A 128,412-nucleotide genomic window follows, 5' to 3' on the forward strand; every position below is an offset into this window, starting at 1 on the left:
TATTAAGTACACAAACATTATTTTAATATACGTAGCGTTACTACAGCTATTATGCAGAATTTGTGCTTACGTTATATTTCTGTATACAGTAGAAAAATTCAACCATAATATCTGATAAGAGTATCAATAATGGTAAATTCTAGTAATCATCCACTTCTATAAGACTCGATACAAAGAGCACAACATTTTCCAAAAATAAATTAGACATTAAATGTTTGTATATTGTCTATTATGTAGTTTTTAAGTTTTGTTTTACCAATAATGCTTTGTTTACTCCAAGAAGTCACAATTTTATAACAGACTGCTGTACAGTAATTGCTTAAAGTTTTACTTTGCTTGCAAGTGTATCTCTTTAGACAGCTTTCCAGCTATTCACCTTCTACTGTATGTAGGCTGTGCAGTACATATTTTGTGTGGCTTTTAGGGGTTTACTTTGGATCCAATTCCAATGTGAAACAGTGCCACTTGTGCTCTTTAATGATCTCATTAAACGCATGTCTTAAAAACCTGAAACTTTTAAAAATGTAAGCATTTTTGCCTTTGTAAAAATTTGGTTGGAGAAGGGGATCTGATCAAGAAAATTGACGTTTGAATTTTTCAAACATAGTAGAAAAGAAATATTAATATTGGCAAATTGAATTTTAACTGTGATTCTGTTGAATGATACTCGCTTTTGAATGTGTTCTACTACTGCATTTGTAAAATATACCCAGTATATATTGTAACAATGGCAATGAAATAAATGACAATAAACTATGTGATATACTACATTTTGTGGAATTATTTTTGCGAAAAAATGTTCCTTTTGAAGAATAGACTAGTTTTTTACTGTTAGACCAGTGGTTCTTAACCTTGTTTGAGGTGCCGAACCCCACCAGTTTCATATGTGCATTCACCGAACGCTTCTTTAGTGAAAAATAAAATGTTTTGTTTTTTTTCAAATTCAAGACAAAGTTCTATGTTTTTTGGTAACACTTTAGTATGGGGAACATGTTCTAAGTAACAAAGACTTAATTTAGACTGTTTTGGACACTAGGGGAACAGTGTTGGGCTAGTTACTGAAAACCAGTAACTAGTTACAGTTACTTAGGCTGACCATATTCTGAAACCCCAAAAAGAGGACACATATATGCGTGCCAAGGCGGGCAGCACGCCAAGGCCGGGACTAGGTGAAAATTTGCCAATGATACTCGAACTTGCTTCATAAGTAATATATTCATTTAAATAAAACATTTTTTCTCCTATTTTGACAGTAGTATTGGCGCTAGGAATTTTCAAAATGGGGTCCCAGGGACCCCATCAAGTCATAAAAATGGGGTGCCACAGTAAATTTTTGGGGTACCACTTTTTTGTAAGCATTTTGAAAATAAATGACAAATTTATGCATTATCCGGTTATATCTCACATTCTATGTTGTGTTTTGGAAAAAGGTTGTCATAAACGTTACTTAATTCATTAAAAAAAATAATACAAAAGAAAACAAATGTGTATACATATGTAAATGTATTCAGTTATAAACATTCTTTCACTTTCTTCTTTCCTTCATGGATCTAAACTTTACCACTGCTGCTAGTTTTTTCTATGTTTTTATTGAATAAGTTGTAGGTGTATTTATTTCAGTATAAAAGTGTAAAAAGTGTTTTGCTTGGGTCATGAAATTATGATAATGGTGTGCCAGGGCATACATACATTTTATATATTTAACGCTTAAATCTCTGGAGTCTACATCAACTTCAGATCCATTCCTCATTTCAAAATGTTTTAGTTTTTTTATGTTGTGATTTTTGTTTGTTTGTTTTCCGCCCTTTTTTGTCAAACAAAACTATGTTTTTTATGGCAAACACACAAAATATGCAAAATCTTCCACCAAAAATATTTTTCTTAGTGGAATATTTGATGTGAAGTAATCGGAACCTTTGATAGGTCAATAATTCATAATAACATTGATTTTGGTTATTATTATTATGTTTTGAGCAATGACAATTTGAAAGAAAAAAAAACATTTTTGTTTTATTAATCAACATTGCAACTGTTTCTAAATTACAGTTCACCTGTAAGCTTTTTTATTTCACTTTTGTTATGTTTTTGTTTATTTTAATAGTATTTTTAGAATGTGCTGTGGGCCTTTAAAATCAATCAATCAATGTTTATTTATATAGCCCTAAATCACAAGTGTCTCAAAGGGCTGTACAAGCCACAACGACATCCTCGGTACAGAGCCCACATACGGGCAAGGAAAAACTCACCCCAGTGGGACGTCAATGTGAATGACTATGAGAAACCTTGGAGAGGACCGCATATGTGGGTAAACCCCCCCCCCCCCCCCCCCCCCCCCTCTAGGGGAGACCGAAAGCAATGGATGTCGAGTGGGTCTGACATAATATTGTGAAAGTCCAACACATCAGCGAGAGTCCAGTCCATAGTGGGGCCAGCAGGAACCATCCCGAGTGGAGACGGGTCAGCAGCGATGAGATGTCCCCATCTGATGGACAGGCTAGCGGCCCACCCCGGGTTTGGAGCAGAGTAGAAAAGAAAAGAAAAGAAACGGCATATCAACTGGTCTAAACAGGGAGTCTATTTAAAGGTTAGAGTATACAAATGAGATTTAAGATGAGACTTAAATGCTTCTACTGAGGTAGCATCTCTAACTTTTACCGGGAGGGCATTCCATAGTATTGGAGCCCGAATAGAAGACGCTCTATAGCCCGCAGACTTTTTTTGGGCTCTGGGAATCACTAATAAGTCGAAGTTCTTTGAACGCAGATTTCTTGCCGGGACATATGGTACAATACAATCGGCAAGATAGGCAGGAGATTGACCGTGTAGTATTTTATACGTAAGTAGTAAAACCTTAAAGTCGCATCTTAGGTGCACAGGAAGCCAGTGCAAGTGAGCCAGTATAGGCGTAATATGATCAAACTTTCTTGTTTTTGTCAAAAGTCTAGCAGCCGCATTTTGTACCATCTGTAATCTTTTAATGCTAGACATAGGGAGGCCCGAAAATAAAACGTTACAGTAATCGAGACGAGATGTAACGAACGCATGGATAATGATCTCAGCATCGCTTGTGGACAAAATGGGACGAATTTTAGCGATATTACGGAGATGAAAGAAGGCCGTTTTAGTAACACTCTTAATGTGCGACTCAAACGAGAGAGTTGGGTCGAAGATAATACCCAGATTCTTTACCGAGTCACCTTGTTTAATTGTTTGGTTGTCAAATGTTAAGGTGGTATTTTTAAATAGATGTCGGTGCTGAGCAGGACCGATAATCAGCATTTCCGTTTTCTTAGCGTTGAGTTGCAAAAAGTTAGCGGACATCCATTGTTCATTCATTAAGACACGCCTCCAGCTGACTACAATCCGGCGTGTTGGTCAGCTTTAGGGGCATGTAGAGTTGGGTGTCATCCGCATAACAGTGAAAGCTAACACCGTATTTGCGTATGATGTCACCTAGCGGCAGCATGTAAATACTAAAGAGTGCAGGGCCAAGAACCGAACCCTGGGGAACTCCGCACGTTACCTTAACATAGTCCGAGGTCACATTGTTATGGGAGACACACTGCATCCTGTCAGTAAGATAAGAGTTAAACCAAGACAAGGCTAAGTCTGTCATCCCAATACGCGTTTTGATACACTCTAATAAAATATTATGATCAACAGTATCGAAAGCGGCGCTAAGATCAAGAAGCAGCAACATAGATGAAGCATCAGAATCCATCGTTAGCAATAGATCATTAGTCATTTTTGCGAGGGCTGTCTCCGTAGAGTGATCTGCCCTGAAACCGGATTGAAAAGGTTCACAGAGATTGTTAGACGCTAAGTGTTCATTTAGCTGCTGTGCTACAATTTTTTCGAGGATTTTCGAGATAAACGGAAGGTGGGACACCGGCCGGTAGTCCACCAGGAGATCAGGATCGAGGTTAGGTCTTTTGAGTAGAGGATGAGCAACCGCTTTTTTGAATGCTAGGGGAACAGTGCCAGAGGAAAGTGATAAGTTTATAATATTTAATACTGATGGACCTAATAATACAAAAAGCTCCTTGATAAGTTTCCCAGGAATTGGGTCAAGTAAACATGTTGTTTGTTTTGTCCCATTTACACATTAAAAAAAATTAAAAACATTAGCTGTGGGCCGCAAATGGTAAAAAAATTAAATAAATTGCGTCCTTTCTGATTTCAATGCATTAAAAAGACACAAAAAGTGTGTTAACGCCAACACTGCTTGACAGTATAACAAAATAAGTCACACTTATATTCTGTAACATTCACAGTTTTGGAAAAAAAGTGCAGAGGTAGAAATATTCAAAATAACCTCTTGTATATAATCTAAACATAAATAATGCCTCAAAAGAAGTTAATTACATTTAAACAAAAAAACAGCAGACGAGCTCTCGCCCTGCACAGCTGTTTTGTGCTTTGCAGTGTCGATATGGGCTTGTAGATCTTTGGCCCCTTTATTTGCCACAGATATACACGTTCCTGCTTTGCACACAGTTCATTCTGCTTCCCATGTGTCACAGCCAGGACCAAAACACAAATACTTTTTCCGCAAATCATCCGTGAAGTTGCATTTACTTTTCGGCATTTCTTGTTTTCATGTCTGTCTCCCCTCACTAGCTCTCTCGCTCTGTGTCTCTGCCCCTCCCTCACGAATGTTTCTGCGTGCGCACCTTCACAGTTTGTTTTGTTTAACCCCTTCTTAACGTAACCCTGGACGTACATTGAAAATACACGCAACCCTAACTCAAAATGCCGGACATTTGAGGCATTTAAGAAACCCCGCCCGGACACCCCGGACACCCCCGCAAAAGAGGACATGTCCGGGGAAAAGAGGACGTATGGTCAGCCTACAGTTACTAGTTACTTTATTTCAAAAGTAACTTAGTTACTAACTCAGTTACTTAAACCAAAAAGTAATGCGTTACTGTGAAAAGTAACTATTTATTTACTTATATTTATTTTTTTATTTTTTTAAGCCCCCATTTAATGCCCTTTTAGCCTTCATTTCAGTACTGTTATTGCACTGGAGAATAATACAATGTGTTGATCAACTTGACATGCATTTGCGTGTTTGATTGATTGATTGATTGAGACTTTTATTAGTAGGTTGCACAGTGAAGTACATATTCCGTACAATTGACCACTAAATGGTAACACCCGAATAAGTTTTTCAACTTGATTAAGTCGGGGTCCACTTAAATTGATTCATGATACAGATATATACTATCATATATACTATCATCATAATACAGTCATCACACAAGATAATCACATTGAATTATTTACATTATTTACAATCAGGGGTGTGGAGGGAGGGGGGGGTATGGACATCAAGTAGTGGACATAGAGAGAGAGAGAGAGAGAGAGATCAGAAGGCATAAGAAAAAGAATCTGCATTTGATTGTTTACATTTGAATATTAGCAATCCGGGGAGGGTGTTAGTTTAGGGTTGTAGCTGCCTGGAGGTGAACTTTTATTGCGGTTTTGAAGGAGGATAGAGATGCCCTTTCTTTTATACCTGTTGGGAGCGCATTCCACATTGATGTGGCATAGAAAGAGAATGAGTTAAGACCTTTGTTAGTTCGGAATCTGGGTTTAACGTGGTTAGTGGAGCACCCCCTGGTGTTGTGGTTATGGCGGTCATTTACGTTAAGGAAGTAGTTTGACATGTACTTCGGTATCAGGGAGGTGTAGCGGATTTTATAGACTAGGCTCAGTGCAAGTTGTTTAACTCTGTCCTCCACCTTGAGCCAGCCCACTTTAGAGAAGTGGGTAGGAGTGAGGTGGGATCTCGGGTGGAGGTCTAGAAGTAACCTGACTAGCTTGTTCTGAGATGTTTGGAGTTTATATTTGAGGGTTTTGTAGGTGCTAGGGTACCAGGAGGTGCATGCATAATCGAAAAAGGGTTGAACGAGAGTTCCCGCCAGAAACCTCAAGGTGCTTTTGTTGACCAGAGAGGAAATTCTGTAGAGAAATCTCGTTCGTTGGTTAACCTTTTTGATTACCTTGGTTGCCATTTTATCACAGGAAAGGTTAGCCTCTAGAATGGAACCTAGGTAGGTGACCTCATCTTTCCTGGTGATGACACTGTCACCTACTTTTATGGTGAAGTGATTGACTCTCTTAAGTTTGATGTGGGACCCAAACAGGATGGATTCTGTTTTACCCAAGTGGATGGATAGCTTGTTGTCAGCGAGCCAGGTGCAAGTTCTACAGAGCTCAGCACTGAGGATTTTCTCCACCTGTGACTTGTCCTTGCCGGATACCAGCAGGGCAGAGTCATCCGCAAACAAAAACAATTCACAGTCGCATGCCGATGACATGTCGTTTATGTATATTAGGAACAGTAAAGGTCCCAATATACTGCCTTGGGGGACTCCACAGCTCACAGAGAGGGGGGGGGGACACTTACACTATACTTCCTTAACGTAAATGACCGCCATAACCACAACACCAGGGGGAGCTCCACTAACCACGTTAAACCCAGATTCCGAACTAACAAAGGTCTTAACTCATTCTCTTTCTATGCCACATCAATGTGGAATGCGCTCCCAACAGGTATAAAAGAAAGGGCATCTCTATCCTCCTTCAAAACCGCAATAAAAGTTCACCTCCAGGCAGCTACAACCCTTAACTAACACCCTCCCCGGATTGCTAATAACCGGATTGCTAATAATCAAATGCTAATAATCAAATTTAAACAATCAAATGCAGTTACTTTTTCCTATGCCTTCTGATCTCTCTCTCTCTCTCTCTCTCTCTCTCTCTCTCTCTCTCTCTCTCTCTCTCTCTCTATCTCTCTATGTCCACTACTTGCTGTCCATATCCTACCTCCCCGCCCCCTCCACACCCCTGATTGTAAATAATGTAAATAATTCAATGTGATTATCTTGTGTGATGACTGTATTATGATGATAGTATATATGATAGTATATATCTCTATCATGAATCAATTTAAGTGGACCCCGACTTAAACAAGTTGAAAAACTTATTCGGGTGTTACCATTTAGTGGTCAATTGTACAGAATATGTACTTCACTGTGCAACCTACTAATAAAAGTCTCAATCAATCAATCAATCAATCAATCAATCAATCAATCAATCAATCAATCAATCCTTTTGAATCGGGGGAAAAAAAATCGTTTTTGAATCAAGAATCGTGTTGAATTGAAAAAAAAAAAGATTTTGAATCGAATCGTGACCCCAAGAATCGATATTGAATCGAATCGTGGGACACCCAAAGATTCACAGCCCTAGTTCGCACTATGTTTGCTGCACAGTAGCTATATTGGTTTGCTGGCTCACCGCCGTTCAAAAGTCACGTGACTGATAACAACCTATTTCGAAAATTGCCTATTTTTTTCAAAACGTTATCTTAATAACAGTATCATACAGACATTTAACATCTAAAATAAACATAATCAGGTATTTCGTACAATAAAGGGAAGTTGTAACACACAAACGTCGATAGTTGTCCTATCGCGAGACTTTGTGAGGAAGCCTTCCTCTTCCAGATCTCGCGAGCGTTCCAGCGCGAAGGCCTCTCCAAGGAGGAGTTGTGCGTTATGGCGGTGACTGAGACTGCGGTAAATAAAATCGTCGAAAAATGAACATATTTGCACGATTTTGGGTGAAATAGGCATTGTATAACAGCTTTGTTTAGTATTTTTCTGTCGGATTAGCGTATTTGTACAACGAAGGGCAATGGCTAACGGTGGGGAAATACAATCTTCTTTACGCGCCTTTGTAATGAATGGCTAGTATTGCTAGCATGAAGGCGAACAAGCTAGCGTCTTTCAGAAAATGGGCCTAGCTAATCCCCTGATCTCGTGTTACTCCTACGACATTTATCCGTCTCGTGTGTATTGTTTAACATTCAAATATATCTTAGACTAACAATTGTTGGGCCCTAAATCTATTTATAGTTTGGTTTTAGACTTTTTCAACCAACGGCTGCACACTTCGAATGAAAAGCATCGTGTCCCCTGCGCTAAACTTTAACCAAAAATTCGACGTCTTGTGTTTTCTTTGTAACTCTACGAGGTGCCTGTTTTCAACAACACTGAGCTAAATACATTTTTCATCTTCCGTAGAATTAATTGAATTGTTAAAGCTTCCCCATCATCCTCCCCTTGGGGGCTTTCCTTCCTCAAGTGTGGTGGAGCCAACGATTAGAAGGTTTGGTAGGTAAGGATTACGACTCGTCCTACCTGGAAACACATCAAGATGTACGCCTTGTACATGGCTGTTTTTTTAATATCCCATGTTGTGTGGGGTGACATGAGGGTCCGCTGTAAATACATTTGCATGTAAAAGTATGTAAACCTTTTAGAATTTAATGTTAATCTTAATACATTTGTCTTAACGTTTGTTCCTGTTTCAGTTTATTTCGAATGGGTGAGGGCCGACATCCGGGCAACTGAGCTACATACGGGTTCTTCGAGCCATAGCAACCAGACTGGCGTTGAAAACAAACCAGTGCCATTACTCTTTAACCTGTCGACCTACGCTGGTTAAACCCGTCATTCTGCCTCCAAAATGCCGAAAAACTGTGTTGTTTTTGGTTGTGCTAACCACAACTGGAAACAGGGAAAACAAATGTTGTATTTTGTTCTGCCAAAGCGTGATAAAAGCCCACAGAGACGAGACAAATGGCTCGCAGCTTTACACTGGGAAAACGAGGACGGTTCTCACTGGAGTCCCCCAAAGTCCCGGGTCGTGTGTTCGGATCACTTCGTTTCTGGTAAATATAAGGAACAAAAATCCACCTTCTTAACCACAACTTGGCTATACGTCCGTGCTGATGTTGTACTTGTTGAATTTGTACCTTATAACGTTCGACAGCTGAAGTTGTTGTTGTACAAAAATACCATGTGGTATATACTATATAGTCTAAAGCCTAGCTAGCTATTTTCCAAAACCGGACAACGAGAGGATACCAAAGGCAGCGTTAAGATGGACACCACCGGGAAAACGTAAGCCAGGGCGGCCAAAGAACACCTGGCGAAGAACAGTTGAAGGGGAGCTGAAAGAGATGAAGCTTACATGGGGCGAGGCACAGAGACGAGCACAGCAGCGAGATGAATGGCGTCGAGTCGTCGAAGCCTTATTTCCCATCCGGAAAGAAGAGGATTAACTTAAGTAAGTAATATACTATATAGTCTATAGCCTAGCTAGCTATTTTCCAAAACCGGTTTAGTTTAAATTTGCACTTAACAGTTGGGTTTTTAAAAACCAATAAACCCTATAATTTTCATGTTGCCATTCAATACATGTAGCCCTCAAATCTCTCAATATTTTATACACTAACACTTGATCTTGTTGTTGATAACTTCCGCGTCTCTTTCTTAGTAGCGCGCAGGCTAAGCTAACTAGCAAGCTAAGCTAAGCCTGAGAAGCTTTAAAGTTCACTGAGACGAGTCTGACGCAAATAATACATTTTCGTTTTTTCACACGATATGCGGATAAGTAAAAATGCGTAAATGAAGGATTTAACGCAGACTTCCAAGCCACAACGCTCGTTAAATGCTTTTTCTGTCAATGCTGTGTTCGCTGTGAGCTGGTTTGTTTTCAACGAATTCCCGGTTGCTAGGGGATTGGTAGGCGGAAGTGACGTAGGTCCGCCCTCACCCATATAGGCGAGGGCGGACCTACGTCACTTCCGCCTACCAATCCCCTAGCAACCGGTCGCCATATTGAATTCGTTGAAAACAAACCAGCTCACAGCGAACACGGCATTGACAGAAAAAGCATTTAACGAGGTTTCACGGCATTTTAAACTGTTCTAAATGGCGTATGATTATGTAAATAGTCTTTCCAGTGAGGCTAGGTTAAGATACAAGTTAAAATGTTCTGTAGTTGATTAAATGGCAACATGAAAATTATAGGGTTTATCGGTTTTTAAAAACCCAACTGTTAAGTGCAAATTTAAACGAAACCGGTTTTCGAAAATAGCCTACATACAGGCTATAGACTATATAGTATATACCGCATGTTATTTTTGTACAACAACAACTTCAGCTGTCGAACGTTATAAGGTACAAATTCAACAAGTACAACATTAGCACGGACGGTATAGCCAAGTTGTGGTTAAGAAGGTGGATTTTTGTTCCTTATATTTACCAGAAACGAAGTGATCCGAACACACGACCCGAGACTTTGGGGGACTCCGGTGAGAACCGTCCTCGTTTTCCCAGTGTAAAGCTGCGAGCCATTTGTCTCGTCTCTGTGGGCTTTTATCACGCTTTGGCAGAACAAAATACAACCTTTGTTTTCCCTGTTTCCAGTTGTGGTTAGCACAACCAAAAACAACACAGTTTTTCGGCATTTTGGAGGCAGAATGACGGGTTTAACCAGCGTAGGTCGACAGGTTAAAGAGTAATGGCAACGGTTTGTTTTCAACGCCAGTCTGGTTGCTATGGCTCGAAGAACCCGTATGTAGCTCAGTTGCCCGGATGTCGGCCCTCACCTATACATACGATACAATGTAATGCATCACACAATTCCAGTTGTTTCATTACAGCACGTCCGAAAAGGAGTAGGAAGAAGCAGAGCTTATTTAATCCTACCCCTTTTCATACCATAGCAATTTTATCCTATTTCCTTGTTCTCTGTAACAGAACAGTGAACAAATAAATACTATACTATAGTTAGCATACAAATATTAAATGCATAAATAATCTCAATTAAAAAAAAGGGTTCAAGATGTTCATCATAATAATTGTTCTGTGTACTTTGTGTACACTTTGTCAATCCGTACTAGGGCTGCAACAACTAATCGATTATATAAATAGTTGGCGATTAATTTAGTCATCGATTCGTTGGATCTATGCGCATGCACAGAGGCATTTTTTTTAAATTGTTTTAAAAAAAATTTTTTTATAAACCTTTATTTATAAACTGCAACATGTACAAACAGCTGAGAAACAATAATCAAAATAAGTATGGTGCCATATGCTGTTTTTTTCCCAATAAAATACTGGAAAGGATAGAAATGTAGCTTCTCTTTTATCCGATTATTAATCGAAGTAATTATCAACAGATTAATCGATTATCAAATTAATCGTTAGTTGCAGCCCTAATCCGTACCATAATTTAATTCCACATACTGATATACTAAAGGTTTTAAATGTTGTACGAGCATACAAATGTTTTAAATTAGATTTTCGTCTAAGGTTATATTTCTCCTCTTTTGTTGAGAAGAATTGTTGTACATTCTTGGGTAGCCGGTTATAGTTTGCGTTGTACATCATTTTAGCTGTTTGCAAATGCACCAAATCGTTGAATTTCAATAATTGTGATTTAATAAATAAAGTGTTGGTATGTTCTCTATATCCAACATTATGTATTATTCTAATTGATCTTTTTTGTAACGCAGTTTGTGAATGAAGCGCACATTTGTAGTTGTTTCCCCATATTTCTACACAAAAACTCAGATATGGTAACACTAGTGAGCAGTAGAGAATATAAAGTGATTTTTGATCTAGAACATGTTTTGCTTTGACAAATATCGAGGTACGTGAATTTGAAATGCATGTATTTCAAAGCAATTGATAACATTTTAAAGACCTTAGAAAAAAACCTTCCAATGGTACTTGAACCATTGTGATAGGCCAACTAATACGGGTGCTACAAATTTCTGAAGGGAACGAATCAGCCACTTTTTTGTTTTAAATTTTCCATTAAGAGAATAGAGAAATGTGTGACCTATATTTTGGGAATTTACCCTCAAATCATCATAGCTCCCTTATTTTTCATAAAAGCATAAGAATTATGTAACCAAGGAACATCCCTTAATAAAGAAAAATATTATTATTATTTTATTTAATTAATGAGCGGCAAGAGCATACTTACGGTATAGACATACCGTTTTGAATACAAACTGAATGCTTTAAAAACTTAAAAAGCCATTCAGAGCGAATATTTGCATATCAGTATGATGCTATCTGGCTATAGTCGAGTTGTTATGGATGAAATGTTACGCAATTTTCTTGGATATTCATGACTGCTGCCCTGGATAGACATTTTTAGCTAGCACTAAATCCATGTTAAGCTACAAGTAAGGAGATGCAAACTTATTTGCAGGTATAGCTAGCTTTGTATGATCTTGACTTGCTTGATATTAACAATTGTGCTTGTTAATTTTTTGCACTTTGAGAAATCAGACCTGTGACTTTCGGAATTCGAGGTACTTCCGGGAAATGTGAACTATGTAATCAACCTCTATGCTCTTCAATTAGTCCAAAAGTACCCCCACCAAAAGAAGATTAATAGTGCTTGTGGGGGAAAAAACTTAAACCTTTTGAGTTTATGACCTCAAAAAAGCTAATTGGAGTAAGACTTTAGCTCATGCTAAGATTTTGAGTTTGAAGGTGTGATAGGGCTTGGCGATGGCTAAAAACGATCTGTTTTTTATCAGTCTTTATCAATAATTACTGTTATTTTCTGACCTATGACCAGGAGACAAATATATTAAATGTAAACATTTTTAACATGTAACCTTCCCCTGATTATAACCCCTTCGGCAATTAAGGCAAACAGGAAATGAAATGTCAACACAACCATGGAAAAAACTCAATGTAAAAAAATTCTAAAATAACATTGAACACTTAACAATAACCTCTTTAAAATTAAGGTTAAAAAATAAGGAACATATAAACGCTTAATAAAGTGTAACAAAATAGTGCAAGGTGTGAAAATGTAAATGTAGACAAACCTAAAAACTATATTCTGCAGGTTTAGTGCTGGCATGTGTGTGTGCTCATGGGTGAGTGCGGTTAAAGTGGTTTGGTATTATTGAATACAAGCGCTTTGGTCTGACCACAGTTAAGTTTTTGTTTTTTTAAATAAACTGTCATACGGTCGAGGTTACTTATCCTGTTTTATCAACATTTCTTTTCAGCATTAATTTTTAGTTTCTTCTCACTCCACTCAAAAAATCAACCGCAAGACATCAAAGTGGCGCAACCAAATTTGATCGTTGTTACTTTTACCTGTTTGGCTGTTAGCATGTCACTCCCAGTGATCACCTCTTGCGTTTTTTGGTTAGCAATTGCCTTTGTTTATGCAGCCAACATTCCTTTGCAATTTCCTGTTTCTTTCGACGAAGAAAACATATGTATTTATCGAACGTTTTATGGAACACGTTTTTAATTGATTGTGTCTATCGCTATATATATTGATATCGTTTTATTGCCCAGCCCAATGGTGTGAAAACGTAGACTGATTAAAACCCCCTCAAACTCTTGGAATTTGCTCTACACAAGAGCCAAGAGGCCTATGTGATAAGTATTAATAGTAAGGGATTACATACTTTTTCTTGCTACTGTATATGTTGTTGTGGGCCTCACCTTGAAATTGATATGTACACACAAGATTGTGCTTTACTGGTAAGGTCTTATTAATGCTGGTTTTGAATTACAGTGAGGTGAAGTTATGACGATGGAGAATGGACAGGGGGCAGGCACCAAGCTTGGCCTGCCGCCTCTCACCCCGGAACAGCAAGAGGCGCTGCAGAAGGTAAGAAAGAAACCCAACATACGCTGTGATATTTTTCACATATCCTCTTGTTCAGTTTAAATTAACATTATGCATTCAACCAACAAACAAAATACACGCCAAATTGGTCTTACAGCTGCGCTACAAGGCCAAACTTCCTCTTAATTTCAATTCACCTTGTGCTTCTAAACGTGCCTTAAACATATGCTGTCTCATTTTACTATCATAACTTTGGCAATATTTGCAGAAAAATCTGCATACACGGGAACTTATTGAGAGGAGTAAATCTCAATGAGACCACTGTGCCGCTTAGTTATCTCTATTTAATAGGAGCAGATTATTTGACATGGATGGATTGGACATTGATTAAATCAATCTTTATTCTCTGTGATGCCCGAGATGGTCTTAAATGGTTCAGACCAAGCATGTGTACATTGTAACTCAGCATTTCTCCTTTTTCTGAGCATTTTAGGATGTGTTATTTCTAGGGCTGTCAAAGTTAATGCGATAACATGTTGTCTATATAACTTCCTTTAACGGCAATAATTTATTAATGCGCATGCGCCCTGACTCCTTTTTGACTATCGGGCCATTCTGTAGCGTGGGGAAATGTAATAGGGTTAGTTGCTGTTGAGCTCAAGCTCGAAAATAGTGAGTAGAAATGCACAAAGTGAAGGGGGACATAATGGAAATTTCAGATCCAAGGCCATGGCGAGTCAGGAAAAGACAATTTTATCTTTGAACAAAATGAGACGACATAATTGGAGCGAACGCCTGCTGGCGCGCATTGCAGCTTCAGAGAGGAGGAGCTTTACTCCCGTGTTTGGATTACGGTTCAGGTGCATTGATAACATAAAATGTAGCTTGTTACTGTGACTGCTTTAGTAACATGGCATAACAGCTCAACATAAATTAAATACTTTAAGCAGGAAGTTGAAAGGGGTCTTTTTAATTTAAAAGTCAGGTCTGCAAAACATGTCAAAACACCTTCTCAAGCCAATCACAGTTTTGCGGCTTCAAAATAAAAGTGCTATGCTTTAGATCTAGTTTAACTACCTATCAAAATATTTATTTCATTACAATCATGCTTTGTCAAAAATGTTTTGTAAAGTAATCTGTGATATTTGAAACTAAATAAATGCACCAGTTGAGGATTGTAGTTAAGACACACTGGTTCAATTGATCAAATTATACACAATTAAGCGTATAAAGTCAACTTAATTTTTCATTCTACTGGTACTTTAATGTGCATTTTTTTCCGTTTGGAAAAACTAGGTCGGATGTTGCCTTTTTGTTTGTTGCATCACGTAATCACGGCATTCTCGCTCGTTCGTACAGGTTGATGGGCTCACATTTTGAAGCTGAAATATTCCCACGCCATGACAGTTAGCTTTTTAATCATATTTTTTCCATCCTAATTTTTGTTACTTTGCGGAACTTCTCGCTGGCGAGTCGCGAGGCTCTGTTTGTGCTCCCTGCTTGTGCGGTCTTGCTAAGTCGCTCCCCGCCCACCGAGGGAAAAAAAATTGTGAATGATTGTAAAGATGGCTCACTGCGTTCAGTTTATTCGACTGTTAAATAAACGAGCTCAGGTGCTAGGAGCGATGCACAGGGTGAGGCGTCTTTCTCCCTCTTTAAAGCGAGAGACGAATAAACGCGAGGCACAACAATTTTTATTGGCAAACATGTCTGTCACTCAAATGCAGGTGACGGCGGAGGGGGAAAAAACCCTCACTCTCTTGTGGTTACAAAATCGCACTAATTAAAACTTCGATGTCGATTCGATGGCGATTAATCTTAAAAAGTCCCTACCCGTGAATACGTATTTGTTCGCAGCATACATGCAATTAGTTATTTTTGTTTTTGTACCACATTAATTCATGAGACTATGTCATAAAGTGAGCACCACCTGTATTTATTGCAGAGCTGTGATAATATAATCCCCTTGTTTCTTTTCTCAGGCAAAGAAGTATGCCATGGAACAGAGCATTAAGAGTGTATTGGTGAAGCAGACCATTGCCCATCAACAACAGCAGCTCACCAATCTGCAGGTGAGATAGACTTTTAGTCTTGTGATGTTTTGCGATACCAAAGTTTGTATTGGCGGCGCAATTTGTGAACCTTAAGACATAATATTTCTTTATACCGCTATCTCTTGTTTCAGAGGTCGTGTTTCAATAGCTATTGGATACTTTTTTTCCTTCTTCTCCCCCATGCTGTGAGAAAAAAAGAGCATGTCTAGACCGTGTCCCTGCTTTTTGCCTATGCTCTTTTTCAGGTTGCCGAAGTCCTCATGAAGGAATTGGTTATAATGTTAAATCTGTTCTTCTTAAGGAAGCTTGTTTGTTAATTGTGGTAATTTGTCTTAAAATCAGAGGAGGCAACTCGCCAAACTGTGTTGTTTAGCGGAAGAGTCTGCTTATAGAATAGGCATAAGCACTTTTGTCTGTCTGAGTGTAAAAATAATTTTGAAAGTAAAAAAAAAAAAAGCAAAGCTAAGGGATATCTAACCTACTTTTCAGCACCTTTTTCGTCTTTACTGTCTTTCAGATGGCAGCAGTGACTATGGGCTTTGGAGATCCTCTCTCACCTTTACAATCGGTCAATAGATTATTAAATTTTTTTCTGTGCGCATTCCCAATGAAAAAAGATTGTTTGTTCCTTCTTGCATCGGTTGATTTGGCACCAATACCTGTCTTTAATCAAAGAATGAATATTTACTAAGAGTAGTGGCTTTCTAAGCTAGTGTATCTGCCATAATGATCGACAATGCAACTTTGAAAGACAGTTTTAATGGGTAGTAAAGTTTAGTTTTCTTAAGTCAATGTTTTTTTTTTGTTTTTTTTTTAACTCTAAACTCATGTCTAAGTGTTTTTTAAAACCGTCATGGCATGGATTAAAGGATGGTTAGCACTTCTGGAACTCATATCTTTGATCTTTTCGGGAATCAAGCTCTTGTTTCCTTGGTGATACAGAAGCACTTCTAAAATAGATTAAGACCTCCGTTCAATACTTTCCTACCTCCTTTTTTTTTTTTTTTTTACTTGCATCCCTGGACTACAGGTTAGTTTCTGAAGCAAAATATTAATGAGGGCTGTGCATGTCAATCACTTCAGTGTTTTTATGCTTCCATGTCATCTTTAACTCTTATACATGTACATAATAAGTCTTCCACAATGGTCTGTCCTTTTGATTACTTTATCTCATTATCTTCAGACCGCCCCCTAACTTTGAATTAGCCTTAGGCTACTTTTGGGAAACCAAGCACAGTAGAAAATACACATTTATTAAACGTTTGTGTGTGCGTGCATATTCTTCCTTATTCTGTTTAGTTTCTCTAATTCTAAAGTGTTGTTTTTTTCCCTTGATTGGCAGGTGGCAGCTCAGCGGCAACGTGCTCTAGCCATCATGTGTCGGGTGTATGTGGGCTCCATTTACTATGAGCTTGGCGAGGACACCATCAGACAGGCCTTTGCTCCCTTCGGCCCGATCAAGAGCATTGACATGTCTTGGGATTCTGTAACAATGAAGCACAAGGTTAGCTAATAGAGTGCAGCGTAGGCTGCTTAAGTCTTTGTGTTCATTTTGCGTCTTGTGGACTACACAGGGCTTCGCCTTTGTGGAGTACGACGTACCAGAAGCTGCTCAGCTGGCTCTCGAGCAGATGAACTCCGTCATGTTGGGTGGGCGAAACATTAAGGTGAGTTGTCTGGAACCGCTTGCAATTGTTATTGCTAATGGTAAGTTACTTAATGAATTAATTTTCTGGATACAGTAGATCGCAGCCGTTCGCAAAAAAACGTGACACAAGCACCTAAAAAACTACTCAAAAACTTAACACATTTTAGATTCAGTTTTACCCATTAACAATTACAGTATACAGAGTACAGACATTTTGTCAAAAAATATTTTTTGCTGGAAAATTGAGTGAATTGACTTGTGAGACAGTACTCTCTGCTGGATTGATTACTGCAGAACTTTTCCCTGCGTCAAACAACTTTCAGTTTGTTACCATAAAACTAAAGAATTTAAAGCAGGTAATAGAAATTTGTGAAAATGCTGGTGAGCAAATGCAAAATCACGAATAGACGATCTACTGTATAACAAACAGAACAATATTTAGGTAGCTTTTAATGTCTAATGTACACTAATTGTTTTTTTCTTTTGCCTTGTTTGTCTGTGTTGCTTTCCAGGTGCGTGTGTGTGTCTGATTTGTATGTGCTGCATGTTGCTTCCACAATGTATCAAGGCGGTCGTACCAGTGCGATTCCCAGCGGCGCGCTGCATCACTCTGTTGCTATGTTGTGCCGATGATGGGCTGCGCCTGGTTGGTGTTGCTTGGCCGCCCCATCTGTAGTACAGATCCCAGTCCCGTCGATAGTCCAGTGTATTTTACAAGTGAAACAGAAAGAGAGAATAGTTGTTAAGACTTGTCAACCATTCAATTAGCCACTGATAATGTCCCAATTGGCTACCACTTTTCTAAAATTGATTGACTGTGACAGAAAAATATTTTCAAATGAGAAATTGACTCTTTGAGAGCTAGTAATAATGTAAAACATTTTTTTTTCTACAAACCCTGTTTCCATATGAGTTGGGAAATTGTGTTAGATGTAAATATAAACGGAATACATCCATCCATCCATTTCTACCGCGTATTCACTTCGGGGTCGCGGGGGGCGCTGGAGCCTATATCAGCTACAAGATTTGCAAATCATTTTCAAACCATATTCAGTTGAATATGCTACAAAGACTACATATTTGGTGTTCAAACTGATAAACATTTTTTTTTTTTGCAAATAATCATTAACTTTAGAATTTGATGCCAGCAAAATGTGACAAAGAAGTTGGGAAAGGTGGCAATAAATACTGATAAAGTTGAGGAATGCTCATCAAACACTTATTTGGAACATCCCACAGGTGAACAGGTGGGTGCCATGATTGGGTATAAAAGTAGATCTCATGAAATGCTCAGTCATTCACAAACAAGGATGGGGCGAGGGTCACCACTTTGTCAACAAATGCGTGAGCAAATTGTTGAACAGTTTAAAGGCCTACTGAAATGAAATTTTTTTATTTAAACGGGGATAGCAGATCTATTCTATGTGTCATACTTGATCATTTCGCGATATTGCCATATTTTTGCTGAAAGGATTTAGTATAGAACAACGACGATAAAGATTGCAACTTTTGGTATCTGATAAAAAAAAGGCTTGCACCTACCGGAAGTAGCGTGACGTAGTCAGTTGAACATATACGCAAAGTTCCCTATTGTTTACAATGATGGCCGCATGAAGTGAGAGAGATTCGGACCGAGAAAGCGACAATTTCCCCATTAATTTGAGCGAGGATGAAAGATTTGTGGATGAGTAAAGTGCAAGTGAAGGACTAGTGGGGAGTTGAAGCTATTCAGATAGGGAAGATGCTGTGAGAGCCGGGGGTGACCTGATATTCAGCTGGGAATGACTACAACAGTAAATAAACACAAGACATATATATACTCTATTAGCCACAACACAACCAGGCTTATATTTAATATGCCACAAATTAATCCTGCATAAAAACACCTGCGTGTTTGTTATGCTAGCTCCTAGCTCCTCTGCTAGCTCCTAGCTCCATAGAACACGCCAATACAATTCAAACACCTGATCAACACACACAATCACTCAGCCCAAAAGACCGTTTACCTAACCCAAGGTTCATAAAGCTTATATATTTTTTAAAAGTTACGTACGTGACGCGCACATACGGTCAAGTTATCGAATGTTTAGCAGCCAAGGCTGCATACTCACGGTACCTGATATTCAGCTGGGAATGACTACAACAGTAAATAAACACAAGACATATATATACTCTATTAGCCACAACACAACCAGGCTTATATTTAATATGCCACAAATTAATCCTGCATAATAACACCTGCGTGTTTGTTATGCTAGCTCCTAGCTCCTCTGCTAGCTCCTAGCTCCATAGAACACGCCAATACAATTCAAACACCCGATCAACACACACAATCACTCAGCCCAAAAGACCGTTCACCTAACCCAAGGTTCATAAAGCTTATATATTTTTAAAAAGTTACGTACGTGACGCGCACGTACGGTACGGTACGTGTTATGCTAGCTCCTAGCTCCTCTGCTAGCTCCTAGCTCCATAGAACACGCCAATACAATTCAAACACATGATCAACACACACAATCACTCAGCCCAAAAGACCGTTCACCTAACCCAAGGTTCATAAAGCTTATATATTTAAAAAAAGTTACGTACATACGCAAAAAAAAGCCAAAGCTGCATACTCACAGTAGCACGTCTGCGTCTTTGTCATCCAAATCAAAGTAATCCTGGTAAGAGTCTGTGTTGTCCCAGTTCTCTACAGGCGTCTGTGTATCCAAATCAAAAGTCCTCCTGGTTAGAGTCTCTGTTATCCGAGTTCTTCCATCTTGACTGCATCTTTCGGGAATGTAAACAAAGAAGCGCCGGCTGTGTACTGTTGTGGCTGACTACGTTCGAAAAATACGTCCATTTCGCACCGACAACTTTCTTCTTTGCTTGCTCGGCTTCCTTCTCCATAATGCAATGAACATGATTGAAACAGATTCACGAACACAGATGTCCAGAATACTGTGGAATTATGAAATGAAAACAGAGCTTTTTCGTATCGGCTTCAATGTGGAAGGCATACCCGTGTTCGTCGGGCTACGTCACACGCATACGTCATCCTCAGAGGCGTTTCGAACCGGAAGTTTAGCGGCAAATTTAAAATGTCACTTTATAAGTTAACCCGGCCGTATTGGCATGTGTTATAATGTTAAGATTTCATCATTGATATATAAACTATCAGACTGCGTGGTCGGTAGTAGTGGGTTTCAGTAGGCCTTTAAGAAAAACCTTTCTCCACCAGCTATTGCAAGGAATTTAGGGATTTCACCATCTACGGTCCGTAATATCATCAAAGGGTTCAGATAATCTGCAGAAATCACTGCACGTAACAGCTAAGCCCGTGACCTTCGATCCCTTAGGCTGTACTGCATCAACAAGTGACATCAGTGTGTAAAGGATATCGCCACATGGGCTCAGGAACACTTCAGAAACCCACTGTCAGTAACTACAGTTGGTCGCTACATCTGTAAGTGCAAGTTAAAACTCTCCTATGCAAGGTGAAAACCGTTTATCAACAACACCCAGAAACGCCGTCTGCTTCGCTGGGCCTGAGCTCATCTAAGATGGACTGATACAAAGTGGAAAAGTGTTCTGTGGTCTGACGAGTCCACATTTCCAATTGTTTTTGGAAACAGTGGACGTCGTGTCCTCCGGACCAAAGAGGAAAAGAACCATCTGGATTGTTATAGGCGCAAAGTTGAAAAGCCAGCATCTGCGATGTTATGGTGCCCAAGACATGGGTAACTTACACATCTGCGAAGGCGCCATTAATGCTGAAAGGTACATACAGGTTTTGGAGCAACATATGTTGCCATCCAAGCAACGTTACCATGGACGCCCCTGCTAATTTCAGCAAGACAATGCCAAGCCATGTGTTACATCAACGTGGCTTCATAGTAAAAGAGTGCGGGTACTAGACTGGCCTGCCTGTAGTCCAGACCTGTTTCCCATTGAAAATGTGTGGCGCATTATGAAGCCTAAAATACCACAACGGAGACCCCTGGACTGTTGAACAACTTAAGCTGTACATCAAGCAAGAATGGGAAATAATTCCACCTGAGAAGCTTAAAAATGTGTCTCCTCAGTTCCCAAACGTTTACTGAGTGTTGTTAAAAGGAAAGGCCATGTAATACAGTGGTGAACATGCCCTTTCCCAACTACTTTGGCATGTGTTGCAGCCATGAAATTCTAAGTTAATTATTATTTGCAAAAAAATAAAGTTTGAGTTTGAACATCAAATATCTTGTCTTTGTAGTGCATTCAACTGAATGTGGGTTGAAAAGGATTTGCAAATCATTGTATTCCTTTTATTTACATCTAACACAATTTCCCAACTCATATGGAAACGGGGTTTGTAAAACTTTTTTTTTTTGCTAAATGGAGTTTGACTAGACTAGACAGCTGCAGTGTAGGTTAGGTAAGGCATTCGGCGTGCGTTCTCGGTTCCTATGGAAACACCGTGTATAAATAGCCCTGCTGGTATGATCTGTGCTATAGGTTGGGCGGCCAAGTAACATCGGTCAGGCGCAACCCATCATTGACCAGCTGGCAGAGGAAGCGCGCGCTTTTAACCGCATCTACGTGGCCTCGGTGCATCCTGACCTGTCAGATGATGACATCAAAAGTGTTTTTGAGGCTTTTGGGAGGATCAAATCTTGTACATTAGCCAGGGACCCCACTTCAGGACGACACAGGGGCTTTGGCTTCATTGGTGAGCTGGCGGGGGGGCGGCCTTTCGCTCACGCTTGTTTCATCGGTCACGTTGCTCTTAACGATAATTTTATTAACTTGCAGAGTATGAAAAGCCACAGTCGGCCGTTGATGCTGTGTCTTCTATGAACCTCTTTGACCTGGGGGGTCAATACCTACGGGTGGGCAAAGCAGTGACCCCTCCTATGCCCCTCCTAACTCCCACAACCCCTGGTGGTCTGCCTCCTGCAGCGGCTGTGGCCGCCGCGGCAGCCACTGCCAAGATAACGGCCCAGGCAAGTATGAATCCCTTCCAAAGGGATTTAATGGCCTTCCAGGTAAATATAATAAAAACAGAACTGATGGCCATTCAAATTTTATTCAGGTGACTGGGAGAAGACCAGTTTACTAGACACTCACAGGTGTGACAGTGTCATTTAATTTTGTTGTAATTTCCACATTAATATATTCAAAACAGTAGAATCTTCACGTAATCTTAAAAACTTGAATTTTTATTGCCCCCCATTGTGTAGCATATGGAAGCGAAGCTCCTCCCATTCACCGATTGGGTGTGTATGCTAAGAGTCTTCTCTTAGTAAGCACAAATTACATTATTTTCCATGTGAATATTGATTAACTGCTGTTACATGTTAGTCACCTCAGTGGTTCTGAAGAGCGGTTGAGCTCATATTGTCTTATAACTGCTTGATGGTTGACTGTGTTGCCTTTGTGTTGTGTTCTGTGTGTTTCCCTTACCTAATGTCTTCGGCACCCCCTCTCTTAAGGAGGCTGTAGCTGGTGCATCAGTCCTGGGGGCGTTAGCGGCGCCCCAGCTTCTTAGTCAGCAAATGGGAATACCGCAGGCTGTTATGGCTGCGCAGGCGCCCGGGGTTATCACAGGTGGGTACAATCGGCCAAGTACAATGCAAAATACACAAAGCTGTTTCAGGTTGTTGCTTGCAAATCTGCTTGTTGGGAGGCACAACATGATTTAATACTAAATGTGAAACCATGTTTTAACATCCATTCATTCCTAAAATATTCAGTAATTAAGTCTAACGATAAAACTGGACACACAGACTTTTCTATTAAAAAGCACCCCTGTCTATTAATACAACTGAATGAAATGCTAACGAGGGTTGACTCTATCCTCACGACTTGGTGGTCTCACTCCATTGCATCCTAAAGCCGGGGTACTTGAATGCCGTGTTGCAAGGAAGAATTCAAAAAATAAATCCAGCCCCCCACTCTGCGCACCTCACTGATAGTCCTTCCCAGTCTCCTCCTCTGGAAATGCACAAAATTGGACACGAGAGCTGTACATGCACACGCGTAGGTTGTTGACAGTCTAAAGTTGCATCAAAGGATCCCCTACTTCTTATTTTGTTGCAGACTATCGATAACACATGTCGGCATACAAAATGTTACACAAAATATAGGAAAATGGAACATTAGTCCCTGTCAAGAAGGAAAGCAGCCACTTAGCCGTCCAAAGTTAGTCCAAGACTGGCCCACAATGCCGTTCATTTTGACTACGCCAGACCGATATTTATTCAAGTTTTGGCTCTTCGTTGTTTTTTCAGATGTACGCAATTTTCTTTTCTTCCTCTGATTTCGTCTTTTGGGGTTTTTTCTTTAGCAATGTATGCTGTAAAGGCAAGCGCAGGTATTGCGATTTTTCCATGTGGCCGTTTGGCAGCCATGCTTTACTAAACAAGTTTGCACCGTGCACGTGCTTCACTATATATCGCATCAGCCTTTGTGGGGTCTGCCCACCCCTCCTTTCTCTAAATCCTGTGATTGGATCTGGAGGGGTTGAGCAAATGATTTTGTCCTCTGGGGTTATTTATGCTAAAATACTGAATTATATTGCATGGACAGCCAGCAGACGCACATTTTCTTCAGAAATGATTACTGTTACGATATACTGTATGGTGCAAATGTTGTTGTTTTTTTGTTAAAGAATATAACTTTGGTACCCCAGCTTTAACAACTGTTGTTTTTTAACACAATAGAGCAAAACATATTCCTTTGGGCATGTTCCCACCTTTAATAGCATTAATACTTTGGATATTGTGTTATTTTCTCTAATTTGAATCTGAGTTTGAACTGTTGAAGCCTGCTCGGATGAGAGGCAAAACAATTTATTAGGTAATCTGAACCGTCTAGTTGCGACTGATTTAATGCCATAGAGCAGGGGTGCCCACACTTCTTCTGCAGGCAAGCTACTTTTCAATTGATCAAGTCGTGGGGATCTACCTCATTCATATATATAATTTATATTTACTTATTTATGAAAGATATGTTTTTGTTAACAAGTTAAAGGTGTTTAATGATAATGCAAGCATGTTTAACACATATAGTTAATATTGTTAATAAATTTAAGGTGTTTAATGATAATACAAGCATGTTTAATACATATAGTTAATATTGTTAACAAGTTAAAGGTGTTTAATGATAATACATGCATGTTTAACACATATAGTTAATATTGTTAACAAGTTAAAGGTGTTTAAAGATAATACAAGCATGTTTAACACATATAGTTAATATTGTTAACAAGTTAAAGGTGTTTAAAGATAATACAAGCATGTTTAACACATATAGTTAATATTGTTAACAAGTTAAAGGTGTTTAATGATAATACAAGCCTGTTTAACACATATAGATTCCTTTCTTTCATGAAGACAAGAATATAAGTTAGTGTATTACCTGATTGTGATGACTTGCATTGATAGGAATCAGACAGTGGTGCTGATAACGTCCGCATTTTCAAATGGAGGAGAAAAAAAGTCCTCCTTTCTGTCCAATACCACATGAAAGTGGTTGGTTTTTGGCATCTTTTTTGTCCAGCTTCCGTACTCCTTTGTATACACTTTACAAGAAATACATTGGCGGCAAACTCCGTAGCTTGCTAGCTTGTGCACGCCAGCTTTCTGAGAATCTTATTTTGTTAGCGCAGGCAGGATGAAGCAGCGCTTTTATTGTGCAACTGGGCAGTCGGTCTTTGGAGTTTTGACGACAGGTACGGCGCCAGAGTCTGTTGAAATAAAAAGTGTTTCTCGCCTTCCTGTCTGTAATTTTTTCTTAATGAGCTGGCAGCAGCCAGCGTCATCTCAGAAGACCCTCGGGTGCCGTGAATGTCAATCAAGTGACAAAAGTGACGTCATAGTGAAGATTTATGATCGCTCATTTTTAGGACTATTTTTTTAATGCCTGGCTGGCGATCGACTGACACACCCTCCGCGAATGACCGGTAGCTTGCGATCGACGTAATGGGTACTCCTGCCCTAGAGTATTATAACTACTGACAGGTTTAAAATGAACCATTATAAATTGAACGGACCAGTCTGTTGTGGGATCTACTGTATTTTCATGATCACCCTCACACTTAATTTTGTCTTTTTTTTAAGGTGTGACTCCGGTGCGTCCCCCAATACCAGTACTTCCCCATGTGGGCTTGGTGAACCCCGTGCTTGCATCGCCTCCAGTTCTGTCTAGTCAAGTCGGGGCTGCCATCTTGCAAGTAAAGAAGGAGGAGAAAGAGGAGACGTTACAGGATGCTACAGGACAGGAGATGTTGAGTGATCAAGAACACATGAGCATCTCGGGCAGCAGTGCCAGACATATGGTCATGCAGAAGCTGCTTAGAAAATCAGAGGTAAATTTGAGGACATTTTAGTCTGTTTTAATAAACTAAATTAATGTCTTTCTTTTGACCTTTCCAGTCCACAGTGATGGTTCTTCGAAATATGGTTGGACCAGAAGATATTGACGATGACTTGGAAGGTGAGGTGACAGAAGAGTGTGGCAAGTTTGGCTCCGTCAACAAAGTCATCATCTATCAGGAAAAGCAAGGAGAAGAAGAGGATGCCGACATCATTGTCAAGATATTTGTAGAGTTTTCCATGGCATCAGAAATGAACGAAGCTATTCAAGCCCTTAACGACCGCTGGTTTGGCGGTCGCAAAGTGGTGGCTGAGGTGTATGACCAAGACCGGTTCAACGGCAGTGATTACTCTGCATGAAGTGTGTGTGAAATGGTTCACCAGCACAGTGCCCATCTTCATTCCTGTTGCCCATCTAACTACTATCAGCCACATACTGCAGATCCTGATGGCATCTTTGTAATTATTGGTTTTTTCAATATTTGCTTTGTGACCTGTAAGAATCCTCCTCGTTGCAAGTACCACATTTTTGTAACGGGGTCTGGTTAAAACAGTTTTCTTCATTTACTTTTTTGTCATGCATTGCTCATAATGTTAACATTGTTCTTTCTACAATTAAAGGTTATTTGTCCACAACATTTGAGGTGACATTTACCCCCCTAAACTGGGAAACAAAATGTTTTGAAAATTGAAAAAAAAACAGGCTATCACATAGGTTCCAGCCCCCCGAGAGGGACACACGGTAGAAAATGGATGGAAAATGCTTCTCACAGTTCTCAAATAGTAGGGCGGACCTCCCTGTGGGTGGGTGTGTGATCCTGGGGAACATGCTTTATTAGTATCATGCTTCGAAAAGCTGTGTACTACAAAATGATCATTGTAGCCATTAAATGTGACCTAATTTTTTTATTTTATTTATCTACAATTTGTAGGTTCAAGTGTTTTATGTATTTCTGCTGCTTATCAATTTTATTTTTCTCAGTTTGAGTTTTGTAGGTTAAAGTGTTTATGTATTTTGTTGCTGAGTTGATCAATTGTTTTTAGTTTGAATTCAAATTAAGTTTTTCAGTATAAATTGTTCCAAAAAGTTTTCTAAGGATGACGTCATTGGATCATTCCTATCACGTGACCGCACGCAACAACCGGTCACAAGAACAACAACAATGGTGGTCAACAGAGCTGTGTACGTGCTGCAGTTGCTATTAGCGCCTCTGCAACAAAACCTCGTCGCCCTCTATCAATTAAGTGTGCAGCGGAAACACATATATAATTACATGCGTGGAATTATTTTAAACCTACCGCTAACTAGAAGGCCCACCAGAAGAATCTGGGTGAGACCTGGGAGAACTAGTCGCTGGTGGGACGGCCTTGTCGCAGACGGTGAATGGAGGGCGAATTTTCGAATGTCGAGAGCTTCACTTTTGGCCCTGAGTGAAGACCTTCGTCCTCACATCGAGGGCCAATCAACCAACATGAGAGAAGCCATCAGCCCGTTAAAGAAGGTCGCTTGTACGCTGCACTACTTGAGCGACGGAGGAAGGTTGCAGAAGGCGGCAAACTCCTATGGACAACAGCTGTTGTACCGAAATATGTTACCCATCGGAATTAGTAACTCCAGGGGGCGATGTTCCCATGGCGTTTGTTTGATGGTTAAACGGCAAGCCCAATGAGGAGGAGAAGAAGAACGCTTACGTAAATGGCGTAAACTATCCTTAATGCTGAAACGTCAGTTGTCAGAATTTCAGCATTAATAAATTACACATATTCTGGAAATCAATGACTTACTTTCATTATAGTATGAGTTCATTGTATCAGCTGTTATGTGTAATTTATTAATGCTGAAATTCTGACAACTGACGTTTCAGCATTAAGGATAGTTTACGCCATTTACGCAAGCGTTCTTCTTCTCCTCCTCTTTGGGCTTGCCGTTTAGCCATCAAACAAACGCCATGGAAATATCGCCCCCTGGAGACACAAATTCCGATGGATAACAGATTTCAGGATAACACCGCGACAGTCTGTCTCCGTCGTCGTGAGGCAGACCTGCAGTTATCGCTCTCCACCTCGGTTCGAAGTATGTAGCGTTGAAGTCAAGAAGTGCTGACTCAATGGACGATCATTTCAACTTGTAATGATCACGTCGATTTTATACACAGGCAGTCAAGTGAAAGCACAGCATACTTAGTCAACAGCCACACATGTCACACTCACATGCCAATACGGCCGGGTTAACTTATCAAGTGCAATTTTAAATTTCCCGCCACACTTCCGGTTGAAAACATCTCGGTATGATGACGTATGCGCGTGACGGAATCAGTTGAACGCGACATCTTGGAAGAGGTCCGTCCCAATACAAACAGCTCTGTTTTAATCGCTAATTTCCACAGTATTCAGGACATCTGTGTTGGTGAATCTTTTGGCAATTTGTTCAATTAACAATGGAGACTGCAAGAAAGAGAGTTGTTGGGAAGCGGTGTGTTGCTGCTGGATGTAGCAACACAAACTTAAACACAACCAGTGTTTCATTGTTTTTATTCCCAAAAGATGGCGGCCAAGCTTTACTATGGAACAAAGAAGTCAAGCGAACACGGTTGGATTGGACGACACATAAAAAGTACAGTGTATTATGCAGCGAACATTTCGAAAGATCATGTTTCGAAGAGGGTCCCTTGCGAATGGCAGAAATGGGAATCACCACTCGTCGACTCGTGCTGAAGAAAGGTGCGAAGCCAACTATTTTCAATAGACCACGGTCAGGCTTAAGTGCAAGTTCGACAAGTTCAGAGCACCCCACACCCTCCACAAGTGGACAGACTGTGCACATATGGGTCTGCATTTGCCAAAAGGGAAAGGAAGAGGGTAAGAATCTTGATTTCCAGTTTCCATAGTCAGACTACACTGTTCCAATATCCATTTCTCTGTTCTCAATTGTTGATGACTGATGATAACAACCAAACCTACCTACCTACCCCCCCCCCCCACCTCCACACCCCGGATTGTAAATAATGTAAATAATTCAATGTGATTATCTTGTGTGATGACTGTATTATGATAGTATATATCTGATAGTATATATCTGTATCATGAATCAATTTAAGTGGACACCGACTTAAACAAGTCGAAAAACTTATTGGGGTGTTACCATTTAGTGGTCAATTGTACGGAATATGTACTTCACTGTGCAAGCTACTAATAAAAGTCTCAATCAATCAATCAAAACTCACACACACAGTCATAGACTACTCCGGTGGTTCTCAACCTTTTTTCAGTGATGTCCCCCTGTGAACATTTTTTTAATTCAAGTACCCCCTAATCAGAGCAAAGCATTTTTGGTTGAAAAAAAGAGAAAAAAAAGTAAAATACAGCACTATGTCATCGGTTTCTGATTTATTAAATTGTATAACAGTGCAAAATATTGCTCATTTGTAGTGGTCTTTCTTGAACTATTTGGAAAAAAAGATATAAAAATAACTAAAAACTTGTTTAAAAATAAACAAGTGATTCGATTATAAATAAAGATTTCTACACATAGAAGTAATCATCAACTTAAAGTGCACCCTTTGGGGATTGTAATAGAGATCCATCTGGATTCATGAATTTAATTCTAAACATTTTTTTGTTGAAGTTTTATTCAATAAATATATTTATAAAGGATTTTTGAATTGTTGCTATTTTTAGAATATTTTAAAAAAATCTCACGTACCCCTTGGCATACCTTCAAGTACCCCCAGGGGTACGTGTACCCCCATTTGAGAACCACTGGACTACTCCATGAACAATTAAATAAATTAACAATAAAATAGTCTTCAAGTTCTAGTCAAGTTCTTCTGCAGTATAAAGTATCGTACATTTACTGACATTACTGTCAATACTGTCAATAGATTACAATACACAATAATATAAAGTATTGTACATTTGTACATTTACAGACAATAGATCAGATCATGGCCAGTACGACTACGGCATCAGTGGCGGATGCGGTGGATGAACCAATGGCAATGGCACTAGATTTGCCTGATGAGGAGGGCGATCAAGATCAGGTTCGATTTGTTTTCCTAATCAATGTTCAAATGGATTACAGTTCAAGCCCAATACAAAAGTATTCATAATTTATGTAAATGAGGTATCCATATTACATGTAGCTGTTTCTCCATTTCCAGGGAAATACAAGAGAACAAGGATGCCAGACGGACTGGGTACCAATTGGGACAGCACCAACGGCAATGACCAGTAGCAAGAGCACCCAAACAGGGAAAATACATCATAGATCAAAGGGTATGTCTATTTCGGTGATGAACATGATTCTGCAAGTCACGGTACACATTGCACAGCTGCCTGTGCAGAGTAGAGTAGACAGATAAATTAGGTGATTCAAAGACAATAATTAGTATGTGATTCTAGTTTAATTTTAATGTATTTTGATGGTCACCCTCTCAAACCTTAACTCCCTTTTAAGGTGTGATTCCGTTGCTGTCCCAGATACCAGTGCCTCCCCAGTCAGGCCTGGTAGACCCCGTACTTGTGTCGTCTCCAGTCCTGTCCAGTCAAGCCGGGGTCACTAACCTCCAAGTAAAGAAAGAGGTGAAAGAGGAGATGATCCAGTATGGTACCGGAGAGGTGATGTTGAGCGATCAAAAACAAATTTCGGATTGCAGTGCAGATACATGGGCATGCTGAAACTGCTTCGACAAACAAAGGTAACATTTGTGAGAAAATGGGATTTTAGATGTAACTGCTGGTTTAATAAACTGCATTAATTTCCTGTCCACAGTGACACTTATTTGAAATAAGGTTGGACCAGAAGACATTGACGGTGACCTTGAGGTTAACAAGCGACAAGAGTTTGGCAAGTTTGGCACCGTCAACAGACTCGTCATCAACCAAGAGAATCAAGGAGAAGAGGATTTCGACAATGCCAAGATCTTAGCGTATTTCATGGCGTCGGACTTAAAGTTATTGAAGCCTTCGCAACATCTCGCAAAGTCGTGTGTACCAAAGTGCACAACTCTTCAATAGCTGTGTGTAAAATGATCACCTTTTATTCCTACTGCCCATCCAACTACTTTCAGCCAGTCACGGCAACTGTATCTTTGTTATTAGTATTTTTTACATAGCTCTTTATTGATGAGTCAATAACTCTTTGGTTGCATCTAAAATTATTGACCTGTAAAAACTTTTCCTTGATACATGTTGTACATTTTATAATCCAGTCTGCTGGAAGATAGGTTACTCTTTGTCACAGTTGCTGCACAATGTAAACACTTTTTTCTACAATTAAATGTTATTTGTTCACAAAATGTGAATTTTTTCCCCAAAAAACTAGGGGAAATGTTTTGAAAATCTGCAAACAAGGCCTGAAAGGAGTCGCTGTTTTATATGAGAAATCAAACAAATGCCCTATTTTAGATTTCTGCTGTATCGTGAAGTATGGGTTTGCTCGCTAGATGGCGCCAAAGAAAGGCTTGGAGTATAGAGTCAACGTGGGGGGGACTGAAGGCAGCGGTTCTATGGCCGCAAACGTAGCCCAGCCCCCACACGCCTATCGCCTAACCGGCCTGCCTGAACGGGGAGGGAAGCGCGCCTGATGAGAAGCTCCTGTCTTCGCTGTGGGCATTTTTCCAAAGCTGCGTCTCTGCTATAGGACTTTACCAATGACACTTGCCACTACTTTGTGTTTACACGCAACCGGAAGCTGTTTTCCACTTCTTTTTCGACACTTGTGCAAGCTAACGACACAAAGACGCTCAGCCAGGCAGCTAGCCGATGTATGCTAACAGCAACTAGCTCGCTAACAACACAGCCGGTGAGGACGAGTAAGCGCATCCATGACACCCTGTTGAACCTCGGCCGACTCGCTCCGTTTCACACGGTCGCCGTCACCGTCTCGGTCCGTCTACATCGCCTGACATATGTTTTTTCTGGCTTTCCCCGACCGATGTTCCTGCCTAGCTCGGCGTCTGCCGCACGCTCTCTCGCTAGCCTTCCTGTGACACAAGGATGGTGGCTTTACCGACAAAACACGCTAATTGCACAAAGTGAGGCGAACAGTCCAGCCAAGTGAGATGAATCTTTATAATGTGTTCATGTAAACCTCGGAGGTAAGAACGGCAATCCTCGCTCGGCGTCATACTGACACTGGCAATATCACCAACCGCTCTGGGGGGGATTATTTTTTGTCCCTAATTGGATTTCGGCCTCCTGTTCTGGATTGTTGTGGACGCACAGTTGAACCTAAAACTCTTTTCCGACGACCCCCCCGCCACCCGAACATCCCAGCCACCTCCGATGCGGAGATTCCAGTGACACCGGCTACCAACCCTCCCGCGGCGGCCGGACATGCTGAAGTGTATCCCGCTGTGGCGCTGCAACCGCCACGTCGAGTCGGTGGAGAAGCGGCATTGCAACCTGCAGGCGGTCCCAGATGAGGTGTTCCGCTACAGCCGCAGCTTGGAAGAGCTTCTGCTGGACGCCAACCAACTCAAGGAGCTTCCTAAGGTATGTGTGTTCCTCTAAACAAGTGTTTTTCAACCACTGTGCCGCGGCACACTAGTGTACCGTGGTATATTGTTTGGTGTGCCGTGGGAGATTATGTAATTTCACCTAATTGGGCTAAAAATATTTTTTGCAAACCAGTAATTATAATCCGCAAATGTGCCGTTGTTGAGCGTCTTTGCTGTCTAGAGCTCGGCAGAGTAATCGTGTAATCCTCTTCCATATCATCATCATCAATGTGCCGCCGTAGCCGAGAGACCTTGCACAACCCTCTGCCAGCAGTTGGGGTCACCCATGGCAGAGCCCAGCTCTGAAACAAGGATCCCAGTGTCCCGTGCGATTACTTCGGGGTAGGTGAGGCAACCCCTGGTAGATTGTTTCCAAAGGAGGAGCTGTGATATCAGCTCCCTCTTGGCACAGAAGCGGTGACCAGCAAAGTGTGCGCGACGTTGGCTCAGACGGGTGCTTGCTCGATGTCGGTTGCCGTATATTTGGTCCAAGGTGGGATGGGACTGCCACGACAAGCTTTGAACCCTTCGAAGCAGGTTGGTATAGCAACCGTCAAGGCGTTTGTGAAGGCGCGCATTGAGGGTCCAGGCCTCGGAGCCGTAGATGAGGGTGGGTTCGATGGTAGACATGAAGAGGTCTAGCTTGAGTGAATTGGGCAGGTTGGAGTGCCATATGCTGTTCATTTTATTTTCTTCCATATCAGTAGGTGGCAGCAGGTAGCTAATTGCTTTGTAAATGTCGGAAACGACGACAACGGTTTGCAAGTCAAAAGGTTTCTAACGCTTAAACCAAAAATAAAAAAAGGCGAGTGCCACTAAGAAAAGGCATTGAAGCTTAGGGGTGGCTGTGCAAAACGAAGCTAAAACTGAACTGGCTGCTAAGTAAACAAAAACAGAATGCTGGACGACAGCAAAGACTTACAGCGTGTGGAGCAGACGGCGTCCACAAAGTACATCCGTACATGCCATGACAATCGACACCAAAATAGGAGCGCAAGACAAGAACTAAAACACCACACACAGGAAAACACCAAAAAACTCAAAATAAGTCACGGCGTGATTTGACAGGTCGTGACAGTACACCTACATTGAGACAAAAGCTATAGTGATGCATGGTTGGTTATGGTTTGAATTCATATCCAACAATTCTGAGAACAACTTTTTACTGTCAATATCGGCTGAGTTAATTTTTTTAAATGTTTTCTGCTGGTGGTGTGCCTCGGGATTTTTTCAATGAAAAAATGTGCCTTGGCTCAGAAAAGGTTGAAAAACACTGCTCTAAACTTCCAAATATTCTTGAGTGCATGCATCATTGTACTTTTTTTTTTTTTGAGTTGGATAAGCCCAGATGACAGTGATCTGCTCTGGAGCTTCCCTCTCAGTTCAGGTTGACACTTGTGGTCTTGTACTCTCATCAGCATCATTAACCCTTTTTAAAATAATCACTTTATTCATATTACATTGTGAAAAATGGCATGATTAAACTTCACTAAGCAAGAATGTCGGGGCCAGTGATTGGGTTTTCCGTCTACAGAGGTCTCTAACAAAACACTTGTTTGCTGCATCTGTCCCATATTTTCAAATGGATCCATAATAGAAAATTATATTGCACTCTGCAATTAACATCACACTAGAGCAAGCATAAACTTGATGCCACATCTCAATCTTCCCGATGAAGCTGTTAGTTTTTTTAATAATCATATAATCAAGGATTTTAAAAGATCAATCACAAACGCTGCAGAATCATGAACAAATGCAAAATGCAAATGCCAAACACAAACAACTGCATCAGAAAGATGCTGTAAGTTGATGAAACAAAACCGATTTTAGCCAGGCTACCATGGCAACCACACCTGACAAATGCCCATCTTTATAAAGATGTCTGTGAAAGAATAATAATAAAAAATCTGTATGTCCTTGTTAAACACTTGGTCATACTATTTTACAATATTATAGGGGTGCCGATTTGTGTAGCTATTGACCGTATAAAGACATCCCTAAGACCTAGGTTCCCTCGTCTAACCGTAGTCATCAGGCACTGTCCAGCCCTGCACACTCTGGGTTTAAACCTGCAACCACTTATGTCGACTGATTGGCAAGGACCCGTGCACCTTAACCAGCGCACATCTGTCCACTCCAAAACTACACTTTTCACTCGCCGCAATCGAGCGAGCTAGCCAGCCTGCACCTATTGCAGGCCAGCTCCTTGCCCATACGTGCCAACGTTGAGACCTCCGAATTCGGTAGAAGGGGGGCGCGGTTGAGGGGGTATATATTTTCAAGTATTTCTTATATATATATGTATATATACAGTATATATACAGTATATATATATATATATATATATACATATATATATATATATATGTCTTAATTAGATTATCCAAAAAATAGTGCTCGATACCGTGGTAGAGCGTAATATGTATGTGTGGGAAAAAAATCACAAGACTATTTCATCTCTACAGGCCTGTTTCATGAGGGATTTCCTCAATCCTCAGGAGATTTTAATGGAAGCATTCACATACCATGGTTTATATAGGGCACAGAGTGGGTGGGTACAGGCAGGCGTGGGGGCGTGGTGATTGACTCATGTGTTACCTAGGAGGTGTTTCCTTCTGTGACGGCATGCTGATACAATTTCGCTGCGCTTGTTGAGGGATGACAACTCTGGGCGGTATATGATAAACAGTTTCTCTTTTAAGCATAGGTTGCATCTTTTGTTACCACTGTTGTAAGGTGTGCTGGATGCAAGAATTTGCCATGTTATTGAGTATTCAACATTATTGTCTTTGAGATTCCAAATGTGTTTGCTGAGTTCTGTAGTGTTCCGCAGGCTTTTGCATCTGAAAGAAGCCTTGTGATTGTTCCATCTGGTTTTGAATTCTCCCTCAGTTAATCCTACGTATGTGTCGGATGTGTTAATGTCCTTGCGTATTACCTTTGCTTGGTAAACAACTGATGATTGTAAGCACCCCCCGTTGAGAGGGCAATCAGGTTTCTTGCGGCAGTTGCAGTTTTTGTCGGTTTTGGAGTCGTTCTGCCTGGTGGTGGGCGGCTCCTTTTCAATTGCTTTATTGTGGTTTGAAATTATTTGCTGCATGTTGTTCATGCAGCTGTAGCTCAATTTAATGTTGTTCTTGTTGAATACTTTTCTTAGGGTGTTGCCTTTGGGGAAGTGTTTGTCGATCAGGGTGAGGAATTTGTGGCCAATATTAGTTGAGACGTTTTTGCTGTATGGGGGGTTGTACCAGATAATGTTGTTTCGTTTTCTGCTCCTTTTTGGTTGGTTTCCTGGCGTGGGTTCGTAGGTGAGGGTGAAGTTGTATCCGCATTCATCAAGTGCTTTTTGGTACGGGGGGGTTGCTTTGTCGAATTCAGCTTTGCTAGATGACAGCATCGATAGTCTTTTATTAATTCCGGTAGGTATTCTTTTCGTGGTGGTGGGTGGGTGGTTGCTGTCATGGTGCACGTATTGGAGTGTTGTGTTGGGTTTCGTGAATGGTTGGTAGCTGTTATTCCTCAGGTTGAAAGTGACGTCGAGGAAGTTGACGGTTTGCTTGTTGGCTTCAATTGTGATCCGTAGACCGTTCTCTTTGAAGATTTGGCATATACGCTTCTTGGTATTCTCGCTGCTCCTTGGCGAGGCGCGACACACTGCCAGTCCGTCATCACGGTAAATACCAAGGTTCAGGTTGAGGCTAGCGAGCTGGGAGAGGAGGAAACTCCCAACAAGTTCGCACGTTTCTGCTCCGTCGAAACTCCCCATAGTGACGTCGAATGTTGAATTGTTCTTTTTTTGCCATGGTGTACCGTTGCGGAAGAGAATGGAGTTCTTTGCGTGGATGATGATGTTTCTTTCGTTGCCTGTGATTGAGTCGTAGTCCGAGGCAAAGTCTAGTGCTTTGGTCAGTAGGTCTTGCGTGATGGAAGGGTAAAATTCTTCGACATCGAAGGAGATGAAGTTGTGCTGTTGTTTGTCTTGGATGTTGCTGAACCATTTGATTACTGCTGCTGTATTTCTCCATTGGTTGAGTGGTGTTTTGTCTGTAATTTTTGTGTTGATTCTGTCCAGGATTGTTTTGCTGATTTTTCCTATTTCGGATTTAGTTGGGTTTATTAGTCGGCATGATGGGTTATTTGCGAAGTTGGGTTTGTGGTCCTTCAATGTGATGAAGGCTTCCTTGTTGGCTGTAGCGTCCACCCTGTCCTCGATGTCCAGTTCAGCCGCGATCCGTTTGTTTTCCAGGTGGATGTTCTGTAAAGTGTTGGGTTGTGCTTTTTTGTATGATTTGGTGATGCTTCTGTCCAGTAAAGTGTTATGTTCTTGTATGTTCATTCTGTAGAAATTTGTGGTTTTGTCGGCAGATATGATGAGGTTGCTTACTTTCTTGATGCGCTCCGTGTCATTTTTCAGCTTGGTGAGGAGTGGGTTGCGAACTGGCTTGAATTTGACTGATTGTATCATTTTGAGCATGTCGTTCTCAAAATCCTTTAGTTCCTCAACTGTGGGTGGGTTCTTGGTGGATTTAAATCCGTAAGTTTTCTTTTGTGTTCCTTTTGTTTCCGGGTGGAGGAAAAAGTGTGCTTTCCACCGCATCCTTCTCAGGAAGTGTTCCGTCTTCTCTATGAGCCTTAGCTTGTAGTCATTCTGCGCGGGTATGGGAATGTTCTTCGTGGAGTAGTCGATGTTGAATTTTTCCATTTCTGATCGTCGTACAGTGCTCAACAAAAGTGAATTTGGAGCGGAATATATGTCTTAATTAGATTATCCAAAAAATAGTGCTCGATACCGTGGTAGAGCGTAATATGTATGTGTGGGAAAAAAATCACAAGACTATTTCATCTCTACAGGCCTGTTTCATGAGGGATTTCCTCAATCCTCAGGAGATTTTAATGGAAGCATTCACATACCATGGTTTATATAGGGCACAGAGTGGGTGGGTACAGGCAGGCGTGGGGGCGTGGTGATTGACTCATGTGTTACCTAGGAGGTGTTTCCTTCTGTGACGGCATGCTGATACAATTTCGCTGCGCTTGTTGAGGGATGACAACTCTGGGCGGTATATGATAAACAGTTTCTCTTTTAAGCATAGGTTGCATCTTTTGTTACCACTGTTGTAAGGTGTGCTGGATGCAAGAATTTGCCATGTTATTGAGTATTCAACATTATTGTCTTTGAGATTCCAAATGTGTTTGCTGAGTTCTGTAGTGTTCCGCAGGCTTTTGCATCTGAAAGAAGCCTTGTGATTGTTCCATCTGGTTTTGAATTCTCCCTCAGTTAATCCTACGTATGTGTCGGATGTGTTAATGTCCTTGCGTATTACCTTTGCTTGGTAAACAACTGATGATTGTAAGCACCCCCCGTTGAGAGGGCAATCAGGTTTCTTGCGGCAGTTGCAGACATGGTACCTTGGTATTTACCGTGATGACGGACTGGCAGTGTGTCGCGCCTCGCCAAGGAGCAGCGAGAATACCAAGAAGCGTATATGCCAAATCTTCAAAGAGAACGGTCTACGGATCACAATTGAAGCCAACAAGCAAACCGTCAACTTCCTCGACGTCACTTTCAACCTGAGGAATAACAGCTACCAACCATTCACGAAACCCAACACAACACTCCAATACGTGCACCATGACAGCAACCACCCACCCACCACCACGAAAAGAATACCTACCGGAATTAATAAAAGACTATCGATGCTGTCATCTAGCAAAGCTGAATTCGACAAAGCAACCCCCCCGTACCAAAAAGCACTTGATGAATGCGGATACAACTTCACCCTCACCTACGAACCCACGCCAGGAAACCAACCAAAAAGGAGCAGAAAACGAAACAACATTATCTGGTACAACCCCCCATACAGCAAAAACGTCTCAACTAATATTGGCCACAAATTCCTCACCCTGATCGACAAACACTTCCCCAAAGGCAACACCCTAAGAAAAGTATTCAACAAGAACAACATTAAATTGAGCTACAGCTGCATGAACAACATGCAGCAAATAATTTCAAACCACAATAAAGCAATTGAAAAGGAGCCGCCCACCACCAGGCAGAACGACTCCAAAACCGACAAAAACTGCAACTGCCGCAAGAAACCTGATTGCCCTCTCAACGGGGGGTGCTTACAATCATCAGTTGTTTACCAAGCAAAGGTAATACGCAAGGACATTAACACATCCGACACATACGTAGGATTAACTGAGGGAGAATTCAAAACCAGATGGAACAATCACAAGGCTTCTTTCAGATGCAAAAGCCTGCGGAACACTACAGAACTCAGCAAACACATTTGGAATCTCAAAGACAATAATGTTGAATACTCAATAACATGGCAAATTCTTGCATCCAGCACACCTTACAACAGTGGTAACAAAAGATGCAACCTATGCTTAAAAGAGAAACTGTTTATCATATACCGCCCAGAGTTGTCATCCCTCAACAAGCGCAGCGAAATTGTATCAGCATGCCGTCACAGAAGGAAACACCTCCTAGGTAACACATGAGTCAATCACCACGCCCCCACGCCTGCCTGTACCCACCCACTCTGTGCCCTATATAAACCATGGTATGTGAATGCTTCCATTAAAATCTCCTGAGGATTGAGGAAATCCCTCATGAAACAGGCCTGTAGAGATGAAATAGTCTTGTGATTTTCTTCCCACACATACATATATATATATATATATATATATATAAAATAATCCGTTCATGAATGAGTTTATCTGTTCGGCCACCATGTTCAATGGAGAAGACTTATCTACAAAATTTGCAGGCAGCATACCCCTTCCCCTTCGAGCTGTCCTGGATGATCTGAAATTATTTTTTCCAATCATTTTGGAACTTGCAAGCGTACTTCTTCTTCTTACTCGTCGTCACCATGTCTCTTCTTCGTTCTTCTGCTTCGTCTCTGTTATGTTTTTGGACATTAATACTTGCCGTAGTTTTGAAGCAATGCATGATGGGAATCTGGATGTTGTGTGTTAGTGTATTAATGTGCCGGCTGGAATAAACACACACTGAGAAATAGCTCCCTGCCTGCTACTTTATGGGTTATAGATAAACCTATGGATAACGGAGACATATATAACAGTCTTCTTTTCAGGTGAGAGAGGATGCTAAAGGCAGTGCCTTTAAGGCACGCCCCCAATATTGTTGTCTGGGTGGAAATCGGGAGAAATTCGGGAGAATAGTTGCCCCGGGAGATTTTCGGGGGGGCACTGAAATTCGGGAGTCTCCCGGGAATATCGGGAGGGTTGGCAAGTATGTCCTTGCCTGCCTTCGGGGCACTCGAAGCGGCCGCATCAAAACTAGTCTCTTACTCCAAAATACAGAGCCGAGCAGTTCCAAAATGACTTCTTCTACGTGTCAAGTGTAAATTTGATGAAAACTTTAAGTTGTCCAAAAGCATTGTGCTGGTGCTAATGCTAGCCAGTTGTCAGTTGTTGTGGACGTGACTCCCAATGCCAGGAATTGTAGCAGCATAAACATATTCATCCATCCATCCATCCATTTTCTACCGCTTGTCCCTTTTGGGGTCGCGGGGGGTCGCTGGAGCCTATCTCAGCTACAATCGGGCGGAAGGCAGGGTACACCCTGGACAAGTCGCCACCTCATCGCAGGACCAACACAGATAGACAGACAACATTCACACTCACACACTAGGGCCAATTTAGTGTTGTCAATCAACCTATCCCGAGGTGCATATTCATTGGTAAGTTAATTATAACTTCATAGCTTCAAATAGTAGGGGTGTCAAAAAACTTTTTTTTTTAAAGAATCGCAATCCTTATTTTTTACTATTATTAATCGATTAAATAAAAATCTAAAATTGATTTAACTTTTTTTTTTAATGTCCTGTCCAGCCACTCAGGAAAATCATATTGTTAATGTAGAAGCTCATATATGCTGTACAGATTTACTTTAGAAAAGAGAAGTCTGGGTTACTTCTCTTTGGGCGGTATAGCTCGGTTGGTAGAGTGGCCGTACCAGCAACTTGAGGATTCCAGGCTCGATCGCAGCTTCTGCCATCCTAGTCACTGCCGTTGTGTCCTTGGGCAAGACACTTTACCCACCTGTTCCCAATGCCACCCACATTGGTTTAAATGTAACTTAGATATTGGGTTTCACTATGTAAAGCGCTTTGAGTCCAGTGTTTCCTACACATTCATTTATTTGTGGCGGCCCGCCACGAAAGAATTACGTCCGCCACGAATAGATGTTTTAAACATTTTTTTATTTATTTTTTATTTTTATTTTTTTGTCCTGTCCAGCTTCTCAGGCAAATCATATGGTTGATGTAGATGCCCATATAGGCTGTTCAGATTTACTTTACAAAAGAGAAGTGTAGGATACTTCTCTTGTTGCCTTATTTGTATTTGACCACTACTGTTTTCTGTTTATTTTTTACTGACTGTGGCAGGACACCTCTGCCTCTGTTTCACTTTATGTTGCTGGTTAATAATATGGTTGTAGTAGTAGGCTAAAGTTGAATTATTTAGTATGCACTAATTAAAGGGGCAGAGCTTTAAGAGACATTTTAGCTTTTATATTTTATAAGATATATTTTTTGTAAGAACCACAATTAATAAATATATTTCAGTGAATAACTTATTGTTCAAATCTGTATATAAATATGTACATAAAGTGTTGTAATTATATTGTAAAATGGATGGATGGACGTTTAAAACAAAACTGTTATTATTAATTAGTAAGTATACATTTTTTGAGCCTTTTTAGAGAAAATCATATCATTGTAATACATTATGCAAATTACTCGATGATGTCATGGTGACCACGCCCATAGCCACTACCATAGCCACAGGTGTCTTGGCAATTTATGGGAAACACTGGAGTCACTAGAGAAAAGCGCTATATAAATATAATTCACTTCACTTCACTTGTTGCCTTATTTGTATTTGACTTTATTGAATATTTGGGTAGAATTTTATTAAACAAAACCAGTTTTGTTTGAGATATTATAGAAATATATCAGAGCTGTATTTTTTTATGAAGGTATGTTGTTAATCATAGAACTGGCACCCAATGTTATTTATGAGACTTGATTCTTAATCGAGTATTGATTCTGAATTGAATCGTTACCCCCAAGAATCGAATCGAACCAGTGTTAAAGTAATAACTGAATCATCCTTGTGTGTTCTTTTTTTTTACTTGAAAGCATGTTAACTTAAAGAGGAACTGCACTTGTTTTTGCTTAACCTTCTCAATTATTACCTAATCAAACAAATTAAATCAAACTTTATTTATAGAGCACCAGGGGGTCGGCAACGCGGCTCTCCCTGGAGCTTTTTCAAAAATGGAAAAAAATGGGGGGGAAATATGTTTTTTGTTTTAAAATGGTTTCTGTAGGACAAACATGACACAAACCTTCCTAATTGTTAGAAATCCCACTGTTTGTATTAAACAAGCTTTACTCTCATGCGTTTTTTTGTTTTGGATTGTTTCTGTGTTTCGATCAGTTAGTCGTTTGTCCCTGTTGGCCGCCATTCTTTGCTATAAGTGAAATCTATTGGCCCCGGGGGAGGTCTGCTCTCCATTAGGCACCATTCAAGTTTGATTTCATACTGGTGCCACACCCCTACATTACTCCTGATGGTTCCAAGTCATAGACAGGTGCATCCTTTTAAAGCTGAATTTGCATGGTCAGGTTTTCTGTCCTCCCACTGTACGACATTTCCATAATGATCCCGCAAACGTGTCTGGGGTCTGAATGCATCTGCTTTGTTTATGTGATTTGTCTGTTTGAGACACTACACCAGCGCCTCTTTAGACACCTGTCCGTGTCTACTTTTACGGCGGTTAAATCCATTGTGATATAATCGATATGCGGCTATGTGGGTACTTCTAACTCATGAACCAAGCGAAGGCTGTTTTTAATAATAAATGAGCAATGAAACAGTCATGCTGTGAAGAAGCATGTGTTTGCGCTGCAGCAAAGAGAACAGATGGAGATTTAGACTTCCTGAGAGTTTCTTAAGTTTCCAGACGATTGCGGTGAACCCGCCCACCAATCCTAGATTATCACGTCATGCCTTGTAATGATGGCTGGTCGCCACCACTACAAACGCCATTTTGATGGGTCAAATGCAGAGTCAAATGCAGAGAATAATTTCGCCACACCTAGTGTGTGTGTGACAATCATTGGTACTTTTAACTTTAACTTTTAGTTCACACTCAGCCGCTATTGACTGTGATGGGTTCAATGCAGAGATCAAATGAAATAGTTGAATACATAATTCCTCATGATGAGCACTGCCTTGCTCGCTCACAGACCCCTGGTGAGGAAGTGGGATTTATCTTTTTTTCCCCAGCCATTTTCCAGTCCCATGACAGGTTACAAAGGACTCCATTCACCACCAATCCTGTTGCCCCCCACTTTGTCATATCAAATATAATAGCTTTGCATTTCTTGTTGGCTCCAAATTGTTTTAAATTGACAAACAGTCTTTTGGAGTTGGTTGTAATCCGCTTGGAAGCAAATATAAGATATGTCCCGCGTCTACAAACTATAACATATATAGCGCGTGTTCAAAGTTTTTATGATGGGGAAGCAAATTCCTGGCGGGTGTGTCCCCAATAGACTTTGCTAAACAGGTTTTATGCATGTTCCTCCCAGTATTATTACCCGATAGAGCCTTTCAGCCACATCAAGTACACACAGCCAGGAACTCGTATGTTCAATAACTCCAAACTCTATCATTGTTGCAATGGGATACAGGAGACCTAGTGGGTACTTGTTGATACATCTTATGTTTACGTTGAGGAATATACAAAAGTACATACTGTTGTTAAATGTTATGCCACTTGTACAGAACGGTAGTCAGAGACCCAGACCATGTGAAGATCTGAGCACATTCAGCAAGTTCTTTTGTCTGAGCTGATGACCAGCTGGTCCCACATCCTGCACCCCCCTGCCCCAATCTGGTGTATGTATGTGTGTGAGTGAGAATATGTGGCACTAGTGCTGTTGCTGGTGGTAGTGGTGTGTAATTTATTCCTAAAAAGGATTAATATGAGCAGAAGGCGTGGGGAAGGAACCTCACTTGAGGAAGTGATCTAGGAACTGAGCTCCACTGATCCTTTAGTCCACTGGGGATCTGACATGAGGACCATGCTTTGGCATTGGATTGAAATTTGCACAAGGCTGCACAACAATAAAACAATTAAAAAATTCAACCTCAATTCAATAAAAAAAAAGGAATATTAAAAACACACATATTTTAGGATAAGGTCTGTCTTTTAGCATGACGGCCGAAACTTCCGCCTTGTCACTGTCCCTCAGATCACATTGCCGACCGGTGTGAGTTGACCCCACTTCCATGGTTGTTTGTAGGAGAAGCAATTTGCGTTAATTATTTGACTTTGGTTCTTAACCATTATTGTTATTATTAGTATTATTATGTATATGAAAATGATGAGGTGTGATCGAGTAAGCCATGTTTTTTGACTTGATCGGTTAATTTGTCTTTAGAAAGACAGTTATCAAAAGACTTGTTTCAAATAGAGATGAAAATTGTCTTTCCCGGACATCCCACAAAGCAGAACAAGACTATGAGGAGTCTAATAATAATTAATAACAGTTGACTTTCTTGTAAACAAAAGCACATGACACTAGGGCTGATGCTCGAAACCGGTTTTCCCGGATGTTCGATAAGAAAAGAACAGAGTCCTCGGACTCAAATCCCTTTTTGAGAACCGGTACCCGTTATCGAGACCACTATAGTAAAGAAAAAGAGTTGGTTCTTTATTCGAATCCCTGGGAACGACTCCCGTCCCGACAATAAATGCCCCGTGTGACATCACAAGAAATTACGTCACGTAGCTCAGTCATTTGTCACGGTGGGGTGCAGCGTGCTGCGGTTCATTCTCCCGGGACGCAAAACTGACGGCTCCGGACGAAAGCGTGCAGGTAGGAGATGATTTATTTCTCATAAATCATACACATTACAACAGACAGGAACGAAACAAAAAGGAAAGCGTGCCGTTCGCATGAGAAGCTAAAGCAAAAACTTACTTAGCACAGGAATACTAGAAGTTAAGGTAACTTTAGCACAGGAATCATGAGCTCGAAAACCAGAATGCCAACGTAACTGTTGCAAATGCAAACAATGAAGCCACGACGAGTGACCGGAAAAGGCAGGCTTAAATAGAGTCTCTGATGAGGAACAGGTGCGCGTACAAGGCAGGTGAAAATCATAAGTAACCATGGTGACTAAAACAAACCCCCGAAGTGCACAAAACAACGAAGGAAGTCCAAAACTAACAGAACATAACTAAACAAAACATGATCCGACCACATCATAATACATCACAGTTTCATATCATTTCACTTTACAGGAGTAGGAAGAAGTAAAGCTTATTTAATCCTACCCCTTTCCCACTTCATACAAATATATACATCATTTACTGACCTTTTTATAATAAAATATCTGTGAATTAATATATACAACAGTTTTGTAATATGTAATTAATTAATTCAGTCATTATTAATATACTGAGATGAAGAATATTTTATTTTCAATAAGGTTGAAAGTATTTCTCATAATTCTTCTTCTTTGTACTTTGTAAGCACTATTCATTTGAACAACGTCTTAAACTGGATCATATCAGTACAATGTTTAACTTCTTTACTTAATCCATTCCATCATTTAATTCCACATCATTTTAGCTGTTTGCAATTTTACCAAATCATCAAACTTTAATATTTTTGACTCAACATTATGTATCAGTCGAATTAATTTTTTTTGTAACACGGTTAACGAATGTAGCGCACATTTGTAGTTATTTCCCCACATTTCTGCACAATAACTCAGACATGGTAATACTATAGTAGCGAGCAGTAGAGAATGTGAAGTGATTTGTTAAACCAAATATTGTGTTTTTTTCCATACACAACAATCTATCTGGACTCGATAAGAGAATCGATAAGGAATCGGTTCGATAAGAGGATTCGATAATAAGCTCAAACTCGATAATTTCTTATCAAACATCATCCCTACATGACACTGAACATGTTGTGTTTGTCACTATTTCAATTCTTAGCAAGACAATCGTGATTCACAATTTTTGCAGGATTGTGCAGACCTAGTCCTTGGAAAAAGGATGTTCACAGTTAACACAAACGCAGGTAGCGTGCAGACGGGCGTGGTCCTCGACTTTGTGAGCACATCCGTATCTCCCCTAGCACTTGAGCCGGTAGCCAGCGACAAAGGTAAACACAAAGGCAAGGATCCAGTGAATAATTAACGGTTGTGGTGGTGGCAGCTGTTTACAATAGGGGAGAGTTTGTAGGATGGAAATTGCGTTGGCTGCAGCCATCAAATACACTCACACAAACACAAGGTTAGATATTTGTTACAAAAAGTTATGCAGGACAGTTTGGAAGAACATTGGAACATACACTGGTGCCTCCACGCAGGAGCAAAACCCAGGCTTTAGTTGACTTGTGAGGTTAATCTGTCAGGGTGCTGATGTCTCTGAAGAGCAAAAGATTTGCTGGAAGGCTGCTAAAACATACAAATGAGGAATGAGCATGTGAAACTAACATTGAGTATGAGGAGATGCTTGTGTTTTTGATGTGCTAAGTTTACCAGCCCAGGGGACCCTCACTCCATTCACCTTCTGACCTGCTGCTCTGGTGCTGAGACTTTGCGGCACGGCTGCTGCTACACAAAGTCTGTTGCTCCGTGGGTCAAATAGAGCTGTCAGCGTCTGGGTTTGGCCGATGCTGATTTGTTGACATGCGTGTTTCTTGTGTTGATTCCTTTGTGTCGGGAGCGTCTCCGCTAGCAGGAAGTGGGAATAATCAAGTGAGCCACGGAATGCCCTGTTTTTGTTTGTGAAGCAGTAGACTGCTATATATTGAACAAAAGCAGTTGGCTTGAGAACATTTATTTTTATTTCTCTTTATCCCCATGCCCTCATGTGCACACAGAAGCTCGTGGTGGTGCTTATGATAAGACCCACAAAGCACCTTGTTTGTTTGTAGTCCTACAAGATGTGGCACCAAACAGTGAAAGACTTTAATGCCCCAAGGCTCGAGAGTGATGATAACCGAGCAAAGTAATGCGTACGCAAAGTGTTTCTGCATCGCTTGAGTGCTTCTGAATTCCACTCACCATCTAATTGCTGAGTCAGCTACAGCGCAGCACTAAACACACACACTTGTTTTGTTGAATTGTGGACTTGAGCCTGCTACTACTTAAGGAATCATTGATGGAATGATCTGTTATCCAACTCCGAGTGTGCAAGTGATTCCCATCCTAAATGATCCCGCTATTGATCAGACCATCCATTAGTAGTTACAACTAAATGAGACAACATTATAGCTACAATAAAAATAACAGTTCTGAAGCTTGTTAAGTTTACACTCTGGCTGGCTTGATTGTATTTAAAAACAACCGATAGGAATCGACTTGTTTGTCACATGCAATGTTTGACCCTACAATAACCGAGACGGCATATGAAACCTTTGGAGAAAATCTGATTCATGTTTGTTTGACACTTGCTTAACATTTCTGATTTTAAGGACCCTGCAGTTACAACTATATTCTTTAATGGTGTCTATCATTCAAATCTCAACAATCTTAGCTTTCAAAAATGACTAAGAACACACCTAGGGACACAAAAAGGGTCAGCGTAAAACCCTGGATTCGTCATTAAAAGGGGTTGAAGGCAATTTGAAGGCTAACAGCTTATACAAAAGGCCATCTACATTATATATCATTGCAATAATAGGTTGTGGACTCGTGTCAAGGGACGTAGTGTGGGAAAGTTGTCAAATTTGAACATATTGGCATCCTCTTTCTCTCGTTTGTGTAGCATTCACTAACGTTGTAAGCTTAACAACGCGAGACAGTCTTGGTTTATTCACTGGCTCACTGAGCAAACACTATAAAACAGGCTAAGTGTGTGTTAGTTTGTGTGTGTGTTTGCCACATAACCAGTTTTGAGCTTCTAATAGAGGTGCTGATGAGTGGATATTTGTTGTGTGTGAGTAAGAGAATGGCAGTAAAATGTCAACACAAAGCACAGCGCGGCTCTTTTAGAGGGCAACAAAGCGACATTGGTGCACGTGTGCGCCACGCTCATTTTAATGATGCACGACAAAGCAGTTACAGGCTACAAAAAAAACCCATAGTTCATAATCACCACCATCCTTGCCACCCACACATCTCTTCAGCAGCACTTTCTTTGGCTATTTGTGGTGTTGATGTGTCTTAAATATGATGACTGACTGCTGAATGCAAGGTTCTTTGTGCAAGGGGAAGCTACTGAAATGCTGGAAAAAGTACAGCTAGTCCCAATGAGGCAGCTCTAAAGTAATGTTTGTGGGAGGGTCAGCCAAATGTTGAACAACAATACTGACTCCTGCACTCCAAAAATGATGTATCTTATTTAGACCCCCCTTTGTGGCATGCTGAGGTCTATGTTAAACAATCTTGGGAGATTCGCCTTTGGTTTATGTTAGCTCACTGTGTAATTAGCCCAGCGTGGTTGTGTTTGCACTGTAGCACTCGACACAGGCATGTCTGGAATCTCCAGGAGCTTGGTCCGCCCGCTCCACCTCTTACACACTTGAACTTACTCATTGCACATTCCCGTTGCCAACTCCTACACACATACACACACATACGTGCGCTAAACACATGGAAGCGCATACACATCCTTCTCCTGCTCAACTCTCATGATAGTCCGACTTAATTTCCGTCTCCCTTAAACACATGTCTGTCCTATTTTTAAATAAGTTAGACATTGTCCTGTGGGGACTTGCAGTGCAAACGGGAAATTTGCTGATAGCACTCTGTGTATATTCTGGCAGTTAAGCAGCTTTTTAAAGGAGTGACTTTTGGTGCAGCTTTGCCGTCAACAGTTGCATTGAGTCCCAAGACCGTGTCAGTTAAGGACACGAGGAAGTTTGAGTCTCTTGACTCTACATTCACCCTTTCTCAATAGCAGCGTTATTCAAGTAAATTGTTCTAGGGGTCACATTTCCAGAGAGCTAAGGGCCGGGGGCCGTACTTTTTGCTTCACTATTATTTTTATTTCGAGAACCAGCAGTCTCTGTAGTGGACATTTGTTTTTGGTTAATTTCTAAATAAGATTAGAATATGAGACAATTTCCCTTAAATTAATTTGTCCATTTTTTAACAGATGTAAAAATGGGCTGCTCAGGACGTTGCATCACTAGTGCACGTAGCGCCCTACAGCACAAATATTATATAATATAATATATCGCCCAGAATAAAATAGCCCTATCATGTAAAATACAAGTGTAAACTGCAGCGGAAAACTGACCTTGTATGAGGACAAAATTAGAGCTGAGTCTCATGGCAGAGTTCCTAAATAATTTTTTTACGGATTTGATTCGTAATGTTTTAAATCCATCAAAGATGTGTGGACAAAATTAGCTTCATTAATTGAAAGGTTCTAAATAGATTAATCTTGATTCTATTCAAACTACACTTAAATATTGAAATTGTCTCAAATATGTTACAAAATATAACTGTACTTTATTTTTTCTCTTTACGATAGACAACTTAAGACAGTTTAAACTTTCTTAAAACCCTCAAAAGAGCAATTTTGAAATGAGAATGGAATTTTAAGGGAAAGTCTACTTAAATTGCAGCATGCCTTTTCTACTATTAGCATTCTTCAAGTGCTAAATAATAGTCAATATGCTTGTTTGGTCTGGCGTACTTGACGACCGTGTGCGTGCAGGGAGATGAAGATTTAAACATTCAGTGGACTGGTGATCTTACAAGACTTTCAGTGGCAAATATAATCAATAGAAATAACAGTTTCAGTCAGATGTTTACATTGCATCATAATAAACCGATTGTGGTATACTTTGAACCAGAGCTGCTTGAAGCCGGTATTGTAAACCTTTGCTAACAAAAGTTGCGATGGCATCTATTACTAAATGATAAATAAATGATAAATAGGTTGTACTTGTATAGCGCTTTTCTACCTTCAAGGTACTCAAAGCGCTTTGACAGTATTTCCACATTTACCCATTCACACACACATTCACACACTGATGGCGGGAGCTGCCATGCAAGGCGCTAACCAGCAGCCATCAGAGGCAAAGGGTGAAGTGTCTTGCCCAAGGACACAACGGACGTGACTAGGAAGGTAGAAGGTGGGAATTGAACCCCAGTAACCAGCAACACTCCGATTGCTGGCACAGCCACTCTACCAACTTCGCCACGCCGTCCCATACTACATATCTTCATGGTCTGCGGAAAATCAGGTGATAATGTTATGCTAGTAAGTTCCTCACTTTCTTTTGATATTTCAGTGTTTCCCATAAACTGCCAAGATACCTGTGGCGGTGGGGGCGTGGCTATGGGCGGGGTCACCATGACATCATCGAGTAATTTGCATAATTTACTTCAATGATTTGATTTTCTCTAAAAAGGCTCAAAAATGTATACTTACTAAATAATAACAGTTTTGTTTTAAACGTCCATCCATCCATCCATCCATCCATCCATCCATTTTACAATATAATTACAACACTTTATGTACATATTTATATACAGATTTGAACAATAAGTTATTCACTGAAATATATTTATTAATTGTGGTTCTTACAAAAAATATATCTTATAAAATATAAAAGCTAAAATGTCTCAAAGCTCTGCCCCTTTAATTAGTGCATACTAAATAATTTAACTTTAGCCTACTACTACAATCATATTATTTACCAGCAACATAAAGTGAAACAGAGGCAGAGGTGTCCTGCCACAGTCAGTAACAAATAAACAGAAGACAGTAGTGGTGGTAGATGGACACAGAGCTTCATCAAACATCTGATCCACTGAACAAAGAGCTCCAAAAATCTTAAACTTTAGACTGCCATCAGTTTTACTCCCTGCACTTAACCATGTGTTTCCTACTGCCTGCAGACTTTGCACCCTTTTTATATACACATGTTGTGTTTCTAATATAAATACATTTAATAAAGTCAAATACAAATAAGGCAACAAGAGAAGTATCCTACACTTCTCTTTTGTAAAGTAAATCTGAACAGCCGATATGGGCATCTACATCAACTATATGATTTGCCTGAGAAGCTGCAAAGGACAAAAAAAAAAAAAAAAAGTTTTTATTTTATTTGTGGCGGACGTAATTCTTTCGTGGCGGGCCGCCACAAATAAATGAATGTGTGGGAAACCCTGTATTTAATTTGCTGCAAAAATGGTAAAGTTTTGAACGGAACTTAGGGGCCAGTCCAGTGTCCTTTACCAGGCCGTATTTAGCTCCCGGCAGCCCTCCGGCTGCCAGTTATATATCCCTGCCCTATAGTATAAAAGTAATCTTATACAAATCTTGTTAATAAAGTAAGGATGTGTGGAGGTGGTAAATATTCACCCCTGCACCTTCACAGAGTTTCCGTGACTGTGACCCAACTTCACCAAGGAGGCTTTTGCTGCCTCACCCTGTGGCTTTTTCGATGAGCAAACACCAGTCACCAAGGTGATGGCTCTCCTAGCGCCATGGACCTGAAGCCCTGCAGTATTTACCCTGTGTGACAGATTGGCACAGCGTGGGTCTTTGCCTCCTTATCAATGCTGACATGCTGTGTTTTCTTGTCTTGTTTCCAGTTTCAGCAGTAAGGTTTGATTAATTTCAGTACAGTGAGCAATTTTATTTTTCCTCTGTCAGAAGGTAGCAAAATAAGCACTGTACCACTTTTCAGCATTCTTCATTTGGGTGTCAACGTCAGTGGTATGCAGTGTTGGGACTAACGCGTTACAAAGTAACGCATTACTGTAACACCGTTATTTTCGGCGGTAACTAGTAGTCTAACGCGTTATTTTTTGTATTCAGTAACTCGGTTACCGTTACTACATGATGCATTACTGCGTTATTTTACGTTATTTTTTATGTAGTATCGGCTAGAAACAGAGAAGATCTGAGTGTTTTATTGGAGTTCTGCTTCTGCCTCTTGTCAGTACGTCTCTGCAGCACCCAGCATTGTCCCACCCACAGAACCATCTGATTGGTTACAAGCAGAGCGGTAACAGCCAATCAGCAGTGCGTATTCAGAGCGCATGTAACAAGCTCATTTGTGTGTGGGTGCGTGAGTGTGTGTGTGTGTGCTACGGACAGCAAAGCCCTGTCTGTCTGAGAGAAAGACGAGCATTGTTGGCCTACAGTTAACAACTAAGTTATTTCACTTTACCTTTTTCTGTGTTGATTGAGCTGTGTTGAAGCAGCAAAAAAGGACATTATGTTAAATGAAGAGTTTCTGTCTCTGATAGTTGATACAATAATGTAACTGCATCATAAAGCCTACATGAACTCCATGGTGTTCAGGGATGAATAGTCTCTCCTGTTGCTATTGTACTATTTTTTCAGCTATAGTTACATTAATCATTAGTAATGTAGCAGCCTAGTTTTGAATGGCAGGGTCCCTGCTATCACATGTTGATAAAAATATAACATTTACATAATAAAAATCAACTACAGGCTTCCCAAATGCTGTAATAAATTAAGCATGATGAGTTGAGCATATGTCTGCATGTGGCCCCACTTTTAACTCTTTTTTTTCAAACGCTTATTGCAAACGCTTACTTACAGTAAGTCATTAATTTGACTTATTAACAGTTTTGGGACTAACGTATTACAAAGTAACGCATTACTGTAACTGCGTTTTTTTCGGCGGTAACTAGTAGTCTAACACGTTATTTTTTGTATTCAGTAACTCAGTTACCGTTACTACATGATGCATTACTGCGTTATTTTACGTTATTTTTTATGTAGTATCGGCTAGAAACAGAGAAGATCTGAGTGTTTTATTGGAGAGCTGCAGTGTCGTCCTTCTGAATCTTCCTGTGTCACAAGGGGGAGAAGAGAAGAGCCCAAAACAGCAATTCAAATCTGCTGAAACAGCTACAAAAGCAACATGCTTCGACGAAGCTAGTAAAGAGAGACACACTTCACCTCCACCTAAGCAACAGCGGCTGGATTTAAACGGAGGGACTGCTAGCCAGGACAACATTGATAGAGCCATTGCAGCGTACAGTATGTGCTGGAAGACATGCAGGCTATTTCTACAGTGGAGTCACCCGCTTTCAGGCAGTCAATTAGCATGATACCGGGCGTCAAACGGCAAATGGCACCTGGACAGTGAGTACATAAAAATGGAGAGCGAGCTAAAGAAAACACTCCAAACTCTGCCTCTGCTCATCATTCAGCACTGAAGGTACACACACTCTTGTCAATTCTCTTATATACTGTTGCTCTTTTATTCTAGACTTCTAGAGTGTTTGATTATCACATCACTCTAAATGTATAGACTATAATGTTCACAAACATAAAGAGGGAACCTAGTGGGCAAGGCCAATCTTTCCTTAACTCTAAACTAAAACTGGGGAAATGCGTAGAGTGTTCTGGGCTTCAGTACAGTGTTGATCTCCTGAAGACATGATTTTATTTCACAATTACTTGAGAGAGAAAAATGCCTGGTTAGGCTTTGTGTATGTCATGTGTGCCTTCCTTGGGTGTTGTTATTATGTGGTTTATTACTTATGTATGTTATGTTGCAGCTATTTAAAATAGTTTTGTCAATTTGTTCTGGCCTGAAATAAATTGGCCCTTTGTAACATATCTTTGTCTTTGTGTGTTGTATGTAGACCACATTGCTTAGCAGAGTTCAGTGATGCAAATGCATGTCAAGTTGATCAACAGATTGTATTATTCTCCAGTGCAATAACAGTACTGAAATGAAGGCTAAAAGAGCATTAATGGGAGCCTTAAAAAAAGAAGAAAAAAAGAAAAGAAAAAATAAGTAACTAAATAGTTACTTTTCACAGTACCGCATTACTTTTTGGTGTAAGTAACTGAGTTAGTAACTGAGTTACTTTTGAAATAAGGTAACTAGTAACTGTAACTAGTTACTGGTTTTCAGTAACTAACCCAACACTGGTGGTATGTAGTGTTAGAAGTAGGCACACAACTATGTTCGATAAGAGACTTTGGCCCTTGGACCTTTACAATGTGAGGGAAACGTCGCTTCAAAACAATGGAAATATCCTCAGATATGTTAAGGTGACACATGCAGAATAGACCATTCAGCACCTAAGCAGTTACTGGAAACGATGATTCAGTGATGTGCACCACAGCTTGAACAATGAATCCATTGTGGCAAAGCTGCTTGTACACACACACACACACATACACACACACACGCACACACACACACACAGTCCGAAGAACTTGTATAATGTACAATAATGCCAGTTCTATGCAGCCACCATGTCATGCTGTGGGACTACACATACCAGAACTGAGCCACCCTGTGAACTTGAATGACTAGCTCTGGTTTTGTGGTTTTGGATTTACATCCAGAATGGGATCCAGTTTCTCGTGGTCTCCAACTCTGCAGTACACGGAGAGTTGTGTATTTTTTTTCTTTTGTCCACTGTAAATCGGATGTCAGAAATACACTATTGATTGTGTTGCATAAGTGTCCAGGTGAAAGACGCATAATGTGAGGTGAATGGTCAGCATGCTGCAGGCAGCAGAAAGAGTGCTGACGAGACAAGGTTCAAGGCCTGCTTTGACTCTTGTTTGGATTGCAAATATGCAGACTGCCCCTGACTGTTTTATGTGGACAGAGCTTTTGGACATGATATCTAAAGTAGGGCTGTAGCGATACACCAATCTCACAATAGGATACAACAGTGGTCCCCAACCACCGGGCCGCGGCCCGGTACCGGTCCGTGGATCGATTGGTACCGGGCTGCACAAGAAATAAAAAATAAATAAAAGTTTTTTATTTTTTTATTTTTTATTAAATCATTCTGTTATTAATATTTGTGGTTCCTACATTATATATCTACCGTTCAAAAGTTTGGGGTCACCCAAACAATTTTGTGGAATAGCCTTCATTTCTAAGAATGATATTGTCTTATGGCGTTTGCATTTGTTGTGACCTTTCTCAACTACCATATATATCCGCCATTTTTGTTTCGATGACACCATAAACGAGCACGCAGGTTTAATGTTTAACGTCCTTGTTATTAAAAGTGCTAAACTTCATATAAAGTCTGACGTTTTTTAAAATCCAACATTTTCCTTTTTCTAGTATAAATCATATTGATCGATTCCCTTTTAAAATGATCTTGGATCGATACCTATCGTCCGGAAGGCAAACTTGCCAAGAACAGATCAATGTAATTGAATATAAGGAATATAAATCTAAATATTGATCAATTGTTACACCTCTAACTTGCATCATTTTCTGAAAATATTGTAAAGGGACAGTGTGATTTTGTTGGCATCTTGTGTGTCATTGACTTGTTTTAAATGAATTTAATTGAGAAGTGAAAGCATCAGTTACACAATATATGACTGGATAAAATGAATAGAAGAAGTGATGAGACAATTAGCTTCATTCATATTTATAATTGTAGCTTACAAGCCTTTGAAAAATAAACAAAGTGCAGTATAATGAACAGTGTAGCAAAAAGTGTATCGAGTGGCCTGTTGTGAACACATTCTTTGACATTTGGTTTGCTTGACACTAAACATATGTAGCCAGTCTGACCTATTAGAGATTTTCCCTAAGTACTTTTTTCCATGTTAAAAAGTTACTATAATAACAATATAAACAGGGAACTTTATTTAAAGAAATGTTTACTATGGAAAATTAGAATGAGTCAAATAAAGAGGAGTACATCTTCATTATGTTTTTTCTTGTTGTGTCAATGAGCTGGCAAACTATTTGTTTAAAGGATTGTTGAAGTTTTGTTTTCATCAACAGTTGTGTGAATAATACTGTTTTTACCATGCAATTGTCATGCTTTGTCACATAATGGCGTCTTACATTGGCACTCTAATTAGTGCAACATCTCAGTATAAATCAAACACGTTAGCTTTGTATCGATGGGAGTAAAATGAAAACATTTTTCCTGTTCATTCCTGTTTAAATGATCTTTTCTTAATGCATCCCATCCATCTTCTTCCGTTTATCCCGTTCGGGGTAGCGGGGTTTGCTGGAGCCTATCTCAGCTGCATTCGGGCGGAAGGCGGGGTACACCCTGGACAAGTCACCAACACAGATAGACAGACAACATTCACACTCACATTCACACACTAGGGCCAATTTAGGGTTGCCAATCAACCTATCCCCAGGTGCATGTCTTTGGAGGTGGGAGGAAGCCGGAGTACCTGGAGGGAACCCATGCAATCACGGGGAGAACATGCAAACATCGAACCCAGGACCTTCGTATTGAGAGGCACACGCACTAACCCCTGTTTCACCATGCTGCCCCACTTTTCATTACTGCTAAGACTTTTTTTACAGCACATTCTCACTTTTGATCAGTCTGTGTGCTTTGCTGGTTTGCTAGTGAGTTTTGACCTGCCATTCTCTGCTTCTGATTGGCTGTAACCTCATATAAACGGATGATGTACTCATAGGCTGCTTGTTTCTGTCATTCATATAAGCGCTCAGTGCTTCACAGCGCTAAGCATTGAGCAGAGCACTCACTGTGAGTTATTGTATTGACACTAGAGGCTGAAAAATAAATGCTTTTTTGAGAAATAAAATATCGATATATAGCGCAAGATCGATAAAATCGTCCCACCCTAGTCCAAAGACTGATGGTGCCAGCTCCTCCACGCCATTGTGACCCTTTTAGTAACTAAAGCAGCGATTATCTCCCCAAAACGGCAACGCCTATAGGATTATTTGGCCATTTATAAAACACTGGCTGGAAAATGTATTTGCTGTGTCAATTAATGGCTGTTTTTAATCACAGAAATCATAACCAAGCAACAACGTATTGTGTGCTTACATACAGTATTTTATACAGTTACTTTTTATTTAACCATGTGTATTAAGTAAAGCAGCCACTTAAGCCCACAATTTATAAATAGTTGATTTATATAGGCTAGTAAGGTAAAGTTTTGTACCTGACAAGTTTCGGCTATCTTGCTTCTGCAGCCTTCCTCAGAGGTGTCACGTGATGTTAGTGTGACGTCATCTGTGACGTGTTATATGAAACTTGTCAGGTACAAAACTTTACCTTACTAGCCTATATAAATCAACTATTTATAAATACACATTAGTAGGCTAAATGAACCTCTTTAACATATTAAGCCCACAATGCCGCTGCCACCTGTTCACTCTCAATCTTGCAGACATGTTCAACGGCTTTACATTCAGTGGTCTTTTTTATGTGCTGATCACAAGTCTACAGTTGTCAGGCTGATGGAAATCTCAAACGCCGCAAGTTCCAGATTTATTTTGGCCCATGGCTTACAGCATCCTGTGAAACATCGTCTTATGTTGCGTCTGCATAGCTGAATAGAATTCCCAAGAGGCTAAAAAAGGAGGCGGAACGGTCCTGTTGTCACTGCGGTTGCTCATTAACCGTACTTGTAAAGTATTTCACACCTGCTGCGAGAGTAATGGAAACATAATGCGACTTTTGTCTCCTAAGTGTTTTGAGCCTCGGGTCTTCATTGTTGGCCTTGAAGGTGTTCTTTATTTTCCAGTTCAGTTCTGCTCCAGTAATCCAGATGAGGCCCAAACGATTAGACATCAAATCGAATATTTTGGATTTGTACTCTTCCCATCTCTTCCTTAAATAAGATGGCGACGTAGGATTAGACAATACTTGGCTCAGCTTTAGTCTTTGTTTACTCTTTGCAAAGATCAGAGACAAGTGTGTCTGCATGTGTATGGTGTGTGTGTGTGTGTTTGTGTTAACAGTTTGACTGCCAGGCCAGCTTCACCACACCCTTTTTTCTCCCTGTGTGTGTGGCCTGTCCGGGTGATGGGAGTAGAATAAAGACAGTCGTGGTTGAGAGTGCCACTTAAAAGCTGAAATACAAGCACTCATATGCAGTGCAACATGTTTTCCATATGGCCACCCAAAGACACTAGATTGTGCTTCATTTTACTATATCCTCGCCATTATTCATAGATGCGTGTACAACAGAGGGAGAGCATGCAGACCTTACGTGAGACTAAAACCTTGTAATGAAAGTCTTACATACAGTGGAACTCGCTCCCTTCTGATTGGCTGACTGACGTCGCCAAAAGCGGTTGTCGACATAACTAAAATCAAAAGAGAAATGAGCAATTGCTAAGGATTTTTGTAGTTGTGTACAATCTCTAGCGAGTCCCACTGGGGTAGACGCCGGGTTTTAGCCCGCTCGAGACATGCGGTAGCGCAGTGAGTTTCTGTGTCCCGACTGGACCCGTGTCCGCCATCTCTGAACATCTTCATAATCGTCGATTAGTACAATAGACTATTCCAAAATGGGACGGGTGTTGTTTACATTTTTACAGGTTCTGGCGTCAAATCAGTACTTCTGAAACAAGAGGCCCCTTTCCACCGTAGGAACTATATTAAGAATTTTCCCATTTACCCTGGTGAATAAAATTCCCCCCGTGTTTTCACCAAAAACTACAGAGGTAGATTTAGTTCTTCGTTCCTAGTAGTGAGTTGGGACTTTCAAATAGTTCCTGGAACTTTAGAGGGGGCAGACTGGGCTGTTGACCGCTGATTGGTTGAACACAGTTGGGACGTTCCTAAAACGCTGTATTCCAAGTTTCACCCGCCATGACAGAGTATGCGAGACAACTTTGATATATTTAATATTCTAAAATAATTTTAGAAATAATATTCTCTACAGCTTCATTTCAATACGCAAAGCTACGAGAAGTGGACACACTTTTTAAAACATATTTACAGAGGAATATAAAGTATTCAGCCGGTCTCGGAAGTGACGAGGCCCGCGATTTACTGGAACTCCACAACCTGAGTTTGAAGAGGAATGTGAAATGAAGGACGAGTGGAACAAAGGTAAATCATACCAATTATTGAGTATTTAGTTTGTTACATGCTGTAAAAGTAGTCGCTGGCATGCCATTTGTGTTATAAGTCTCAACCCAAGTGAACCGAGTGCTAATTGTTACTTAAACTTCCTGAACTTTTGGTGGAAAAAGATCTAATGCCTGAATCGGTACAAAAAACAATCTAAAACCTACAAACACTGTTTTAAATTAATGCATTTTTATTTTTAAGGATTTTGATACATGCAAGTTGAATAAAATACGTCAGTGATGTACCGGTGAGTAACATATTAAGTAATAAATTCAACAATATAAAATATAACACCCAACAAATTATCATAAGTATCACAGCAAAATCAAAATAATTACAGAACACAAAGAATGTGCACAAATCATGCTTGTAAGACAGGATTTGGTGCACTGCGCTTTTATTGTGAAGGCCCGAGGTGCGCTGTTGGTCTTTAGGGCTCTTGTGTTTTGAAGAGAGACAAGGCTGTGTTCAGATAAAAAAGTAACTTTTGAGTTTCTGCTTGCTGTCTTTTCTTCACATCCAACCTGCACATGGACGTCAGCGGCTTGTTACAAAACCCCCAATCCAACTTGTGTTGTATTGTTGAGGTTTAGAATATCGAGGTTTATGAAGCAAATTGCTAGTCTTAACCATGATCGGTGTAGTAAGAGGGAGTTTTGTGTTGTGATGCAATGTGAGGATCTGATGCTGTTGGTGTGTTAAACGACAACATTTAAAAAGACCTTCGGACTCTCATACTTATGTGTCTCTGTCTGGATTGCCGCACTAATGTGTCAATGCATTCATTTGGCACTGAAATGATGCACTGATAGCTACTTCTTGTTTCGGTCTGGTTTCCACTGTGCAAGGTGGCATCATGCAATTAAGGAACCAAGTTTTGGTACCCATCCCTCGTCTTGACCACAATGACAAAGTTTTCGGGTGGCTAAAATTACAAAAATAAATAAATAAAAATGTGCATTTTGTTAGTTACTGTGGTGGAATCCAGGTCAATACTTCCATGCTTTTATTTTGCAGCTTATTTTGCAATGAAAAAATGTCAGTGTGTGGGCATTGTAATGTTGACAGTACTACAACATGTCGACCAAAATTAACCGATTCTTTTGTAGAAATTACCCCTTTGGCTCTCAAATTTGTTTTCAAAAAACGGCTGATCATGTACATTGATGTCAACTTAAGAGGGTATGTTTAGTTATAAAATCTGAGTTTGATGAGTTAGTTTACATAGATGGTTTGTTGATATAACCTAAGCGGCCTCCGCTATATTTGTGGTATTTTTTAAAGAAGGCTTAGTCTGTCAAAAACCGAGGGAAACAACTGAGTGAGTTACTGAGAGATGCTCTAATAATGATCCACCTCTAGTCTTATTCTCACAACAACTCCCCCATTCATCTGCCATGCTTGCCTTTTGTCAAACTATCTCCATTTGCTGCTTTCAAGTCTCCATTTTTAGCCCTCCTTTCTCTTCTCCACCAGGCCTTTTTAGACAATGGAAGAATCCTCTGGACAGGTCACAAGGGGGGATGGAGCTTGTCGGGAAGCTCTGACCTGTGACTGCTAGTCTTGCTTGGCTTTTGTCCAGCCGCCACAGAAAATGGAGGGAAACCGGAGAGGAGGAGCAAAGAGAGAAGGAGGGGCTCAGCTGGCATTCATGTGTAGAACCGTGGGCACAGGCAGTGCTAATTGGGAGTAGGGTGTTCTTGTCGGTATTTCTACTTCACAGCTACAGTGAAAATATTTTGGTCAGCGTTTTTGTTAACGTTTGTGTCTGGGATCATTCATGTATATCACAACAATGACTGTAGCAACACGGTGTGTGTTAATGAGGCTCACCACTCCAATGGCTGACCAAGTTACCCAGTCAGCCATGTCCCTGTGAGCATTTATATTTATGGGACGGTGCAAGTGTACTGGTCGGTTTAAAAAGCATGCACACGCCCCGCCTCTTCCATTGTTGTGTGTCGCTAGGCTGCACTGTCATTGAGTGTTTAGGAGTGGAGAGTGGGAGGGGTGAGAATACACACCAGGATTTGGCGACTCAAGAATGTGTGAATCAGAATTCCACTTCCATAGGAAATGATGTGTGTCAGCATAAATAAGAGATACTTTTTACCAGTTGATAACCCAGTACTTGGTAAGCTATCTGAAATTACAATTTTTACAGTTAAACATGACTAGAACACTGCAGCACTCACTTGACCTACAGTGGAACCTCACTCACACGCTTGAAAAGCATACTGTACAACATTTTCCATCCTGGATAGCTGACGTCACTTTTTCAAACTTGCGCCTTTTGGAATGATTTGAAAAACATTCCATGGTATGAATTTACAGTTTATTTCAGTGCTTGCAAACATTCCGCTAACACAGTCCTTCTCAAATAGTGGGACGGGCCCCCTTGGGGGGACGTGGTGCGATGCCGGGGGCGGGGGGTGCTTGTGACCTCGGGGAACATGCTTTGTTTTTGCCGTACCAGAATATAATGAAGTGTATGTAGCACTTGGCTTCACTGTAACTACGAGGAACTACGGTGTTTTGTTTCATTTAATTATTTAATTTCTATTAATTGTTTTTCTTATGGGGGCATAACAAAATATTTGAGAAGCACTGCGCTAACACATGACTACACACACACTGAACACACTTTCCACATTTCGTGCCATCTCGCGTGTCTATGCGCTAGTATGACAATAAAGCTCGTTGAATCCTAGTTCTTGGCAGCGTCATCCCCAAAAAAAAGAAACGTAAGAATTTGTAAACACTGCTGCTGAGTGTTGATTTCAAGACCTACAGTACAGGACTTCTCCCTTGTCTGCAAAACATAACTGTCAACGCAGAAGTGTAAACAGGCAACCTACTTTACTACTGAATAGATGTTTCATTGACTTATAAGTGGCCTTTTCTCTGATTTTGTGTTTTAGCCATGAGAAAGTCTGCTATTAGCATTCTAATGGCAACTGGAAGAGACCTCATGCTGCCCTCTGCTGTCACCTCAACCTCCCCCAAGTTGTACTTCTAAAATTCATTATATAAAATGTTCACACCCTCACGTCCTCCCTAATCAAACAAGCGGCCTTATAAAACCTCCAAAGCTGTAAAGGCAATGTAGCACTCTCACCGACGTGCTGCCTCACTCGACAAATGGTGCCCCACACAAACATGCAGCGTTGTAAAGACTTTCTGTTGTGTGGGGACTCAAAGGACTGCCTGTGGTTTGTTAGTACCACGAGGAGTTGTTAGCGACTGACATACTGCTGGGGGGGTGATCGATTTCACATTTATGTTTAAAATTGCCATGACACCTTTGTATGTTTAAGGGATGTAATGATATGAAATTTTCATATGACAGTTACCAAATTGACCACGGTTATCATTATTAGTTATTAGGGTTGGAATTGGGGGTTAAATCACCAAAGATTATTCCCAGGCGCAGCAACCGCTGCTGCTCACTGTTCCCCTCGCCTCCCAGGGGGTGATTAAGGGTGATGGGTCAGATGCAGAGAATAATTTCGCCACACCTCGTGTGTGTGTGACAATTATTGGTACTTTAATTATTATTGCGGTATTGTTGAACGTGCTCATAACGTATTAATACACACTGACATATTTTAACCAAGTATTATAAAATAAGAACTGGGGCTGGGCGATATATCGATATACTCGATATATCGCGGGTTTGTCTCTGTGCGATATAGAAAATGACTATATGGTGATATTGGAGTATACCCTCTCACGCAGTTGCTTTTAGCTGCGGTCATTACACTACAGGCTCTTCCCACTCTTTCTTGTGTCTCCTTCTCACAGACAGCAAGCGCACCTTCTTACATACGTCACATACGTATACGCCCTCGCGGAGCAGAGAGGTAGCAGCATGGGCAACGTTAGCTGTGGTGCGAGTGGTAATAAGAGAGAGAGAAGGTGCGAATCTGGTAACAAATGAAGGAATAATTAATTCCCAAGAAAACAGCAGTGGGTCCATCGTCTGGCGGTGGTTTGGCTTCAAGTGGGAATATGTCGAACAGACAATCGTAATTTGTCAAGTGTGGGGCAAAAGCGTTGCTACAAAAAGTAGCATTACTGCTAATATGTAGCATCATTTGAAAAGTCACCCACTAGAGAATGAAGAGTGCTTGAAACTGCATGTCAACATCTCCGTTTGGTGCCATACCAACAAAATGCCGAGGCAACCATTTCCACATCAACACCGTATGAAAAAAATAGTGAGCAGAAGGAGATAACGTCCGCAGGAACCTACCACATAGCGATTTGATTTCCTATTATGCAGCTCATTTTTATTTGACAGTTATTGAAATATCTTGTGTGACATCATGCACAAAAATGCACTTTATTTGTTTTAAACTATTGTAGTGGCGTTCTGTACAAAAAGTACACTTTAATTTAGTGTTGTTTTGATATGTCATCTTAGTGACATCATGCACAAAAGTGCACTAATAGCTTGTTTTAAAATGTCTGACAATCTTGCACTTTCTGTTTTGAAATGACATGAATGTTTGTGCCACTGCTTAATAACTGTTTAATAAATACAGTTTTGGTCAATTGACTTAGTTATGATTTCCCTCTCTGCATGAAAATTTAATATGAGCATGTATTAATGCAGTATGAACAAGAAAGTTTTAATGTAGACACATAGAATCATTATACTGGTGTGATTATACGCATCAAGTGTTCATTCAATGCTAAGGCAAAATATCGAGATATATATCAAGTATCGTGACATGGCCTAAAAATATCGAGATATTAAAAAAAGGCCATATCGCCTAGCCCTAATAATAACTATAATAAATTGACCCAAAATATACTTTTTTTGGCAGAAAAATTATTAAATACCGTAATGTTCTGGATTTTTAAGAGCCATATTTTTATTTGAGTGTTTAATGTATTTTTTTGTTTTTTATTTCCTTCATGTCCAGTTTATGTGATGTCAAGCGAGTTCAAGTTCAGCTTTGTCTTTGTTAAGTTGAAAAATCCCCCACCTCTGTCTCATATTCCTCTGAGTATACTTTAGTCACTCTTTACTAAAAGAGCACAGCTTGTAGGTTTAATGTGCACAATTGAATATCTTAGTTGTTCAGACAGCAATGTGTTTATACAAGTTTAGCTTGTGGTATGTTGTTTCTTAATGGGGAAAGACGTTTGTGTCTTTTATTTATGTTAGCATTAAGCTAGCCAGCCAGCTAGCAGTAGTCGGTCCATGAGTTTATCAAAGTGCGGTTATCCCTCACAGGTTTTTGTTGATTTTGATATTAATAATACTAACCGTTAGGGGTGCACAAAAAAATCGATTCACATTCGAAATTGCAATTCTTTTGCATCCCGATTCTAAATTGTTCATAATTATCAAGAACGATTAAAAAAATTGTATATATATGTATATATATATGCAGATGGATGGATGGATGGATGGATAGTACGTAATTTAGGTTTTGGTTGATTTTGGCAGCGCCAGTGGACCAAAGCAGTGGTGTTTTGCCAGAAAAAAGACCACATTTCCCATGAGGACTAGCGCATATAGCATCAAACTGACACGATAATACCACAATGATTCAGTTTTACTGATCTTTGTACATATTTCACTCAAACATTATATTTGCGGTTTGCAGTCATTGCATTGTTTTTTATTTATACAATACTTGTAAGTTTGTTGCGTGGCTGTTCGTGTCAGTGTAGAACTGCAAACTATCAAGCTGGTGGCTATTCATTACTACCACGCAAATTTCTGATAGCTAACATTAGCAATATCATTTTGATATGAGCATCGAAAGTCACTTACTAGTTTAGCAGTAACCGAGCCAAGGCTACATTGGCCGAAAATCCCTCCTCATCTTTAAACTCACAGCAACGAGTGAAAGCCCGGCAGTGTTGATTCTTGATTGTCCTTTTAACCGAGTGTAGCATCCCTTTTTCCTTTTTTTTTGTCTCATCAGACAAAACTTTTTATTTGTTTGTTTTGTAGCTTTTAGACCTAGAGACTTAGAATTCCTTTTATTGTCATTCAAGTTTGAACTTTACCATGATTTTTACTTTACTTTTGCCATGATAGTAGTAATTGCACGTAGGCGTTTTTCTTCTTTTAGTTTTCTGGCAGCACGTAAGCGTTCGTAACGACTTCCATTTTTTTAACGAATAGGAGAAGGGGGAGTGACCTGTTTCGTGAAGCAAGTCAGCACATTTGCAGTTTTTTGTGTGGCAGGGTTCCTGTCACCCTCTTCTAAGGCCCCGTTTACACTAAGGTTATCCAGGGTGAATCACACCTAACCTTATCCGTGTCCACACACAACAATGCCACCGTTTAAGACCTCCGCCCCCCTCCGTCCACCGGTGCAACGCGACCTACTACGCATGCGCGGGGAAAAAAAGGTGTCCATTTGCTCTCCAGTAGACTACTTTACTTCACTGTGAAGTTATTTAAAAGAGCTGTATTGTAAATAGTTTGCTGTGCATTTTACATTTGTTTGCTGTGTTTTGTGTGAAGGTTTTTAAATTAAAATGTATCTCCTTTGAACAATATCCAATGTTGTGGTATTTCAACTAACTAGAATCCAGTGTGTCTATTGTAGTGAATCACACCTGAGACATCATAAATTAATCAAATCTTTATTGGACACGTAAGCAATGTGATAAAGAACATTTTACAACAATTACAACAATTAATCTAGACAGAGAATACCCAAAGTATTGTTGTTGTGGGTTGACTCCGCCGTTGGGGTATTCTTTCGTGAGATATGGCGTCAGGGGATAAGCTGGGTCACCCCAAAGAAAAACGGGGAGCGGATCTTCATCTTCCAGCAGTTGTTTGGGACACGAGGGGATGGTTCCATCTTTCAGCTGCGCGCTAATGGCGGAGTTAGCGAAGGTGCGGGTAAGTGGTAAAGTTGGTAAGTGCCAGTGAAAGCGATACAGACCCCTCAGGCCATGACAGAGGTATCATTCAACTAGTTGTAAGTCAATATGTTATCCCAAAAGTTATGAAAATATTTTTTGAAGGTTGAAAAGTTACTTGGCGCTGCTTTAAAAAAACGTTTGTATGCCATCTCCATGCAACCAGAAGAACCTTTTGAAACCTGTTTTTTTTAGATTCTGAATCAAATAGTCACCCCAGTAATCAGATCGAATCGTTTCGATTCACACCCCTACTAACTGTCAGAAGTTTTACCGCGGTTATCATTAATACCTTTTATCGTTACATCCCTAGTAGGCCTACAATCTAACTTGTGCTTGTGTGTGTGAATGTACTTTTGAGTATTTTCAGTCCTCCTTTTAAATTCTATTTTTAATAAAAAGTACTGTCAACCTTTCTTGACCTCACATGAAGAATGACAAAAGGACCATTGGAAGTTTCTTTAAAGCAGAACTACACAACAAAAAGTTTTATAATTAATAATAATAACAGTGTTAAAAATATGGTGTGCAAATGCGCAAGAAAATTGTTCCAGAGAGCTAGAGAAAGGGTCATTAACATCTTTCCTTTTTTTCCCCCTTAGAATCGTCCTGCCAAAGTTTAGTTTTTACTTCTCAAATCCCCCCAGCAAAAGTGAATATTTTTAATTCACAATGAATTGCCATCTTTGTGTGGCAGTTTGTAATATAATTACTGCTCCTAATGACTGATTGAGCTCTAGACGATATGTCATGAGAGGAATGCAGTGATGCAAAGCTTTCTTATTAGACGATTGGTTGATTAGGTTAGCCTGTATTCCAGATTTGCCTCACAGTGGGAACTGAGTTTGAGATGAACCAGTATACTGTGAAATTGGGAATTAAATATTGTAAGCCTTTTGCAAGATGATCAAGTGGCTATGGCCCCTCTAAGCGCCTGTTTCCTGTTCCTGCCACCTGATACTTGTCAGGTGGCAGGAACAGTGCTTCATAACAAGCTGGTTCAGGTGTTTTTTATCTACACCCTGTTATCCCATCAAGTCAGGAAACTCTCCATACTTGATGATTTGGAAACTACAAGTTGGTTCTGTCTTGCCTGACTAAAAAAATCCAAATAGCTTCTGGGAAAAAGCCTGTTGCTGTAGCCTCGCGCCCCATCATTTCAGGGCAGGAAATATCTGTCATGAAGATGTGGAGTCGCGCTTGCAGCATAATTGTTGAGCTTCCTCCTGTCATCGTGTACACAAACAATACTTATGAAAGCAGCTTTTGTCTTATCTAATGTAACCACCTTGAGACGTTTTATTCCAATAGAGATTGATCTTGGAATTCTGGAGTTATCCTGTTTATTAAATTTCTGAACCCAATTAAAACATTTTTTAAATTTTACCCAAATTCTTCATGGTTGTCAATGCTGACAACCATTTCTCGAATTTGAATTACGATTGAGTTAAAGCTGGGAGACGTCTAAGCACACAAACCGAAATGTACAAGGATTAATGAATTTATACAAATTCCTACCCCGAGTTCAAGTCTGCAAGTTCGCCAAGAGTTGTCCTTTGTTGCCGAGTCTGAGAAGCCGGTCGTTTGACAGGACTAACAGTGGACTCTCTGTCCATTGCACTCTACTGGGACTGAAACAGAGCTTCATAACAGCACAGTTCCTGCTTGTTTGTCCGTCCCAACAGAGACGTGCTAAGGGCAGCCAGCTAACATGTCTGTCAACCGCAACCATGTGAAATCATTTGGCATGGCCACGGCTGCTGTGTCTCACCACTCCCATCGAAAGCCCTATTGTTTGTCGAGCATCACCATGGTGATGAACCGGTTTTCTTTGTGAATATTAACACAAAATGTGCTTCCTGAGACAACTATCTTAATATCCAGTTTGTCATATGTGTGCTGACTGTTACAATTGTGATTCTATTGATGCCAAGAGTTGATCATGACAGCAAAGTGTTTGCTTCAGCAATACGTTTTTTTTATTTTTTATTACAAGTACAGACAAGCACTTTTACATCCTGAACAAAAAATGTTTACTTGATTTTGTGTCTTATAAGCACAAACTCTCTGCAGTAGAGGTGGGAATCTTTGGGCACCTCATGATTCGATTTCAATTACGATTCAGGAGCTACGATTCGATTAAAAATCGATTATTGATGCATCTTTAATTTATGTATATTGATGCAGTTTCACATTTCTTTTCGTATCACTGAACGTTTACACTTGCAACTAAAAAAACTATTCATTTGGAATAAGAAACAGTTACTTTAATTGTCACATTTATTAAATTAATGAAAATGATAGTAAAGGAGCTGGTCGGATCTCTCGGTGAGGTGGCTCGCTGCAGTCAGCCAAAATTTAGAACTGTCTACATTACTTTATTTACAATAAATAAATCGATTATCGATTGACGTTCACTAATCGGTTCTATAATTGTCCATGTCCGAATTGCAATGCATCTAAAAATGTATTATTTCCCCCACCTCTACTCTGCAGCCTTTCTTCAGACTACTGAACCTACGGAAGCTTGGCCTGAGTGACAATCAAATCCAGAGACTGCCTCCCGAGGTGGCCAACTTCATGCAGCTTGTGGAGCTGGACATATCCAGAAACGGTAAATTACCACACAAATGCATGATATTTTTGTGCCGACACTTTCCCTTTAAAGGAGAACTGCACTGTTTTTGGAACAATACCTATCATTCACAATCCTTATAGAAGACCAGTGTTGAGTTAGTTACTGAAAACCAGTAACTAGTTAGTTACTAGTTACTTTATTTCAAAAGTAACTCAGTTACTAACTCAGTTACTTACACCAAAAAGTAATGCGTTACTGTGAAAAGTAACTAACTAGTTACTTCTTTTTGTCTTCTTTTTTTTTTTAAGCTCCCATTAATGCCCTTTTAGCCTTCATTTCAGTACTGTTATTACACTGGAGAATAATGCAATCTGTTGATCAACTTGGCATGCATTTGCATCCCTGAACTCTGCTAAGCAATTTGGTCTACATACAACACACAAAGACAACGATGTTTCAAAGGGCCAATTTATTTCAGGCCAGAACAAATTAACATAACTATTTTAAATAGCTGCAACATAACATGCATAAGTAACAAAAAGCATAATAACAACATAGCTGTAAACCAAGGAAGTACTTTAACTTTAACTTTACATACACAAAGCCTAACCAGGCGTTTTTTCTCTCAAGGAATTCTGAAATGAAATCATGTCTGAAGCCCAGAACACTCTACGCATTTCCCCAGTTTTAGTTTAGAGATAAGGAAAGATTGGCCTGGCCCACTAGGATCCCTCTTTATGTTTGTGAACTTTATAGTCTATACATTTAGAGTGATGTGATAATCAAACACTCTAGAAGTCTAGAATGAAAGAGTATATAAGAGAATTGACAGAGTGTGTACTATAATTCATAATAACATTGATTTTGATTCAATATTATGTTTTGAGCAATGACAGTTTGAAAGAAAACATTGCAACTTTTTCTAAATTACATTTCACCTTTAAGCTTTTTTATTTCACTTTTGTTATGTTTTTGTTTATTTTAATAGTATTTTTAAAATGTGCCGTGGGCCTTTAAAACATTAGCTGTGGGCCGCACACTTTTGACATCCCTGCTATAGATAATAAAAAATTAAATGTGATAAATCTATCGATAAAAAGCAGAGCCTGGCAACGCATGCGCGTTTATCATAACTCTCTCGCTCTGTCTGTCTCCGCCCCTCCCTCATGAATACTGCTGCGCGCACCCCTCCCCTCCCTGCCTCCCCACACCCAGACACACACAGAGCGCGCCTCCGGCTTGTGACACAAAAACATTCAGAAGAACGACACCGCAGCGCTCCAATAAAACACACTCAGATCTTCTGTTTCTAGCCGATACTACATAAAAAAATAACGTAAAATAACACAGTAACGCATCATGTAGTAACGGTAACTGAGTTACTGAATATAAAAAATAACGCGTTAGATTACTAGTTACCGCCAAAACTAACAGTGTTACAGTAACGCGTTACTTTGTAACGCGTTAGTCCCAACACTGTAGAAGACAGGCACACGTTTGTATTTTTTATGCACTCAAACTAGTAAAGAAACACTGGTAAAAGTCAGCAATGGAGCCAATGTGAGTCGCTCTATTCTGCCTATAAAGCGCATTAGAAACTATCCAAACACCTCCATCATTTTATATGCATACTGTAATTTTATATGTAATGTAGTAACAGGCATTTTTATAATATGTAATATTCACATATTTTGCTCATTTTAAGCATACGGCGGCGTATTAATTTCACAGACTCATAACAATGTTCGCTTTTTCCTTCAACAATAACAAATATTACTAATCATGGCAGAATTCATGAAATGCGACTGTTGAACAACTTAAGCTGTACATCAAGCAAGAATGGGAAATAATTCCACCTGAAAAGCTTCAAAAATTGGTCTCCTCAGTTCCCAAACGTTTACTGAGTGTTGTTAAATGGAAAGGCCATGTAACACAGTGGTAAAAATGCCCCTGTGCCAACTTTTTTGCAATGTGTTGCTGCCATTAAATTCTAAGTTAAAGATTACTTTAAAAAAAAAAAAAGAAGTTTATCAATTCGAACTTTAAATATCTTGTCTTTGCAGTGTATTCAATTGAATATAAGTTGAAAAGGATTTGCAAATCATTGTGTTGTGTTTTTATTTACGATTTACCGTACGCAACGTGCCAACTTCACTGGTTTTGGGTTTTGTCTTTACAAAGCCTCACTTTTTCCACATTTTGTTATGTTACAGCCTTATTCCAAAATAGAATAACTTATGTTTTGTCCTCTTAATTCTACAATCAATACCCCATAATAATAATGTGATACAGTCGTGCTCATAAGTTTACATACCCTGGGAGAATTTATGATTTCTTGGCCATTCTTCAGAGAACATGAATGATAACACAAAAACCTTTCTTCTACTCATGCTTAATGGTTGTGTGAAGCTATTTATTGGCAAACAACTGTGTTTACTCTTTTTAAATATAAATGACAAAAGAAAGAAAGAAAAAATGAAATCTGGTGTGCCGTGGCAGCAAAGGCAGATACTGTATGTTTGCTATGAAACATCTGTGCTGCAGTATAGCACAATGTGCAGTTGCCAGTCCCCCACATTGTCTGCTAAAGGACAACGCGAGCCAGACAAGTGTCTGTGACTGCTCTCGCTCAGGAGAATCTCTCTCAATGTGCACTTGCAGAATACATGCATGCTGGAAGAGTCTGGTGGTCATTCTGCTTGGCGGAGCTCACAATCTGAAAAGGAAGTCATAGTCCAGTAGTCATTGCCTTTTTTTGTCTGGTATTCCTTCCCCAGTCACCTCTGACCAATAATGTGTGTCTGTAAACACATTTCGTTGTTTTGTTTTTTGTGAAAACAAATCATTGTAACCAAAAACAGGTTTTCTAGATTCCTGAGAAAACTGACGGCATTATAAAAAACACACACGCAACAGCTCTTAGTACAGTGTTTCAATTTGAACTTTCCTTTTTCTCCAGCATCTGGTTGTGGTTAAAATAAACTTTAAAATGATTTTGCTCTTTTGCTAAAAAGTCCCTTACATCTGTGGTGCTCAGTCCTGCCTTCTCCTCTGATCTCCTGCAGACATTCCGGAGATCCCCGAGAGCATAAAATTTTGCCGGGCCTTGGAGATCGCAGACTTCAGTGGAAACCCCCTCTCTAGGTAAGGGCCGTGATAACCCATCACTCCAGTAATAAAATATAGTGCTTGTCCACATGCAAATCTACTATGCGCACCAAGATATAATTGCTGGACTATTAACACAGAATCCTGCATTGTCACATGTGTGTGTCTGAATGCGCGAGTGCACTTGATAGTATATCTGCTGGAATTGCTTTTAAGTGTTTTACCACTCAGGACTTTCTGTACACAATAATTGAACCTACAGGAAGTGATGCATTTGTGCAACAATGCACATGTCCATGACTAATATCAATTGGTAAGGGTATATGATTACGATGTAAAGTCACTAGTATTGTGTTTCAGTCTTTTGTTGTATTCTTAATGAAAACCAGTGGAATGACTGCAGCTTTGTTGCAAACCTACAGATGGGAATACCAGTCATGTGATCCTTAAAGAGACTCTCCTTTTATTCCATCCTTTCTTTGTGCTGCAGATTGCCGGATGGTTTTACTCAACTGCGAATACTGGCTCACTTGGCGCTCAACGAGGTGTCATTGCAAGCTTTGCCCAGCGACATTGGAAAGTATGTTTGATCGTTAATTCTTTCATTCTCACTAAATACAGTGATGTCCTTGCAAGTGTCTTCTATTTTTAATGCATATACAGTACTTCACCAAATGGCTAACGAATACATTTGGCGTGCACTTTATTAGCTCAGTAAATCATTAAGTGACTGAGGGGCTCTGAGGCAGCCGGGCTATGGGGGCCCCTGCTGCTCTAAGACAGATGGAGGAGCCCCCTCACCATGCCAGGCAGCCCAGATGAACAGACCTGCCATCTGACTAACCAACCTTCCTCTCCTCTCACCTCTCTTCATTTATCCCTTCTACTGCCATCATTCACCCTACGGCCACACCTCTTCTTGCAGTCTGGCCAACCTGGTGACGCTGGAGCTGAGGGAGAACCTGCTTAAGTCCCTACCCACGTAAGTGTCAACTTTTTCCAGCATACATTAGAGTATTGCATTATCTGTTGCTATATCCACCAGGATCAGGATGCCACTGACAAACAGCCAGTGTTTATTTATTGTTGTGAGCTACTCATTTTGTGCAAGTGTGTGGAAGGCATCGACAACTTACCTCTAATGTCATAAATTAAAAAACTAAAACTTTCCGTGTACATTGTTAGAACATTGGGAATGAATGGTATGCTTTCGTCGTACTTAGATACAGTGGATCCTAGATTTATGAACTCAACCGGTTCTTGAACATGGTTTGTAAAGCGAAATGTTCGTATAGTTAAGCATAGTTCCCCACAAGAAACAACGTAAACATGAATAATTGGTTCTAGCCGCGACAAAAGTCCCTATTTTAGAAAAAGAATGCACACTTTGAAAACACTCTACTGCAGGGATTCTCAAACTGTGGTACGCCAAAGAATCACTTATTTAAATATTCAGTGTTACTGTTCAAACTGTGTGTAATGTTAAAGTGGCCAAAAATATTAAATATACTTGTTAAATAAAACATCTGCCTTGTTTTAATATTTAGGCCTGCTACGCTACTGTATTTTAACGTTAGTCAATATGATAGTACTTGGAGAGCCAAGTCTTTTCTGTGGTGGTACTTGTTGAAAAAGTTTGAGAACCACTGCTCTAATGTTTGTATGTAAATAACATTAACAAAATAACACAACAGCAAGCTAAACTGTCAGCGCACACGCGCACACACATGAGAGTCCTTATGGTGTTCTTAAAACGTTAACAACCATGTTGCTACAATAATAAAAGGTTAAAGTAATATAATCTTGACTTTTCTGTCCGCACACAGCAGATGACGTGACGGCACAATAGGAGGAGAACAAACTGCAGGTAGAGAGAGTAGGGCGCGAGGAGGAGGGGAAGTGTGTGTGGGTTCCCTCTCTTCTAAGTTTGAGTCCAAAGCGAATCCCTCCTTCTTTCCAGGCTGGTTTGTTGGCTTTTTTGTACCCACATTGAGGAAGCTATACAGCAGACAAAGCTTGGTGAATGGCGAGAAAAGAACCACATGCGAAAGAACTGAAAACTGGCGACCGAGTCATGGACTGCGTAAACAGGATATGATGTATGCGGCACCGCCTCTCCAATATGGCCGTGCCCTGTGTGGACTGTACTGCACAGGTTTTAATGTCATCCAAATGGCAGCGCCCTTAGGCCAGCGGCACACAAGATGAATGAATGAATGAAGCGTTTGTACACCGAGGCATGGTTCGTACACAGAGGCATATTTTGTTGTGATCTTAAAGCCCGTAAAATCAAAAAGTTAGCAAATAGAAGGGTTCGTAAATTGAGTTTTGACTGTACGCTATAGTTGTTCCTTCAGGGCACGTTTGAGCAGCTTATTCAAAACTTGTTGCATTTGTTCCCAGGTCACTGTCTTTCCTGGTGAAACTGGAACAGCTGGACTTGGGGAGCAATGAACTGGAAGTGCTGGTAAGTGCCTCGCCCAATATTATATAGCAGGTGTCAAGGTTTTCAGACCCATGTCCAATATTGGCTTTCCACATACCTTACTACCCAAAATTCCCACCACCATGAGTATGTCATGACAACGGCATATTTTTCTTAGTTCCTCCGTGTCAGACGCAAGGTTCTGCCATGTGCCCCGAGCACAAGTCTTAGCCTCGGAGCACATGCAAGTCTCAATAGGAGAGCGTAAACAAAGGCCCATGCATGGCCTGACGAGGGCATAGGCTGAACAAATAGGTGACATCATGTTGAAACCTAGCCTGCGAGCTGTCTGCCATAACCGAGCGACATTCTCCTTTACTTGGGTTGGCCACTATAGATTTTAACTTTGACCATGTCATTTTGCCAAAGTAGAGCACATGATGTTTGCTGCAGCAGTAGCGGTTTCCACTGCGACTCTTAACTTCCTGGCATGGTACCACCAACCAAAACTAAATTTAAAAACTCACTTATTCTTATTTACTTGTTTTCAATTTTCTTCCATTTCTTCTCATTTGTTAGCCAGACACCCTAGGTGCTTTGCCCAACCTGAGGGAGCTTTGGCTGGACCGGAACCAGCTGTCCTCGTTACCACCAGTAAGTCAACTTGGGTTAGGGTTTTTTTTATGCAAGAGATAGCCAAATAAATTATTCTCTTTTTATGTTTTTGTCTGTAGGAGTTGGGGAACCTCCGGAGACTGGTGTGTCTGGACGTGTCTGAGAATCGTCTCGAGGAGCTTCCGTCTGAGCTCAACGGTCTCCTGGCTCTCACCGACCTGCTGCTCACACAGAACCTGCTGGAGGTCGTTCCTGACAGCATAGGTGAGATGGAGAAGAAAGACATAATCTCAATTAGAGAAGTAGGATGTACTGCCCTCTGTTGGAAAAATAATGCCATTGACACTAGTGAAGCATGACGCTTACACTCTATCTGTGTACTGGCGTTTTCCAGCGAGGGCCGCATATAGAAAAGTCGAGGGATGCAGGAGAGCCACTTTGATTTGTCTAATTCAATATGCTGTTGGCCAATAGAAATTAAGCATATGGTTAAATTGCATGTTTTTTTCAGGCTGTCTGAAGCAACTTTCCATTCTGAAGGTGGACCAGAACAGACTGACTCACCTGACTGACTCCATAGGAGAGTGTGAAAATTTGACAGAACTCGTATTGACCGAGAACCTTCTCCAAGTAAGGCTGCAGAAGAACAAATATAAAACTTTATCATGGGAGATTGATCTGATCCCATGTTCTCTGTGCACCGGACAGACACTTCCTCGCTCGCTGGGCAAGCTGAAGAAGCTGACCAACTTGAATGTAGACCGCAACCGCCTGGGCGCTGTGCCCAAAGACCTTGGGGGTTGCACCAGCCTCAATGTGCTATCGCTGAGAGACAACCGCTTGGGAAAACTGCCTGCCGAGCTCGCAGATGCTACGGAGCTGCACGTTCTGGATGTGGCCGGGAACAGGTCTCCAGCACTCAGAACTCTTCCAACCACCATCCAATAATGTGTAAGGTGCAAGAAATGATTCATGTCATTCTTACTAATTTGTCATCCTTTCTGTTTTTGGACCTCAAGATTACAAAACCTGCCTTTTGCTTTGACCAACCTCAACTTAAAAGCCATGTGGCTGGCAGAGAACCAGTCGCAGCCCATGCTCAAGTTCCAGACCGAGGATGACGAACGCACAGGGGAGAAGGTGTTAACCTGCTATCTGCTGCCTCAGCAGCCTTCGCCTAGCCTCGGTAAGATGCACCCTGTCTTCTTCTTTGTTTCTTGTGCTTTGTTGTATGATCTTCTTTGCTCTGTCTAGACATTCTGTGTAATTCTGCGCTCTCCTCCATTTATTCTCCACAGAGAACCTGCTACAGAACAGCGTAGATGACAGCTGGACAGACAGCAACCTGAACAGAGTGTCGGTCATCCAGTTCCAGGAGGAGACCAAGGCCGAGGACGAGGATGATGAGGCCGCTGCAGAGCGTAGAGTAAGGGATTGACAGTGGTTATGTAGTACTTTTTAGTCAGGTTGTTGATTTATTGCTAAGTTGACATTTGTTATTCAGGGCCTCCAGCGCCGAGCCACACCCCATCCTAGCGAGCTGAAGGTGATGAAGAAAGTAATCGAGGAGAGGCGGAATGAAGGCTTCACGTCTAGACCCGAGGGAGATGATCAGTTGTCTGATGTGCAGGTACACAGTCACATGCTAATAGTCCAATTTGTTTGAAAGCTTTCTTTGTTTCTTAAACAGGTACTTTTTGTTTTTAGGAAAAACGTCTCAGTGACCTTTCCAATCAGAGCCATGATTCCCAGTTGTCCAACAGTACAGTGTCAGCCACCTCTCACGAAGAGAGACGGGAAGCTGTTGTTCCCTCCCAGAGACATAGAGAGGACCTTGTGGACGGTCACTCTCATCAGGAGGAGGACGACCTGGATGAAATGGAGGTGGAGTACATTGAGGTGATCAGAATTCAAACCCTGCTCCTCTTCAGCTAAACTCCACTCAACTGGGGGCGGCATGGCGAAGTTGGTAGAGTGGCCGTGCCAGCAATCGGAGGGTTGCTGGTTACTGGGGTTCAATCCCCACCTTCTACCATCCTAGTCACGTCCGTTGTGTCCTTGGGCAAGACACTTCACCCTTGCTCCTGATGGCTGCTGGTTAGCGCCTTGCATGGCAGCTCCCGCCATCAGTGTGTGAATGTGTGTGTGAATGGGTGAATGTGGAAATACTGTCAAAGCGCTTTGAGTACCTTGAAGGTAGAAAAGCGCTATACAAGTTTAACCCATTTATCATTTATTTAACTCTCAAAGTTTCAAACGTCCCTGCTCTTTTTTTGCCAGCCCACTGTGCACTTTGCAGAGGAGCCCATCATCCGCGTCAACAATGAGGAAGACGGTGAAGAAGGCGAGGGGAGCGACGAGGACGGCGAAAGGCCGCCCTTGCCTGCCGAGAAGCAACGTCTCATCAGGAAGGACACCCCGCACTACAAGAAGCACTTCAAGATCACCAAGTTGCCCAAGCCTGAGACGGTGGCGGCACTGCTGCAGGGCTTCAGCCCTGACGGCCTCAGCTCACCGACACAGGCCGCCGAGGACGAGCAGGACGAGGAGGAAGAGGACACCATTAGCACCCCTCTGCTCTGTCACAGAATGGAGGCATCGGAGCTGGAGGACAGCCGGTACCACGTTAATTCCAGCCAGGTCAAGGTAAAGGAGAGACGGTGGAGCTCCTCAATTGCTTCACTTTGCTCACATGTTAGAAGGTGTATTATCTGCCTTGTACTCCAAGTTTGGAAAACAGGACACTTGCTAAAGCCATATGCCGTAGGCCATCATTTTTGTGTTTCGTTTTAGTTTGGCTGTCTGCCAAAAATGCACCAATTCATCGACACAATAGCTTGATACACAATAGCTCAACATACTGTAAAAATAAAAATAATTCAATATTAATGAGGTGTATTAGATATTATACCATTTGCTGTGTCATCTGTGACACAAAGCGAAGATGTTTAGATTTTGTGTAGCTAGTTTAGCATATATTGACCTACATGGATTGGTTATCATCTTTCAATGTACAAACTACATCAAAGTGACCCCCTGCACATCTCAGAAATTTTTCGGGAAAAAATTTATGCTGTAAATGATATTGTACATTTTAAATTTGCGTAAAAAAAAAAAGAAGATGTCCTTTTACCCCTCAGGCAGCTGCAGGTCATATTTTCGCTCGCCTATTCTTTCACATCTCTGGCGCTGATCAGTACTAAAAACCTCACGATACATGTTAGCTGGCCATTGCTTAAACGATTAATTGTGTAATTCCACATGCTTTGTGTGTGTGTGTGTGTGTGTGTGTGTGTGTGTGTGTATTTTTGGGAGTTGAGTGGGTGGAGTCTACACTGACTGGTTATTACAATATAATGAACCACTGAATTGATTGTTTGGAAGATTGCAGCTGATTCACTAATTATTCACTTGAATTGAGGAAGTTTGTTAACAGTGATCATTTATGATGTGTGTTAGCGTGTGCGTGGATGACCAGAAGATGTATTGGCAGAGCTGGAATGTGACGTCCAATTAGTTTTTTGCACGGTTATGTAGTTTATAATTTTGCATAGAAATGACCTCCCCGCGACTAATTTTGTCTAATATTTAGAATAGATTTAATGAACTTCAATTGATTGTGCTTCCCTATGAATAAGTCTATACTCTCAGTTGTATATAAAGCTGCATGGATTTAAATGTCCCCTGTGGTGCTGAGATTCCTTGGACACTTCTGCTGTCCGCTCTTGCCGAGAACTGTTTTTGCGCTATGGCTCTTTGGTCTTGTCTTTCCATCTCTGCCTGTATTTGCTTCCGGTAGCTGGGGTGGTGCGAGCGTTGTACTGCTTTTGCTTTAAAAATGGAAGATGGGATGTCACGGAGAGTGTGCGTCTCTGGAATGTTTGAATGAATGTGTTTTATTTTATTTTTGAGCGAGTGTGAGCATTTTTTTTTTTGGCCTAACTAATCCGCATGCTTGTCGCTGGTTACTGTCCTAACAGGGGGTGTCATTTGATCAAGTCAATAATCTGCTGATTGAACCTGCTCGAATAGAGGAGGAAGAGGTCTGTACCTTCACTTTCCTGTGCACTCTTTTGTCCTTCCTACTCATCCTAAATCCATGACGTAATCCAAGCCAATCATTTTAGGAACCCCATTACCATTCAGTGAGTGTAGCAGAACCTGAATGCCACTTTGTTTTCGTGAAATGCTGGGCAACGACAGAATAACATTACATTTTATACAGTTGTGAAGAATATAATTATATAAAAATTATGAATGGTTTGCTTAGCAACATAACTTTTTTGATGTGGTATTCTTGACATAGCTGTGTGGTTTGAGAGTCCCAGTCCTGCTTCATGTTCTGCCACATCTCCTGCCATCTTTTTGCTCCTGCTGCTTTGCCCTTTTTTTCCCTTGCTTGCCCGTGCTGTGTTGCCCTGCCTTGGACGGTCTAGTTAGGACATCGGCCTCCTTCATTTTGTTCTGAATATTCTGAAACACACTGAAACAGTAATTTAGCAGGGGTTCCAGAAGACATTTGTTTCTCCTATGAATGTATTCATCAGACTAAATTGTTTGTATTTTAAATATTTCAATACAGTGTGATATTGTGAAATACAGAGTTGGAATGCCACAGCATGGTCTTTTAGTCTTCTTTCCGTTGTGGATGTAGTACACGACTTTCTGTTTTTCTACTCGACTCCCTCCCATTTTGCATGGCTTGTATACAGTTTATTAGTTGTCTATTCCTTGTTTAGCCCACATTTTAAAGCCTCTCTGTACAAACATACTTGAATGCAACTGACGAGAGCTTCCAAAAGTGTGTATTTATATTTTGTCTGTAGTCTAAAGGCAGCTAAGTGATTATTGGCAAATTAGCTGTGCTCATCGCACAGTTGTTAAAATTAAAATCTAATCCATTCACATTGACAGTAAGATCTAAAAAATGCACTTAAACTGGGTTTAGACTCCAGACTATCTCTCCATGCATAAATTATGATCATCTCCTGGCAGGTGGATGGAGGCCATCTACATCCTCTGTCCATGCTGCTCAGTTCCATTCAGCTCTTTATATTGACTGTGTGTTGACTCCTCCTCCTCACCTTGCAGCACACCTTAACCATCCTGCGCCAAACAGGCGGCCTCGGCATCAGCATCGCCGGCGGGAAAGGATCAACGCCATACAAGGGGGATGATGAGGTCAGACCATTTCCTAGATAATGGCAATAATCCAACAGATCTGAGAGTACTAATAATAAATTTTTTATTGGATTGTTGCTGCAGGGGATTTTCATCTCAAGAGTTTCAGAGGATGGTCCTGCAGCTAAAGCAGGAGTCAAAGTGGGAGACAAACTACTAGAGGTACACATCCAATGCACTCAAATGGGCCACATTTCACAGTAAAATTGGTGATCGACCAATTATTGGCGCCGATATTTGGCATTTTAACGTATATCGTATCAGCCTTTTTTTTTCGGAATCAGACTTTTTAAAAAAAAATTTACAACTACAAAAGAACTACACCAGCAGATACATTATATACACATATGATCGCAGTATTTAGTATTAAAAAAAAGTAATTAGTAATAACTGCTCAGGCACTAGCCCATTTGCCGTAAATGCAAAAAGTTACCTTTTTACTAAAGCCCAATTATTATTATTTTGATTCATTAATGAAGAAAAAAACCTCTCATTGTCAGTATCCCTCCATTAATTTTCTACCGTTTGTCCAATTCTGCCTAAATATGTTTTGATATCTGATGGGGCATTTTATTGAGTTCTTGTGATAATTGTTCTACGGTCTGCTTTCACTGTGGCACTCCCACGGCCACCCCCCCTTTGGCTCCTTCCTGCAGGGGTGGTGTTCTACATTATGTGTCCTCTTGTTTGTTCTCCTCTACTTACCTGTACCCGTCAAAACCTCTAAAAAATTTTGCCGGGATATCCCATTTTGGCTTTCTTTCCTGGCGTCTTCCCATTCTCGTTTTGTTTGTTTTCGCTACTACAGAGATCAAGTCGCTCGACAAACCTCCGTGCGCAACACTCGCAGCGTGGGCTCGTTAAAGCAGCGCTGTGAGTTTCATGTTCCGTGACTCTTAATCAAAATACGCAACAGATATGGATGACAAATAGGAGACTTATTGTATAAGTACAGAAGAGCAGACAGTAGCTCACACATTCTCATACTTTCTGTAACATCCAGGAATATATTATGTCAGCCAGCTTTAAAAATGTCTCAAGTATAAGCTACGTAAAGGAGCCCAAAATTGTTTTTATTTAAATGTCCGCAATATTTCAGGGTTCCTCACAAGGAAACCTTATAGTGTTTTTTAAATCTATGAACAGCTATAAAATTGAGTAGATTAGTTTTTGTGATGTAGAGAAATCCCATATTTTCACCTATTTTCCCAGAAGATTTCCCATATTTTGAAATGCAAATATCGATGCTCCTTTTTGACACACGTAAGAAAGGTGTTAGTGAAATTTTCTGATGTTTTTTGGTGCTATATTTACCCCAACATTAGCGCCGCATAAATGATTATGTTGCTACCAGTCCAACGTTTCTTAGAAAAAGTTGTCCAGCTGTTTACTAACATATGCTAGTCATGTTTAGCAAACTTTTACTGCAAATAAATACATGCTCTAAATATTGGTTATTGGCCTCCTTGACAACTAATAATCGGTATCGGCCCAGTAACAAACATAATGGTCGCGCTCTAAATAAGATGTTAATTTATGTAAACTTTCTGGCCCAGGTGAACGCTGTAGACCTTCACGAGGCTGAGCATCACACTGCCGTGGAAGCGCTCCGCAGCTCTGGTACGGCCGTATTCATGACGGTGTTGCGCGAGCGCATGGTGGAGCCGGAGAACGCCATCACCACCACACCGCTGAGGCCGGAAGATGACTACTTCCCACGGGAGAGACGCAGCAGCGGGCTAGCTTTCAATGTGGAGGATGGTCACAAGAGTGGGCCTCTACAGCGGCTTTCCACCTGTCTTAATCGAAATGACAAAGGGCTGGGATTCAGCATCGCTGGGGGCAAGGGCTCCACTCCCTACCGCACAGGGGACACAGTGAGACACATTTTGAGTTATTTTGGGTCCAAATAACATCTGTTCAAATCATTTTTAAAATGTCATATGTATGACCCCTTAACGCTGGTTAAATGAATGCTGTTTTGTTAGCCTATTTGCTTAATCAATATTGACCACAACACACACAATTTCTAAAAGTTCTATTTGTGTCAGTTGTGGTCGGAAAGCCCGGTCATGGAGTGTTTGCCATAACTCTTTCAGTCTTTCAGCTGTGCCTATTCTGGCCACAGCGTTTCTGCGTCATCGCCGTGGTGAACGGAGATATGAATAGCGTGCCTCGGACACATGATAGGTTCACTGTAAAGCGGACGGGCAGTGAAGCGTATATTTGGGCCAGTGTGCATCACTCCCCTTGAAACTGGCCTCAGCTCACACAGCACAGAGGAGAGCGCGTTTATGATTTAGGCGGGTCTGGCTGTAAGTCAAAATGTTTTTGGGAAAGGATGCAGTGACTTGATGTTGCGGTTGCTCCATGGAAGCGTTGCTGTGCACTTTGCTCATGCATGTGTTGACACTTTCTGTTTTCCGTGGAACTGAGCAGAGAGTTTTTGCTTGAGTTTCGTATTTGATTTGGTGAAAAACATATTCTGAAATCGGTCAGTTCAACTTTGATGCATAAAGATGGACACTCTTAAGATCTTCTCATCAATTCACAACTTATTTAGAAGTGAATTGTGGTGGGAAAAATAAAGTCAACTTCCATTTACTTTGTTTTCAGGGAATTTACATCTCTCGCATTGCAGAGGGGGGAGCAGCCCACAGGGACAGCACGCTACGCGTTGGTGACAGGGTCATCTCTGTGAGTAGTTTTCTCTCCAAGTTACCAGAGTTGAACTAATCAGGCCTCACTTTACAATTTTAACATCTTTTGACAAGCGACTTAATGTATTTATATATCCTGGCATTAGATGCTGCAACTTAGTCATGAGGCTGACTGATAATGTGTTTTTAATTTATTTAGTTTTCAAACTAATGCAAAATACAAAGAGTTAAAGGCTTCACAGGAATACCTCTTAACATTGTGTTGGGCCGTTGTTTGTGAGAATGGTGTGTTTCTAAACACTCATCTCAATTAAAATAATGTATATAAAGCATTTGCTATAATGTCATGCCTTGGGATAACATTTCCTGGCTTATTTGCATTGACTCTTTGTTCCTCATGCTGTTTCTCATTTTCCTGATTCATTCTTTCCACCTCCTGCTGCATGCTTACTATTGCATTACCGCATTGCCTCGTGGGGTGTTGGTACGGTGTCGGGGGGTGGTGGTGGTGGGGGTGGCCTGAGCCTGTCACTGCTGCTGACATGGTAGACACATGTGTTACCATAGCAGCGGACCAGTGGTAGCGGTGGTAAGGGATGATACTGTCAGGCCAGCGCTGACCTCTGCTTGTCACATGGGACCATTTTTTTAAAAGACTGCATGCCTGAAAGCTTACCACTGTTACCAAAAAAACTTGTTGCTTTCTGCTGCTTGCCTTTGTGTATTTGAGATCAGATTTTTTGGGGAGTTTCATGCTCATACTGGTTTTTACATACATAAAGGCAAGATGCAAACAATAAGATATACAGTATTTATCTCTAACAATGATGATGGCAAGGCTCCTGCTTTCCTGTTGCCTTTCCAATCACTTGGCACCCCGCTACCCTCTTTTCTTCTGGCCCTCTAATCCAGAGAGCAGTTAGAGCTCTCTATTGCACTCACTTTGGCACACCGTGCCAATGATAGAACCGGTTGTTGTTATTGTAAATCCAGATCAATGGTGTAGACATGACAGAGGCCAGACATGACCAGGCAGTAGCGCTCCTTACTGGCACCTCACCCACAATCGCCCTCCTGGTGGAGCGAGACCCCAACGCACCACGTTCGCCGGGTCTGTCCCGGCAGCGAGCCCACTCCCCTCCGCCCCCAGAACCCTCGGACTCTCCGGACCAGGAAGAAGAGGGCCTTCCCGGAAACCAACTAGGCCAGGTGGATGAGTATCCCATCGAGGTAAGAGACCAAACCACCTGTAATTGCACGTTTACTCTTGAATCTCATTGAGTTATACCACGTCTTCCTATTTGGCTCTTGTACTATAATTGCTGCTGTCCATTTCCAGAGAGAATCCATGGTATGGTGATTTTTAAAACAATGGAGTTTACAGCAACCCCAATATTGTACTTTTTTCACTTTTTAGCGGAAACAAATGTGCAGTAACAAGTGATCAATGTACGTTTAGCTTGACTAACATTTTATTTAAAAAAGTTATAAATACAATTCTATAAATACCTTTTATTCTATTTTATATACCAAAATATATCTTGCAAAAATCATGTAAAATCAAGAATCGATTCTGAATCGAATCATCACTCCAAAAATTGGACTCGAATTGTAATGTGCCCCAAGATTCCCACCTTTAGTACTCGTATACATCCCTAGCCCTGGCTCAATAAAGTTTGGGAAACACCGCTTTAGTAAATTTGTACCTTTTAAACACCATAAAAAAAAGAATAATTCACTTAACAGGAAGTGACTTTGGTCAAGTCGGGCGGTCCTCTCGGCCTGAGCATCGTGGGAGGCAGTGACCACGCGAGCCACCCTTTTGGCATCAACGAACCTGGAGTGTTCATCTCAAAGGTATCCCAACAAATAAGTAATTTCCTGTGTTGCCTCCTGTAGACGATGCATGCCCCTCCTCCACAGGTGATTCCTCACGGCCTGGCGTGTCAGAGTGGGTTGCGTGTGGGCGACAGGATACTAGAGGTGAACGCTATCGACCTGCGTCACGCCACGCACCAAGAGGCTGTCCGTGCGCTGCTGGCCAACAAGCAGGAGATCCAAATGCTGGTACGCAGGGACCCTTCGCCGCCTGGCATGCAGGTTAGTTTGTCCACAGAACATATCAAAGTGCAAAGAAAAATCTTGTGATGCTGATGCAGTGATTTGCGGTGTTACAGGAAGTTGTAATCCATAAGCAGCCTGGGGAGAAGCTTGGCATCAGTATACGCGGTGGAGCCAAAGGTCACGCCGGAAACCCTTTTGACCCAACGGATGAGGGCATCTTTATATCTAAGGTAGCATCCGTGTTGACGTATATTTTGGTCGAGTTTATTAGCTAGACTTCCTAAATTCACGTTCAAACAGGTGAGCTCAAGTGGCGCTGCTGCTCGAGACGGCCGATTACAAGTGGGCATGCGCATCCTGGAGGTGAACAACCATAGCCTGCTGGGCATGACGCACACAGAGGCTGTGCGGGTACTCCGGGCCATTGGCGACTCCTTGGTGATGCTGGTGTGTGACGGCTTCGACCCGCGCAACGTGACTATTGTTGAGGTGGGTCTAAGTGACGAGCATTATGTCTGTATTGAATTTTACTCAATGCCAAGTTGCTAAACATCTTGTGTTTTATCTCCAGCCATCTCCTGGCATCATCGCAAACCCTTTTGCAACAGGCATCGTCCGTAAGAACAGTATGGAGAGTATCTCTTCTATAGACCGAGACCTGAGCCCAGAGGAGATGGACATCATACAAAAGGTACAATCGCAAATCACACACACGATTTTTCCAAATGTGTTTCGGGAAATATCTAGTTTGCATAGAAGGAAGTCATTAGCATGCAATGCAACAGTATTCGCTAGCCATCAACATACCAGGAAACACTTTGCCGTGTTTGTAATCGCATCAGCCAAGTTGACGCGTGAATCAAATGTTTTGTTCAGCGGTTTTGTCGCACCACAGCAATTCCCCGTTAGCGGGAGTTTTACTGCCTCCACTCATGCATCAGAGCACTCGAAAGCGCCAGTGTGGCCGTTTATTTTGTCCGGTCTGCCCACACAAACCCCCAAAGTGGCGGCCTCTAGATTTAATGGAGCTGCCATTGTTTCCCCGGCTTACTTAAAGCAGCAGTAAGGATGCTGAATGTTGCTCTTCTCCAGGAGTCTGAGATGGTGCGAGAGACTTCGCAGTGGGAGAAAGAAGAGATGGAGAAAGTGGTAAGTTACAAATTTAAAAGAGCAGATAGTTACTACCAAATATTAGTGTTAGTCCACACAAGGTGACTGTAGTCCCTACTTCTGCACCCTACTGGGTGTTGTTTGACAGCTATTCCTGTAATGTTCCACCTTGCATGCGTATTCGGCTCCCATAGCGAATGATAAGTGAACGAATGATTCTATACTTTTCTTTCCCCTCTCTTTTTTTCTCAACTCCCGCTCTCTATCCTTTTGACGTGTATGGTGCAATCACTCCATCTCTGCCGCTTTTTCATGTGTCTGCTGTTCTTTCACCCCCCTCCATTGCATCTACGTGTGTGTGTGCCTTTTCCCTCTGCATTCTACTCCTTCCTTTCTCGTGAAGGAGCGTATGCGTTTGGAGCGAGAGGAGGCAACTCGCCTGCTTGAAGAGGAGACTGAGGTGAGATACTCCTCCATGCTGGTTCCGCCAAACTCCGATCCATCACAAACAGGCCCCCCTCCCCTGCCCCCACTGGAGTTCACCATGTTCACTGTGGAAAAATAGTAGCTCCCACTAAGACAAAGACGTAATACAGGGGGTTCCAAACTGTTTTGTATCGAAGCCAGCGCACTGAAAAGTCAAAAGATTTGGTGGCCATTTAGATATTGTTACTTTTGTAAACATGCTAAAGCTAACCCATGTAGGTATGCTATACAACAAGCCTGAAACTGCACTTTTTGGGGAATTTTGCCTGTCATTCACAATACTTCGTAAGACAAGAACACATCTTTTTTTATTCATTGTAATTTGTAATACACAGCTAATACAATATATCCAACATTGCAACTAATAGGGGTCATTTAATGCACCAATAAAGCACTTGAAAAAAACTTCCAAAAACCACCAACTATACTCCATTAACATCTCGTAACCTGCATATTAACCAAGCATTAGCGATATTATTGTTGTATGCGCTAACGCAGAGGAAATACTTTTAGCGGTTCTGTGATCACAGAGACGCAACTAGTTTATGCAGCTATTTATATACTGAGCTGCTGCTGCATTGCCTCTGAGTTAGTAAAAGTTTGCTAGTTATAAATCATGCCACTCACTGGCAACTTAGACCCGAAGATTGCAAGTAAGACATGAAAAGACAGTCCTTTGCACCCACCTTTATTAAAAAAAAAAAAAAAAAAAAAAAACTGCGTCAGAATTATGATTACCGTATTTTCCGCACTATGAGGCGCACCGGATTATAAGGCGCACCTTCAATGAATGGCCTATTTTAAAACTTTGTTCATATATAAGGCGCACCGCATTATAAGGTGCACAGAATAGACGCTACAGTAGAGGCTGGGGTTACGTTATGCATCCATTAGATGGAGCTGCGCTAAAGGGAATGTCAACAAAACAAATAGTGATTGTACTGACACTTCTACTTGCTGCTCTCTGTTCATCAACCCACTGTTCGAGTTTGTCCTCCAACTGTAGCCATCTCGCTTTGTTCCCTCTGAAACTCTGTTTAGTCTTCTTTACTTGGCGCAGGTCATCATGTTGCTTCCTCCACTTCCGCACCATTGATTCGTTAATGTTAAATTCTCGCTGCTGCTCTATTCCCGTGTTCTACTGCGTGACTGATCGCTTTGAGTTTAAACTCTGCGTCGTAAGCGTGTCACTTAATAGGAGCCATTTTTGGGTCTTTACATGAAGTTTGGGTCTCGCAACTACGGTTAGCAGCCGCCGACTTCATTTTCCCCCGTAGAAGAGGAAGCGCTTCTTCTACGGTAAGCAGCCGTAGAAGGGGGAAAATGAAGTCGGCGTAGGTACCGTAGTTGCGAGACCTGTTGTGGCTCAATATTGGTCCATATATAAGGCGCACCGGATTATAAGGCGCACTGTCAGCTTTTGAGGAAACTGGAGGTTTTTAGGTGCGCCTTATAGTGCAGAAAAATACGGTAATTTCACTAAAGCTGGATCTGCTTATCACTTATTTTCTAAAGCTTGTAGCTCATGCTCCCTATACTCAGGCTCAAAAATACAAGGTTCTGGATCATCATTTGTCCCAAAGTAGTCTTTGATGGCTCTCATGAAGTATGCCATGTTTAGTGGTAGTAGTTGTTGTTGTTGAAGGAAATAGTGAAAGTTGTGATGCATTTGTGAAATTATTGCTTGAAATTAGCAAATACCTAAATATTACATGTTGTTATGAATGTGCCTGTTACTAAAGTACACTGTATACTTATACTTGCTGTATACTTACAGCAAGTATATAAAACCTGAATGGATTTTTTTTTTTTAGGTTTTTAAGTGCTTTATTGGCGCAATAGAGCAAATCCCATTACCTCCATTGTTAACCACCTTATACTTTCTGTATATTAATATTTAGAATGCTTTTTTTTTATAAATGACAAGTGTGCTTGTCTCATAAAAAAGGATTGTGAATGATGGGCAACATTTCTTTTTAAAGTGCAGTTCCCCTTTAAGAGTTGCGATGGACTATGACTTGACAGGCCAGGGCTTTTAGGTCATTTGCTCACGCTGCTCGATTTAACTCTCAATCAATGACTGCGTGTTTTAATGTGTGTTATAGGCGACAAAGCGTGTTATTAGGATTAACATTTTCCCCTTACATTTTGCCATTAGTGCTCTTTTTTTCTAGTTTGCAGTAAATAAATAAGCTGTGCCACACTTTGGACACCCTTTATGTAATGGAACATACTGTAGGCCATTTACATGCGAGCATGTTATTAAAATTGTGTTACAATTATTTGTTGAATCAGCAGTGCTTAACTTTGTAATGTGTTTTTCTTTAGAACATTGGCACTGGACCTTTAAAGCTGGACTATAAAACCCTGGCAGCACTACCCACAACCAGCTTGCAGAGGATCAATAGGGTAAGGCTCCCTACGGTCTTTTCTCTATGATCCTGTGTATGTAAGTGAGAAAAGCTTACTGTATGTGTGTCTGAAACTATTGACCCCGTATCCTTGGTGGATGGGATACCTTTTTTGTTAGAGCTAGATTTGAAATGGCCTTCATCTATATGTTCTGTCATCTTGAGTCAACCATTTGCTCCTCGGGGAGCAGGACTTTTAACTTTTTATTTATAAATAGTTGATTTATATAGGCTAGTAAGGTAAAGTTTTGTACCTGACAAGTTTCGGCTATCTTGCTTCTGCAGCCTTCCTCAGAGGTGTCACGTGATGTTAGTGTGACGTCATCTGTGACGTGTTATATGGATTACTTACTAGCCTATATAAATCAACTATTTATAAATACACATTAGTAGGCTAAATGAACCTCTTTAACATAGGACTTTTAACTCTTGGGTCTTTGCGTGTAACACGGCTGATGTCCAACTTTGGATGCATACCGATTCCAAGGCCACATTTCCTTTGGATAACCAGTGACTGATTGCAAAGTTTAATAACCACGTGGAGCTCATCTTAAGGAGATAAAATGTATGCATCAGAAGAAGGTTTAAAGGAGAAGACGCATGGCTTCCGTGAAAAGGAGCTGTCATGTTTGGGGGAAGGGGACAGCTGCCCACTATCACGCAGCCTCTGTGATATTTTAAACCTCTGAAGTGGACTGAAGCCCCCGTGGGTGGGTGGAGTGGAGTGCCAGACAGTTGGGAAGGGTGTTGTCTCAGTTCTTAAAGGACTTGCTCTGACTATACAGGACGATCCAGACAGACATCCTACAGTAAGTATAAAGATGCTGGACAGGAAAGATTTCTAAATACTATTTCTTTTTTTATTATTTGATTTTAGATTTATTTGATTATATTCTAATTTATAATATAATAATATTATTGTAGTTAAACATGTGTTTTTTAAGTAATTCAATACAATTTGTTTTCCAACAATATCAAATAGGATACAAGCAGGGCTGTTGGAGTGACTGAGAAAAAAATGTAATGCTCCCAATGCGACTGTTAAATATCTTACGGTCTACATTTGCCGCTCGCATAAAATTTGAACTTTCTGTTCGTTTTCTGTGTCCCACATTTTTTCGTATGTGTTAACTCGGTACGTTCGTATGCTCGCTATTCCGTCACGCACCTTAAAGCCAGCTGTCACCCGCCCCTCACCCAGTTTGTGCCAGGTGTCAAAAGGGCAGTCATTCACATTCTGTCCCACTGACCCGAATCCTCTATTCTTACTTGGTCATCAAGGTGATGCTTCAGAGCGTGGCTATTATGCATAGACTATTAATATACACACCACTATATGGACAAAAGTCTGTTAACATATTTGCATTTTATCAACCAGGGTTTTCCTATACCCTCCTGAGAACTAGCATCCTCTTTAGTGGCAATTTGTGGTTTGTAAGGCTATTTAAAAAAAAAAAAGGGTCATTCAGATCCGACAAAAGGAATAAAACAAAATCAATGTCCACTGCAGAGGACGCTGGTTCTCAGGAGGTTGTAGTCATTTCCTCAAGGACACTGGTTCTCAAAAGGGCATAGTAATACCTCTTGAGGTACTTGAAAGCACTTCAAGGACTAATGGGATTAAAAAAAGAAAGATATATACAGTGGGGTAAGTATTTGATCACCTTATGATTTATTAAGTTTGGCCCAATCCAAAGATATAAACAAGACATAATTTTTATGGTATTGTAATAGAAAGGGACATAATGTAAAAAGAACAATATCAAGTTTATAAATTAATTGGCATGGAAGAACACATCTTCATTATTTGCACAAATAGTTATTCATAATTAAGTTATTTATTTGTTTAAAAGTCATTATTAATGTATTTTATTTACAAATCATTCAAAGAAAAGCAGATGAGCACTGTTTTTGAACTGTAATAAATTACATACTGATGCTGTCATGTTGCGTTTTATATCTTTGTTTTTTGTCAACCAAAAATATATTTCGCTGCTTAGGAAGTACAAAAAAAAATACGGGGTGTACTTTACTGAAAAAAGGTTGAGAACTATTTCTATAGAACGTTACTTTTGTCCGTGTAGTATATGTATAACCTTCTAAAATAACATCTACTGCAGTGGGCTTTTGTGCATAACAGAGATATTTTTTTCTGAAAAGAAATGGACCAAAAATAAATGTTCACAGCAGAAGACGCTGGTTCTCAGGAAGATATGGTACGGTATATTTCAGATATACTTATTTTAAAACACAGACGTGTAAAGCTAAACTTAAAGCAACAGTTCTGCCTTCACTCACTGGAGGTGCCGTAATGTCTCGCTGCCCTGATAATTTGGTTATTTAGGGCGGTTGTCTTAAGGGGGCCTCGGCTGCAGTTATGTGATCGTTAGTCTTGTTTTCAGAAAGTCTTGAATGACAAGTAGTGGGAAACTTCCCTCGTAAGCTTTAGGAATTATTTAGTGACATGAGTAAATCACTTCAGCAGTTAAAAAGCTTGCATGTCAAGTGTGTATTTATAGAAACACAATGTTGGATTTTTTTGATTCTGCTCTTTTCTCAAATCACACAACCTCTAAAACACTGAATTATTTTCAGGACATCCTATAATCCTCCTTTTTTTATCTATTTCATCACTTTCTCATTTTAATGTCTTCCTGTTCAGTTCTCTTCCTCTGTAAGTCTGACCACCCCCATGGAGGCCACCCTGCAGGCCCAGTACGGAGCCCCGTTAGAGGCCCTGGGTTTCGGTTTAAGCCACCCCTCGAACCACCACATGGATCTGGTGTCCTCTTCCCCCAGTCCGATTATAGAACACGGATCCCGGTTCTCCCCTAATGGACTCTCCAACACGGACAGTGTCAGTTCAGTCACTTTGTCAGTATTATCCGAGGAGGAGGAATGCCTGGTGGATTCTCAGTCCATCTGCTTCAAGGAAAACCCTTTTTTGGTGGCAAACCGCAAAGGCAAGGGCCTACCGCCTGGCGAGCGGATCCTATCGGGTCCGCCAGTGGGCTACGGGAAGCAGGGCCAGCTGCAGCCTTGGTTGTTCAGCAAGGCAAGGCATTTGCTTGAGTGTGGTTTGGAGCCGGCATGTTGTGTGACCGCACACCGCTTGTTGTTTATATCACTGGATTCCCTAGGAACGGGATTATGGGCTATTCATCTGGACTAAATGTTAGTTTCCATAGCCTTTTTATTTTTTACACTGTATGGCACAACGTTAGATGGTACATACTTGATGGCATTTTTTGAGCTGTATGTTACTAGCATTTGAACCAGTGCATGCTTTGCAGTAGTTCACTTTGTTCACGATTGAGGTATTTCTGTGCACAGTCAGGGAAGGCTGGAATGTCTGTACCAACAGCTGCGGTGGAGGTCACAAATCAGGAAGGATTGTATTGTGAGACACAAAAAAAGTGCATGATGCAGACTCATCTTAAATCACTGTGTATTACTGTACTGATACTATTGTGTTATCTCTAAGGATTGGAGTGAGCTCAGGGGTTGGTAATAACTTATAATGCCAATAGATATGTTCGGTTTTTAAACCGAGTCACGGCAGCATGATGATAATTTTGTTAAAAACGGACCAATTTTATTTGCATAACTGACTGCTATTTCATGATTTGCAAGCTGCCATATATCTGGTTGACCTCGATCAAAGTTCTCAAATACTGTGTTTTAAAATTGACCCATGTGCACTTATCATACATGTCCTATGTAGTCCCTTAGCATACTTTCATTCCATGCGTTACTAATGTGTGTTTATCTTGCAGACACCTTCTTCTGAGTACACCAGGACAGACAGTCCAGTCAGAGATGCATCTTACTCTCCCACCATCCAACCGGTGAGCATCATCATTAGCACTGCATTAAGTCACCATCTGCTTGCACATCACATGGCAGCTTAAATTCCTCCTTTCCATAAGTTACTTTGACTACATAGGAAACTTTTGCTCCTACCCCACTTAGCCCAGTCACCACTCTTCCAACAGCTCCCTGTGTTCTGGCAGGGAGACCCGCTTCGTAAGTGGTGCTTGAAAGCCCTCCTTGCTCTGACCTGGATGACTTGTTTGGTTATTTATTAAAAAAACCTGTTCATCTACCAGTCTGAGAAGCATGGAGCTGCTTTAAATGTGGCTATAATAACCTAATGCTTTGCAAAGCTTAGACTGGATGCTTCTACTCTAGATCAGGGATGTCCAAAGTGCGGCTCAAAGGCCATTTTGGGCCCACAGCTTGTTTTTTTCAATTGGCCTTCTGCATATTGTAATTATAAAATAATTAATTATTAAGACATTCTATTACATATTACACAGATGTGTTCTGTCACCTCTAACACAAAGCTGAGATGTTGGTGTTTGTTCAATTAACATACAGGTGAAACTCAAAACATTAGAATATTCTGCAAAGGTTTGTTTATTCCAGCAATTAGATTAACAGGGTGAAACTGATAAATGACATAAGATCATTACATGCAACTCAATATATTTCAAGCATTTTTATTTAATATAATGTTGATGATTAATGGCTTACAGCTTATTTAAAACTCAAATTTGAAAATCTCATAAAATTTGGGATTTTCAAAACCTGTAAACCAGGGGTCTCAGACACGCGGCCCGCCGGCCAATTGCGGCCCGGGAGACGTTATTTTGCGGCCCGCACCTTAATATGAAAATTTAATGTTAATGCGGCCCGCGAGTTTTATATGAATGGCGCTTGACAGCGTCATACTTGCCAACCCTCCCGATCTTTCCGGGAGACTCCCGAATTTCAGGGCAACCATTCTCTCGAATGTCTGCCGATTTTCACCCAAACAACAATATTAAGGGTGTGCCGTGATGGCACTGCCTTTAGCGCCCTCTACAACCTGTACAAACAGCGTGCCAGCCCAGTCACATGTTGTGTTTGGCTTCTGTACACACACGTAAGTGACTGCAAGACATACTTGATCAACAGCCACAAAGGTCACACTGAGGGTAGCCGTATAAACAACTTTAATACTGTTAAAAATATGCGCCACACTGTGAACCCACACCAAACAAGAATGACAAACACATTTCGGGAGAACATCCACACCGTAACACAACATAAACACAACAGTACAAATACCCAGAATCCCATGCAGCCCTAACTCTTCCGGGCTACAATATACACCCCTGGCGGGGTTTGGTGGTAGCAGGGGTGTATATTGTAGCCCGGAAGAGTTAGGGCTGCAAGGTGTTCTGGGTATTTGTTCAGTTGTGTTTTTGTTGTCTTACGGTGCGGATGTTCTCCTGAAATGTGTTTGTCATTCTTGTTTGGTGTGGGTTCACAGTGTGGCGCATATTTGTAACAGTGATAAAGTTGTTTATATGGCCACCCTCAGTGTGACCTGTATTGCTGTTGATCAAGTATGTCTGGCAGTCACTTACGTGTGTCTGCAGAAGCCTCATACAACATGTGACTGGGCCGGCACGCTGTTTGTATGGTGAAAAAGCGGACCCGACGACAGGTTGTAGAGGACGTTAAAGGCAGTGCTATCATGGCACGCCCTTAATATTGTTGTCCGGGTGAAAATCGGGACAAATTCGGGAGAATGGTTGCCCTGGGAGATTGGCGGGAGGGGCACTGAAATTCGTGAGTCTCCCGGAAAAATCGTGAGGGTTGGCAAGTATGTTGCTAGGGCGGGATAGCCATTCAAAGAAAGTGAATTCATTAAAAAGTGCATGTTAGATTTTTTTAAGAAATCTTTTCTTGCGGCCCAGCTTCACCCAGTTTCTGCATCCAGTGGCCCCCAGGTAAATTGAGTTTGAGACCCCTGCTGTAAACAATGATCATCAAAATTATAACAAAGACTTGACATATCTCACTTTGCATATATTGAGTTTATATCACATATTAGTTTCACATTTGAAGTTCAATTTCTGACATTAATTAACTTTTGCATGATATTCAAATTTTTTGCGTTTCACCAGAATATTGACCTACATTGGCCGGGCCGCAGTACTGTGAGCTGCTGGGTTGTGTCTGTGTTGCCAAGGTAATTGCTCAATATTAATCAAATCAAGTCCACATAACTAGAAGAACGTCAACTGGCAGCTAAACGTACACGACCCTTAAATTGTCACAAAAAAAGTGGCCCGTCACAGAGCAGCTTGTCATGAAGAATTTTGTAAAATAAAACACTACATAGCCGTTCTAACAGTATAATTCCTCTACCACTAAAACTCACTGAGCAATCAGCATTTACACTTACCAATTAGCAAAGATAAAGTATTCCCTTTATTTTGATACCAAGATTATTCCTTGTAGACCCTATAAATATTGGTTATTTTGGGTATGTCTAATTATAGCAAAATGTGAGGTTAATGTAGAAAATAAATCAAAGCGGCCCCCAACATCCTTGAATTTTTCTGTATACGGCCTTCAATGGAAAAATGTTGGACAACCCTGGTGTAGATTTATACATTAGAAACTAGTATTGTAAGTAATGTTGTTACATAATGGGCTCTTTGCAGTTTGGTGAGCTTGGCCTGTCATTGCCAAAGGTAGCATCTCTATGTAGTTAAACGCCTCACAGTTCCTTATTTTAACCAATCATTGTTTTTATGCAGGCAAGCATTCATTTCATTTCCACCCCCAACAGCAAGGACCACCTTCCATCATCTGTGAGTTTCCCTGTGGCTCGGTACCGCTAATAGTTTTTCAACACTTCTTACACGTATTCTGTCTATGGTCTCTCCGCAGACACGGCCGGGTGCCATCCTGCCGGTTGGGCGCGTGCGGCCAAGCGCCTCGCTGGCCACTCCGGAGGGCAACAGTCCCAGCCCCTTCCAGCATGGCCCCTCCCCCTTCAACTCCCAGACCTCTGTAAGGCCCCTCACCTCCACGTAGGGCTGCTCTCTCATTCGCCAATCTCAGCTCCGTGCCACCTACACCTTCCCAGACACGTAAAATGAGCACAGCGGAGGTGCAGGTCATAACGGCACAGGAAATATCTGCACTTTTAAACACACCAAAAAAAGGAAGACTTGATTGCACAATATGGAAGCCTCTAAAAGCAACCATTATTATTTCTTCTTTGAAAAGCAACTTTGCTACTGAATGTGTAAATTATGAAGATTTTTTTAGTCTTCCTAGTTGCTTTGCAAGCCCTACTGTCTTGTCTTTTCTCTGGCATACCTCCCCCCTCCCTCACACAAACCAGCCGCCATATTGTTCACCCGTTCTCCACTGTCAACTTTGATGGCTTTTTCATCGTCTACCCTCTCGTTTGTCTGTCATGCCCACCTCCTCCTCTTCCCCTTCTGTTTGTCGGCTCCTTCACCATACCAACCTCCCCTATCCTCCGTGATCCCCCCCAAACCCACTACCCCTGCAGCCTCGGGCCCCTTCCCCCACCTCGCCCGACGAGTTTCCCATGAATGCCAAGCAGGCGTACAAGGCGTTTGCCGCCGTGCCTCGCTCGCTGGCAGTGCTGGAGCCGCCGCAGGTAGGCTGAGTCGCTCAGGGCTCGAAAACAGGTCACGAAGACAACAACGCATGCTGTGCTGATTGGTTGCCCCCTCACTCCCCGCCGCCTCCTGACCGGCGCGGCCTATAGCCAAAAACAGAGCCTGTGCCGCGTCAGGAGTGGCCTGTGATGTTTTGTGTGGCTTGTGGAATGCCTTCATCGGTTTCGTACTGCTGTGTCATCATGCTGATTAATGCGTTCATCCATGAGTTGCACGTGTATTTAAATCCATTCTCTTTATATACCGGCTACTTTGTCTGCCTGCTCCATATCCGTCTTTGTCCTCATTTTTCCCCTTTTTTTGTTCTTACGCTGTTTGTTTCTGCCCACTAGGACCTATATGCTGTAAGGAACAATTTCCATCCAAAGCAACCTTCTCCGGAGGTGAGTGGACATGAGGAAGAAGGTCTCTCTAATTTTTGAAGCTCGGGAGGAAAGATAGTCAAACCCCCATCTAACTGTAGACCAGGCATTAAGGAGTGTTCTTGTTAAGTAGCTTCCTTAAGCTGACTGTGTCTTGAGAGATGTATTTGAGCTTTAAGCGTTACCCGACTTTCCAGCCTGAATTGAACAATGAAGTGTTCGACGACCGCATTTACGGTCAGGAGGGAGCCACTAAAGATGGGACCAGCCAGATCGGCCCCCGGTCCTCCCTCTCCCCTGACCGTTTGGAGTACATGAGCCTGGCCGCTGTGCCTCGCCATTCCAGGCCGTCCCTGGACATGCAGGTAGCCACCGCATCCAGCAGCCTGCTCCTTCATCTGGGCCGCGGTGTGCTTGACCTGGCCGGTGGTGGGCCATTTAGTTGTCTTCGATTTGTACAGTGGTGCTGGGCTGTAATTGTTGTTCCTGCTTCTTGGCCTGCTTTTGATGACATTTTGCAATTTTCTTTCATATGACACTGTGATGCTGATTCATGTTTCAACCCAACAGAGTCCGTCGCCCAGTGGCAAGGACAGCCCAGAGCAGCGCTCCTTCAGGGACAGACAGAAATACTTTGAGATCGACGTGAAGCAGCAGACGCCTGACAAGCCCAAACCTCGTGTTTCGCTCGTTGGGGAGGATGACCTGAAGAAAATGAGAGAGGAGGAAGGTTGGCGTCTTTTTTTTTTTAATTTAATTTTTTTAACATATGCAATGAAACCCGATTAAGTTGGTCCAGCTTTTTTCGCCAACCTATCTATGTCAAACAACTAAAGTCTATACAGGGGTGTCAAAACTTTTTCCACTGAGGGCAGCTTACTGAAAAGTAAAAGTACTGGTATGTGGGGGCCATTTTGATATTTTTTCTAATAAAAAAAAAAAGCTAAAAATAATTGTATTTATTTAAAGACAAAACTTTGTGTCAGTGACTAAGTATATTACGGTACTAATAATTATTAGTTAAAAAATTTCAGCTTTTTTTCATTATATTCAGATTTTTGGGGTCTTTTTCCTTATATTGTCACTGTTGTTTTTTTCCCCGTAAGATAGAATAATATTAATAATACGATTGTGAAACGGCATTACTTAGTGTGTCAAAAATGTTGCGTTTATGAAAATAATACTGTTCAGTTACACAGTTAGCAGTGTTTATTGTTGTTGTAATTTTTCAAGTTACTTCATAATTTGGTATTATTTTTTTATTATATGAATTAACTGACCAACTAACTAAACTTTGTTCATATTTTTATTTCGAGAGCTTGTAATATTTTATATCGGTTGTGTCTAAACTTTTTCCACCAATGGCCTCATACTGGAAAGTCAAGTATGCGGGGGCCATTTTGATATTTTTTTCAGAATGTCTTTGTGACTGAACTTTTGTATTGGTCCCGACTAGAGGAATAAACACTCAGAAATGTATTCAGATTTTTTTAATTTGTATTTTGTACCTAAATATTTTTTAGTCCGACTTTGTGTTTGCTCTGATTCAACTCCTCATATATTACATGTACTAAAAAAAAATGGCAAACACTTTTTGTTTAAATCATTTTTGAGTTTGTGGATAAAAACATTTGGTTCCTGAAGTAACCGTTGACTTGTTTTGTGTTTGTACACATTATTTTACAGTACCTCAAATTCAAGCTGCACTTTAATGTACTTTTAATAAACATAAGCTACAGTATTTGAGTTGTAAAAAAACTCCACAATCTGGGTCATCGCTTGCTGTTTGCCAAAGCACTGGTGAGAAGCACTGATGTATACAAGTAATCAAAGAATACAAATATTGATTTACTATTTGAAAGTATTGTTTAGTAAATGTTAACTTATAGTATTTAGTACACCACTTGTTTAATGCAGAATGAAGTTTGGGATGACAAGCAAAATAACAGAAGAACTTAGAGAGGGAAAAAAGGTGTTCTCTTTAACCCCACAAAATGTACCGAAAAAGAAGCAAAACCGTGGCCCTAAAACCGAGGTACGGACCGTAGCGTGGGTTACCTGTACCGTTGCACCTCTAGCAAACACAATCATAGATATGAACAAAATGACAGTTGTTAGCATCAAACATGGCAGAAATGTATGTTCCAAGATTGTGCTGTTGTAAACAGCAATGCAACGGTACTCTGTATAATCCTGCACGGGATAATCTGCCATAAATAAAATTTTTAAAAATGGGATATTAATTAGGATATGAAAACATTTATTGTGATTTTTTTTTTTCCTGCCATATCTCAAAACATATATGCACAAATGGAGGAACACAGTGTCCATGAAAATGATCCTTATATCTTTGGCCAAAATCACAAGTAAAATGTTATGGTTTAGATTTCAATTTTGTCGACAATGCCTACGTAGACATCAGACAGCCAGTTCGACGGGTTTGGACATAAACGGGTTTCACTGTACCAAAACGGGCTGTATATTTGTCTGCTGTCATACCTGTGGTTGTGTTGACGCAGAGCGTAAGTTTGAGCAGCGTGCGCGGGAGTACCTACTGGACGAAGAAGACGAGGATGAGGACGAGGACCTGTCCAAGCATGTGGCGCAGATGAAGGTCACAGGCAAGGTGTTGCTGGACGGAGTGGAGTACAACGTGGAGCCGGTGTCTACGCCATCGCACTTGTGCTCCACGCCTCCCAGCTACTGTGGAAGTTCAGGGTACATTGTGTTACTGCCTCTCATATTTACCTCCACACACTTCTGTGGCTGACATCTTCTTTGTGTAGGCCCTCGTCAGTAGATGGTAGAGGAGACACTCCGAGGAATTCACTGGAAGACAGCTTCAGACTGGAACAGCGACCCAACTCCATGGCTGGGTACCAACCTCCTGCTTTATTAACTCTCCATGTGACATCTATTTGTGCGTTTTTGTCAAAAAACTTTTTTGTGTGTGACGTGTCCTCTTAGGCTGATCCCCGTCTACGGCAACGAGTCCGCAGCTCCCATCCGCACTGCCAAAGCGGAGCGCAGACACCAAGAAAGACTCCGCATGCAGAGTCCGGAACTGGCCACAGCCCTAGAAAAGGATCTCTCCCCGGCCGAGAAGCGAGCCCTGGAGGCGGAGAAGAGAGCCATGTGGAGAGCAGCACGGTAAATACAGCCTTGTCTCGTGTTTGTGTTGGGATTCCATCCTGCATATCTTTTACTCCCGTTTCTCCTAATCGTATCTTTTACTTTCCATTCTGTGGTTCTCTCTCTTTCTGTGTGCCTTCCTGCGGTGTACATTTCTTCATCCCACTTCCTCCTCCTCCTCCTCAAACGCGTTCCACCTCTGCCCGGGACACAGTCCCTTAGGCTTGGAGGACGATGTTAGGCAGTATGAGCAGGACCTGGCTAAGAGGCTCTACCAAGCCCGAGTGAGGGCTTCTCAGGGCACGGCCCCTGCCTCCGATACTCCCTCCTCTGCTGCCTCCCAGCTCAGGTCTGCTTCGCGGCCCCAGCCACCAGGGCCAGACGCACGGCATGGTGGGGGGTGTGCTGGGATGCTTTGATTTTGAAAGGTCCAAGCAAAGCAATCGCAGCAACACTCAAGAGTGCTTCTGCTGCCTTTCCATGGGCCGCCTTGCTGCTGCACGTCTTTGCCGCTTTCATGTGTGGCTTCTCTTTCTTCTTGTCCTGCCGTCCTCTTTGCAGCATTTCATCCACGTCTTTTTGTGCCTTGCCGTTCCATTCGTTATCTTGTACTAATGCGATGAAGCAGAGTAGGTAGTCCTTTTCCTGGAATGCCTAACTTGTTAAACTGCTTGTCACAGCAAACCAGGACAAGGAGCACCCATAATTAGTCATTGACACCACTTCCATCCAGAGCAGTGTGTCCGTGTGTGTGTAATTGTCTTTTCCTCTTCTTTTCCCTCAAGCTGATTGGTGGTCTCTAATCTTTGCAGGATGAAATCGCTGGAGCAGGACGCGCTCAAAGCCCAGATGGTCATCGCCAAGTCTCGGGACGGGAAGAAACGCGGAACGCTGGACCAACTGACGGAGTCGCCCTCACCGGCGCCCACACCCTCTCCCACCCCAATTGACGGTATGGAAGAATTCTGCGAATTGTTTTTACTTGATACTATATTTTACTTATCACACTTTTGACTTGCTTGTCTCACAGAGCTCAGTCCTCGAGGACTAACTTCTCCGGGCAGACTGGTAAGCTTCAACTCATTCATTCTTTAGGATGAACAGAAATCCCTGTCTGACTTACAGTATTCAACTATACATTAAATAACGTACTGTGGAACTCGTTTATATTATTTGACGGACCATGGGACTTAAACTAAAAGTAGCCATTGCTTGCACATTTACTTGTGACTTTGGGCAGAGACATACCGGTAAATAAAATAGGCAATGATAAAATTATTTTTCAACCTAGGGCAGTTTTGTTGACATTGTTTTTACTTTTTTCCATTTTTATTTAGATTATTTTGTATTAAGGTAATATTTTATACTCTAATCCAACAGAGCAGCTGGGATGTGTGCGGGTGTATATATATATATATGTATGTGTATATATATATATATATATATATATATATATATATATATATATATATATATATATATATATATATATATATATATATACATGTGTATATATATATATATGTATGTGTGTGTGTGTGTGTATATATATATATATATATATATATATATATATATATATATATATACACATACGTGTGTGTGTGTGTGTCTATATATATATACATGTGTATATATATGTATGTTTGTGTGTGTGCAAGTCTTTCTTCCAGTAGCTAACAATCTAAAAACCCATCTAATATATGAATTTTATCAATTACTGTGATAGAATCCAGGTTAATACTGTGATGCTTTTATTTAGAAACTTATTTTGCACTGAACGGAAAGTCCCTACGTGCATGTTTTTAATGCTGTATGTAACTTAACTACACAGTAGGTATGAGGTTTCAATACTAGAACACATGTTGACATAATCTGGCCGATTTTTCATTGAAATAACCCATTTGGCTATTAAATTTTATGTCGACAAAAGCGTTCGACCATTAATGTCGACTTCAAGGGGAACTGCACTTTTATTTGGAATTTTGCCTATCATTCACAATCCTTATGTATGACAGGAAGACATAGGTTTTTTGTTTTTTTATGCATTCTAAATCTTAAATCATTCACTATTTCCTTAAACAACAACTGATCATAGTAGACTTCATGAGAGCCAACAACGATTACTTTGGGACAAATGACGATCCAGAACATTATATTTTTGAGCCTGAATGTACGGAGAATGATCTACAAGTTTTAGAAGTGGTGCGATAAGCAGATCCAGTTGGTAGCAGTATTGCTAAGTGCTAAACAAGATATACAAACTATGAACATAATAAAACAATCCCTTACTGTACAATGTCTGCTCCCACTGGGATGTCAACTGATGGGATGTTTATATCTTTCCGTTTAGATGAAGATTTTAAAAAAAAAATCCTCACACAGGTCAAATAAAAAAACTTAACAAGCATCTTTTCATGTCTTTCTCGCCATCTCCGGCTTTAAGTTGAATGTCAAAGTTGACCAACTTCTCGGTTTATAGCCACATTCTTTTACTATACAGGTGACAGGCATGATTTATGATCTAGAATGAACTTTTATCAACTCAGGCGATGCAGCAGCTCAGTATGTCAATAGAGTAGTTGCATAAGCTAGTTAACTCTCTGTAATCACGATGTCGCTAAAAGTAGTTCCTCTGCGTTAGCGCTTGTAACGTCGCTAATACTTGGATAATATTTAGTTCACGACATGTAAATGGAGTATTGTTGCCGGTGTTGGAGGATTTTAGAGGGCTTTATGGGCAGAATAGATGACTCCCATTCGCTGCATTGCAAGTTAGAATGCATAAAAAAACAAAGAAACATATGAGTTCTTGTCTTGCATAGGGATTGTAAATGATAGGCAAAATTCCCCCCAAAAGTCCTGTCCTCCTTAAAGCGGGCACTTTTTAGTAATGAAAACACGTTGGATCGGGACTTAATGAGTTGGTCAACCTAAGCGGGTTCCACTGTATGTTTATTTATTCATTCACTATGAGTGCTGCAGCCCTGAATATAAAAAAATAATTGACCCAATTTGTATAAGATTGAGCTATGAGTGTATAAGCAAACAGTCTGGTATTTTGTGGTGCAAATGATGACTAAGGCTCAATACATTGTCCTCATAAGCATGAATCTACCATCCTGCCGCCATCATAGCTGGGCACACACACTTGTCCTCCCATCACAAGCCACTGCGGCCTGTTTGAATCACCCACACTCCACGTCTCAACCTCATCCTGCCTCGTCCCTCTTCACTTCCCTCCCCCCTCCCAAACTCCCCTCATCCCCGTCTGCTATCCTTCTAGTCCCTGTCGTCAAAGACGTTTGACTACCGACAGTTTGCCGCCATTCCTTCTTCCAAACCAGTATACGACATCCAGGTATCGGCTGCATGCTGAGCTCCCCATGGGGGGGGGTCCAGCCTTGCTTTACACCGCCCCATCCCACCCTTCCTTGCGGCCTCTCCCCTCACTCTGTGTTGTTATAAGAATCTAGAAGGGGAAATAACGGTCTTGATACTGATCAATATTTCCTGCTTTGCTGTTTATGGGGCTGGCACTAAATAAAGCTTCCACTCACATGTGAAAACATCTTCATGTGCATCCATTCTCCTAAGCAATCAACCACAGGCAGGAATGTTTGTGATCCCACTAACCTGGCTTGGTTCTGAGGGTAGGAATCCCAATGCTTCGTAACAAATCTTGCTTAGGGATGTAACGATAAACTGTATTAATGATAACCGTGGTAAAACTCCCGACAGTTAGTATTACTGTTTTAAATTAAAATGATCAAAAAACAATTTGTAAAACCCATGGACTGACTAGCGCTAGCACGTTAGCTAGCTTAAATGCTAACATGAATACAAGACACAATGTCTTTCCCCATGAAGAAAACGACATGCCCCAATATAAACGTATATAAATAGATTGAGTAACTAAGCTATTCAATTGTGTACATTGAATGAACAGGCTGTGTTGTCTTAACAAAAAGGGATCAAGCTATATTATTGGCACCCTAAACCCCCTTTTAGGAGGGGAATGTCCACCCAGATCCTTGTATTCTAAGGCCGTCTAAAATGATGAGAGGTGACTAGAATTGAAGTTTAACAATTTGTTCTACAAAAAGAGTAAGTTATACCAGCACTAGGAGATTGAACTGAGCTAGCCAAAAGTCGGGGCAATCTCTAAAATGGTCACCCTTCTTGCATGTTTTTGCGGTGTTGCCTCGCATTAAAGGGTATCGAAAGTAAAAGTTGGCGTATGTTCCGAGCGCACACACATTACTCTCCCTCCATTTCGTTCCTATTACCTCACCTTCCGGAACCTAAATGAGATACAATATTTGTGTATTTACAAGGATAGGAAGCCTAGGAGGCATTCATGTTATGTCCCTGAACGTGATGTACAGTGATATTGTCCAAAGGTGGGAATATATTCCTCTAACTATACCCAAATGAATACGACACATGGTTTGGTGTCTACAACAGGAAGTGAACTCGCGTAACGTCATATAAACTGGAAATGAAACCAAGTGAAAGCTCCAATTTTTTTTTATTGATACAATATTACTAATTTTTATCAATAAAGACATTTTTAACTTTTACATAATAAAATGGAAGACAATAAACATATTCAAATACAAATATGGCTTTTTAAAAGCCACAATAGTGTTATAATTTTTATTTAGCCAGGAAACTATATTATGTGTCCATATATGTTAGTTTTTTTGTAAATACAACTTGGTTAAAAGATTTTAGTGTGTGTATAAATACTTTTTGAGCACATTCAACAACACCGCGATAATAACGTGATCCTTTTGGTCACAATAGCAATTATATGAAATGTTCATATCGTTACATCCCTAATCTTGCCTCTAGTTTGCAATGGGACAGATCTTTTTTTCAACTAGAGAACAGGACAGAAAGCAAGTTGTGTGTGAATGTGTGTGTGTGTGTGTGGTGGGGGACTTGTGTGGTGCTGGAGGAAGCAGCGGTGGTTGGTTGTGTGTTGCTTTAAAATAATATTTGTAATATCTGGTGTTGCTTGAATGTGGTTGTATTGCATTGAAGACTTCTGTATATTTACGCATAAAAGCCGCATTTTCAACCAAATAGTACATTTCAGCAGTGTTTTAAGATTGTTGACGAAAAATGTTTGTCTTAGTTAGGTCAACAGTGTTTAATTTAGTTTTAGCTTTAGTCAGTCTTTTGATTAATATGTCGTTTATCTTTGGTCAAATTTTTGTTGATTAAATGGATTTAGTTTTAGTCTAGTTTTTTTTCTAGTCGACTAAATTCCTCAACATTTTAGTCGACTAAGATTACAGTAAATTTCGTTGACTAAAATAAAACGTATAAGGGATAATACAGGGATGTCCAAACTTTTTGACTTGGGAGCCATATTGGGCTAAAATAATTTGGCCTGGGGTAAAGTAACTGTGTGTGGGTGTGCATTTGCATGCTAATAATATATTGATATAATTGGATATTAAGAGTATGTGAAAGTTTGACTCTTATTTTGTTAACTTCCGTAATGACCTCCTTACAATGTTTTAATCAATCAGAAATATCAAGCAACTACAATGCGCCAAACATGGATAAGTGTGAAGTGTTTTACATTTTCCCCTTTGTGCACTCCCATGGATTTTAATGGGTGCAATTTAGAATGGTTTAATGGTGTTTGGACGTTTTTTTATCCACAAAGTTCAGTGAGCAGGTTGTGTTGCATGTGACCATGTGTGTTGACCTTTATTTTAGTTGCATTGTTTTTTACACCATGACTAGGGAAGGTTGTGTGGATTGTGTCATAAGTAAATGCTGTCTTATAATTACTAAATAAATTTCAGGGGATCTGATTCACCTAAAATGTCCACAAGATGCCTTCAAATCTATAGCATTCAGTGATTGGTATTTAAAATTAATTTGAATACTTAAACTTATGACATCTCGCAGGCCAAATAAAGACGCCGGCGGTCTGTAGTTTTAACATCCTTGGATAAAACATTTTTGAATTTGTCTTGAAACCACTTTTATTAAGGTTGTTGCAGAGCATCTCAAAAACAAAATTCACAACAACACCTGTTATAGTCAGGAGAAAATAGGTCGTTGACGATAACTAAGACGAACATTTTTTGTCTACAAAATTTACACTGCAGTTCAGTTTGGATCATATCATCAGATATTATTCTTAACGAGACAGGGAGTCTCGCCCTTGAATGTTCTGAACTCCTGTTTCCGTGCTTGTGTCTTATTTAACAGAGTAATATTCACTAGGATTAAACCAACAGCGTCTGTGCGGATTTCTTACTGATTACACACAGAATTGTTCAATGTATCGATTATTATGCTAATACCAGCATTATCCTTAAGAAAACTACACAAATGTCCTTTTTTGTAACCATTCTGTCGACCAATCAGCAGACAGGTGTATGTTTAGCTCTGCCCCACACAGCCAACTATAGTGTATAATCACAAAGAACATGTTTAAAAATGTGATGATATAAACAAGTACCAAACTGAACCGTACTGTTTGGGGGGAAAAAGTAAGCCTTTTTTCCAGGAAGCATAAAAGTTTTTTTTTAGCTATCTGTCGTCGTCTTGGAGATGCTCTGAGCCGTCATTGAAATGACAAACCCCGGAGCTGACCTTCCAACCTAATCCTGTCCTAACACGCCAATCTCTCTTTGGGGGTCCAGTAGAGCCAATCAGGCGTCGTCCTCAGCGAACGCGTTCGGCTTGCTGTGATTAACTCACTATGTCTTCTTTCTTCTCAGTCTCCTGACGCGGTGGACGACCTGCAATTCATTGATGACGCCTCCCAGCATCCAGGTGAGTGCTCGCCTCATTTACTCTCGTTTGTGATCACGGTAGAAGAGGATGAGAATAGAGACAGTTGTTTCCTTTCCCCTTATTTGATGTAGGTGTCTACATGGGATAAGCAGCTCCTATTGGTAGGATCCTGTGTGCACGCGTTTGGTTTGGGAGTGCGTTCTCTGTGTGTGCTCTCCTGTGTCTTTAACTGATAGTTTAATGGCCAACCAGCTGACTGAACTCTAACCAAGAGTGTGATGGTGCTTGAATTGTCCTGCTAGTCCACACACAGGATAGTGTTTGTCATTATGAGTGTTTATTTGGAGCAGCCTGCCACAAATACCTTGGTGCTACCCGCTTCTTAACACACCTCAAATATACACCATGTCTGCCAGAGAATAAGAAGGTGTAGCAGAAGGGATCGGCACTGCCAACTTAGCGAGTTTGTTGATCATATTTAGTGATTATTAAAGGGGAACTGCACTTTTTGGGGAATTTTGCCTGTCATTCACAAAATCTATGTGAGACAAGAACACCACACATGTGTTTTTCTTTTTTATGCCTTTTAAGGGTGGCTAACAATGCAGCTAATTGCATCCATAAAGCTCTCTACAAAAACGGCCAACAATAATCAATTTATATTTTATGACCTAAATTTTAACCAATTATTAACAATATTGTTATTATAAGCTCTAATGCAGACAAACTTTTAGCGGTGCCGTGATCACAGAGAGCTAACTAGCTTCCGCTGCTACAGTGTTGACATATGAGCCGGTGAGCTGCTGCCTAGCCTCTGAGTTGGTGAAAGTTAATTATTGATTATAAATCATTCCTCTAATACTAGAAGGTTGTGGCCATTAACTAAGAAGTTGGTCAACTTTGACATTCAACTTAGACCCGGAGATGGCGAGAAAGACACACACAAAAAACGCTTGTTTGCGACCACTTTTTTTGGGGATCATGATTAATTCTTGATATTAACGGGAAGATATTCACATCACATCAATCGTCATCGCCGTGAGAACAGACATTGTACAGTAAGTGCGTGTTTTGTTACGTTCATACTAGTTTGTATTTCTTTTTTAGCACTTGGCAATACTGCTAAATGATGCTTAGTGTTTTCACTAAAGCTGCATCTATTTAGCAAACATCTTTTAAAACATGTAGCTCATCTTCCTCATATTCAGGCTCAAAATATAAGTTCCTGGATCATAATTTTTCCCAAAGTAGTCTTTGATAGCTCTCATGAAATCTGCCATGAATTGTAATGTTGTTATTGTTGAAGGAAATTGCGAACATTGTGATGCGTCTGAAATCAATACGTCCCCGTTTGCTTATAACGAGCAAAATACGTAAATATTACATGTTATTATGAATGTGTCTGTTACTACATTACATATATATTTACAGTGTGTATATAAAACGTTGATGGAGGTGTTTGGATGTTTTTCGAGCGCTGTATAGGCGGAATAGAGTGACTCCCATCAGCTTTATTGTTAGCTGACTTTTGCTAACTTTCATTTACGAGACCCCTTCTAGATATTTTTTTGCAAAAAAAGCAACTAGTGACAAATTTAACCTTCTGGTGTTATTCGGGAGTTTTGGAGACTTTGACACAATAGCACATATTGCTTTTCTCAACGAGCAGCGGGTGCTCAAAGCACTCACTCACTGGTTTGTGATATTAAACCACAAAATAAAGCATTCATTTGTAGTTCTAAGCAAATTTGATGTTTTTTACTCATTTTTTTGTCACTCCAACATAATTACTCTTTTATAGCTTCCATTACAATTACATGCAAATGCATCATGGCCACGTATGCAAATTAGGCAATTGTCATTTAGCCAGCAGCATATTTCAGCTCGTCAGCAGTAGCATTTTCTAATTTAACTCTTTAAAAGAGTGCAGACAATCCAACAAAATCTGTTAATTTCAATGCTGTAGCGTAAATTGAAATAGTCTGTTTCTAGTGTCGCCATCATGTACAAGCAATGTTTATTACCAAGCGTAGAAAACCCACAGCAGCTAATGAAATTGATAAAAATATTACATTGTTTAAAATGTGAAACAATGCATTAAATTGTTTATTAATTTGAATAAAGTGCCAAATAAAATCTTACCAGGTATTAAAGTGATAACATAGTAACTGATAATTATATACGTTGTGGCTGTGGTTTGCATTACAGTTCAACCAATCAAATCACGGGATGGTTGACTTGACAAATTGTTGGAAATCATTCTTTTACATAATGTGTTCATATTTATTTCATACATAGTTAAATACTGTTGATTGTTAATACACCGAAGATTAAAGATGATACAAATAATTTAAATCTATATAGTTTTTGTTTACCGTTCTTATCAGACAAGTAAAAAGAGAGTGAACTTGGTTTTAATAGTCGTGCTAACATGACGATTTTGTGGAATTGATTCTACTGGAATCATATCTTCAAGCAATCAATGCAAGAAGGAGCTAACTCGTCCTCCAGGCAGCTTTATTCTGACCAATAATTAGATCAATAATATTTTCAATGTTGTTGTTTTCTAGTCACTGGATGCACTTTTGTTCCTTCTTGGTTTTTTTTGGAGTGCTGGTAATCTTTTTGGAATCTGTCTACCTCAGCTGGACGCTACTGTCTGACCATACGTATTTGTGAGACTAACAGTGCGTGTCTGTCCTGTGTAGTCTCTGCTGCCGGTCTGGAGGCCGAGGTCTCCACCCCCTTGCCGGCCACCTCGGCCCTGGAGGAGATGGCCCTCTACAGCAACAAGCGCAAACTGCGGCAAGGGCGCCGCAGTCTGGAGACGGCCGTGCCCACGTAACACCACTCAGACACACACATCCAGCGAGGAAGGGCGGGGGTGTGCAGCATCAGTATATACACTACACTCTTTCACAGCCACCCTCGCATCCCGCGTGCCAGCCTTGCCTTCAGTCGCCGTGGAGACAAGACCACATCCCTTTTGCTTTGTTGCCTGCTAGAGACTGATGATTTTTTTAGCTTTTTATTTTTTTAAATCTCCCCGAAAAATGGAGAAGAAAAAGAAGAAGAAGAAATGGGTGGTAGTTGCAACTAACTAACGTGTGAAATGCTATTTTTCCGTGACTAAATTGTAAAAGGTGTTTTTTGGGAGTGTAAATAATAGTAAGATGACATCCTGCTACCTTCACACTCCCACTGTGGAGAGCTTTAAAAAATCATATCATCATAGCACTGCCATACATCTTTTAGAATAATTTATTATTTTTAATCCAATGTATTTTACTGTTGAGCACAAAGAGAAGAGTGTAACATTCCCCTCTAATAATATCATATCAATATCATTTTTACAAGAATGGTACTTACCCCTCGGCCCCCACTGGCTTCCTATTTTCAATCAATGCGGTTAATGAAGTGAGACGTGAAGGTAGCGGATGCTTTATTTTTCTGTCTATGGGCTAATTTAATAATCTGACAACACTGAGAAATAATTTCTTATGGTGTGAATAGTGTACAAATAATGAGAGAAAAGAAAATGTTTTGTGGTAAAACTGAGCCAATGTTGACCAAGCAAGTGTTTGGACTGCTGATGCATCGACCTGGGCATGTTTCTTTCAATGGCTCACTTAATAATAATAATACTAAAAACATATCTGACATCCTTGCATAGCCACAACATAAATGCTGTTCTAATTTTAGCTGTGCAAGTCGCTCACAGACTGAATATAGCTATTAGTTGTTGTTGTTGTTTTTTTTTACCATACTTGCTTTTAATGAATGTTTTGTTTCAAATGTTTGTTTTTAGTTGTGTTTTTTTCGGGCGGAGTTGACGACTGGCAGTGCTGTTGGGCACTTTGGCTTCATTCAGTTCCATAGTCGGACAGGACCACGTGCTGAACGATAGAGGTGGGCCATATTACAAATGTTGGTATCGATGTGATACCAAGTAAATACTGTATGGCCGACATCAATATTTTTTTAAGAATTATTTTTTGTAACTATTTATAATCACAATAAAACACAAAATACAGTAGATACAGTTTTGACAATATCTCAACACTTATTTGTAAAGAAAGTAAAGAAATGTAATGTAACGTCAATACAATTCTACAAATTCTCCGTCTTATCACATTGAATTGTTTGAGAAAATAAAATAAAAAGTGAAAAATAAAGCTAAAACTACATTGAATAAAATAATTTGTCTATCTATATTTGTTTATATAATATATTTGAACAGCTATATATAATAACTATAAAATATTGGTATTATTACGCTAGTATCAACGATATCGATCTTTAATGGATCCGCCCACCTCTACCATTCAGCTTCCATAGTCGGACATGGCCAAGTGCTGATTAAACAAAATGATAAGTCAGAAGTTAAAACATGGTATATTCGTCTGTTTTGTTGATGTAGCTAATTGTTTCCATTTGTGTAACTGGGAGGATACTGGGAGTCGATCGTCTCTGTCCAGACCCAGCTGATAAATTCCATTGCATGGGGCTAAAACCAAGCCAAGTGCTCTGCAATTCCTCTGTAAAGACACACAAATCAACGGTTTAATTTTTATAAATAAATGTTTTAAAGTCATGAAGAACCCTGTCGCTTGTCAACGTGTTTGAGACTGAATTTCTTCGAGATTGACCCGCGGCAAGTTGTAGTAAAGTGGATGGCTGGTTTATCAGCTGGTTTTTAATTACGCGATTGCCACTTAGCGGCAGAGATTGGAACAGCACGAATAGTCTTCTTCTCTGGGCTTAATTTTAGCAGTAGGCTATTACCTTCAATTTGAAATACTGTCATCTTGCGGCACGGAGCGGTACAACACAGTCTTATTTAGTGTTCTTACTGCATTTTGAAACCAGTTTAAGTTTACGTTGTCGCTACCTAGTGGCAAAGACTGAACCAACACATAGCAGCGGACTACTTCATTTTGTTTACAAAGAGAACGGAACAACTCAGACTTATTTTGGCTTAAATTAGAACATTTTGAAATACGTTGTCGCCACCCTGCGGCAAAGACTGAAACAACACCTACAGTCTTTTTTTTTTGCATTATTGGTATCTACTGGCAAGGAACAAATCAACCCATCAACAATTTTGGATTGAAATATTAACCACAGTAGCAATCTTTCACCACTTTAGAGCGGCCACCAAAGCTTTTATTTTGGGCCGCCGAACATCACTCGTAGGCTTGAGGAAATCATTCAATATAGGGTTGCAGTACTCCCGCCAACCCGCAGGAAGCAATAATGAAGCCTATGTCAGGTGTCACAATGAAGCAGCAGTGGAGTGAGTAGAAGAAGATGAAACTATCGACACTCAAAAAATCTTAAATTAATTGGGAAAATCTGACTTAACAGCGACTGGACAACAAAGTATGCATTTATTGAAATTGCTGACTTTGTAATGTCTTGTATTGATGGCTGTTTGGTTTTGTTTGTCCGATTAACTCGATCAAAGCTCGTTTAATAGGTGTAGCGCTGAATTGGACCAGTAGATGATAACGCTCCACATTAGGTGTGTGTGCAATGCTTGCTGTGGATGTTTAATTTTTATATAACCTATTTTATGTTAAATGCAGCAGCCAGTTTTAATGTTCATGACAGATTGTCTTCTTTGAGTTTAATAATGATCAGTTTGCATACTATAATTATCAGTTATCGCCACCTACTGGGAGTTAGAACATGACAGACCACATTATCTTGCGTAAGCACTTTTAATTTGCTGTCATGACACAAACATTTACTTCCACCACACATATTCCAGCAGTTCCAGTACTTTGTATGGAATTGAGACAACACATCTCATGCACAATAATTCTTCACATCGCTAAATCAATTGGAAAAACTTGTTTTTAATTCACTGCCACACTTTTTATTAAAGTAGAAATTTGTGGGTTTGGATCTGCCTGGAACAGTTACCATTTAACATAAAATATTCTGGTTTGTTTTAAATGCTATGAGGAGGATTATAAGTTTTAAAAGAGCCAAAACTACTAATAAATGAAGGGCATCAGAATCAAACCGTGGATATGCAAAACAGCTCACAGCTGAAATCGTTAAGCACAACATTCCTTTTTTCCTCACAGAGTAAGATCCAGTAGCGCTTTCAGCAGACGCAAGCATATTTTTCCTCCGATTACCAAGCCGTTTGTATCCATAAGGCCACTTTATTAAAGGAATTCTATGTGAGGCAATGCTTTGATTATGGAATAAACTCTTAAAAGTTTGTGACTTAAACTTCCGGACAGCTGGTATACTTGAAAAAGAAAAAAAAGCAGACTTCATGTGATCCCCACCAGGTCCAGGTAGTGTCCCCTCCTCTTAAAGGCCCAAACACTCCAAGAATCAGTGTGTGTGTGTGCGCGCGCGAGAGATGGTGCTGCAGAAAACTAGATTTCTTTTTTCACACAAGTTTGTAAAATCATCTCGATTGAAGTGATGTTGGGCCTTCACAAAGCAGGTTGAAGTCCAGAGAAGATCTGCACCACGCAGGCACTGCTTTGTACGTGATCCACAAAGTACTCATCACCACTTCTTGTTGCCGCCGCCACAGCATACTCTAAAGTCGATTAGTCACGCCTTCATGTGCAGACACCTCTTTTGCCAGCCAAGGGTATGTTCAGTCGTGTGAGTGTATATGTATGTGTGTGTGTGTGTGTGTGTGTGTGTGTGTGTGTGTGTGTGGTGGCAGCGACTGCAGTTCACACAGCTGGAGTTCAGCTACCTCCTTCCAGCGGTCCAAAATGGCGGCATGGTGGTGCTCTATTTGTCACCCAGCACTGCGTACTGGTTGTCCAGCTGAAGCTGCTGCTGCACGGGAGTGCCACCGTTGTCGTCACGTCCACGGGTCCTGTGCTTTACTACCTCAAACGTCTTCTCCATCTCTCGGTCCCTGGAGGGTGCATGCGTGGAAAAGAACACTTCAGGACGACGCCGCTTCTATGCAGACGGTAGGAAGTGTCAGGACTTACTTGCGAGTCTCCACGTGCTTGCCGGTGGCCATCAGGGAAGGGAACTGAGCATCATTGAAAATCTCAGGGGGTCCCTGTGTCTGGCCACGTTTTGAAGAGGTGAGTCGAGCTCCTGGAGGTCGGTAAACGCCCGCAGGTTTAGACTCTGGCACCTCTACTTCCTCTGTGAGGTGGAGAATCAGGAACACTTCATTGAGCAGATGAATTAGGTCACATCTCCGAGCACAGCATCATTTGTTGTGGAAAGTGAGTTAAGTATGTTCTATTCAGATTTCTTCAGGTTACAGCTACAGAAACCTTCTTACCAAGTTAACTTCTTCTGGAAAGTCCAGTTTGATCGTCTTCTTGGTGCTCGACTTGAGCCAATCCAAAGACCTCACTAAACTATCTGTCGTGTTTTAGCCTTTTTGACGTGGAACAGCTTACAAAAGAGATTTGTTCGTTTGTGGTGATCCCCTTAAGCTGTGCTCTTGCTAGCATACAACACTTTTGCCCATAGTCGTCTAAGGAAACAGATTGTACTACAAAAATCCTTTGTCCATTGTACTGTATTTGCGAAAGTAAACAAGCAATACACATGAAGTCACCTTCATGTTGGTTGCAGAAGAAGAGGGAGACGGTATACCAAAGATGCACATCATGGTTTTCTACACTTCGTTTTTTTTTTTTACCATTGAATTTGGAATTTTAATTTTCTTCAATAAGTAAACCATAAACATGACTTTCAATCTTTGTTAGCAAAATTCACACTTCAATGAATTTTGAATGAACATTGGTAGGGTGGTTTGCTTTGTTGCCATCAATTTCCAACAAATTTGTCATACTTGCTCATTTATCAATGTTGATAGGCTCATCTTGCTCACTCGTTTAAAGCAGACATATTCCTACACTGTGATCATCTTTCTTTTTTACTCCTGATTTGTGTTACATTGTGGTGCTTTGGACTAGCGAGTCGCAACCAGCCAGGCTCTGTCCGTGCATCGTGTAGTAAGCTAGCGGTCCCCGCTTCTGCCCACCGAGAAAATATTGTGGATGACTGGCAAGAGGATTCACTTTGCTCATGTTTTTCTGGTGCTGAGAGCGATGCACAGAGTGAACCCTCTTTTACGGTTTGATAACAAGAGACGAAGAAAAACAAACAATGACATCCTTGGGACGCTTGGAGAGCGACTTTACTGCGTCCTTTCATATTTTAATGCAGCAGGGACACGTACCTTGCAACATCCCTGCTTCTTAGTGAGGGTCACTGTTCACATTTGAACAGATACGGTACCTGGGAATCGATACCAGTACTTGTGTGTATTAATGAATGAATTAATTAATTAAATTGTTTGCAAAAACTATTTTATATTTTGATATAACATTTAAAAATTAGCCGCTAACAATAACTGTGCTGTCCTGTTATTTAGTTTTTGTTGACTCATTTGCAATGGCGTTGGCTTTCTAACTAAGAAGCAGCTTTCTCCATGAAGCTGAATGTGTTATGTTGTGCCCTACATAGTGTTTATACTGTAAGTATTGTACCTATTACACACCAGCTGTTTGATTGTAACATTCATCTTAGTTGTAATATTCATGACCAAACAAATTTAGAGATGGTGAAATCGCCATGTAAAATTGCTAATGCTAATAGTAGCCTGTCCATGGCAGATCCAATGTAATGTCCGCCGTGAGTTCAATCACCGGACGAGTCATACCAAAGGCTATAAAAATGGGACCCATCCTCTCCCTGCTTGACACTCAGCATCAAGGGTTGGAATTGGGGGTTAAATCACCAAAAATGATTCCCGGGCGTGGCCACCGCTGCTGCTCACTGCTCCCCTCACCTCCCAGGGGGTGATCAAGGGTGATGGGTCAAATGCAGAGAATAATTTCGCCACACCTAGTGTGGGTGACAATCATGGGTACTTTAACTTTTTAACTTAATAAACCTAGCGCATTTTAGAAGAGTGTCATTGTCCCATTGGGTTGAGTTTTTTCTTGCCCTGATGTGGGATCTGAGCCGAGGGTGTTGTTGTGGCTTGTGCAGCCCTTTGAGACATTTGTTATCAAGGGCTATATAAATAAACTGATTGATTGAAGAGTGCAGCCTAAGCATACTTGTTTTTTTTGGTGTTGAAAATTGCATCATTACTTAGGAGTTTGGCTGAGTCAGCCCTGAATGCAGCTTGAGTGATCATTTCCTTGTTTAGCCTGCAAAAGGACATTATGTCACACGCCTCAAAATATGGCACCGTTTGATTTTACGTGAATCTATACCTGGCGGTACAGACAGACCTATAAAAAAAAAAAAAAAAGGGTTATTAGGGCTGCAACAACTAATCGATTCAATCGATTATAAAAATAGTTGGCGATTAATTTAGTCATTGATTCGTTGGATCTATGCTATGCGCTGAAGCTATGTTTTTTTTGTTTGTTTTTTAAACCTTTATTTATAAACTGCAACATTTACAAACAGCTGAGAAACAATAATCAAAATAAAAGGGGTGTAACGGTACGTGTATTTGTATCAAACAGTTTAGGTACGGGGGTTTCGGTTCGGTGCGGAGGTGTACTGAACGAGTTTCCACACGGACATATTAAGTAGAATACTGCACGTTGTGTAAACAATACTCAAAATGCCGGACATTTGAGGCATTTAAGAAACTCCGCCCTGACAGCTGCGCAAAAGAGGACATGTCCGGTGAAAAGAGGACGTATGGTCAGTCTATCGTAGCCCGTTAGCTGCTAGCATGCTAGCAAAAGAGGATATGTCCGGTGAAACCGAACTAGGATAGACTGATCATACGTCCTCTTTTCACCGGACATGTCCTCTTTTGCGGAGCTGTCCGGGCGGTGTTTCTTAAATGCCTCAAATGTCCGGCATTTTGAGTTATGGTTGCGTGTATTAACAATGTACTTTCTGGGTTAAGAAGGGGTTAAAAACAAAACAAATTGTGCGTGCAGCAGCATTCGTGAGGGAGGGGCAGAGACAGAGAGCGAGAGAGTTGTGATAAATGCGCATGCGTCGCCAGGCTCTGCTTTTTATCGATAGATTTAATTTTTTATTATCTATAGCAGGGGTGTCAAAAGTGTGCATTTTTGTAACATTTTCCTTGTTTTATTTGGCAAGTTGAAAGAACATGACGCCAGTATGCTGTTTTTTTTCTCAATAAAATACCGGAAAGGATAGAAATGTAGTTTGTCTCTTTTATCCGATTATAAATCGATCAAAGTAATATTCGACAGATTAATCGATTATCAAATTAATCGTTAGTTGCAGCCCTAGTTGTTATGCATCAAGATTTTTGGAAAAAATTTGGCTTCAGTAGATGCCAGTTAGAAAAAAGGAAGTCAATCCAGGACAGATAAATGTGGTGAAATGTAGAAGTGAAGCCCCTAAGTACCCGAAACTTTTAGGTGGTACGAGTTACTGACCAACAGGTGGCGCAGGGGCAGGAGCGGCCCCAGGCTTGTTCCACGGTCCCGACATTTTTTCGCCGCCGATGACCTCTCCATCCTCATCAAGCTCCTCCTCCTCGTAATCCTCTTCTTCCTTCTCGTCGCTGCAAGCCCACATGACACCCAAGGGACCCCCACCCCCCATCATGCATCAGCAATGAAAAGATGACGTTCTACTATAGTCCCTCACCTGATTTGCAAGGCCTGCAGCCGCAGTCCGCTGTAATCCACTTCTTTTTGCTCGAACACTTTCCACTCCTCATCCTCCTGAGCACAAGGCAGCACAGCACACGTCACTCAAGCAGCAACAATAGCGTGCCCGGGCCTCATTAAGAGTGTTGAGACGTGGCAAACTAGTTTGAATTGACTCTTTTGAGTTTGGCTTTAGGAGGAAAGTGAACATGTGTTCGATCATTAAGTCACATGAGCCGCAAGGAGCATATGTTAGCATGCTAGCTGGCCTTTTCGTCCAAATACTCTCCTTGACTTGTGTACTTTATTCAATGTCATTTGAAGTTATGGAAATGTTTAGTCAGCGAATGTAGACGAATCGCTGTTAGGCGTAGGATTAAAAATGCGTCACCTTTTCGTTATTTGCGTCGGGATTGTCGCTTTTGGAGGACTTTTCGGACTCTTTTTTCATCTTTTTCATCACCCCCGTCGACGGCGCAGAGGCCTCCTTGCCCTTTCCTTTCTCTTTCTTCTTCTTTTTGTCCCGCTTGGCAAAGAAGTCGTCCAGGCTTTTCTCACTTGACACATCCGCCATTTTCAAAGAGCGAAGCTAACGTAGCTATCACGCAGGAGCGAATGACAAACGGCCAAAAGTAGGTGCCGGTGGAAGGAAGGCGGCCACAAAAGGGGTAGAGGACACTAAATAAGCTCTAATTTGTCTAGCTTTGGGTCCGTTTAGGGTTGGTAAAAACGTCCGGCTGAGTTTGGTGTCTAAACCGCCAACTACCTTGTCTACCATGCCATGCACTCTCGGCTACTTGACAAATCAGCACCGTCACCCGGAACAGGCGACCTCGAACCGGAAGTGCTAACTGTATTACGTCAAGAACGCTGACGCTATGTTTTTTTTTCCATTTAACCCTTGTGTGGTGTTCAGTGTTAGGTTAGTTACTGAAAACCAGTAACTAGTTACAGTTACTTTATTTCAAAAGTAACTAAGTTACTAACTCAGTTACTTACACCAAAAAGTAATGCATTACTGTGAAAAGTAACTATTTAGTTACTTATTTTTTTTCTTGTTTTTTTTAAAGGCCTACTGAAATGACATTTTCTTATTTAAACGGGGATAGCAGGTCCATTCTATGTGTCATACTTGATAATTTCGCGATATTGCCATATTTTTGCTGAAAGGATTTAGAGAACATCGAAGATAAAGTTCGCAACTTTTGGTCGCTGATAAAAAAGCCTTGCCTGTACCGGAAGTAGCGTGACGTCACAGGTTGTGGAGCGCCTCACATCTGCACATTGTTTACACCAGCAGCGAGAGCGATTCGGACCGAGAAAGCGACGATTACCCCATTAATTTGAGCGAGGATGAAATATTTGTGGATGAGGAAAGTGAGAGTGAAGGTTTAAAGTGCCGTGCAGGACGCCAAGATGTATCTTTTTTCGCTCTGACCGTAACTTAGGTACAAGGGCTCATTGGATTCCACACTTTCTCCTTTTTCTATTGTGGATCACGGATTTGTATTTTAAACCACCTCGGATACTATATCCTCTTGAAAATGAGAGTCGAGAACGCGAAATGGACATTCACAGTGACTTTTATCTCCACGACAATACATCGGAGAAGCACTTTAGCTTCGGAGCTAATGTGATAGCATCGTGCTTGTTCTGTTGATGTGTGCGTACACATGAAAAACATAACAAATACATTAACATAACAATAAACAGAGTTGTACTTTTTAGATGTCAGGGTCCTATGCATATATGTACACATATTTTTAATATAGTACACATTTTAACTGACCTTTATTTGACTATGTTTGTCTTTTTGTAGGTGGTTAAAATACGCAGTGCTGCTGACCGTCGTCTAACGTTACGTGACTGTGTGTGATACATTGACTAACGTAACGTTATGTATAGGTATCTCATGCAACCCTGCTTAAAAAAAAACCAACTTGACAAAAAGTATATATAAGGTAGCGAACTGCAGTGGACGCAACAGATTGCCGTGTTTTCAATAACGTTATAACGTTAGCAGTGAGTTTACAGCCTCATTGATTTAACTTAACAGCAAATTAAAGTTACGTTACTTAGCCAATAAACGTTAGCTTACATTCAAAACTTGCCGTTCTTTGTGCAACTTTCATTGTCGAACGAAGTTGGAAAATGTTGCGTCTCCGTCTGTAATCTTCGAACCGCATGTTTTGCATACTGCAATTAGTTTTTTGTTGACCAAGTCGTAGTTTTTATACCCAAACAAAACTATCTTTGGTACCATTTTTTCTCACTGGCGTGTTGTTTGACAGCTCTTCTTCGTTGGTTGTCCTGCAATTTGATTAGATGAATGCTGTCAGATGAAAACCATGTGGATCTAATTTGATTGGATGTTGTACTGACAGCGCACATGCTGACAGACACACGTACACAATGAAAGATACGGAGCGCTCCTGAATAACTTTTTGATCTTTGGGTTTTGGGGAAAGTAGCAAGTCTTGTCAAGTCAAAAGGCTGAAGTCCAAGTGAATTGACAAGTCATTAATGTTAAAGTCTAAGTCGAGTTGCAAGTCTCTTTACATTTTGTCAAGTCGAGTCTAAAGTCATCAAACTCATGACTCGAGTCTGACTCGAGTCCAAGTCATGTGACTCGAGTCCACACCTCTGCTACATGATGCGTTACTGCGTTATTTTACGTGATTTTTTATGTAGTATCGGTTAGAAACAGAAAATCTGAGTGTGTTTTATTGGAGCGCTGCAGTGTCGTCCTTCTGATTCTTCTTGTGTCACAAGCCGGAGAAGAGAGACGCGCGCTCTGTGTGTGTGTGTCTGGGTGTGGGTGTGGGGAGGGAGGGGAGGGGGGGAGGGGGGCGTGTCTGATCATGGCGGAGCTGCGTTTTACATTTTACTTAAATGTAAGTTGTGTCTTGGATCAAAGATCCCATCTACTGCCCAAAACAGCAATTCAAATCTGCTGAAACACCTATAAAAGCAACATGCTTCGACGAAGCTAGTAAAGAGAGACACAGACTCCGATGCCACTTCCCCTCCACCACCACCACTTAAGGATTAACTCTGCCTCTGCTCATCATTCAGCGCTGAAGGTACACACACTCTGTCAATTCTCTTATATACTTTTTCATTCTAGACTTCTAGAGTGTTTGATTATCACATCACTCTAAATGTATAGACTATAAAGTTCCCAAACATAAAGAGGGATCCTAGTGGGCCAGGCCAATCTTTCCTTATCTCTAAACTAAACCTGGGGAAATGTGTAGAGTGTTCTCGGCTTCAGACATGATTTTGTTTCAGAATTCCTTGAGAAAAAAACGCCTGGTTAGGCTTTGTGTATGTAGTGTGTGCCTTCCTTTGTTTACAGCTATGTTGTTATTATGCTGTTTGTTACGTATGTATGTTATGTTGCAGCTATTTAAAATAGTTTTGTCAATTTGTTCTGGCCTGAAACAAATTGGCCCTTTGAAACATATCTTTGTCTTTGTGTGTTGTATGTAGACCACATTGCTTAGCAGAGTTCAGTGATGCAAATGCATGTCAAGTTGATCAACAGATTGTATTATTCTCCAGTGCAATAACAGTACTAAAATGAAGGCTAAAAGGGCATTAATGGGCGCTTTAAAAAAAAAGAAGAAAAAAAAAAGTAACTAAATAGTTACTTTTCACAGTAACGCATTACTTTTTGGTGTAAGTAACTGAGTTACTTTTGAAATAAAGTAACTAGTAACTGTAACTAGTTACTGGTTTTCAGTAACTAAGCCAACACTGGTAGGTACACAGAACATCAGAGGGTCAAATGTGCGAGAAAATGAGAGCAGACAGTGTTGACAAACAATGTTGCAACCTTGTGTGGGAACTGCAGGTGCAGAAACACAAAAGAAGAATCCCTGTGGGATGCAGAAACGGGCAGAGAAATTTTCCGTGCAACGTTCATATTGTTGTTACTCAGCCAGCGTTTGTGGGTCTGATGGACCTGTTGCATTTTGTGGCTTTAATGCCTCACAATCAAACACTTTTATGTTAAAATACTGAACAGATGTTTATTGGGATAAGGTAAACATCTGTTCAGTATTTTAACATAAAAGTTAAAATACTGAACAGATGTTTATTGGGATAAGGTAAACATCTGTTCAGTATTTTAACATAAAAGTGTTTGATTGTGAGGCATTAAAAGCCACAAAATGCAACGGGTCCATCAGACCCACAAACGCTGGCTGAGTAACAACAATATGAACATTAGACAAGGATTAATGACTATAACTAGTCAATAATTATTTGGATTTACACAGTATGAAACAAAATTTGAAAAGGAATTTTATCTTTGCAACCTCATTATACTATTGGCTGAGTTTTATATTCATAAATGTAAGTTTCTGTTTTTTGTGCCTTTAAAAAATAATTAGAACTTAACTTTAAAATGCTCTCTACCTCTAACAACCAAAAAGCTGGGAAAACTCTGATGCTGTGCTCCAAATTTGGATTATTTACGGAAGTTGTGTGAGCCTATGGCTTTACACTTTGTTACATATACTGTATATATTTTGCATTCTTTTTTTTGTTGCTTTATTGAGTTCACAACCCCCCGGCGATGTTTTGTACTGTTTCTGTACATGTTTTGATTATTATTATTTCTTTGCTTATATGTAAATGTTGCATATTATAAATAAAAATTTATAAAAATAAATAAATAAATACATTAATAACTAGTCAATATCATGATAACAACATGTACAATTAAAAATAGAACCATACAATGAATAATAATTATTCAAAACACTATAAAAAATACCAGACAAAAATAAAGTTAGGGATACTATATAAAAGAGGAAGATTAAATATTTTCTTTACAATTCCTGAAATCAATCAATCAATCAATCAATGTTTATTTATATAGCCCTAAATCACAAGTGTCTCAAAGGGCTGCACAAGCCACAACGACATCCTCGGTTCAGATGCCACATCAGGGCAAGGAAAAACTCAACCCAGTGGGATGACAATGAGAAAACTTGGAGAGGACCGATTCATGACTTTGTGAATAGGTCTTTCTGGGTATATCAGTCTCGTCAGTGGTTTCCCTTTGTCAAAAGTGATTTCACTCGTCTTCAACTTCACCTTTCAAACTTTGCCGTCTGGGCTTTCCAAAGTCTCTATTACTCAAGCTAGTTTCCATTTACATCTTGGAGCATTGTCATCCTGTATTATCCCAATATCATTTACTTGCAAGTTTCTTGAAACTTTCTGCCAATTCTTTCGCTGTTGGAGATTCAACAAATATTCTCGCCTCCATCTTTGCCAAAATTCATTTGCTAGAAATTGCACCCTTTTCCATCTTTTGTTTAAGTACAAATCATCCTTGCAAAACTGTCCTGGAGGGGGAAGAATAACTGAAGATTTCATCGTTAATATGTGATTGGGAGTTAGTGGTTCTGGACCCGTGGGATCATTTAGATATTCAACACTTAAGGGTCTACTGTTGATGATTGCCATTGTCTCGTAAAGTAGTGTTCTTAGACTAGTTGTATCGAGTCTGTTTGAGGACTTGTCAAGCTTTGCTGTCGGTATGCTTTGCACTGTTCGAATTTGGCGTTCCCAGATACCTCCCATATGGCTTGCTGATGGAACGTTCATCACAAATTCGCAACCAATGACTCTGTGGTTCTTGATCCATGTCTTTCATTAACTCCGAAAACTCTCTCCTAGCACCCATAAAGTTTGTCCCTTGGTCGCACCTTAATTGTCGGACAGGACCTCTTATGGCGATCAGAGTTCGAAGGGCATTCATGAAAGCATCTGTCCATAAGTCGCCGAGTGTTTCAATGTGCACAGCTCGTGAACATAAGCATGTGAACAATAATCCATATCTTTTGACTTCTTTCATTCCATCCTTTACTATGAATGGGCCGAAACAGCCAATGCCACAGTAGGTAAAAAGTGGCGCTGTTTCTTTTCTCACTTTTGGCAAATCTGCCATCTGTTGGACATTTGCAGCTTTTCTGTATTTTCTGCACTTAACACAGCGGTAGATGTGCGATGAAACAACATTTCCACATCCTAAGATTCATATTCCATTTGCACGCAATTCATTTGTAGTCATGCCTCTTCCTTGGTGATATACACGTTCATGGTAGTGTTTGACGAGTAGGGCTGACACGTGAGATTCTTTGGGAAGAATTGCGGGGTGTTTCACATCTTGATGTAAGGCTGATTGGGATAATCTTCCTCCCACCCTGAGAACATCTGACTTGTCCAGGAAAGCGTTCAACTGTATTAGTCTGTTGTGCTTGTGTAGAGAATTTTCCTTTTGAGATCTGATTTTCTTTATTTCCTCAGGGAAAGCTTCTCTTTGCACTAGCTTGATGTTGAACACTTCTGTATCCTTTCTCTCTTCAAGATCTGTGACTTAGTTTGTTCTTTATTGGATACCTTTATATTCTTTGATGAATCTCTTGAGTCTGGCGATGGCCTTTATTGGTCTTGACCAATCGGAAAATTTCTGTAAATGCTCTAGCACTGGGTTTGCTTCCTTTGACTGTGTAGTGTGCGTGTGACCTTTACGGAGTTCGGGATCCGTTTCTTCGATCTCTCCCACCATTTCCTCATTGACTGGAAGATCTTGTTTCCAAAGGAAATCTTGGCCTTTCAACCAGTTTGATTCTTTCAGCTGAGTTGCGCTTAAACCTCTTGAGGCATGATCAGCAGGGTTGTTTTCTGAGCTGACGTGCTGCCATTTTTTAGGACTTGTGCTTTGTCTTATTCGTTGGATTCGATTGGCGACGAATGTGTGAAATCCTTTTGCATCGTTGGATATGTATGCCAATACGACTTGTGAATCTGACCAATAATATTCTTTGAGATTTTCAATTTCCAGTTCTCGGTTGATTACATCTGCGTTGCGGACTGAAGTCACGGCCGATGATAGTTAGAGTCTTGGGATGGTCGTTTGTTTAGTTGGTGTAACTCTCGCTTTACCCATGACTAGTAAACAACTGATTTTTCCTTCTTTACTTATTGCTCTGAGGTATGAACATACGCCATAACCTTCGAGGCTTGCGTCTGAGAAGTTATGTAACTCGTACTATACAACATTGATGTCTTGTGAGTAGCTTCGTGGGATCTTCAGAGCTGCCAGTTTGGGCAGGTCTCTCAACCATGCTTCCCACCGTGGTAGAATGTGGTCTGGGAGATCGTCGTCCCAATTTACTTTGTCTTTGCACAACGTTTGAAGTATTTGCTTTCCAATCAGTATGAATGGGGCAACAAACCCAAGGGGTCATAGACTGATGCAACTGTCGAGAGCACCCTTCTCCTTGTCAACGGGTTGTCTTTGACTTGGACTCGGAATTGGAATTAATCTGCCTCAATACACCATTGTACTCCGAGTGCGCGTTCAACGTGGGGTTCTCCAAGAGCCAGGTCTTGGTCTTTGCCTTGAGCTTGTTCTTTTTGGGGAATTGCTTCGAGCACTTCTTTATTGTTTGACACAAACTTATGCAAATGGAGTTTGCCTGTCTTGCAAAGTACTCTTGACTCTTCGACCAGCTTTATGGCTTCGGCTGTTGACGTTACACTAGCAAGTCCATCATCAACGTAAAAACCTCTTTGGATGAACTTGACAGTCTTTTTGCTGAACTTGTCTTTACCTTGAGATGCGAGATGTTTGAGTCCGAAGTTACAGCATCCGCGAGAGGAAGCTGCCCCGAAAAGGTGCACTTTCATCCTGTACACTGAAGGTTCAGAGTTCAAATCACCTTTGTCCCACCAGAGAAATCTCCGGTAGTCTTGATGTTCCTTGACAACATAGAATTGATGGAACATTCTCTCCACGTCACACATGAAGGCGATGGACCCTTTCTGAAGCGGCATAACACTCTGACCAGTGTGTTGGTGAGGTCTGGTCCAGTCAGAAGATGATCGTTTAGAGATGTTTCCTGGAAACGGGCAGAACAATCAAAAACCATGCGGATCTTTGCAGGCTTATGGGGGTGGTACAACTTCGTGGTGAGGTACTGGTGAGGTACACGCTGTCGTGTTATCCAGCTTTTGTACTGGGACTCTTTCTGCGTCTCCGCGGGTTATGATGTCATCCATAAACTTGACATAATCCTTGTGGTATTTCTCGTTCCTTTTGAGTTTACGTTCCAATGAAGACAATCTGTGTTCAGCGTATTGTTTGTTGTTTGGAAGATTTGGATTGTCTGTTTTGAATGGTAGTGGAAGTTCGTAGTTACCGTCTTCTTTTTGTCGTATGCCTTTTGTCACCTTTGTCATGAACAAAATGTCTTCTTGAGAAATTGGATTGTCGTCTGTTGCATGCTCAGAGAAGTCAGATTCCAAAGCCTTTATCACATCAATTGGACTGGCTTCCTTTACTTGAGTTCTGCATACAAAACGCACTTCTTGTTTGAGTTTAACTGCTGGTTGTGACGCAGGAGTTACTTCACGCACAATGATTCTGTGACTTGTGCCGATGGCATCATTGGGATTGTGGACTTGAGACGAGCAACCAACTATGCTCCAGCCGAGATCGGTTAGCTGTGCGTAGGGTTGGTTTTCTTAGCCTGCAAGAACTTCTCTTGGTAGAAGGGCTTGTTGACAGTTATAGCCGATAAGCAGACCAACTTCACATTCGAGCATTGGTGGTAACTTATCTGCTAGCTATTCCAGATGAGGCCACTTCAAAGCGGTTTCAGACGTCGGGATATGTGACCTGTAAACTGGGATAAATTAAAATAAAAAAAATGTTTTCTAATTTTTTTTTGTGTCGTAAAAAAATACAATTATGTGTGCTTACGGACTGTTTCCCTGCAGACTGTATTGATCTATATTGATATATAATGTAGGAACCAGAAATAATAATAACAGAAAGAAACAACCCTTTTGTGCGAATGAGTGTGAATGATTGTAAATGGGGGAGGGAGGTTTTTTGGGTTGGTGCACTAATTGTAAGTGTATATTGTGTTTTTTATGTTGATTTAATTTAAAAAAATAAAAAATAAATTAAAAAAAGTATATATATATTTTTTTAATTTCTTGTGCGGCCCGGTACCAATCGATCCACGGACCGGTACCGGGCCGCGGCCCAGTGGTTGGGGACCACTGGTATAGAGGATGTCAACGTGCTTGAGGTGTCTTGAGTTACCCTGTTAGAGATTGCGATAGATTTGTCTTCATCCTTTGTGACTTTAGTGTCTACTTTGTCTTGAGAGTTATCCTCACTCTTTGCAGGTGTTGCCTTTTTACGTTCCATGAACTTGTCGTCATGCAGACATGTAGGATGTCTCCTATGACATTTCTCACATGTGCTCCTTTTATCGCACTTCTTTGAATGATGTCCAGTCTTTAAACATCCGAAACACAGCTTTTCTGTCTGTGCAAACTTGATACGATCTTGAACCATTTTTTCCGTGAAATTGAAACATTTATCAAGCGTGTAGCCATTCCTTTTGCAGAAGAGACCGGTTACAGTATTTGTGTGACCTGAGCTTGTTGAGTGACTTGAGTTTGTAGTGAGCGTTTTTGCTTGAATGACTTGACTGTGTGAATGTTTGTGTTTACTTGTCCAAACTTTTGAGTGCTTGCATTGAGGCTATGGGATCGCACGCTAAGTCAGCTTCCAGAGACACAAACTCCACAAACGTGCGGAAGGATGGATACTCTCCATAATTTGTTCGTCTTATTTTCATGGCTGTGCGGTTCCATCTTGTAGTCAACCAATCTGGAAGTTTCAACAAGAGTCTCTGGATTTCCATACAATCATTGAGAACTTATGTGTGGTATCGCAGCTTCACTACTTCCAAGAAAGTCAGCAAATTCCCTTAACTCACTTCCATCTTTGTAGCTTATTTTCGGCCAACCATGAAGCTTGTCTCTGAAGCATTTTCCTATGGTGAACAGATCTCCAAAACGCTTTTCCAGCACTTTCCAAGCTGAGTCGTATGCTTCATCTGTGCCTACTAGGAGGAATCCTTCTACTGCTCTTTTTGCAGATCCACCGAGATACTTCCTGAGATAGTAAAGTTTCTCATTCTTGGGAATGTTCTTTCTTTCAATTAAGGTTTCGAATGACAACTGCCAGTCTTTGAACTTTAGTGGGTCTCCAGTGGACAATGCAGGTTCTGGAGTTGGAAGTCGATTTGCACTTATTGCTTCTGCTAGTATGCCAACTAGATCAGAATTTGCCTGTGGTTGGGTTACAACCGTTTGAACTTGTGTGGCTTGAGGGATGAATGGTGGACTTGATGCTTTGAGTGTTTGACTTGTGGCCTTTGCTTGTATGATAGGAGTTTATTGAATGTGTGGAGCAAACTCATGGCTTGTAGCATGAAAGACTTGGGTTGTGTTTATAGCTTGAAAGGGAGTGCTTGGTGTGATAGGGATTGCTTGGGTTTCACTCGCTGCTTTAATACCGTGTAACAAACTTCGACTTTCAGCAGCACTTTCAACTTCATCGTAAACCTTTACGCGAGCTTTGGCAGCGTTCATTTTCTTAACTTATTCCAAGCGGTCGATCTTTCTACCCTGCTCTTGCATTGCTTGTTGCCTTGCAAAGTTCTCAAGTTCCAATTTTTGTAGTTCAGCTGTTTCCTTTTCCTGCTCGTCCATTACTGCTAGTATTTCTTGAGATGCAGCTGCTTCAGCTTCAGCTTCCATTCTTTTTATTGTTTGTGAGCAGGTTTGTCCTGAACCACTTTTGGACCTTCGTGATTTTGACCTTGATTTAGAACTTTCAGATCCTAAGCATGATCCGACATCTGGCCACGATTCTTCGTCATCCTCAATGTCTCATCCAAGCCATTTCTCAGCTCTGTTGACTATAAATCCGGAGAGTGACGTGCATGCTTCAACTTTACGCCTAATGTCTGCTTCAGGAGATTGTATTTGATGTATCCGGTCATAAACGACTTGCACATCTTTACAAGTAATCCAGTCACAGGCAAATAAAGTGCTAAACAAAATAGCTACCTGCCACTTCGGAGGTTCTTGGGCAGCAAATATTTCAGTCTTGTGCGTACTAAATGAGCGTACAATAATTAAACCAATATACTTTACAAATATACAGAATCATTCGACACAATATGACAAAATACCTTGTGCGGCTAGCGAAATGTTCTTGCTGCTGCAGATGGCTCGCTCAAAGTCTTTTGCATGTCTGGGCGAATGCAGGTTTCAAACCTCTAATACTAAACCAAAACCTCGCGAGAATAGCGGTGTAACAAAAGGTATTAAATTGCCCTTTTATAGCAAACAAAATTTGTCTTATTTATAAAAAATGTAACATAAATTCACAACCATAATAATTTTTAACAAAAAATATTAACCCTTAAAACCAAAATATTAAGTGTAAGTTTCAACAACACTTACAATGAGTTTATATCACATATTAGTTTAATATTTGAAATTGAATTGCTGACATGAATGATTTTTTGAACGATATTAAAAATGTTTTAGTTTCACCTGTATGTTAATATCAATTTATATATTTGTATTTCAATGTTATAATATATACAGTATGTGATATTGTTATATCCATCCATAAATCTATATTTAAATTTTTTTTGAAAAGTTACTTTATTTCAGAGGTTTGATGAAGGGCAGCACGGTGGCACAGGGGTTAGTGCATGTGCCTCACAATACGAAGGTCCTGAGTAGTCCTGAGTTCAATCCCGGGCTCGGGATCTTTCTGTGTGGAGTTTGCATGTTCTCCCCGTGACTGCGTGGGTTCCCTCCGGGTACTCCAGCTTCCTCCCACCTCCAAAAAATGCACCTGGGGATAGGTTGATTGGCAACACTAAATTGGCTCTAGTGTGTGAATGTGAGTGTGAATGTTGTCTGTCTATCTGTGTTGGCCCTGAGATGAGGTGGCGACTTGTCTAGGGTGTACCCCGCCTTCCGCCCGAATGTAGCTGAGATAGGCTCCAGCAACCCCGAAAGGGACAAGCGGTAGAAAATGGATGGATGGATGGAGATTTGATGAAAAAACAGAAAGTCTTAGATTGAATAGCTTTGCTACATACATAAATAGATCGTTTTGATGACTATAGCTTAAAGCTAAACTGCGGCGACAGTTTGGACATCACCGTTGTAACGCCTGCAAAGACGATACATGGGTCAAATTGTCAAAGGTTAAAGTGTAAAATTCATGAAGTGGACAACTTGGTCTTTTTATTTTAGATAAATCTAAATATTAAACATTACATACCAGCATTGCATCTATGTACGCTGTGCCATTAAAAGCTTCCAAAAATGTAACATAAAAAGAGAGTTTGTCCAATTAGACATACAATAAGCCAATGTTTCCATGCATACGCCCATTCTCATGCAAGCGAATATATAAATGACATTCATTCACATCCTACCTGAGGCTTGCGGACACAGGTCCTTTGTCAGTCCTATGATAGAATCAGAATCAGAATCTGAATAGTTTTATTGCCATTGTTTGAGAACGGGTTCACAAACTAGGAATTTTTCTTGGTGCAATCGTGCAACATAAAACATAAAATAGTAGTGTGATCTTAGGACAAGAAGGAACATCTCCCTTCTAAAGCTTTATTGAATTAGGCTAAGGGGCAGCGCATGGTTGCTCACCAAATCAGATGTTTAATAACGTGACCACTCTG

The 128,412-nt window shown here is 40.7% G+C and overlaps 4 protein-coding genes across 23 annotated transcripts in view; 3 read left to right on the forward strand and 1 right to left on the reverse strand.

Moving 5' to 3' along the window:
• LOC133630115 (nuclear receptor-binding protein 2-like) overlaps window positions 1-756 on the forward strand; it is a 39,837-nt gene extending 39,081 nt beyond the window's left edge. For all 3 annotated transcript variants that reach the window (XM_062021433.1, XM_062021435.1, XM_062021436.1), the window contains exon 18: window positions 1-756. This exon is cut by the window's left edge and continues 1,286 nt beyond it. The gene's annotated coding sequence lies outside the window, so the exon portion shown is untranslated.
• Window positions 757-7,536: 6,780 nt separating this feature from the next.
• On the forward strand, window positions 7,537-26,156 carry LOC133630116 (poly(U)-binding-splicing factor PUF60). 6 transcript variants are annotated; one of them, XM_062021437.1, is made up of 12 exons: window positions 7,537-7,589; window positions 8,097-8,190; window positions 13,426-13,521; window positions 15,462-15,551; window positions 16,051-16,101; window positions 16,876-17,037; window positions 17,108-17,200; window positions 21,661-21,874; window positions 21,958-22,190; window positions 22,638-22,752; window positions 25,266-25,513; window positions 25,581-26,156. In XM_062021437.1, exons 3-12 carry the CDS (start codon window positions 13,438-13,440, stop codon window positions 25,878-25,880), a joined length of 1,590 nt encoding a protein of 529 aa, XP_061877421.1. In that variant the 5' UTR covers window positions 7,537-7,589; window positions 8,097-8,190; window positions 13,426-13,437; the 3' UTR covers window positions 25,881-26,156. The 6 variants fall into 6 exon arrangements, with proteins under 6 accessions (XP_061877421.1, XP_061877424.1, XP_061877425.1 ...); XM_062021440.1 differs by having other exon boundaries at window positions 21,958-22,148; XM_062021438.1 differs by having other exon boundaries at window positions 7,552-7,589; window positions 8,097-8,186.
• A 4,877-nt stretch (window positions 26,157-31,033) lies between these two features.
• Window positions 31,034-109,805, forward strand: LOC133630117 (protein scribble homolog). 13 transcript variants are annotated; one of them, XM_062021455.1, is made up of 47 exons: window positions 31,034-32,015; window positions 67,289-67,406; window positions 70,436-70,514; window positions 70,969-71,058; window positions 71,404-71,460; window positions 72,882-72,945; window positions 73,483-73,557; window positions 73,638-73,782; window positions 74,030-74,148; window positions 74,227-74,426; window positions 74,538-74,704; window positions 74,817-74,944; window positions 75,023-75,148; window positions 75,226-75,417; window positions 75,799-76,164; window positions 77,499-77,561; window positions 78,610-78,699; window positions 78,784-78,861; window positions 80,256-80,576; window positions 81,316-81,396; window positions 82,353-82,589; window positions 83,106-83,216; window positions 83,283-83,459; window positions 83,537-83,653; window positions 83,724-83,912; window positions 83,995-84,114; window positions 84,516-84,572; window positions 84,937-84,993; window positions 87,348-87,428; window positions 90,093-90,485; window positions 91,207-91,278; window positions 91,403-91,456; window positions 94,027-94,080; window positions 94,160-94,282; window positions 94,794-94,904; window positions 95,259-95,309; window positions 95,486-95,653; window positions 95,859-96,018; window positions 97,808-98,006; window positions 98,075-98,164; window positions 98,256-98,438; window positions 98,635-98,769; window positions 99,233-99,372; window positions 99,451-99,488; window positions 101,707-101,781; window positions 105,173-105,227; window positions 107,897-109,805. In XM_062021455.1, the coding sequence occupies exons 1-47, from the start codon at window positions 31,857-31,859 to the stop codon at window positions 108,031-108,033; spliced, it is 6,102 nt and encodes a 2,033-aa protein (XP_061877439.1). In that variant the 5' UTR covers window positions 31,034-31,856; the 3' UTR covers window positions 108,034-109,805. The 13 variants fall into 13 exon arrangements, with proteins under 13 accessions (XP_061877439.1, XP_061877440.1, XP_061877431.1 ...); XM_062021456.1 differs by lacking the exon at window positions 90,093-90,485 and having other exon boundaries at window positions 107,897-109,804; XM_062021450.1 differs by lacking the exons at window positions 90,093-90,485; window positions 91,403-91,456; window positions 98,635-98,769; window positions 101,707-101,781 and adding an exon at window positions 105,320-105,349 and having other exon boundaries at window positions 31,035-32,015; window positions 107,897-108,027.
• A 1,087-nt stretch (window positions 109,806-110,892) lies between these two features.
• LOC133630119 (protein CDV3 homolog) lies at window positions 110,893-116,646 on the reverse strand. The gene is made up of 5 exons (XM_062021457.1): window positions 116,193-116,646; window positions 115,800-115,876; window positions 115,586-115,713; window positions 112,169-112,331; window positions 110,893-112,089 (listed from the first exon to the last, which is right to left on the reverse strand). Exons 1-5 carry the CDS (start codon window positions 116,373-116,375, stop codon window positions 111,960-111,962), a joined length of 681 nt encoding a protein of 226 aa, XP_061877441.1. The 5' UTR covers window positions 116,376-116,646; the 3' UTR covers window positions 110,893-111,959.
• Window positions 116,647-128,412: the final 11,766 nt, after the last annotated feature.

The sequence above is a fragment of the Entelurus aequoreus genome, linkage group LG15 (genome assembly GCF_033978785.1).
Source record: "Entelurus aequoreus isolate RoL-2023_Sb linkage group LG15, RoL_Eaeq_v1.1, whole genome shotgun sequence".
NCBI classification, from domain to species: domain Eukaryota; kingdom Metazoa; phylum Chordata; class Actinopteri; order Syngnathiformes; family Syngnathidae; genus Entelurus; species Entelurus aequoreus.

What these genes read in the sequence shown, in the direction of transcription:
- LOC133630116 (XM_062021437.1), top strand. Translation starts at nt 13,438, where the DNA reads ATGACGATGGAGAATGGACAGGGGGCAGGCACCAAGCTTGGCCTGCCG. An exon ending in AGCAGCTCACCAATCTGCAG is followed by an intron (nt 15,552 to 16,050) that starts GTGAGATAGACT and finishes ACTGTCTTTCAG; the next exon opens with ATGGCAGCAGTGACTATGGG. An exon ending in TGGGTGGGCGAAACATTAAG is followed by an intron (nt 17,201 to 21,660) that starts GTGAGTTGTCTG and finishes TCTGTGCTATAG; the next exon opens with GTTGGGCGGCCAAGTAACAT.
- LOC133630117 (XM_062021455.1), top strand. Translation starts at nt 31,857, where the DNA reads ATGCTGAAGTGTATCCCGCTGTGGCGCTGCAACCGCCACGTCGAGTCG. An exon ending in AACTCAAGGAGCTTCCTAAG is followed by an intron (nt 32,016 to 67,288) that starts GTATGTGTGTTC and finishes TCTACTCTGCAG; the next exon opens with CCTTTCTTCAGACTACTGAA. An exon ending in GGCCGTCCCTGGACATGCAG is followed by an intron (nt 95,654 to 95,858) that starts GTAGCCACCGCA and finishes TCAACCCAACAG; the next exon opens with AGTCCGTCGCCCAGTGGCAA.
- LOC133630119 (XM_062021457.1), bottom strand. Translation starts at nt 116,375, where the DNA reads ATGGCGGATGTGTCAAGTGAGAAAAGCCTGGACGACTTCTTTGCCAAG. An exon ending in TGCCCCTGCGCCACCTGTTG is followed by an intron (nt 112,332 to 115,585) that starts GTCAGTAACTCG and finishes TCCACCTCACAG; the next exon opens with AGGAAGTAGAGGTGCCAGAG. An exon ending in AAGCACGTGGAGACTCGCAA is followed by an intron (nt 112,090 to 112,168) that starts GTAAGTCCTGAC and finishes TGCACCCTCCAG; the next exon opens with GGACCGAGAGATGGAGAAGA.